Source organism: Watersipora subatra, chromosome 2 (assembly GCF_963576615.1).
Source record: "Watersipora subatra chromosome 2, tzWatSuba1.1, whole genome shotgun sequence".
Lineage (NCBI taxonomy): Eukaryota > Metazoa > Bryozoa > Gymnolaemata > Cheilostomatida > Watersiporidae > Watersipora > Watersipora subatra.
In genome coordinates this window covers 64,155,965-64,275,368 of record NC_088709.1, presented here as the reverse complement: position 1 = coordinate 64,275,368, position 119,404 = coordinate 64,155,965, and the positions used below count along the sequence as shown (strand labels likewise).

Sequence of the window (119,404 nt, the reverse complement as noted above, 5' to 3'; positions counted from 1 at the left end):
GGCAAGCGGCAGGCATCTACATTACCTCTCATTGTTTATAAGCTGATTTTTAATACCCGTGCAACGCCGGGAATTCCGCTTGTCTATATATATATCTCAAAGTTTTTTGTCTTTCGTTTGTCTGTCTGGTTATAGTGATAAGGTTTTAGCAACAAAAAAAACTTTGTGTTGGATTGGAACTCACAGCATTCAAATCACAAGTGTATTAACAAGAGAGCATAACATCAAGACTAAGCCATCCTTATCACCTCCATCGCTCTTACCATGTACTGCATATCCTTTTCATGGTTGCACACGCTAAATTATTAATCAATACAGAGCGCCCTCGAGTTCCGATGCCTCTGTTACACTGTATAAGATTTTTTGCCTTACAATATGGAACACAACATTCTTCCATCCTTGCCATACAAGGATGAATCTTTTGTAAAAAGTAAACAAAATCAGGTTGTTATACAGCAAATTACTGGCAACAATAAACAGGTTGTTATACAGTAAATTGCTGACAACAATAAGCAGGTTGTTATACAGTAAATTGCTGACAACAATAAGCAGATTGTTATACAGTAAATTGCTGACAACAGTAAGCAGGTTGTTATACAGTAAATTGCTGACAACAATAAGCAGGTTGTCATACATTAAATTGCTGACAACAGTAAGCAGGTTGTTATACAGTAAATTGCTGACAACAATAAGCAGGTTGTCATACATTAAATTGCTGACAACAGTAAGCAGGTTGTTATACAGTAAATTGCTGACAACAATAAGCAGGTTGTCATACATTAAATTGCTGACAACAATAAGCAGGTTGTTATACAGTAAATTGCTAACAACAATAAGCATCTCCGCTAAATTATTTATGATTCTTTATAACTCTATTATTTTCTTTGATAAATTATTTACAATTTTCTTTTTTTGAAAGAGCCTTCATTGAAGTCAGTGTGTCTTCATTTGTTGGCACTCCGGAGTCTCTTACGATCCTATAATCTTTCTGCGATTACGAGTCATTTATTGATAAACGCCCGGTGATGGAAGGGGCAAACGACTCAAGTGTGTAACCTGATACTGGTGATAAGTGTGTACGCAAGTAGTCTGTGCTTTTAGGTGCAAAACTAAAAATGACTAATGGCATTTGAAGAGGTAAGATAAATATTTCATGTTAAGGACAGGAAGGGTGACATGTTTTTCAAGTAAATATTGGCCGCCTTCAAATGAAGTTGCTTAAAAGGTTTTTTATTTCAAAAAATTTCTTTTCATTTTTATATTTACTAGCACGTTGGTGTAATAAGTATGTGCAAAACTATTCTTAGATGCAAAAATGCAGTTGAGTGGTGTGTATGGTAGCTCACGTAGCTAGGAATCTGATTATCCAAGTTCAATTCCTGAGTGGTACAATCTTTTTTCCTAACACTCTTAGCTTCAGACGGGTGGACAGGACCTTATTATATTAGAGATTTAGCTTTTGAGCTTGACAAGCTGAATCGACCTATGCATAGCTAGCTGTGTATTGTGAGAATTACTGAAGTAACTAAGTCTAAGCACTTGATTACCATTCTGAATGCAGATAACAACAGAATACACTAGCATGGTAGATGGTACCTCTATAGTAGGATATACGTGATATCTTGTTAAATGATTCATATACCTGTCTATGCAAGGAATTTATCTAACATACTAGGAATACACGTATGCTAACAGCAATACAAATATTTGTATACCAAATTTAAAAGCAAAAGTTAACAACTACATGCTAGGGAAGATGGCAGAGATAGCAAGTGTCTACAGGTGAGCCATAAACATTCAGGAAACTCTTTATTCTTTTTATAAAAAAAATATTTGAAAGCTCTGAAACATTTTTATAAAAACTTTTTCCTTTTTTCTAAATTATTTTATAAAAAAGAAAAAAGTATTTTAAATATAAATATTTATTTTTTATAAAAACTTTTTATAAAAAAAATATTTGAAAGCTCTGAAACATTTTTATAAAAACTTCTCTTTTTTATGATACTTTTCTCTGAAATATTTTGTTTTAAGGGGGATCTTGCAATATATTCGCTTAGTATGAAGACATTTGCCGGTATGTTGCAACAGCCATTAGTAAAATGCATCAAGTCTATTATGTAATCCAGCCCTTTGCAAACATAATATATTAGTAATGTATATTAGTATATTAGCAATTATAATACTGTGTATTAGTAATTCATTGGCCACTCATTTTCCTAATTACATCGGAAGATAGTTGCATGTATTAATATTAATCCTAGCCATATATCTACCTAACACATTTCCTAAAGCAATGGGTCGTTGTAGTCGTAAAGCCCGTTATAGTATAGGTAGAGTGTCTTGGAACTATGGCTATACTGTGCCACAGTATATCACGCTGCTAATCACTCCTCTCGAAAATGTGTTTGTAGTATCCACGTCTGTACACTTACTTACCTACTCTATCGGCCTTTATTACGTGCCTGTTTATTTTAGAATTTGGCTGTGACAATCTGCAAAGAGTTGTCTAAAAGTTTGCCAAACTATGACCATTATATAGTCATATGGTTTAATAGAAAAGTCATGGTATGCTTACGATAATATTGCATTATATTATATTTGCAATTACATCCTAACCATTTTGTTTAATCCTACTAGAATCCATAAACTTGGAGTTCGCCTCTCCATTTTGGCTACTAACTTGATAATTATTTTATCGATGGCCTGTCAGTGAATCCAGTAAAATTATACCATTAGCATGCAGCGAATGCATGTGTTATATAAGGCCATCATTCAATTATCATAGCCTAAAACAAGAAATTATTTAGAAAGATCACAGGCTATGATTTTTAAAAATACATTCTCCCATATGCACTTATCCACTGTTAACAAAATCTATCGGATTTAGTTACTGCATGTACACCAATAAACGCAACAATTACTGTGACTCTTCCCAAAAAAAACTGAAAACTTTTGCAGTCGATGTTTTAAAAGGCTAGTATTTACTATAATAAGGGTTGTGTTTATCCATGCGCCTGTCCGAAAAAAGGCTTAAAGTTTAGAAAAACAGATTAGTCCTCAAACGTGAATCAAACTCAGATATTTGATTTATCAGCCAAGCGTACTATCAACTCTGCCACTTAAGCACTTTACAATATTGTGGAATGCTTGTGTACATAGTTATTACACATGATGATCTTTCACTGCGCATGGAACTGATAGCATACTAGTCTTTACTATAATAAGAGCTATAATAATAATATAATATAATAATATAACTATAATAATAATCTATCTGTCCAAACCAACAATTTTTTTCTGGCTGACCGCCGAAATCGACAATGACTTGCATCTTAGCGATGCATGCTTGTCAAATTAACCTGAAGGGGTGCACTTTGCAACACTTCTAGTCTGACAGAACCAGGTAGCTATTTCACTTGTCTAATGTGTGAAGGACAGAGGTATAGATCATTAATGTGCCCATGTTTTCAGTGTGGTACATGGGGCTTCCAAGTTATGGTTGAGATTCGAAAGACCCAGCAGTTCAGGGTTGAAAGCTTGTTGAGAGCTTTTTGTCAGATCAGAATTAAGCAGGACTCAAACCACCAACTTCAGTCAAAGATGCGACCACTAGGTCACCCTGACACCCTAACACCTTAATAGCAACAATTGGAGGCTTGGAAAATAGACCACATCGTGCAGGATTTGATCTCATGACTTTGCGCATGTTGGACGGACACTCTAACAACTCCACCAACCAACCACCAACTATAGAGAATAATTGTATGTATACTTATTACACCCAATGATCATGCACAGTACACTAAGCTGTCAGCGTATTTGTCTTTACTATAATAAAAGCCGTGTCTATCTATATGTCTAAAGTCAGTGGTAGAGATTGGGGAAAAAGTATTGCGTCATATACAATATTTAAACTCACAACATTCGGATTGGCAGCCCGGCACGCTACTACTCGTGCCAACCATACCTTGCAGAACTTTCAAATAGTTGCATACATATTTATTCTCTGCGCTTTATTGTCACATCTGATGAATTCTCACGACACACTAAACTGCCAGGGTCCTAGTCTCCTATCAAAGGACATACAGACTAAAATATTTACCTTCTGAATCAAAGCGATGGATGTAGTGAGGGCAGGAAATGGTTGCATTGTGCTGAGCGGGAGTAGGTGGCCAGCAAGCAATGCCATCAAAGGTCATGGAACATGATTTATGACCTGCAAGATACATGTTTCATAGATGCTGTATGATGCATGTGAATCAAGATCTATCAGAGACGGCAATGAAAATAGTCGCTGCCTTAGTCTTACAACCCTTGATGCGCCTTTTAGAAAATAGCTATATTATAGTTTCACTTTGTTTCTAGAATCCAAACCTTTCACTTCAGTTCTAAAACAATCTAATTGCAGTTTCACTTTGTTTTTTTCCAGAATTCAAACTTTTTCCTTCAGTTCTAAAACAATCTCACTGCAGTTTCACTTTGTTTTTTCCAGAATTGAAACTTTTTCCTTCAGTTCTAAAACAATCTTCCTGCAGTTTCACTTTGAGGTTTCTAGTTTCACTTAATGGTTAACCTGATTTCTGAAAAACAACTTTATTGGAATTTCACTTTGATGCTTCCAATATTTGAATCATCAAATATATTATACTGGCACCAAACATTGTTAGTATTTCATATTTAGTAAAAAAATACATAGCCCGAGATGGTGGGCTTGTCATTTATAGTGTTGGGTCCTAAGAAAGGTGTTAAGTTGTTCGAGAATAAATGCTAACAGGAACTTTCAGTTATCCAAAAACTAAAATATCTGTTAATCGAGATCAATTTAATCGATTAATAGTTTAACATTATTAATCGAGATTAATAATGTTAATTAGCCGAGATCAAATTCAAACGATCGGGCATTCAGTTAGCTTTAATAATCTTTAAAAACATCTTGCAGCAATTTATAGTAAAACAAAATAAAATGAACCAGCCAATTGTATTAGCATTAAAATTATTAGGAATTCACATTTTAGTAGCAAAATATACTTTTATGGAGTCACAACAACGAAACCTGAGCAGTAAAATCTGTATGGACATTCTATAGAACTGTGTGTATTAGCAATCAACAATCTATTTTGTAACTCTACGATGCTAATGACATTCACTACATAAATAAATATGTATATTTATAAGTATGTAGTTTTATGGGGCAGTCCATAATAATGTTTATAACAACATGTTTTACATATGGCGCCACAAAAAAGAGATGGTGATTATTTCAAACCTGCTTGTGCAAACTCAGCACACCCATTAAAATAAAAGTGAAAAAGAACTGCAAGATATGGGGCCCGAACTCAGGTTTCTTTGTATCACTTAATATGTACAAAAACATGCTTCTCAACTGCTGCATAAAGCTAAAAGATATAGCTGCTTTTTATGCTTTGAGAAGTCTGTCTTGTAGCAAATAAGTAACACAGGTATATAGCTAGACATGCTGATAAATTTGGTTAACTGTTGTGAGCCTCTGGAACGGCAGACATTGCTAGGATGGCCAGATATTAAAATAAATGACACAAGTCAAACAATATAAACAAATTACTTTTAAAAAGAAAAATTAAAGAATTTGTGTTTTTACTTTAAACACGGATCCATGTAGATAACTAATCACTTGTCACGGTTTTCTAAACAACGGGTTTCTTTTCATGGATCTGCTAGCGGTTTCTGCTGATCGCACGTATACTAAACATTGTTTTTTAAGATGTCCAACTTGTTAAAATAAAATTATGCTATTCAAAAATAGATAAAAATCAAAAACGCTTATCATTAATAAAATTGTTTAAAATTTCCCATTATGCATATATATCTATATATATATTTAGAAAGCATTAGCATTAAGTCAGGTATTGTCCAAGACTTTTTCCCTTTTAGTCTGCCTGCAGCACATGTTTAGATTCCCAATGGGAGTGGCTACACTGCTTTAACCCCAGCAATCCATGAACATGTTCAATGAGGGCAGTTGTCCTTCCTTAATGTATGGAAAGGCGCATTCTTGATTTTATAATCATATGGGTGTTTAGGAGTCTGGCTTTCAGGAACCAGATAGAGCTGTGAAAGCGCACACCCACATGCACGCACACGCATGTACGCATGCATATTTGATTTGATTGACTAACTTTTGCCTTTTTTTACAATTCTGTTTTTAAAAATGTTCTTGTTTTTGAAAATATTTCTGTTTGAAATGAAGTTATTGCCAGTAAAGTAACAAAAGATGTAAATTATTTACCAAATAAATATGTATTAGGCAATGCCGAGGTATGTATCAACAACCACTGCGGGAATAATGCGAGTCCAATGATCAAAGACCGATGATTGGCTGCGGTCTCAACTACGTCTCTCGGACCATCATTGTGGACCAACTTATTAGTTTCCCATTAAGAATGAGTACGTGACAAACCTTTCAAATATTTTATAATATTTCAAATTTAAAATAAACTTTCAAATATTTTATAAACAGTTTCATCAACACAACAATGTAAATTTCGTAAATCGATGCAGAACGGTGAAAACTTGGAAGTTCACATGATTTGATCTTAATTTCAGTTTGAAAAAGCAAATCAGGTCATGTAGAAAAAACATATTAAAAAGTTAAACAACAATAATAACATGGGAATTCAATAGTATTTTAAAAAGAAACTCTGATGATGTATGTTCTAGATGTAAGATGGACAAGATGTTTATGTTTAGTGTACTCAGTGGTCTTTGTTTGTGGGTGTAGCTATGAAGTGCATGGTTGGGTACGACCAAATATGCCAGTGCTAATCAAAAACATAAGATTTGGCTAAAAAAATTCTCTCACATTTTGGTTTTTACCACAACCTTTGTTTGTCAAATATTATTTTTAAATAATAATAATAATAATCTGTTTCACAACATTTGAGTAAACATGTGTTAAGATTACTTGGCGTGTGCTAATCCAGTAACTATCAGTAATATTTACTCACTTTAAACATTCAATATTAAAAAGGCTGACAAAGGTTATGACAAGGTTAGATGGGCAGCACAAAGCGTGGGCACTTATGTGGGCAACACAGTGTGGGCAGTTATGTGGGCAGCACCAGCATGTCGCATGACGATTTGTTGATGGAAAGCTGTATCTATTTCCCAGTTTACATCAGAGAGATAAGCAATGTACATAGCTTTGGAGTATCCCTCAAAAAGTACCTGCCGGGCTCGCTGACATAGTGTCCGTGCCGCCTTGAGTTGCCAACTCCTCACTCAGGCTAACACCTTGACTAGCCATGTTATTGCGCAATTAGCTCTAATTGTCTCTATACTTTCTTTCCTTGCTTTCAGAAGATGATATTAGATGTAAATAAAACAAGCAAACATTTCTGGACTTCTCACCACCTTACCATCTGGAACTGAAGTAGTAGAGTTAGCCTCCAACTTGATAATCTCCGTCAGACAATCCTTCAAAGCGGCTTCTATAAATGTTATCTGCTCTTCGCTGTTGTATTCTCTAACAATAGAGCGAACCTGAGAAAGAGATCAATGGAATGAACAAATGGGATCATATCTTTGCATGATTGGATTCCATGACAAGCACTTGTAGACAAATATGATTTAACACTTGTTTATGTGAGCAACTTTCACCCATTTGCACAGGAGTAGTGAACTTTAATGAAGTTTAACTTTGGTGAACTTTTAATTAGCTCGCTAATCTCAATCTGCTAATTCCGGCATCCGTACACAGGTCAGTGTCTCACACCAGTGTGTTTGACAGATGCTTCTGATGAAAATAGCCCTTGATATAATGTGGTGGTATTTGTATGAAGTGCTTTTTCATTGCTCGCTTCTCATTGGCTAATACTGTTAGTGACAAACAGCCTTTTGGTAGTCTGATGGTTTTATAAATATGCACAAAGCTGCCATTGCTTTAGTTGCTATAATAATATAAAATTATTAGGAGAAGCATCCTTAATATCATTGGCTAACACCTGCTAGCACAGGTAAAATTACTATTTAACACTCTGCTACCCGCAGGTGAATTATTTCGTATAGACATATTTTTTTATGTTGAAGGTGTGGTAGGTAGAAGTAAATATTCCCAATAAGCCATTGAATTTGTTTCAGAGCTTAGAAAATCTACAAGAATTTCTTAATAAATATTGCATGTAATTAAAATGAATAAAATACACAGTATAAATTAATGTAAGAAACCAAAATAAAAAACTATCTTTTAGATGCTAGTTTTTGGCACGTAATGAAACACATTTCACTTTATAATGATGAAGATGCCAACGAAAGCACTTATACATATAAATATATTTATAATATATATAAACTCATTTATATATATTATATATAAACAAAGATATTTATTTAAATATATTATACATACAAAACAAGTTTGTATTATTACCTTATATTATAGAGAAACCAAAGTAAGTTTAAACTCTGCAATGCTCAAGTTTAGTGGTGAAGTATGTGATAGACATATCTGGCATAACTTACCCTGACCTACACTAGGCTAAGTCTAAAATAACTTAGTTAATATGTATTCATGGTTTTTATATACTTTACTTTCAATTTTTTAATTTCTATTAAAGGAGCTACAGCGAGAAACTGTATATTGTTTTTGAAAATGTTCTGAAAAAGGTTTGACTGCTTTATGAAAATTCAGCAAAAAATAATTAAGAAAATTTGAAAAATAAAACGTTTTATTGGCCTTTAAATATTCAGAACAGACTTGGTTAACAGCAGACATCAGCAATCATGATCAGCGTGTGTAGCATCTAATACATCAGCACAATACTCCTTGTCCGACACCGGAGTCATAAAACCTTGACCCATGTAGCGACAGCGCTATAATTGTAATACGGGAGGCCAATTTCTTTCAGAGACTTTACTAAGACATTCAGACAAAAATCTCCCTTTGTAGATTCCAAGCAGTGCGTAAAACAGTAGCGTAATGAGATGGACTCAAAAGGAGGCAATTAGCTTTTACAACTCTTTCCATCTTATCAATCAGTAGGAAGTACAGTAAATATTACCCAGAGGTAATAAATATACACTAAAACATGTGAGCCCACATGCTGTACAACCTTTTTAGAGTAGGTTTCATGCGGCTACTCAGTAGCACCCAAAGGTATGCCTCAACCTAACTGGAGAGTAAAGACCACTTTTGTTTGCTCCTACTAATATAGACTAAAAATTAAAACATTAAAAATTATATACATATATTTTTATTGGGCAGTCCATCATCATTTATTTATAGAAAAAGTGTTTTACATTTTTAGAAAAAGGTACCACCAAAAATAAACAAAAAAATCAATAAATAAAAAAGTATTGACATGTGATGTCATAAACGCAAAATTGAAAATTTATACAAGGAAGACTTAAAACTACCAAGTTACTAAATTGAGGTATAAATCTTATCTTTTTAGACAAATGATTAAAATGCTACGTGATAAAATTCTTGAGTGCATCTTTTAGTAAGTACAAAATGAAACCATCACGCCAGGCACATTTGGTATTCGAGAATTGTAACATATCAGTGATGTAGGAAGGAGTTAAACCATTCAGTATTTTGAATCCAACAATGCTAGTAACGTAAGTTAACATCTGGCAGTAGGAGAACATGCACTGCACAGTTCTAAACAGAAACAGAGGGTACGAAACAAAAATTGAGTACTGGACAGTACATTACACAGTCTATATTGTCTCACACACATACTCCTAGGCTAAAATAGCTACACTATGCATGTACAGTATACATGATAGAATATAATATAGTTACAACTGCCTTGGGATAGAGTATAATTTTAATAGCATGAATAATAACAAACAAAAATTCCAGTACAACACTTTGGTGGAAAACTCATGCGCATGAGTAGTCCGCAGTGAGAGCCACCTATCAGCCAGAGTTGTCATTCGCTTAACATCGGCCTCATCGGCCAATCGCACAGACATTGGACATTGTCAAGTTTAGTTGTCATTGTTAGTTTGATGTGCAGTTAGTCTGAAGAAAAGGGGGGGTGTCGATCGCCCACACTTGTATACACTCGAGTGCTACACTTCCTGAAGTCTAGACAAAAGTGAAAAAATCCTTTAGTTGTGAGGCAGTAGGTGGCTTGTACATTTTTTCGATTCATCCAACCAATAAATGTTTTTGCGTAGAGACAGAAAGATGAAATGCTTCAAACACTGTATATAGATTTGGCAATGTACATCAACCGAATCAGTTTCTTACATATGTGTAACAAAGCCCACAATGTTTGCAACATTAATTACCCACATTTATCTATTTGTAAAGGGTTATTTGGCAGGCCTTTACCGTAGAGTAAAACCTCTAATTACGACCACTGCAACCTACAAATTTCACAACATAGGATATATAGGTCCAGCCCATATTATATGGCTCAAGTGCGAGACTGATTTCCAGTACATGATGTTTGAAGTTTCTCCAAATGTTGCAATTTTGTAAGTTAAAATTAGCAAGCCAGTAAAAGTTAAAAAAAATAGCATACAATATCTAAGCTATATTAGTTCAAACAACTATAGTACATGCTAGACTATCTCTGTTACAAAAATAATTCTAATGTGCCAGCCAGCATCCAGTTCCGTTTTTAAGCAATTAAAAATAAAAAACCTTTTTTAAGTAGATTCTTACTGCATTAGTTTGGTTTTTACAAAGCTTCAAGTACTTATTTGTTCAAATGCTACATGTATGTTGAATTACCTGTAGTCAGTAGTTAGCCTAAGAACTTGGGCCATAGAACTTAACGTGGTACAGTATATTCATGTAAGAACCTTGGCTCCAATTTGTTACAGCTTTAGCATACAATGTACGATGAAAATATGTGAAGAAACATACTTTATTCGCTTTATCTGTACGGGATTGATTCTATCAGATTGAATTGTTGTTTCCATAGCAACAGTGTAGCTTTTCTGTGAAGATGAGAAAACTTGAGTGCTGTTATAGGGCGCTACAGTTGGGAATAATGATAATGAAGGCAAAAATGATGTTAAAAAAATGTGTGGACATCAAACTTGATGAGGGAGTTGTTCATTTTTTCAGTTTATATATAATATATATATATATTATATATATATATATATATAGTTTATATATATAGTCGTATGTCCAGAGTTGCTTGGTAATAGAATAATTCCCTAAATATTGAATTTGAGTAACTTACCTGGAAAGCTAGATCATTACTAAAATCTGTACTAAAACAATACCCGCTGTTTGGGCCAGCTTACCAATTGTAACATGTAACAGTCAACAGTGCTAGTTATTAACCCCAAACATTAACCCCCAATCTTAACCAATATAATAACTATTTGCCTAATCCTTCATTTTTTCGTGATGTCATTTTATCGTTGTCAGCCATCTTTATAGACAATTTTAACGTTAAAAACGCAAAGGTTTTGCAATGAATTTTTGAAAATGATGCTTTTGTTTGCAACTTTTTTATTATAGTATCAAAACAACACCAAGAAGTACTATTAAATATAAGAATAATGATCGTTTTCTACAAATATGGCGGCTTTTTCGTAAACGAGCGCATGTGCAAATGGCTTTATGAGGTAAAAGAAACGATGGATAAATCCATTGTATTCTATGTAGCTCAATGGTTAAGTTTGCTGCCACAAGATCAAATCCAGTGCTGTGCCGATTTTTCATTGCTAGATTTTTAATGGCTATAACTGGACACAGGGTTTAACAAAAAGACAAACACTGAGATCTATATATATAGATAAATTCCCCTTTGTCATTGTATTCCTGTCTGTCTGTCTGTCTGTATTCCTGTCTGTTAGTCTGTGTTAACGATATGCACTTCTACATTTTCTGACCAGTTTTATCTAAACTTCACACCCTTATGCTACGTACTTTCCACCATGTTACCAGAGTTATTTGGTTTAAAAACTTTGTGTAGTTCTCAAGAACCAGCCTTTTAAGCACCGCCTCTTAAGCACCGCCTCTTAAGCACCGCCTCTTAAGCACAGCCTCTTAAGCACAGCCTCTTAAGCACCGCCTCTTAAGCACAGCCTCTTAAGCACCGCCTCTTAAGCACCGCCTCTTAAGCACAGCCTCTTAAGCACAGCCTCCTAAGCACAGCCTCTTAAGCACAGCCTCTTAAGCACCGCCTCTTAAGCACAGCCTCTTAAGCACAGCCTCTTAAGCACAGCCTCTTAAGCACCGCCTCTGAAGCACAGCCTATTAAGCACAGCCTCTTAAGCACCGCCTCTTAAGCACAGCCTCTTAAGCACAGCCTTTTAAGCACCGCCTCTTAAGCGCAGACCTGCAAGCCATCTGATTAAAGATAAAAGAATATTTCGGGCATCATCAGATGTTTTTAGCTAGTTTCATACTTATATATATATATCTATATATATATATATATATATATATGTATGTATATATATATATGTATATAGAAAATTGACTGTATATATAAAAACCTTTGTAAAATTCATGCATCGAAAAGACATTTTTTCATTGCATAAGGTTTATTCCTTTGGTCCTAGCTGTTTATCCTAAAAACAATTCATAAAAATACCTTGAATAGTTGATAAAATTAGCTGAGAGTTCTGTGCTATAATTATAAGTTGGAATTCTAAGAGAATAAAGCAAGCATGCATTTAATGACAATTCAAAGCATATTTATAAAAATAATTTTTAGGCCTTTAAAGTTTTGGCTGCCTTAGCATTAGGCTAAAATTAGCAATTCTTCTAAAATGGGCGAGTTTAACAAGTCACAGGATAAAAGGGCTGTCAGCTTATTATTTGAAAATGATCGATGACCCACCCAGCTGGTCATCAGTGACTTAAAGATAAACTTAACAAAATTATAGTAAATTATATCAAAAAGTATCGGTATGTTTTTATTGTTTGCAATTGCTTTTGATGTTTGAGGTGATCTGGCAACCAGGATGTTTCAAGATTAAAATCGACAAAGCTTGTCTGCGGTTAAAATGCTTAGAAGAAAATTAGGTCCCCCCAACATGAAAAATGACATCACGAGTTTTTATCACTACGATAGTTGATATCGTCTATTGCGTTCAAGTTGAAGTGTTACGCCCCTCTATTCTGTCGGTCTCTTTGCAACTATAGATGTTATAATCACATTTTTGCTTGATCTGACCTATTTAACCGGGATCAAGTTTTGTTTATTTTAATCTTGAAACATTCTGGCAGTCAGATCACCTCTAACATAAAAACAATCAAAAATGGTAAAAAATGCCGATACTTTCTGATAAAATCTACTAAAATTTTGTACGACTATAAATCGACTAGAAAGTGCAATTATAATGAATATAGTCACACTTTAGCAAAGAAACTAACAGAATAGAGACGCGCAACGATGCGTCTTGAAAACAACAGCCGATATCAATAAAAAACTGTCAGCGTCAGCAACTAGTGGCGTCATTTCGGCACACATTATTCTTCTAAGCATTTTAATCATGAGCACCTTTTGTCAATTTTAATCTTTAAACATCTCGGCAGTCAAATCACCACAAACATCAAAAACGATTGTAAACAACAAAAAAATGCCGGTACTTTCTAATAAAATCTACTAAAATTTTGTTTAAGCTCATCTTTAAGGTCCGTTTTTACCGGGATGATTTGTGGGAGTTGTGTTTTCACTGAGATTTGGAATGGCTTTTAGTATGTTTATAACTTGAAATACATTTGTGCAAAGATTTTACACCACCCCAACTATGCAAAATAGGTCATCGTTTTTTGCTAATGAAATACAACATTGATATCCATTTAATTTGCTTGTGTTGTCGGCGCTATTGACAAGGCTGTGATTGGATGTTTAGGATGCGATTGGAGATGTGATTGGTCAATTCCGTGTTGTAGTCAGTCAAGGACGGCCGTCATAAATAAACAAACATATTATGCAGTATTTCACTGATCTTGTTACAATGACTGGGGGCACAAAACTGTTTTTACAATCGTTTTGCATTCTATACCAAACAGACCTTGTCGGTGTGGAAGCAACTCCAATAAATCATCCAGGTATAAACGTACTTTTAGGCTGAAAACTGAGGAGTTTGAAGTTTTGTCTTACTTTTGATTTTTATCAAGAAATTCTCAAACGCTATGATGTTAAGAAAAGATCTCATTACCTTCAGGTCCTCTGCCTGATTAAAAGGATATCCATCCTCCCTGAATGAGGTCAATTACGCAGTTTTCAATATTGCAATCACAAGGATAACATAAATAGAGATAAGGAATTGAAATCTCAATTTCAGTGTTCAATAACAAACATTCTAATTGCATAATTTAATTAGCAGTGCAGCACCTGGATACGCGGCCACTAGAACAACACGTGCGCACATACAAGGGTTACATAATAACTACGCTCAAGCCCTTGATGAGTATTCGGAGAGTTTGCAGATGAAGACTAGAGTAGGGAGTCGTAAACGGGAGTAGATTTTTTGTCTTTCATGGCGCCAGGGGGTTAAATATAGGCGACCATAAGCACATAATGGACCCAACTAGTGATGTCATGTGATTTCTAGTCTGTGTTTAGTCTGCTCCTTCATACACTAGAGATCAATGAGTTGTAGCCGAGCACCATTTTTAGGTTATTTATAAACATAATGACATTTTCTAATTTCTCTATGGAGAGCTTCTATTATTGACTGTAGCCAATGCAAACAAGAGACTAGCTAAATGCAATAAGGCCCTTTGTTGGCTAAACATCTGTGGCAGCCTGCTGCTTCCTTCTCTAAGAACTCATGCGCGTGTTGTGCCCTAGTACTCTGAGAAAAATCTAAGGGTGTCACGAAATAAAACCACCTGCACATTCATGCCAGATTTGACCAAAATGAAAACAGGCGCTGTCACATGGAAAGGGCTTCTATGAAAAACAAAGCCTTAGGCTTAGTGGGTTGATAAAGCACTCTGTTTGACTTTCACTAGTTTGTGCCACACTGCGAGACCAAATGATATACATGTACATGTAAGGACTATATATTTCTTCATTAGCAATAATTTCATTTCAAATAGAAACATTTTTCAAATTATGCCATACAACCATAATAAAACAACAGGAGACAAAAATGGCAACAGCCACTAAAATCAAATAAATGGTTCAACAAATATTGTTTAGAATTCATTTTTCTGCTAAGAGAACGAATATTAGGTGGAAGATTGTTACACCATCTAGAAATGGTATCTTCAGAATAATTGTTAGATGTTGTATGCGATTTTCTTATATTAGGTAAGTTGAAATGAGTTAAAATGAGTTGATTCTAGTGCTATGAAAAAAATGTAAGAGTGTTACGAAATAAAGCCACCTGCACATTCATGCCGGATTTGACCAAAATAAAAACAGGCGCTGTCACATGGAAAAGATTTCTGTGCAAAAACGTAGCCTTAGTGGGTTGATGAGAGTGCTCTGTTTGACCTTTGGTGCTGCGAGACAAACTATATACATGACCGTGTATCAGTTACATAAAACATCATACCATTACTCTCATTTGACAGGAAATCAATGCTGGACTTCACATCCTGATTGTGATGGCCAATTCATACTTTGATCAAGCTCTTTCAATGACTATGATGGCTGCCTTTGGCAGCAGGCCAAAAATTCGTCGCGCGCGCTTGTTTTGATGGGCACACCCTTGACTATACCTAAGTGCAAAAAATACTAGAAGATTACTTGTGTAGTTGTGTTTTTACGATTAGCCACCAACATATGAATGGAGATTTCAAGCTGAAAATTAAACCAAGGCTATGTGTGCAAAAGATTTACACTAAACAGGATTTGAACTCACCACTTCTACAAAAACTTTTTTGAAGTAAGACAAAAATCCATTTTTATTTTTCAAATTAGTGTTAACGCATTTTTATATTATGTTTTAAGGTCATATGAAAATGCCTGTAATATACACTACAAGATTATCGTTAGTTTTGGAGCTATGAAACGAATTGAAATAATAACATTGTGTTACAGTGAAAATATTCTCTCGAATGTATGACAGTTTTAATTTATATATACCAAACAGGTTCAGAAATAAATGACCCTTGCATGTAGAGGTTTCACAGTGTTTGTAGCAGTTATTTTGCAAGCCTTTCTGGTATATGTTTATCTAAAATATTTCCTCTTGCGCAAGACTAATTCTCAAATCCGCGCCTGGTAAAACTCACGCTAAGTAAAAATTGAAGTCGGTTTCTCTAAACGAAGTGCGAAAACATAAACCCATAAAGTTTATTTACAGTTAAACAAAAAATAGCCATTCCACTTTCTCAGCTCTTAGGATTGAGGTTAACTATTCTACAAAACATGCTTGTGCAAAATATTTTCATCAAACGAGATTTGAGCTCAATATCTCTTCTTTCTCTTTCCTTTCTTCTCCGGATACCGCTAGAGCGCTGATTTTTAACCATGGTTCGACTAAATTTATGGATTCAGTAAGTCAGTCTCAGGGGTTCAGTGGAGGTTGCTCAAAGGCAACAGCAGAAGTCACACTGATTTGCAAGGTTATGTCATGTCTTTATTAAAATATATGTTATGTATTATGAGTTAATGTATTATTATGGTTTTGTACCTTGAATACAATGATGCTAATGTACAGTTCATTTTGTGCTCCAGTAAAACATATACCTGTCTAAAATGTGCAAAAATTATATTTTATTTTTCAATAAAGAAGGATTTGATAGAAGGGCATATAGAACTGGTGGGGGGTAAGTACAGCCAACAAGGTTAAGACACTTTGCGGTAGAGTCTAGACTAGTATTTCTCTATTCATTTTGAATGACAAAAAAGGGCTCAAAGAAAAACAAACATGTTCGAAATAAATGAAAACAATATGTTATTGGAAGGTCATCTAAGAAGAGTAACGTTTTCTCACAGCAACAATATTTAAAAACCAACTCACTTTACGGTCCATGATTTTTTACTTGCCTTTGTTCGACAAATAAGATTGAAACATGATTCCCTGTGAGTAAATAAAATGCACAGATAATTTTCAGCATTGATGGCGTTATGATATTCATTTTTGAAATATAAAAGAGATGGAAATTCAGGTTCACTTAAGAAAGGTTTTGTCACAACAAATAAACTTTTTTATCTTCACGATCGATTCTTGCACTCTGGCGAACAACAGCTCGCACACCCAACCCTGGTCTACAGTGTCCCTGCCTTTGGCTATAGCATCCAAGGGCAAAATAAATGTACTTAATCTGCGGTCACGAAGTCTAGTAAGTGCAACAATGTACATTTAGTAACAGATTTGAGAGCCAATAGTTGCTATGAGCAACGGAGTAAACAGTCTCGCCATCTCCAGAGCATTGATCCCCAGAACAAAAAGACTGTTAAACTCGACTATCAGCTGGACTGCGCTGACAATAGTCCTGCCAGTCAACTGTTTAGCTACCTTTGTCAATAATACCATATTTAATATAATATCTTATATTATTGGGTATATAGTAGTTAACAGCAGCCAATGCAAGATAATGCCGTGTTTATAATCTAAACAAAGTCATATTGAAATAGGTTATATAGGTATACTAAAGTGAAGAGCAAACAGATTAAGCCCGAGAACTAACAAAACCGCAACACCTAATTATGGCTACAAAACCCCCCTCAAACATCGGTCATCACAGGCTATTTAAATATGTAATCACAAAGTTGCAAGTTTAAATGGAGCGTTGCGTTATACTCTGCAACATCCAGCCCAGGGTTGATTCACATGCTAGCTGTTGTCCAGGGAGTAGAAATCTATATGTGTATACAAGACAGATATTGTGTCAGTTTTTCTGTCGGAAGTATTCAACAAGTACTTGCTGATCTAGCTAAAATGACCATCTACAATTCATCTATTATTGTTAGTACTGTAGTTGGGTTTTACCAGGTGAGCAACCTTGACAGAGGTTTAACGAGTCCAAACTTTAGTTCCAAATTCTGTTCAGGCTTCATTTACAATTACTCTTTAGCCCCATAAAATGATGTCCCTGATTGTAAATGGAAGCATTCCAAGTGATGCAATCCGCATGGGCTGATTGAGGTGAGGAATGTAAACTTGGTGCCATTTCAGCGTACCGAAATCGCTCAACGATAGCAAATCAATATCTATTTAAAAGCTGTTACAGGCGTGCCAACATCGAGCATCGTAATAAGCTATTACTAACGCATGTCCGAATAGAACAAGCCTTGTTAGAGATTTGAATGTTACAAGTATACTTGAAGAGGGAGCGATAACAAGGCCTACCTTGTGATGAATTCAACATGTGTTAGTTATATACCGCCATTTGCACCAATAGAAAGAGTTAGTCATTGTTCAGCCAAATTATTTGCTGTGACAGGAGTTTCAAGTGATTCGATAATGAATTATGAAACCAAACTGGCACATGCCAGCGAGTGGAAAGTAAGTTACAATTCGAGGCATGATATTTTATTACTTAGTTTAAAAAGGTTTAATCAAAGGTGACAAATGGGCAGTCATGGCTGAAAAGAAAGCGGTACCAACCCTTATAGCACAGATGATATTATCCAAAATACGTAGCTGTTAGAATTGTCACACAAAAATACATTTTATGTTGAAAAGTCACGCAATTACTTTTATGAGAAAGTCTGTTAAGTTATAAATAATTTACTTTTCAAGAAGATTACCAACTCTCTTACAAATCTGAGCTAATATTATCAGTTTGTGGCTCAGAATAAGACCTGATACACAGCTGTTAGTTAAATGGTGCTCAAGAGGCTACATTTTTAAGGGTAGACTTACTTCTGTACTCTAATTAACCTATCAAAACCTTGTAATTATGTTTATAGCTCTGAGAAACAATGTCATAGATTCTAGGAGTGTCCTTGACTATATGATGAAGAAATTGCAATAAATTACAGCGTTTGGCATTCCGTATTAGGCAACCTGACTGAAATGCGAGCTTATTCTATCATTTTATATAAACGTTTGATGTATATAACAGAAAATCGTTAAACTTGACAGTTTAATTCAATCCTATGATGATGAAATAGTAATTATTTATAGATTTTTGTTTCTAATGAGCGTATGAAAAGAGGTGCGCTGAAGAGACTATATCTATAAATATTAGTGCAGAATATGTAACAAAATTACTAATCTGTCATTTGTGCATCAAAATCTATCTTTGCTTATTGCTGATGCAGCATTAAAACTTACCTTTCTCAGAGTGAATTTGATAAAATGATTTACATATAACTTTTAAACCGTTTAAAACTGTTTAAAATGAGCATATAAAGTCTAGGAATTCGTAAAATAACATTGTTTGAGAATCTTTGCAAATTTTCCATTTTAGCAACCGACCGATGTTGCTATGGTAGAAGTGAACTATTCAGGGAATCAAATAAAAGTTGAGGTATGATCAAAAAACCAAATTACATTGTTTAGACTCTGAAGGCTTTTCATTTGTATCAAAACATCAAAAAAGCTCTTGTATAATCCTTGACTGCCACCAAGGATGTTTTGGAGCAAAAGCTAAAGCAATATTTGAAACAAGCATGAACAGTCTAAAAATTCATCAAGCAACTTTCCGTTAAAATCTTTGCGAATTTTGCATTTTAGCACTTGACTGACATTCCTCACCGTAGGATGAGTAAGACTTTGCAAAAGTAAGAAAAATAAAATATTACACTTGAAATGCATACCTGTGAGATGCTGGTGAAAGTCAGCAAAGCCTGGAGGATGAGCCAATTGAACATTGCTCCGTGTGAGGAAATCAACTTTTCTCAGTAAGACGGCGGTACTCTCTAGCACAGGCACCTTATCAAACCATAACAACATTACTGTTAAATACAGCCAATAAGCATAGCATATTATATAATAACACTACACTTGTATGACCAGACATGGCATAGCGTTTGATTACTCAAAGATTGGCCAATCAGCAGCAACCTTCATTACGGTTTCCTTCATTCGTAGGAGCTATGGCTAAGCAATAAGAGACTCGCTTGGAGATTACTTCAGCCAAAGCCAAAAAACCAACAGACATGTAAACAATGTAGCATAATTTGTCATGATAAATGATTAATGTGGGGGAGAGTTGATTGGATGTCTTTGATGTTAGGCTTAGGTCCAATGAGAATGACAGAATCGACAGAGAGGGTCTTAATATACTAACAGTTTCATTTTCATCTCGTTCTCATGAAAAGGCGACACGTGGTCACGTAGCTTGGCAAATATTAGAGGGAAAATTCTACAAACTTTACATCTAGGCACTGGTATGCCTTTGTGCGACTCAATGAATATGATTTACTTCACAAAGGAAAAATAAATGGTTCGTTGATATAACCGAGAAAATTCTACCTCGGCGACCCAAGATTTTAAAACAATGATGTAAGAAAGCAAAGACGATAACAATTCAGAATGAAAAACATTAGGGGACGCGCATCACTTTGGAGAACACAGCGCGTATTTATGGAAGTTTCCCTTCTACGATTCTGAGACTTCTTTACAAAGGCCCTATTGAACACATTTTAGTGTAAACGGACTGTTTTGCTACCATACCTCGTACATATCAATTTTTGAGCCGTTTGAAACACAATATTCCTGTAATTTATTCACATTTGCTACACTTTGACAAACATGTACGGCCACAACGAACAATTTGACGTCATTCGCACAATTTCAAGAGCTTTTGTTGATAAAATATTAGTCTTAGTTGTTATATATTTCAACCAATCCCATATCTGGAATAATTATTACTTTTATTGTCCAACCAGGAATAAGTCGATAACAACAGGAAATGGAATGTTGGAATTGAGCATACAGTAGAACTTCTACGTACTTACGAAATTAATTAATTCCAGAAGACGTCTTATAAAGACGTCTTATAGGTAAAAATACCAGTGTTACATAATCTGACAGCTTAATGGAAAGATCAATCAAAATCGTCTCAAGACGTACATGTTTGTGTTATAACGTAATCATACGCAATTAGATTTAAAAAACAGCCAATATCAAATAAAGAGTTTTTATAAACAAATGTCAAATGCTTATAATCAGGCATATCCACTTGTGCCAGCTTGTCAACTTGCATCAGCTTGTCAAACTACATTAGAATTTTTTAAGCTGTTATCAGTCAGCTCTGAGTGTCATACAAACTCAAAAATAATGATGGAAAATGACATAGCTGATCATTCCATAACAAAAGCTCACTTCCTCCTAGTAGGAACGTTGTAAAACTTAAGTCATTCCCACAGCGTATCCATTCTTTTCAAACTTTTATATACTACGTGGTATAACTGAAGTTAGACTATCTCTTGCACCTCATAAAAACAATAACAAATTTGATCAATTTTGTCGTAGATTAATACTGTTACACCTTGTCATTTGTATACTTGAATGTTAACTATATCACTTCCTCTACTTCTGGCTGTTCCTGTCATTTCATGTTTAACTCATTCAGCCCATTTACTATTTCGTGTATAGTCCAGTTGTTTTTCTCAAAAAATGCCATCTTAGTCTAACCCTTTATATTCATAAGCATGCAAATTGCTTCAAAATGATTTGAGAAATTCAAGTGTCAGGGTGATTTTTAGTTCCCTCCACGTAGCCATTACAAAAACAATTTTGTTGACAAAAAACACTTATAGCAGTGGTTCTTCACCAGGGTTTGATCAAACTTTAGGGGTTCAGCGAGTCAGTCTCAGGGGTTCAGTGAAAGTCTCTCAAAGACAACAGCAGAAGTCACACTGATTTGCCAGGTCATATTTTTATGAAAAGATACGCAATTCGTTGCGAGTTCATGCATTGTATTGGTTTTGTTCTTTGAATACAATGATGTTTATGCACAGTTTATTTCGTGCTCCAGTAAAACATATACCTGTCCAAATGTGCAAAAAAATTCTTATTTCATTTTTTAATAAAGAAGGGCTCGGCGAAAGCGAATATGAAACTGGTTCAGTATGTCTAACCACTAGTGTAACCCTTCTTCTTGTTCCTCATCCTCTGTTCTCAACAGAAGTTTTGCTATCTCATTTCTACCTCCTTCACATTCCTTTGAGTTTTCAAATATGCATTTGTTTCCTGGTAGCCACATTATTCACCCTTCCAGCTATTTTACCCTCATTGATCATTTCTGCCATGTATTTTCAGTTGGAGTTTTTGCTTCAATCACCATTTCTATTTTAGATTATCTTGTATTTAGGACCATTGTTTTCTTTCATGTTACAGGTACTTGCAGGTACTTGCTGGTACTTGCTGGTACTTACAGGTATTCGCCATCATATAGTACTTGATAATTAATCTTGATGATTCCAAGCAAATAAAACTTAAAATAACTAGAATATATTACACACAATTTTAATTGTTTTTAAAAAATTTTGGGCCCAAATTCTAAAAAGCTAAGATGTGTAAGGACATTCAGCATAACAGATGTCTAGTTGAAGCACCTTTTCCATCTGCTGTTTTTTTGCCCGGCACGGCGATATCTTGACCATGTACTATCAAACAATTGGTATGGTGTTTTATTTAAGGGCTTTTCAGACTCCCCAAGCGTATCCCAAAAACATGAAAAAATAGAGAAAAAAGAAATAGTATACTCGATGAACATTTGTTTAGTCCGACGTGAGTTTATAAACTTGGAGTTATCTTCTACATGCTAATTTCAAAGAATTGTGGCCATCGTAATTACTCTATCAACTACATGCGGATGAATCCAATAAAACATTTTTATCATGCGCCAAAAAACCTTGTGGTAAGGCATGTTATTGTAGCCTGAAAATCTTGAAATATTTATAGACCTCGGGCTACGGTTTCTAATGATACACTAGCTCTCTGGTAGTCAGATGTGCCGATAAAGCATAAAAAGTAAGTATGTACACAATTATTCTACAATCATGGCTGGTGCATGATTGGCGCAGATAGTAGTGTACCAAGCTGAATGTTGTAGGTTTGAGACCCACATGTTGTAATCTTTTTTCCAGCCTTCAACTGTAGCTTTGGACAGACACAGCTCTTTCATTTTCAACAGTTCAACTCAATTTGTGTACCCTAGAGCCTGGTTCCCATAGACGCTGCGAGCACCGCTGACAGGATCGCAAGACTATCGGCGGTGAAATGGGAACCTACATGCCGGGTATCACTGGTAGTTGCTGGCGGTCAACGTAAGATTTCAGCGCCGTTCAATTGTTGCAAGGAGCCGCAGAGAAAACTTTTCCGAAATGCACTGTACAGGTGAAGGTCAGCACTTTCGAAATGGCATTGCGAGTGACCATTTTTATGCGATAATCATAATATTGCGAAGAGTACGCAGTTGGAATCTGAATGCCTCGTATATGCCACAATCCCGGGCACCCACTAAGCGTAGGGAGTTTAAAAGAACTCTTAAATACAGACATTCTGATGGTCTTCCCTCATTTACGTTATCATAAAACAGTGAACAGACAACTGTTGTTAAAACATTGACTCAATACTGTACCAGCTTCTATCCAGCCCGCTCTAAACACACTTATAAAAGAAAGCTCAGGCTACAAAAACAAAATGGCGTACACTCCAGGCAGATTGGACATATCTCAAGGGCGTAATCCTTACTATGTAAACATAATGAAAGATTTGTAAAGGCTGCAACTTCAAACGAGCCCATCCTTATATAAGTGATAACTTTGTCATTAATAATGCATGCTGACAAGACTTGAAAACAACTGCTGAAGTAAACTAAAGAACACTCAGTGATGCTGTCTGATGCCAGAATAGAGATAAATATAGTTTTTTATACTTCAACAAAATGATAAAAAGTGTGGGACTGAGTCATTTCTGGGCGTCACTATAAAAGCAGTAAACGGAGTAAGGCAGCGCCTTACATACACTTGTTACTTGATTAGCTTATCACTATAACGGATAACCACCAGAATCATCAGAAAGTTTATTGAGAAATTTGAGACTGAGCTTTTTGTTTTCTATGTGTATGACAAGACATGTGCTGCAGAACCTATATCTATAAGTACATGTATTGGTGTAAAACATGACAAAATTACCAATCTGTCATTTGTGCATCAAAATCTATCTTATGGTATTGGTGATGCATCATCAAGACTAACTTCTCTGAAAGTCAACTTGACAAAATGATTTACACATAATTTTAAAACTGGTAGGACTGTTTGAAGCGATCATAAAAAGTTTAAGAACTTATGAAGCAACATTTCTTGAGAATCTTTGCGAATTTTGCATTTTAGCATTTGTTCGATGTTGTTTTAGTAGAAGTAAACTATTCAGAGAATCAAATAAAAGTTTAGAGATTATCAAAACAGCAAACTGCTGGTTATACAATAACTCTAAAGTAAGGTTTGTCGTTTGCATCAAAACATGAACAATGACTCTTGTATAACCCTTGAGTGCTGCCCAGATGCTTTGGAGCAAAGGCTATCAAGATTGAGGAACATACAAATATAGCCTAGGACATATTGTTTTACACGCAGTTAAATGTCGTTCCTAGACCTAGACCAGCCCAGGTAATTCAACGCATCTGTATTATAACTGCTTAATAAAAAAGTATGTGAAAACTGTATGTGACTATTTACAGTGTAAATTATTTAGAAAACACTGAAGTAATAATCGATCAAGTTTCTGTTACTTTACCTTAAAGAGACAAGAACGGAAACGCGGTTTCAGCAATGCATTAAATTCATTGATGGACATAACAATATAGATGCTTATATTATTTCCACATTTTTGTTTTATTTTCAAACTTTTTCCCATTTTACTTTTAATTTGCATCAGCTTTTACATTTTTACTTACAAAACCACAATAGCGCATGCCATAAGTCAAGTTGCTTCAACTGTGAAACAAACTTTGCTCAAATTTTACATCTCATAATAGAAATTTGTATGCCCAGTTGATCAGAAAAAGACATTTGGCAGTATTAAGGTTACCTGTGTCGTCCCTAACATTATTTATACAATATGTTTGCGTAATAAACTCAGGAAGATATGAACTTATTGCTGATTGCTTCGATATTGATTTATAGTTATATTTTAAACCAGTGGAGCAAGTTACTGGAACAACAAGAGAGGAGTGAGTAGAAGCAATGAACTCATTACCCTATTACACATAATATGTACTGCGCAGAACTACAGACATCTACCAGCATCCGCGTAATCCATCCATGAATGAAGCATGTTTATACACAATCAGTACTTGCTTATGTAATAGTAAACTGCAATAGGATGAAAACCATAGACATCTACTCACACGCAGCATTGATAGGAAAGATCAGAAAGCTGTGACATACCGTATGTCGTGCATTTGTCGAAGACACAGTTATGCATGATTTATCAACATGACTATCAGATGATATAGTGCATAACTAACCACGAGGTGATCCTTTTGAAGCTGTTGACCCTATCAATCTATTGATACTGTCGGTGCAATGAGCCGTTACGAGTGGTAAACTTAGACATCTAGAGTTGTCCGCCCATTAAGGTGTGTTTATACCAGGACGATTTGTCAGAGTTGTTTCTGCTGAGAGTTGGATTAGTAATGAATTATAGTCAATTGACTATTTGAAATACATTTCTGCCAAGACTACACCAAACCAACTCAAACATTGGCTTCAGAAAATGGATCACCTTTTTAGCCAATGAAGTACAACATCGATATAGGCCTACATTCCATTTTGACCACTTATTACCTAAACGCTAAAGACAGCCACTCCGTTGCTACATGTCATATACTCGTATATGTAACAATTATAGTAATTGGTAATAAGTAATAATAGCTCGTGAAAATAATCTGGAAGTGTGTGGTTCTAGATAAAAAATGGCGTCTGCAACTCAGTAGTTAGTTGCTCAATATCTTTTGATTTTTATGTTATTTTCAACTTATCCTTTGCAAGAACAGAATATACAGCCATTATGTCTGCCATTATTGCGAGATATGATTGGTCAAATCCATGTTGTATACTACGACAATGATGACTGTCAAAAGTGGCAGCATTCCACTGATCTTGTCTCGACGATTGGGACAAAGCCATTTTTACAACTATTTTTCGTTTTACACCAGACTTTGTTGATGAGGAAGCAACTCCAATAATTCGTCCTAGTGTGAATGCAATACTATTTTATAGACGATTGATTTTTGGTTGCTATTGATTTCCAATCTATAATCCATATTTATTCTTCAGTGCTATATAGTATATACACATACCAAATAGATAATAAAACGGCCCACCGCAAGAGAGAGGGACATACCAAATAGACAATGGTTCTATACATAAGTGTTACAAAATATTCATTCAATAAGAATTACAGAGAAATGCTTAGACTGAAAAAATGATGACTTTTCAATAGCCCATCAAGAAAGAATCCAGGCTATATCAGGTATCAGATGGGGCTGGTTGTTCAGCCAACCTCATGCACTGCCATGTATAGTCAACAAATTGTGTCTGCTGCACTAGTTTGCTCATCCTTTGATAATGCCTCTCTGCAACATAGACGATAAAGCTATATTTCTAACAAAACACTGTAGAGGCAGCAATGATAATTCCTAGAAAATCATCATTGATTGAGCATTGAACAGACAACTTCCTGAAGCTAGTAACAGCTGAAATTAGTGTAAAACTGTAACTTATGACTAATATTCTGAACATAGACCAATGACTTGTTCAGCGTATGATATCGATGTCATCAGTCGGTATCGTGTCTCAATTCTGTTAGTAACAAGCTTAATAGTTAATGCTTTAAAAATTATTAGAAGCAGTATTTATGGATTAATAATATTAAAAAAATGCATCAATGCCATAGAACATCAGCTTGTGCAGCTGCTTGGTTAGATGAGCCAACACAAAAGATTTGTTGAAATTATTCTCACTTCTGCAATAGAAAATGATTAGTTTATCATGAATTTACTCATACTAGTTGGATGTTTTAACCCGTGAATTGTGATACATTTAATTATAAGTTATAACCGATTTCTATTCTTTCTTTGAATTTCAATTGTGTTCACTTTTATTTTGTCATTTTGATTGCATTTTATTTGTGCAAGTTTTGATTCATTTCTGTTAGTTTTACTCTTCATAATTCTGTATTATACTGAACTACTAGTTGAACGCCCAGCATTGCACGGGTAGTAAAAACAGCTTATAAACAGTGTCAGGTAATGTAGTTGCCATTGGCTATGTTTTTATATTATATATGCTAGTGCCCTGACAGTTGACAGTTATTACCCTGACAGGAAATAAAACAACACCTTATAAACAGTGGCAGGTAATGTACATGTAGTTGCTATTGGCTACGTTGACTAATTAGTCAACCTAATGAAACCAGCTTACACATCACACAAATCAACCGATGTAATGAATATGTGCACAACTATTCCATTGAATAGAAAGTAGGCTATGTGGCTTTATGAGTTAGTTCACCTGTCTGCGAACCAGGAGGTTCGAAGTTCAAGTATTCATGTATAAACCTTTATCGCTATAACTTAATATTCATGTATAACCTTTATCGCTGGACACACAAACAGACAAACATTGAGATTTATATAAAGACTAGCTGTGCTACCCGGCGTTGCCCGGGTAATAAAAAGGTCTTTGGTCAGAAAATTGATTTGTATTTAACATATAACAACATTTGCCATTCTAACTTTCAAACTACATATGAGAAAATCAGCGTTTTGCGTAGTTGAAATAATTCAAGAAAAAATAAAAACAACTGTAAAGGTTTTTAAACTTTGTCAAGCGACTGTAACTTTCAAACTTCATATCATGAGGAAAATGTTTTTTTGCAGGTCAAATGAATTCAAAAAAATAAAAGGGTTTAGGCGTAAATGTGAAATAATTAGCAAGTAATAGCTAAATTAAGCCGGTTTTGCTACGATTACAATAAAAGATGATTCGGTAGTGACACAATTAATACGAACTGAGAAAACTAAATCAAAATCCTGAATATGTTGATATAATAATAATAACTCTAGCATAAAAGTGTGTGTGTATAAAAAAGGTTACTGTTCCACCATAAGCTATCCATCAAAACTTCGAATACGACAATACTGGTACCTCTCGACACCGGTACAAATGTAAAAATGAGATATCGTACTGTCTTTGTCTGACTGAACGGAGAGAATGTCAAAGCTCTTCCCACGGAAATAATATAATTGTCTGCGTGAGAAGAATTGGCCTTGACCCCAGATATAGTAATTGAACCTTACGAAAAACTGAAAATAGAGATTTAAGAAAAAGCGTCGTGTTTCATAGAGTTAATAGAATTCATAGTTTAAAATAATACGTCATTTAACGTGCGCATACGCTATACCATACCCTACAGGATGAATTTATTCGCGGAGTTATATTTCGCGAAAATTACCATTTCATGCATATTCGCGGATTAATTTATTCGCAGCTGGAAACTGTTACTCTCTATGAAGAGTTAACTCTATTACGTATTATTATTTCCAATTAATGACACTGCTTTCTCAGACGGAGTATAAGGATACTTCACGTTATTAACTAGCCCTCTACAATCATACTTTTGCATTGTATTTGGTTGAAAATTAGAACACACTAAAATTATCAAGTACCACGTTTTCTCCTATATCCTGTTAACCTTTGTTTTATTCTTTGCCGCTCAGATGACTGATAAGACGCGGAGATTCATTTAATATCTGCTGTTTAGCCTTGATTAGATGCTACCACAGCAGTATTAATAATTATTTATTAATCTCCTTTATAAACTCATTTAAAACATTACTACACTTTAGAATAAGTACTAAGGAATTTAAATAACAAAGATTAAAATTGCAAACCCAAGTAATGGACTTGAAGGGTTGTAGCTATAACACCAGCAAATTTATGTCAGTATTTTACCAGAACATAAAATAAGCTCGGACAATTTTTGACCTTGCCTTACTACCGTTAGTAATAACTATAAGGCATTCCGAGCGAAAAGGGAATTTACATTTGTCTATTGGTGATAGAATAAAGCTCACAATTATCTCCTAATAAGCCAGCATTTCCGTCGTAACAAGTTTGCATAAAATACCGGCAGGGCTGTATGGGACTGCATAAGCAAAATCAATCTACAGACATTTAACTTGATATTTTTAATGCTGAGTCTTAAACTGACAAAAAAAACAAAGGATAAATAGTGTATCTATAAGATTTTGTTTTAGACTTGCTTCCTACATCAACTTCATACAAGTAAAACTTTGCAACTGGTATATGCATTAATGGTGAGTTTTCAGCTAAGCTGGGTCTATAGCATAGTAAATATCTGGAAACTTTCGTAGCTGAATAAAATAGATCATTAGAAATACAAAACCTTTGACTGTAGGTTGATCGCAGAAAGCTGCCTCATAAGATAATAATCAGCGATGAGGACCACTTTTGTCAACAAATTATAAATAAACACATGAGTGACCAAGATATCGAAGAAGATAATACTGATTTAGTCTTAAATCAGTATTATTGAAATCAGTTTCAAAGATTTGATTTTAAAATAAATCTTGAAGATTTAATTTTAAAGATTAAAAACAGATCTTTAATTTTAAGCATATATTTGCGTCAAAGTATGTAACTTTTATTCTAACTCCTGACACTTTTCTGTGCTCTAGACAAACTTGCATGACCTTTGACTTATGACTACCTCTACATACAATTTTTTTGGCATATGATGGAAAGTTTTACCGAATACTTGTTACGAATAAAGTAATTAAATACATCATAAAAGTGGCAAAGAATGAATCGCAGTAATATTGCTAAAAAAAAACTCTTGCTGCTGTTACTGATGATGGCTGAAATAAACGACAAGTGATGTAATTGCACTTATAGTCGAACCTAGGTGAGTGAACTTCGATTGTTTTCATAATTTGCCTTATTTGATGTGTTCCTGGAGTATCCCCTAGCATTTTGCAATGCCATATGCAGATTTACAGACACTAACATAAGCACTCTTGGGCACTTATCCAATGATGGCATGTTTAACATTGTTTCTTGAAAAGAGCAAAATAGTCTGATGAGGTTTTGCTCAGTAAATTGGCATCATGCAAATGCATTCTCATCACTTTTACAATGATATTTTGATATTTGAGTCATATATAGTTGACATGATGCATAATTTGTATAATCATTAGCCAAAAATGTGGCAAAAATATCTTCTAAGCTATACCATAGTTGAAGCTTAGTTGCCCACGCCCAGATCAATGGAGCTGGTAAAAAAAAGTGAGTATATAATTACTGATAGAAAAGAGCTTGAGCAATAAAAATGTCTTTCGAAGCATGACAGCGGAGTAATTACAGATACAATAAATGCTAAACGGTACCAATTGCATTGAACTGTCGCAAGAACAATTGTTGAAAATATATTTATAAACACTATTTGCGGAACAATATCATAGATGTTACTGGAGGACAAAAAATAATACGGTCACAGCTATAAAAATGTTTGCTTTGTCAATGATGAGTAACAGAAATATTTCATTGGTGCGATTTAGAAACGAAACAGACATTACTTCATTTTTAAATTTTCTTGCTTAGGAAAACAATGTGTATAAGAACTCTAAAACAGCCAAGTGCAGCTGACAGATAGCTTTTGAAGCAAGTGTTTTCCAAAGTTAATATTGACGATGTCTCCAATCATCGTATCACCTGTTTTTGTCTGCTTCATTGAGACGTATACACCACATTTGTTTTGCGATTCAGCTTTCCGTATCGTTGATCCTGTCGGGTTTTTTCAAAGCACTAGAGCTCACTGAAAGGTGCTCTCCAAAATAATCATCTGTCATTGGTAATTCTTTTTGTTAAAGGTTGACTTGCAACAAAATTCACATTACAGTTATTTGGTATCAAAAGTAGAGATGCCCCGATTCTAATTTCACCAGCCGATTCAGATACCGATTCGATATACCGATTCTTAATGAAAAATAATCCGATTCAGATACCGATTCAGATTCTTTTGTGTTGCATAGATAGTTGTTCATTTTATTATGCAAGTATAAATATAATGCAAAGAAAATATAAATATTAATGTATTTATTTGTTTGTATTTATAAAGAAAGATATACATGTATATATATATTCACATACTGACATACCGTGCATCTAATAACAAAACAGTCCATGTTTCTTGAAATATGTTATTATTAATGGTAATTACAGTTAGTGGTACAGCTTTCTCTGTGATAATGAAGTCTCTCTTCTACTGCTGAACAAACTGCTGCGCCTGTACAAGTCTAAAGCAAATAAATGCGTCTTTTAATTACCGTTAGTGATTCAATTATCTCAGTGAGACGTCTTTATTTTCTATCGCTATCGATGTAGCCAGTCGTACTGAAGGACTCGCACGCTACAGATGATGGAGGGCAGGCTAAACACCGATAAGCCACTGAGGTTATTTTATGCGATACAAACGATACATCATATCGTCAGGATCAAGAGAGAGAGAGAGATAGATAACTTTATGCATCAACTGCTCAAATTACTTTTGCAATGCTAGTAAATAGAAACATTACACCGCATTCTTGTTGCTCATTATGGTTCTCTTGTTCGTGATTGGCTGCAACAAATCATATCGCTGTAATTGGGAAATACCGCACTTAGCGATTACGTCCTGACTAAAGCCAAAATATTGCGCAGCTGTGTGGATGTTTATTAGGCTATAGACATGAAATAGATTGTGTGACAGGTTTGGAAATCATTAGATAAAAGCAAGGAACTTGCAGCTGATGATTTGTTATTAAAGTAGCAGGCTAAAATACAGGTTTCTGCTAAATAGTTGATATGTAAAAAGTATCTGAAGTGTCCGATTTTTTAAGAAAAGATCGGCCGATACCGATTCAGATACTTAATACACATATCGGCACCGATACCGATATTGAAATCGGGGCAACTCTAATCAAAAGGTTCACCATGTCTTACTCTGTGTATGTTTGACTGTGTTGTAGGTGCAAAATATGTGGAAATGTGATTACAAGCTCTTGAAAGCTCAAAAACTAACAGTTAATCGCAGCCATCACAAAAACGCCATAGTTTGGAATCCCTTTATTTCGACGATGTACTCAACTTGGTTATTGTTTTGACATGTGCTGTTATCACGTGAAATGAAAGGCCAATAAAAGGCTCAATATAAAACGTTTCATAGCACTAGTTTATTACAAACACTTCGGGTTTTACCGGAAAGCCCTTATCAAAAATAGATGCTCGCTACTTTACAGTTTTGTTTCAGTTTGGTCTAATCATCTAGTCGTAATCTGATCATGTGACCTATACTTCCTGCCAAATAGCGCGAATAATTTCTGCAGCATTTTTCGACTATCACAGGTGACCAACAGGCTTGTCATGTTAATCAGGGGATGATATACACTAGGGCTGGGCCGGTATGGAGTTACCGCTTATACCGAACCGAAGGATTCTCGGTATCTGGGAAAACTCACTATTTTCGGTATTGCTACGTTATCCGTAGGCGGTTTCGCATTTCGGTATTTATCCGTTTTTACCTTCGGTAAAAGGTTTTTTGGCAGTCTATCAGTTACCAATAATGCTTTTTCGCGCCACGCGAGATCACGCAATAATTCGTCACTTGCATTGACGCGTAAACGTTCAGTAGCGCGATTCGTTCATTGAACTGTATTGGAATAAATATGTCAAGGTAGCTATACTGGTATAACAGTAACTTACTACTTCGCTCTGCAGACATTAATTCGACGCGCCAACGCTCATTCCAAATTTTGCTATGCCACCATCTAAAGTGTGGAGTTTTTCTACAAGGACGGCTCAAAGTTTAAGGACACAAACGAAGACTGTGTCACATGTCTCATTTGTGATAAAAAGATGAAGCAGGTTAAAGGGAGTACCAGCAACATGATGTGTCACTTAAGAGCGGCTCATGCCAATCAACTGTATGCATCATCGTCATCATCACCCAACTCTAGTCAGGGACCACTTAGTCGAGGTGAGACTTACAAATAAATAAATTTAATATGATGAATTCATATCAATTGAACTATAGTTTTAGATAATTTTAACTTTAATTAGATAACTTACTATACGAAATAAATTGAATTCGTTTAAAATTCAATTGATATAAATTCAATTCATGAAATCTGATTCGTAGAATATCCACTGAATGATACTGAACCAGAAATGTGAAGCATGAAACTAATGAAATGATGGCTCTCTTGTTATAAATAGATGAAAAGCTTTGCATGTATTGTTTGGTGGTACAAGAACAAGCAGAAGTACATGCAACAACATTGATTGATTGATCTGAAGACTTAAATTCAAACAATGACAATTATTTTTGATGATGTTTCCTCATTCATGAGAAGTTCCGTCTGCTTTTAATTTCTAGATACCAAAACTGACAAAATTGATCAATAATTATCATCTCTATTCTCTATGACATCAGCAAGATGATACATTGAAACCTTTGATATGTGATATTTTTCTTTCTAGGTTTTAAACATAACAGACCTATATTTATAGCAACATCAACTCAAAGGAATTTAGATAGTTTTAGAGTGAATGATTTGGAGTCGAGTGATACTGAGAAAACCTTTGGATCACAGCTCTCTGATTGGCTATTATCACCATCTACCTCACAAGTGACCTCTATACCACATGGAACCACCCGCTCAAGAGCTTCCCCCAGTGATGATGAGCAGGGTGAGTTTGATTGCTAATGCTCATTGTTGTTGGTACAGGATGATTGTCAATCTTAGTGTTACAATAGGAATAGACATTGTCTGAATGTGATGATTTTAACCAATGCAAGTCACTGTACAAATAAATTTAATCGTACATCAATCACCTGATATCTGATGGTAAAACATAATTGTATTACTGGTGAATATTCGTCATTCGTGTTCTTTTTTGTAGATGTAACTTGTATTGAGCCGGTTATTGCCTCAAAGCCTGTTAGAAAAACTCCCAAATTGTCTAAGGCTGAATCTATACACCAGCTGTTCAGAACACCCTATTCGGCCAACTCAGCGAACCATAAGAAACTGACAATGGCTGTGGCGTCATTCATATTCAAGGAGGGTCTGCCCATCTACACAGTTGAAAAAACAGGGTTTAGGGAGATGCTGGCAACATTTGACCCACTGTAAGTGTAGTGTATGCTAGTTTCATTAAAGACATAGTATGGAGCTCTCCCTTCATTTTAGGCTCTCAGTAGGTTAAGAAGCTGGTGTTGCGATCATGAGCTCTAGTGCTATATGCTGATCATCTTGGAATGATCATTAATTTGTATCATTAACTTTTATTGTTCTCTGATCTAGGTACGCACTTCCTAGTAGAAGCTACTTTAGCCAAACCCTATTACCAGCTATGTATCAGGAAACTGTTGACATTGTCAAGAACGAGCTCAGTAGTGTTTCCTACTTCAGAGCTACCACAGATTATTGGTCATCCATCACCAAGGATCGGTACATGGCCTACACTGTCCACTGGCTGGCAGACGACTTTCAACTGAAGACACGATCTTTGCAAGTGAGCTTTATAACCAACTACAGTTATGTGTTTTTTTATTACAACAGTGTTGATTAGAAAACATACATAATCAAAACTCAAATAAAGCAAACCTAGACTCCTGATATCCTGCTTCATTATATTATAACAACAACTGGGTCAACTTTTATTTTTATCTTGCTACTTTTCTTCACCTGCCTTTTGACATCAGTGATTTCATTTTAGTGACCTTCTACCGCTTAACGTTTCATTGATGTATTTGTTTTTCTGGTGGTGTGTTAGTCTGTACCGTTTCAGTCTGTAGGTAGATGCCAGTTTAACATTTTTTTATATCAAACAAGGCTTAGTAGTATGGCGGCTTCCAGCTTCCCTTTATGCCTTGAACTATACTTCATTGGCGATGAGTGTTACAACCATAAATATAATAAATTTATAATAATTAATAATATTATATCTATGGTTACAACATATATATTTTGCCAGATGTATGCATTTACTCCACATTTTCTGCTCTTTTTAAGGTGAATCACTGTCCAGAGAACCATACCACTGTAAATATCCAGGTGATGTTGGACCAGGTCTTGATGGATTGGGATCTTGAGGCATCTAAGCAAGTTGCTTTGACTACTGATAATGCCTCCAACATCAGCAAGGCAGTCACTGATCAAGGTAAACAGTCTCAATAATCAGCTTTTGAGATTGTTATGTTATAACTATAATATTTTATCTTATTGGTAAAAGGTGGGGAAATTTTGCTGTTCAGATCACAGACCTATTAAAGCTGTCAATCCAGTTATTCTGTTTTCATTGGAAAAGTCAATAAAGGACATGTGTTTTTCTTTTTAATTCACTAATTTATAATCGATTGTTACCTTCACTGTTATTTGTCACTGTTTTAGGCTGGCTAAGAGTGCAGTGTTTTGGACACCGTCTTAATCTTGCTGTGGCCACTGCTCTGAAGCAGTCCAAGGAGGAGATAGCCCCTGCTATGTTGGCGATGAAAAAGGTCATCAGTCACTTTGCCCACTCTCACAAGAAGAAGAGGCTTTTGAAGGAGGCGCAGGTAACAATTCAGTTTGCTCACAATGAAGTTGCGCAATGAGCAATATCACATCAGATCGGGCATTAATATCTGCCATGTTTACCCCTAAAGACCTCAGCACTCACATAGGATCAAAAGTGGTTTTGTCTTGTTTTTAATTTAATGGTGTCTTAGACAGTTTCATCCATAACAATACAAGTTTGTATTTTACACCACGCCATTGCTGCAGGTACATGCCATGTTACATTTGTATAATTTTCTTTATCACATAGGATAAACTCAACATTGACAACCATTCCCTCATCAATGAGTGCCCCACAAGGTGGGGGAGTACTTTTCAAGCCATAGAGAGGTTTTTAGAACAAGAGAGAGCCATCAGACTCATACTGTCAGCTGACTACTCGGCTACACACCTGCTACTCTCTAATGTTGAGTTGGAAATTCTACAAGCCATTCACCATGCATTGAAGCCACTTGCACAGCTTACTGATTTGCTATCAGGTTAGTTTATTATTTGTTTGAAAGTATTTCTTTAACGTTAGAAGTAAACTTAATTGGCTTAGTAGTGTTTAGGCATGAACCACCAGGGCTTTATTATCCCCCTTCTCCTTTCCTCTTCCCTCTTTTCCTCCTTCACTTTGCTCGTATGGAATGGTTTGTGAAATTTTTTCACTTGCATGTAGCCTATGTCCTCAGTTTCAAAAGTGTGGAGCAACTCCACACGTTTGAAGTCTGAGGTCTTAGACTAATTTGCATGATGTGTTGCTTTGATGGCCAGCTTCATCAAGTGCTAGATTGTGATTCTCAAGTAAACTCATGTGACTGACTTATGTGGTTCCATTGTTACTAGGGGAGACAAATGTCACAGTAAGCAGTGTGTTACCGACGCTCATGCTCATCAAAACTAAGATGGTGGCAGAGCCAGATGAGGCTGCTCTATCGTCAAAGCTCAAGAAGGCAGTCTGGAAATATATGGACGACCACTTTAAGCCTATTCCAATCAACCAGCTATACCAGAAAGTATCATTCCTGGACCTAGATACAAGGGACGGTTCTATCCAGGAATTGAAAGCAGCGTAAAAGAAGAGGCCAAGTCTCTGGTGCCTGAACGTGAAGGTTGGTAGACTTTATTTTAATAAAAGATTGTACAACATTTTTTATTTCACTCGACCATGCCATAACCATACACTAAATTTAGCATTCCTTATTGATCTCTAAGCCATCAATATTACTACAGCCTTTTTGTGTGCTAAAGTTTTATGGTTGACACATTTATGGAGAGGTTGTAAAATTTCTACAAGGTTTTTTCGCAACTCCTATTGTCTAGCTCTCTATAGGTTTGAATAAGTTTTCACTTTCTTTGTTTCAGATATATTAAGTGAACCTTCAGTGATTCCAACAGGCTCAAAGTCTGAGTCTACTCTGGCAGACTTGTTGGGAGAGCTCATGGAAGACGACAATCACAACGACGAAGACGACAATCATCTAACATCAAACACAGACAAGGAGATTTCTCTCTATGCCTCCCTGCCGAGACTATCAATGAAGTCGGACCCACTGGTATGGTGGCGAGAACACAGGGAGACCTTTCCCTATTTGGCTCAGCTAGCCCAAAAATACCTGAGCATCCAGGCTACGTCTGTTTCATCAGAGAGAGTATTTAGTGCGGCAGGAAACATTGTAACCAACCAACGTAATTGCTTAAAGCCAGCCAAAGTAAACATGCTGTGTTTTCTTGCTGCCAATCTCTAAAGTAACTCAAAATTTATGACTAACACTTTATTACTTACATTGTAAAGTCTTTTTTTTGTAGCTTTTGTAGATTGTCATGGTTTTTATCTTTAGGCTAGTTTCTGATCACTGAATATGTGCTGTGTGAGATATTCAGGGGGTCATATAGTCATGCATTTTCATATTTTCTAGGCTTAATATTGCTGTCTCAGTCAGCTATTCGAATGTTTATCCAGTTTTTACTACCCATTGACAGAGATTACAATCATACCACATCGTTCATAATACAAATCTTAGTGAATATTATTACAGGTGTTTTCATTATGTAAAAGGAATAAAACTTCCTTTTTCAATCAACATATATCATCTTCAATGAAATCTAGCTGACTTTCAGGGTGTGACAAAGCCTGTGAAATAACATAATACAGCATTACATGTATTAAGCACCCCCTCTCCATCTACATAACAGGTGAAGACAATGGTTTATTTTACTCAACTTTATCTCACGCTTACACGACACATGTCATATATGTCTATAATTTAGTGGACACTGGTAACGAATGGTTGATAAATCTGTGATGATTTATGATTATATGAGATCAACACAGACCTCATAAGGGATGGGGAGAAGACATTGGTTGGATGGGTGACCCTAGCATGGCATGACCCAATGTATCCATTTCACAGTAAAACCTATCCATTGTTTTTTACGTCATCATCCTGCTTGCACATGCGCTCGTCTACAAAAAAGCCGCCATCTTTGTAGAAAACGATCGTCAATCTTTTGATTAATAGTATTTTTCGGTGTTGTTTTGATACTAAAATAAAAAAAATTAGCAAACAAGAGTACTGTTTGCAATAATTAAATGCAGAAGCATCGGCTTTTCAACGATAAAATTTGTCCATAAAGATGGGCGACAACGATAGAAAGACGTCACGAAAAGACGAAGGATTGATTACTCAAACAAATAGTACTAATAACGAATGAGTAATTGACCCTGGCCAGACCCAGTTCCCCAGCGGCCACGCAAGGGTGGGCCTGCCCAAGTTTTTTTTCCATAATATCTATGACAGGCACAGAAGCATATTTATTAAAGTATTTTCAAGTATTTATTTAAGACAGAAAACCTTATACCGACCTTCGATACTGACAATACCGACCATCTCATACCGGAATAGGATACCAAAACCCGTAAAAACCGAGGATACCGATACCGACTATACCGATCAAAAACCAGACGGATATACTCTCCGACACTCAATTCCATACCGGCCCAGCCCTAATATACACTCCTTCGAGCTAAGGTTAAAAAATTAAACGAATTTTTATGGTAGGTTTTGAGATATCATTTCTCAAAGTAACAGCATTACAATGATGATGAAATAGAAGCGTAAGAACAATAGACACAGTTTTATTGAAGGTGTGAAGTATATTTGTGAAAATATTTCGACAAATGAGGTTGCATAAAAGTGTAAACAAAAGCCATCGTGTTCAACTACGTCCCATTTGAGCCATTTTGGAAAGGAATTCTATCCTACGGCATTTTCATGATGGGTACGATTAACTGTTCGCTTTTGAGCTTTTAATCACGATTCCACATATTTTGCACCTACATGAGAGTAAGACATGGTGAATCTTTTGATACCAAATAACTGTAATGTGAATTTTGTTACAAGTCAACCTTTAAGATTTGGACCTGATTAATCTAAAATGCCAAAAATGGCTGCTGGTTCTTTTTCGTTTGTAGCTTTTTTCTTTTGTAGCTATGCCATCAGATATCTCTGTGAAGTTTGTGGTGCTGGTTTGGTTACAAACAAAAACTTCAATGGACAAGTCAGACATGAAAATGTAGCATAGATATTAAGTTCTGATACACTACTTGTACAATACCATCCTGTTATTAACTTGAAAAACTAAACTATTATCTGGCCTGGCCATTGAGGTGTTAACCATAGCATTACCATAGACCTCTTCGACTTGATTTGTCTGTGTTTGGTGAGCAACATCTCGTCGTTTGGTGTTGCTCAATAGCAGCCTTTTCATGCTTATCTTTATGAGCCCTTCATTGTATTTGGCTTGCTCATCTGCAATCGAAAGTAACACAACACGATCATGCAAATTTGTGCACAGAGTCACTAACAAAAAATGTGTATATATTTTCTTTCAGATTTTAAGCATTATAATCAGTCTGCAACAAATATTTTGAGAATAGCAAAAGTAAAAATTTAGTCACCTACCATTATCTATCCTTAGTGTGTCAACAATCAATGCTCAAATGTTGAATTGTAGAAAATTGTCCTTGTAGTCGGTAAACGTTGAGTCCCATAAAACTATTCACTCTTTCTATTAGTGAAAAATATTCAAGCACCCACATTATGTAGTTGTTGTGATGTTGTTCAGGTTGCTCCAGGCATTTCTAGTCCGTGTGCAAAGACTTGTGTTTAACGAAAGTGATCGTCTACGGAAACGGAATAGCAAAAGTACAAATTTAGTCACCTACCATTATCTATCCTCAGTGTGTCAACAATCAGTGCTCAAATGTTGAATTGTAGAAAAGTGTCCTTGTAGTCGGTAAACGAGTCCTATAAAACTATTCACTCTTTCTATTAGTTAAAAATATTCAAGCACCCGCATTATGCAGTTGTTGTGATGTTGTTCAGGTTGCTCCAGGCATTTCTAGTCCGTGTGCAAGACGTGTTTAACGAAAGCGATCGTCTACAGAAACTAAAGCGAGATAAATTGTACACGGCTCACTCATGCTTACAAGGTAGATCTCACCAGTCAAAATACTCACAACTCACTTGAATGTTTAAAACTCAATTGATGGGAGTCAAATTAGTTTAACCAAAATATGCTCAGCATACGTTTTTAGAAACCTTTTCTGTTTCATAAGTACAGCTTCAATAATGAGCATAATCTTCTTCCATATACATGTAACTCGTGTTTGTTTGTTGGTCTGCCGTACATCCAGTTAGTGATAAAATACGCACGCTTGCAATGATTGCCAGTGTTAGGAATGACATGACTGCTTCGCTCTGAAATTGAACATGACAACACCGATTTTGCAGACAAGCAAGCTAACCACTATGGCACACGGCCACCTTACCATACTATGGAATAATTGTGGACATATTTCTTACACCTGCCAATTTTCAATGGCGCATGGGACTACCAGTGTACTAGAAAAAAATTACATGCTCGGACTTCCCCAAAATGCTACTAATATATGTATATAGAGCATAAACTTAACTATTTCGCTACTGTAAGCGGATGTATCGGCTATCGCGGTAATAGAAGTACAGACTGTAAGGCGATGTATCGGCTTATCAATAGGGTTGCACTTTCTTTTCATTACGAAGCCTACACATTAGCTAGACCAATCAAATTTGGTCTACAACGAAAGAAACCTTGCTGCCAATCATGTGCAACCAATCGAAAATCTTTTGGCTCAGTAATTCCATTTCTAATTATTTTTCAAAACGGGAAAACCAGATCATTATCGTCCTGGCAATAAGAAATTCACCGCGTTCGTTCAACGCAAAGAAAGCGTCAGAAACTTTGCGAGAGTGGGATTCACTAAACAATTTTATACCTATCTTGTAGAAAATTATGTTCTGAATAGGATGCATTTTACAGTAAAACAATATCTGTATTGATTCTCGAGATATTGCTTAAATACTAACGGTATATAGATTTTTCAAAAATCCGTTTGAATTAATTTGGTCAGAATAACGAATTTAGCGCAGCAGTGAAAGAGTTAATTAAACTTGCAGCACACACAGAAATGAACAGACGTTAGAAATTTAAAAGTTAGAATGGTGAATGTATATGTTGATTAAAAATAAATTTGCTAAATTTTTTTTATTACCCATGCAACGCCGGGCATTTAGCTAGTAGTAAGATAAAATGTCTAATTGCTTGAGGTTGACACTAGTATGTGCTTTATTTTAAGTACCTCCAATGAAATTACTAGCCAACTATGAGTTATGCTAACTAACAATGTATCCATTTTTCATTAAATTTTGTTGACAATTTCAGAGTTTTATTAGCAAAAAGAGCAAAATTCTTCTCTTGTATATCAACATGCCATGATGCTTACATGAGTAGAGAATGAATTCCTCCAGCGCCGCCTACTTGTATAGGTATGAGTTCATCCAGTAATGCCTACCAGTGTAAGGAAATGAGTTCCTCTAGTAATGCCTACCTGTGTAAGGAATGAGTCCCTCTAATGTAGTCTTAATGTTTCCTAGCTGCAACAGGTCTTCAGGAGAATGTATCCTCAGAACTTGGTTGAGCAGAAGTTGTGCCTCATGACAGTTCTTACTGCTTGTGTTCCACTCGGTGCAGAACCTCAGCAAAACATCTGCAACAGACACACAACTCCAACCTAATAACAAAAATGTCTATAAAAAGAGCCACCTTTTATCTATGAAACCAGATGATAACGCACATAGACCTCAGTAGTCGAGCATAATAATTAATATAAATTTATGGGACAAACTTTCTAAATGATATGTTTATGCGATGTCAATTATTCCCTATCTATGGAGCACTAGTACCCTGGCAATCCAGTGTGCTGTGAGAGATCATCTGGTGTGTCAATAATATGCAGAGAATAAGTACGTGCAGAACTATTCTGAAATGGTGCAAGGTGAATGATTAGCGAAGGTGTTAGTATGTCATTCTACAGAGCTGAATGTTATGAGCTCGGGTCTTGTTGAAGCGATATTTTACCATAACCCCAAATCGTGGATTTAAACAGATGGACGAACAGACAAAAAGACACCTATTATAGCAAAGATTCAATTATTATCAAAACTTTTCATTGATTATCATATATACATATATATATATATACATATATGTATATATATACATATATATACATATATATATGTATATATATATATATGTATATATATATGTATATATACATATATATATATATAAATCTCAATGTTTGCCTTTTTGTTAAACCCTGTGTCCATCTGTAACAATCTAACAATGAAAAATCCACATGGCACTGGACTTTATCTCAAGACCTCCAGATCTAGAGGCGGCGAACTTTGCCATTAGGCTACACAGAATACAATGGATTCATTGGCAAATAGTCATTATATTGGTTAAAATACTCATGCTTAAAGCGCTTTCTTGCGGTTAATAACCAGAACTGTTGATCGTTATGGCGGAACGATTGTTAAGCTGACCCATAAGGCAGGTATTGTTTTAGTAAAGATTTGAGTAAAGATCTAGCTTACCAAGTAAGTGAGTCAAATTCATTATGTAATTATTTCATTATTCTATTCTATTATTCGGCTAGTATGCATATATGATAGACAATTACTTCTCACTGTACTTTTGCAGTCGGTAATTTCGACAATATCCGTTTGATGGTTTTGGCTTTATCTCCGACTTCCATGAAACCCTGTTTTAATTGTTTTCAATTGTCTGATCACGATTAAGATGTTATTTAATTGATTACAGCTTCAGGAGTGTAACTCGCTGTCTTTATAAGTACATATTCGGGTAACAGAGCAATACTTTCTGTATGTATACATAATAAAAGGTTTTTAATACCTCTAGTGCATGCACAACACATCTCATTTGAGATCATTTCACCATCTGCTAGGTGGTCAATACTTTCCAAAGTGCCTGCTGGCCTGAACTCTTCTTCTGCACTGCTGAACTAATCAATATTAACGTCTAAACATTTTTTAGCAGAGCAAAACTTTTACGCGTTGCTATCTGAAAAGATTTTTGCGAAGTAGTGATAAACTTTTAGCCAGATTCTTGCTTGACACAAGTTGTCCAAAGCATCGTAATTGCTGAAAAGTTTTTATATACATCAAAGTATTAAGACTGCGCTAAACAAAGAGCTACTATTAGCCTGATACAGGTACAGTACGTACTAGTTATTTTTATAGTGTTGCAATCAGAGTTTTTAACAAAAACCTAAACTATGTTGGAAAACGGACTTTGATACTACTAAAAACTACGAATAAATTAATTGTTATTGGTGCAATGGAGTCATTATTAGCACATTTTGTGGACACTTTTCTACTGATCACTTGCTATTATGAGTTCGTAAAGATTAAGAACGTCTAATAGTGGCGGTCAAATGGAAGTGGCATTCAAATAGAAATTGCGTTCAATTAAAGGGTGGTGCTCTATTTTTAAACCCATCTCCCATAGTGACGTTCAAATGCAGGTTTTACAGCAAGTTTCATCAACAATGGTATAGCTTGGAAAATATTTTTGGTACAGTTTCGGCTAATAATTATGCAAATTATGCATCGTGTCGACTGTATCTTACTCAAATATTAAATTATGGTTGTAAAAGTGATGAAAATGTCTTAGCATGATGCTAATTTACTGAGCAAAACCTCATCAGACTTTGTTGCTCTTTTGAGAAAACAATGTTAAACATGCCATCATTGGATAAGTGCCCAAGAGTGCTTACGTTAGTGTCTGTAAATCTGCATATGGCATCGCAAAATGCCAAGGTTACGATACTCCAGGAAAACATCAAACAATGCAAATTATGAAAACAATCAAAGTTCACTCACCTAGAGTCAACTGTATCAACCGTCAAACTGCGCATGGAGGTCATCCATGTGCAGTTTTTATTCTATATTTAAACCAGTTTGATGAAAATTAAAATTCGAACAATACTAAGCTTTGCTGACTTTTGCAGTCTTCACTATAATTAGACCTGTGTCTATAGCCAAGCTAAGAGCGTTAGAAAAAAGTCCTCGCTCATGAGTCGAACTCAGATAATTATGTTGCTTAGCAGATGACTTTAAAGTGAAGTATAGACTTTTAGTAAACACTTTTGCCGTCTTTACTATATAATAAATATGGTATTAATAACTATTATAATATAATAATATATAATTATACTTAATAAAATGATAACTATTATAATAAGTATAATAATAACTATAATAAGTGATAATTTTTAAAATATGGCATACAAATATTTGCATTGCTGTTAGCATATGTGTATCTTTAGTATGTTATATAAATTCCTTGCATAGACATGTATATGAATCATTTAAAAAGATATCCTGTATATCCTACTATAGAGGTATCATCTACCATGCTAGTGCATCCTGTTGTTATCTGCATTCAGAAGTGTAATCAAGTGCTTAGACTTAGTTACTTCAGTAATTCTTGCACTACACAGTTAGCTATGCATAGGTCAATTCAGCTTGTCAAGCTCAAAGGCTAAATCTCTACTATAATAAGGCCCTGTCCGCCCGTCTGAAGCTAAGAGTGTTAGGAAAAAAGATTGTACCACACAGGAATTGAACTTGGATAATCGGATTCCTAGCTAAGCACACTATTGTCTGCACCACTTGACTACCTTGCAGCACCACATAATAATTGTGAATATACATGTAGTTATGTCGCGTGATGATTTTTCATGATGCAAGGGACTGCCAGTGTAGTAGCAAAGCTGTATATCACTCGTACTGATAGACACTGGCTTGTAATAGACTTAGATTCTTTAGCCGTGAGTACCTGAAATTGTGGGCATGATAACAACGCATCCAATAGTAATGTTTGTTTTTCTGATGAACTTTGGGCCATCTTAAAGTTTTACGAAAGCCTCAGGCAACAAAAAATGATGTCAAGTCTTTTATAGCTGAACAGATCGTCGACTACAGTATAGCAACAATTATTTGAGTTTTTATTGACAGCGATACTACTTGTGTGAAAGGGTACCAAATGCTAAGCTATGTGATCTTCAAAAAAAACTTCCTGATTAAATTAAACCTGTTTATCCTGTAACAGTTTTCGCAAAAGGTGTAGCCTTTGCTGTCACAGCTACTACAAAATCAAGCTTTGATCATATAAAAAGTTTTATCATTTTCTAAATTTTGCATTTGATGGCATTTTAATGTGCTTTAGGACTTCTAGGTGGACTCATCAGTCAATTTCATAAGCAAAAGATAACTACATCACTAGTACATAGCCGTTATTAGTACATAGCAATTCTTATAATTAAAGTGAAACACTTCTATAAGTCAATGATCGGACAACTAGAAGTTTGGCCTGCAATAGAGAGAATTGCAATGAACTTTAGACTAAAACCTGCATGGAGCCTGAAGCTATGATTACAAACCAAATTACTATCAGCCTGTATAAAGGAGTTGCTGCAGCAAAACTAAACTCAGTAGATTTGAAGTAAAGCCGTGGTCTCACAAGAAATTGATCATCCGTCAAAGATCTGCCTTCATATCAGCTACACGTTACTAAACGTGTCAGATGTAGAAAATAGCACCTGCCTAACGACGCCGCTCATGTACAAAGTAGACTTAAGTGAAGTATGTTGTCAAATGTAACATTTAAATCAAAAGTCTCCTGACAAATTAAACCTGTGACTCACAAGCTAAAGGTTTATGTGTAATACTCAAGACTTGGGTGGTTTTGAAAAAGAGAGTTCCAACCATAAAACATGTTACAGCTACAAGTCTATGAAAAATTGTTTTAAGCAAACATTTATTAATTCATATACAAACTTGGCTGTATTGCGTGAATTTTAAAATAAAAATAATATATACTAGAAATTCCACTGTCATACAGCCCACGACCAAAGTAATAATGGAAAAAAGAAAGGGTACTGTTGGTTGTTGAAAAAGTAGTTCTCAGCAGGAATTGACAGAGTATAATGTAAATGAGACTTGTTTGAGATGATATAAAATAAATTTGAGGGAGCACGACTCTAAAAAGGCCCAACAGAAGTGTAACAGAAATAAATATTAATAAAATAAATAATTAACTATCTCAAACTTATGTTTTACAATAATAAAATAAATATCAATTTAAGCTGTAGACCTAAACTACTGTGCGTAATTTAAATAACAGCAATAATGAAATATGTTTATTTTATCTCTTATTATATTAAAATGCAATATTAAAAGTAAATGGCAAGATGCCGTGTAATATACAACTTGAAAGTTGGTTGTTGGTTAAAATAAATATTAATTCAAGCTGTAGACCTAAACTACTGTAAGTAATTAAACTAACAACAGCAATAATGAAATATGTTTATTATATCTCTGAAATGCAATATTAAAAGTAAAATATATCGTAATATACAGTTTGAAAGTTGGTTGTGTTGAATGTAGAACGGTTTTGACAGCGATATGTAACAGAAATAAGTATTAATAAAATAAATATCTAACTATCTCAAACTTATGTTTTACAATAATAAAATAAATATTAATTCAAGCTGTAGACCTAACCTACTGTACGTAATTTAACTAACAACATCAATAATGAAATATGTTTATTATAGCTCTGAAATGCAATATTACAAGTAAAATATATTGTAATATACAGTTTGAAAGTTGGTTGTTTTGAATGCATAACAGTTTTGACAACGATATGTAACAGAAATAAATATTAATAAAATAAATATCTAACTATCTCAAACTTATGTTTTACAATAATAAAATAAATATTAATTCAAGCTGTAGACCTAACCTACTGTACATAATTTAACTAACAACAGCAATGCCAACAATAAAGAAATACATGTATGTTTATTATATCTCTGAAATGCAATATTAAAAGTTAAACGGCAAACTGATGTGTAATATACAGTTTGAAAGTTGGTTGTGTTGTGATGAATGTAGAATGGTTTTGACAGCGATATGTAACAGAGAGCAAGCGTTGGCATTTACGCGTCTGGAAGTTTTATGCAAACTGGAGTGAAATAAAGAAATATTCTTGTCATAAAAGGGCGTTGTAGTAACGCCCTACCTTGTAGATAAGATGTAAAGAAATCTGGCTGATGTTCTAGATAATTTGAAAAACCTTCGGTAATTGGACAAAAACGTAGGCTGATAAACTGTGTACCACATTTTCGTACCTGTAAATCGGTCTACGTCTCAAACAGTACACAGTAAACAGTTATACTATCTGTCGCACGGCTTTATTGGCGTTTCGTAGGTCGGTCGAAACTATTAATAAACCAAGCTGTTGAAGTGTTTTGTGGCAAGACTTTATCGTTCTATTCTCTGTCGCTCGGCGTTTCAATTTCCGGTCTTAACTTTTATTAAACGAAGCGTTTCAAGCGTTTTGTGACGATTTTCGTCCTAATAAATCTGTCTATTTATGTATAATCTGATCAGATGGGTTAGTTTTAGGAATTTGCGGTAACCTTTCAAAGGCTTGGTAACATATTTAAATAGGTTTATCTGCGTTTTGTATCATTATTATACTTAAACGACTTTACTGAAAAATAGTTAAATTTGTTGATAGGATTTCGTTGCAAGGGTTTGGTGACGGCCGTTAACGGATAATTTTTCGGGAGTTGTGTGCACATGTGCATTTATCATAAATCTCCCAATCAATCGTTTCACTCTTGTTTGGTCGTGGGACCATCATTTATTGGGGTGTTTGCTCACTAAGACTTCCTTCTTGTTAGACCTCAGAATTACCAATTACACGGCTGAGTGCAAATGTGAAGAAATCACTCAAACCAAAAAAATAGACCCCAACTTGGACTGAACCTACAACCTTATAGTAGTAAGTCCTGAGCCAGGAGATACTCAGCGTACGTACAGTCATATCTTTACTTAGGCTGGTCAGTTTTTTGAGCATCGCGGTTTTCTAGGTAAAAGTAGGGAACGGAAAGAAAAAACTAAACGAAAAATTCCTCTGAACCGTTCACCTGTATTGCCAAGCCTACATTTCCATTTGCATGCATATAAGGTAAAACAATAATAAAAACAATTTAAATTATTTTGTAAACTTTCCTTGATAATTCATTTGTTATATTATTGTGTTAACTATCCACAGTATCAATTGGGAAATTAGTGTAGGTTTTTTAATTGGAAAATTATTGTTGGTTCTTCAATTGGGAAATTATTGTAGGGTCTTTAATTGGGAATTTATTGTAGGTTCTTTAATTGGGAAATTATTGTAGGTTTTTGAACAGCGGAATTAATTGGACCAATTAGCGTAATCGTATGGCGATGTTTTACTCGGCGTACAATGAACTTTACACACAAAGAGGACTTCTTGTATGTTGAGGTTTGACTGTAAGGAGAGCTGTCACGTAATGGTAAGTTAGAAAAACTCTGTTGTTGTAAATTGTTTCTTTTGCCATCCATAGAAACAATGAAAAGATTGAAGCCCTAACAATTCATTTAGTGAAAATAGAAATAGTTAACTCTGTTAGTTTTCCAAGGAGAAAAAGAAAACAACTCTTGATAGCCAACTAAGGACTTATGCACGCTGTATTGCCAGATGTTGGGGTTGTCCTCTCGATGATTATTTGTCAACTATGTGCACTGTAAGCAGATGGTACTGTCAAGGCAAGGCTGATACGTTTCGTTTAACCACCCTGATTTGAGATGTTCTTACGTTGTAGAAATGTTATTAAGAAATTAAGTTTTATGCTGACAATAAAGAGCTAAAAAAAAATAAATGGAATAATATGATTCATCAAAGTCCTCCAGAGTTAAACTCAAGGTAAATCTATAGCAAAAACTTGAGAATATTTGACTAACCAATTTGCGGAAGAGAAAGCTTTTCAACAGTCTCAGATAAAACTTCTTCTGTCTCCATTTTCAGAATCTCTGTAACATAAAAAGACAACCCTCATAACATCGCCATAAATTAAAAATATTCCAAAGTTAAATTCAAACTATTGACATTTCAAACATGCACAAGAAAAGACATTCATTAGTGTAATGTAACAATGTAAGACAACTCCTGAATAACACAGTAATTCAATTAAATGCCACGCAGTGTAGATAAAAGTTTTTACCAGATGCTATAGGTCGCAAAATAAACATGTACAGATGGGAAGACAATGTATTATATGCCAAAGATATAACAAAAGATATTTAATTGACAATGAATGTTACTCAAATCAGATTTGTAACCTTACGCAAGGAACCAGCCACAGTAATATGCCTAGATATGCCTACATAGATTCAACCATAGACCTACCATTGACAATCTTAAGTGTATTAAAAGGCTTCTCCATAGTCAGAGCAAGACTAAGAGCCTCTTCATACCTCTTCTCATGGATAAGGTTGGACAACTCCTGCTCCCTGCAAGTCACCACATTTAGTATTACTCACTCAAGCCTGCGAGCAGCTCCAACTAGGAGCAAACTTTATCTGAGAGCCAACTCATTGCGGGTCAGGATAGATAACAACCGTTAAAACTTTTGTTATGATAAAATGTTTGATAGTTTGGAAAAATTATTGATATGAGTATCAATACATGTAATTGATAAAATGTTAACCAATTATTGACTCACCATCAATTATTGAACCAAGCTGTCAACTGATGGCTCTCATAAGGACGAACAGAGAACAGTATATAGATAGGAGTAGCAAGTGTTACTTACTGTAAGAATATCTTTTCCTTTTGTTTTCTGACTTGCAGGACTTGCTCTTCCGTTACGTCCTACAATGTGGGTTCACATAACCTCTTACAATGGATACTAATTACTCAATTATTTTCAACTCATTTGACATAGTGTATCTCTACGTGGCGTAACTTTATGTATTATCACTCTATGTAACTTATCTTGATGTACCGTACCTATATGTATCACTGCTTCATGGAACCTCTCTATTTAGCATAACTATATATAACATCTCCCTATAAAACACCTCTCTATGTAGTACCATTTTAAATAACACAGCTCTAAGTAACATCACTCTATGTAAAATCTCCTTATGTAACATAACTACATCTAACACAGCTTTATGTACTATCACCATATGTAATATAATTTTTATGTCACATCTCTCTAAGTAGAATCACTCTATGTACCGCAGCTCTGTGTAACAACACTCTATGTACTGAAGCTCTATGTACCAACACTCTATACACCGCAGCTCTATGTAACAACACTATATGTACCGCAGCTCTATGTAACAACACTCTATGTATCGCAGCTCTATGTAACAACACTATATGTAACATCTATTTTTAACAACATTTGATGTAATAGAACTCCATGTGTTAAGTTAACTATGCATTACAGAATGTCGCTCTATGTACGCGTCACTCTATGTAAGCATAAGTCTATGGAACAAAAATTAAGGTGGCACTAATGTACATTACATTGCTCTATCTAAAGGCAACCTATGAACCACAACTGTAGCTAACAACTACAGTAACTTATTTGGTCTAGGTTATTCTGATAATGTACTTATTTGGTCTAGGTTATCCTGACAACCTATTTATTTGGTCTAGGTTATGCTGATAATGTACTTATTTGGTCTAGTTTGTGCTGATAATGTACTTATCTGGTCTAGGTTATGCTGATAATGTACTTATTTGGTCTAGGTTATGCTGATAACATACTTATTTGGTCTAGGTTATGCTGATAACATACTTATTTGGTCTAGGTTATGCTGATAATCTACTTGCTACTTCCCCTCTAGCTATAGTACCACCCACTCCAACACAACTCATAAATCTCAGCTGCATAAAGCACTAACAGACCTTCCAGACAACCAATGTGCCTCCTGCACAGGCTGACACCATCCTGTCCTGCGTGGACTTGTCAGTAGTGAGAGCCCAGCATCTCTCACTGTGTCCTTCCATTGTCTTTACCAGCTCAGTGTCCTTTATGTTCCACAACTTTATTATACCCGCATCGTCACTGCAATATGAACAAATACATTGACATAGAGTCTAGCAGTATTTGGCGACGTTTTGCTGAAGTTAAGGTGTCGATATTGTGGCGATGGAAGTTTTTGACGCTAATTGATTTGGTGCCGAAGTTTAGGCACCACTTGTAATGCTTTGAACTGGATTCGTTTGAGCGTCTTCAGGTAGGTTATTGAAGTGCCCACTCTTCCTTACATGCCAGACCGCCGACAGTCATATTAAATCCCTCTACAGAAATGGCTGAATATATTTGATGTAAGAGAAATAAATTAAAACTTTTTCACAATGGATGCTTATTATATATTGGCAAGCATAGTAAGGATCATAATAAAAGTTTTTTTGGAAATTATGAACAATTGGGAATAAAGAATTAGTTGAAACTATGATAAAAACCAACAGAAATAAAACACAATAAGGAAGTATGAGATCAGTAAGCAACTTCAAGACTTGAATGAATCCAGTTCAAAGCATTAAGGAGAGCTGCCTACACTTTGGCATTAAAACCACTGGTACCAAATAACATCATTACGATTGGCATAGACAAACAGAGTATATCAGGAGTGTGATCAGTTAGTTCCTAAGGGGTATATCAGGAGTGTGATCAGTTAGTTCCTAAGGGAAAGCTCAGTGCGATTGGTTGTTTCGAAAAGGAAATCTTGTTATGACTGCATCAACCTAGCACAAGATCAGACTGGCCTGTCACTCCAACATGGAATCTAACAGCAACTCAAATAATTACATTTATAAGCAAAAATTTACTGAACTGATGAAAGTTGTAAATAAAATAGTTTTTACGACTATTTAAAACATCACACAACAAAAATCTTTACTATAATAAGAGACAAGTCCGTCAGTCCATCCGAAGCTGCGGTTAGAAGATGAGGTGAAAGACTGCATCGTTTGTGATTCAAACATTCAGCTTAGTAGCCCAACACCCTAAAATTTGTGGCGATCAGTTGCGTTCCAACATTTCTGAATATTTGTGCACATAGTTACACTTATGGCTTTATTGACACACCGTGGGATCCCTCACAGACTACTAGATTGCTAATGTACTAGTAATTATAATAATCATATAACTACCATGCAATGTGGTAAAGTTCACTCTCTCACAACCATACTCCATGTCGAATCAATCACTATTCAAACCATTTTGAGTTTGTACAAGGGAGAAGAGCCGCTATTCGAAGCCGCTTCAGAACTATATGTCATTTCTTTCACTAACTTGTTACTGCATGGTCCTTGCAAATCATGTTTATGACTTGTACTCTGGTATTTCATATATCGTGAAATAAATTAACTTTCTGGAATAAAGTTATACAATAAAGTAATATAATACAGTAAATTTCTATAAAGTAAAACTGACCATGATAAAAGTACAACCCACCTTGACACAAACTGCATTCCTCGTGTAACAAAGGAGACATTAAGCACAGGAGACTCGTGACCTTCGAATGTCTACAAAATGGGTGGCATATAAGGCCAAGGCCACACAGATTAGTTCCATTTATAAGCCCCCCAAAGAAATCTATATGAATCAGTAATAAAAGTGTATTTAGATGAAGACAACTTGAGAATTCACCCTATAAAGGAAGATCGTTGGAAACCATTGCACGGGAACAAGGAATCCGCTTCTTTATCGTTAAAGGATCAATGACACCATTTTAAAACTACAGTCAAACCTTTGGCGCAGTCAAACCTTTGATGCAGTCAAACCTTTGGTACAGTCAAACCTTTGGTACAGTCAAACTTTTGATACAGTAAAACTTTTGGTACAGTCAAACTTTTGATACAGTCAAACTTTTGGTAGAGTCAAACTTTTGGTACAGTCAAAATTTGACTGATGAAGTTAACCTGTTCCAATATTTGTTTTATATGCTAAAATTATTGGACGTTAACATATTCCCATAAAAACGCATTATATTTTGTTAAGCTTGTTACTAAACTATATGCAAAAGCTATATTAATAAAGCACTAAAATAGCCAGTAAAAATATTTTTTATTGTAGCTTACCTTAGAGACAGTGCGACAGACTTAGAGACCATGTGTAGGTGTTAGAAATATATGACAGAGCTTAGTCTAAAGTACACTAGATAAATTTAAACTAATTTATGTAATTTTTAATTATTGTAATGTTTTAGTTTTAATTTCCGCCATATTTTCTTGCTTTTACTTACACAACTGTGATGTTTCTGGGCATTTCATATTTTAGCAGCTACTTCGTATGCCATGACAAATATTTGCCCCTATTTTACGCTGCATGTGAAACGATTTGTATGCAGTGGCCGTGGGTCAAGGTTTTCAGTTATTAGTAGCTATAGTGCTCTTTCATTTACCAGCAATGATCTTGAAATTAATAAAATGATAAACTAAATTTAAAAACAAAAAAATTGGGGGCACTGACATAAGGAAATACTTTTTGACAACACATGGACTTCTGGACAGACTGCCAACTAGCCAATCTGTGGATGTGATACAATTAGCTTACAGTAACTGCCATTGTACCTTGTCATATATATTTCCTGCGCATACAGGAGAAAAGGTCAAAGAGTGATGTACAAGTTCGTAAATAAAGTCTGTATTGTATTTAGACATTCAATAGTAGTGTTTGAGTCGTGGCTATAAAATGGCTTCTAACCACTTCAGCGGCTCATCTTCTGACAAGTGCCATAAGTAATTGCTTTTTTGCAAAGATTGGAAATTTTAAAAACTCTTTACAAATAAGCTCTTCTCTAAAGTCAGTTTATCAGAATATGTTAACATTTAAAATTTATTTTTCGATATAAAAATTATGTCAATGCTTGTTCTGCTTTCACGAATAAAGATTTTGATTGGATGACTTAAATATTCCATAAAGGGCAAGAAAACTGAGTGATTTCAATATCGGCCAATAGTAATTGAGGCAACTCGCAATATTGACCAATAATATTTGAGGCAACTTCCAATATTGACCAATAGTATTTGAGGCAACTCCCAATATTGACCAATAGTATTTGAGGCAACTTCCAATATTGGCCAATAGTAGTTTTTTGGATTTTTTAGTTTTTTTAGATTTTCAATTACCTTCACTATTTTTATTAATCACGCAAACAATTATTTTTAAGTAGGAGTTATTGATTCTAATAATATAAATTGCTAGAGTTATGAAGGATCTAAAAAATGCTGATGCCACCAGGAGGGCTAGTGTAGCCACCCTTACACTTCATGCAGAAAAACAATCGTGCTAACTTTGATCTTCATGCATTAGAACGGTTGTTACCATAGCAATAGCCAAAACATAATGATACAATAATAGTATAATCAAATAAACTTGGCTTATCATAAGGTAGCAGCCTTGGCCCAATTATCTTGACCTTGACACAGTAATTCTGAACTTCTGACATTCACATTATAATACTCGTCTTGAAATAATGTTGATAATGTCCTAACCATACTGCTAGTGACTTTGAATATAATAGTTTTGACTTAAATTAAAGGTATTGACAACGGAATGGCAATGACCTTGACATAATAGTTCTGACCTTGACACAAGTGAAGTCTGTAATAGTAAAAATCTTCAGGGTTCCATCAGCTGACGCTGTTATTATGCACTGCAAAACAGCAAACAATTGAATGGTTATTAATGGTTAACAGGATACAAAATTTAGATACAGAAAAAACTTATACTTATTATTAGAACCAGTAGAAATCAATGGAATAGAAACAGAAACTGATATGGCCTGATGTAAAACAATAGCATGGATTGATATTAGCAGGTGCAAGTACTACCTAAGCACACTCAAACCTTGACTTACCTCCACATACTAATACCCTACAGGATAAAATTATTCGCGGAGTTAAATTTAACCCGGAGCAGTAAGCTTGGAGTTGCTTGGGATTCCCTCTATTTTTTTCACACACTGCTACACTGCTTTCCCGACATAAGTTCATGAACTCGTTCATTGAGGACAACTGTCCTTAACGCATGTGAAGCCGGTAAACTAACTCAAATTTAACTCAAATTGTGTTGTTGAGTTTCTGGCACACATGTAATTGATGAGTCATTTTGATGTTACAGGAATAAACTATGAGCATATATTATGTGCCAGCAGTAAGAACGGAATTTCTTTCGTGAAAAAAATCTATGAATGTGTTCATTAAAGGTGATTGTCCTAATGCACTGGAAGATGGATACTTGAGTTTCTAATCTGATAGATCGTGGCACATTTATATGTAAAATGAAAGTTCTAAGATTGCCAATTAAGTCTGGTATTACTTGAAGTGAACCTACTTTTATACATAAAATAAGCTATAGTGAGTCTCCTCTTACAACTCTTCTCTCATGTGAGAATTTTATAACTTCACAGATCATCACTCTTATTATAGTAAATATTATTCTTCAAATCCTAAAGAGGCTTAGATTGGAGCAGTGCGCAGTAAAGTGTTGGTATTGCAAGCTTTATTGACTGTCTATGTTATTTCTTGAGTGCGACGATGTCAAGCAGGATTACAAGTCGATCAGTCTTATTAGCGTCTGGTACCCTCAGCTACCCTGAGTTTGAGCACTGCACACAAAAATCTTTTATGAAGCATTCTAATTACTATCTATATCATTTCTTCAGTGTGACAGTATCAAGCGAGTTTACAAGACAATCATAATTTATAAGTATATAGATAGAATGCATGTTAGGCAGCTGTGTAGTGGTTAAGACTGTAGACTGCCAAGCAGCAGGTTGATATCCGGAAGGGCCTTCGATCTGAAACTTCTACTGTGTCTCAATATGGGGCCGAAGCATAATACACAAGTATTAAAAATTTACAATATACTAGACTATAACATATGCTACACTGCCAGTTATGTAGCTATAAAATATCTGACTCTTCCTATTTAATCTCTAATGTGCACTGTTTTTTGTATGAGTACGTTTGATACAAAACAGATAATCTATGAAAACAGATAATCTATGAAAACAGATAAATTTCTCAACAAAGTGTTCTTTGTGAAAAACTTTTTGTGTGTGTAAATAAAGTGTCCTTAGTGTTGTGGTCTAGCAGGCTGCATGTCGCGAATTTGAATCGAGTGAGATGCAATTTTTTCAATATCTTACCGTGACTTCGGATAAACGGTCGGACATGGTTTTTAGTATGGCAAAGATTTAGATAGATCATCGGTTTCCATCAAGGAAAATAAAGCTCTGAGTTCAGATCTCATGGCCTGTAATAATTTTCAAGTTGATCCATAGGACGCCTGGCAACAGTCGATACCATTACCTTATGGCAAATACGATTGGCGGTTTAAATCAAAAATCTTCTATCCCACACCCCGATTCACGCTCTTGAAAATGCTGTCACTCAGAGTTACTACTCAAACCAACTCCAATTAAAGGATTCTGTTCATAGATGTCATAATGACACTTTTGCCATTAAAAGCAACCTGACTAATACTGTCAGAAGAATGTCAAAATACAAAAGTCAAACTTCCCTGAGAATGGTGACGTAGCAACAAGCTAGTTGTCAATTCTCAGACCCATGTTCTCCAGAGGGCAATAAATGCTTACATAACCATTTACTAATCCTTGCAATAAGCTATAATCACCTGATCAATAGGAGAAAACTTGGCCTTCCAAATGCCACGAGAATGTCCCTTGAGCACTCCGAGTAAGGAGAGATCGTCTGCTTTCCACACCTACAAAATTGACAAGAGTATAATCTGCAGCAACGTGAACACTTTTTCCAGCTAAATATTTTTTTACTAATATTAATTTATTGGAATGCTTGAGAGGATCAGATGAGGGCTCATTGACTTACTATAATCAACAGAAAAAAACATCAGGGATTCAGTCACTTATGTTATAAACTGTCTCAACTATACATATCATCAGCCCGATGTATCCTAAAGGACAAAATGGCTAATGCTGAAAAGTGGCAAAATGCTGAAAAAACATTAATTGTGGAATGGGATATGCAATATGCATTTGGTCAAGGCTGGTTCACACCGTACCACCGTATGTTGCGGATAACCTCTCGGAGATTATTCGTCAACCATACACCGATGACATCGCTGACGTAACATAGATATGTTGGAAAACACTGCAGCTGTGAAACTTTCCCGATATTTCGCCGAGCATCCATGATAGTCTTCGCAATGTGCAGCACTTCAGCGATGGTGATTGGATGTCGCCAATTGCTTGATCTATATTTTTCTTCATGATAGTAGCTGTGAGACTAGTCTTTCTTTGATTCAGTGACAACATTTTGTAATGAGAATGTTATGTTGCGGACTATTCGCTGATGGGTTTGTAATGGTGCTTTCAATGTTATCAAAAATGATCACCGATGTATTGCTGGATTAACGTCGACATACTGCAATATGGTGTGAACAGCCTTTAGTCCTTCACATACTCATAAATTTAGAGTTGTCCTCTACACGCATATTTCAGCAGCTTGTTACCGACGCAATAATTATTTCATTGATGACATGCAAAAAACCTAATAAAAATTTGTTAACCTACATACCAAACGTGCTTGTTATGAGCATGTGTTGGGCTATTATAGCTTACAAACATTAAACTACAGACAAACCTGAGCCATGTCCGGACCTTAAAGAAGTCCAGACATTGAAAACTGAGTACTGTACAGTACTGTACATTAAACAGCCGATATTGCCTCACACACATACTCCTAGTGTACAAAATGCATATACAATGTAACGTGATGAGAAGCGGTAGTTCTTATTAGTAAGCTTACTCAAATTATCCATTGGCAATGTGCCAGGCTAACAGCAAGTGGCAGATACTCTAATTGTTTATAAGCTGGTTTTTAATACCCGGGTAACGCCGGGTAGCACAGCTAGTATGCATATACAGTATAAATGGGAGAGTAAAATATGATTATACCTGCAATAGGGAACAGTATAATATTAATACCAATAATATTAACAAATGAAAATGACAATATGGGGCAAAACTCCCCTGCAAGTATTGGTTGCGTCGTCTATCGTGAGAGCCACCTATTAGTCTGAACAATTGGAAGTCCGGGGAAGTGAAATGCGAAAAAGCGAGGGTCAACTGTATTTAAAAAGATTTCAGGCAATGGCTTTTAGTCCTCCACACACCCCTACCAATTGCCAATAAACCCTGCCCGACCTGATTATTGTGTAGCCTGATCAAAGCAAAAACCACGATGGTTTTTTAAGACTGAGGGGTGCGTGATTGAAATCTGTACTCCTCACATGCACCTAATTATGCCCCCCCCCTATACGGTGAGAAGCTGACTATGCCCTTTGTATGAGTCAGTCTGCTATACGAGTCATCTCCCTCACGTTGCAACTACGTACATTCAAGAATGCTTAACATGTGTATGAGTGACCTTTGCAATAAAAATAGCTCGAAGCAGACACATGTCATTCATCTCTTTTGCTAAACTAAAGTTGGTGCAGCAGATAAAGGTCGAAGGATGCTGAAAGGGAAAGATGAACAGATGCCGCCAAAGCATACGCTGGTTTCCTGTCGTAAGCGCATGAACCACAGCGCTGCAGATGTACCTTACTCAACTTTGTTTAGTTGGATCCTATTAATGATAGCAGCAGATACGCTGATGCATCTTTTAGAACGAATAGATGACATTACGATCGATTCTTCTGAAGCTCTTGTACATGATATCATAAAGTTAAATATCATTTTGTTTACATAACCAATGAGAATGCTGTTTACAGAAAAGATGCGATGCAATAAAAAGACATACATAATACTAGTTTCTTGTTAGAACCGATGAAATACGATATTTTTAAACAGCAAGAAAAGTGAACTCAAGTTAGAGCTGGATACAGAAGCTCAAACACGTGTCAGATGTCATATAAACTTATCCTACAGAGATGAGTGAGAAGCAATTTTACCTTGGCAGTCTTGTCTCTAGAAGCTGTCACAAGCAGTTTATCGTTTGGCGCTACATCCACAGCGTTAATGTCTCTATCGTGTGCCAAAACTGTCTCAGTGCATATGATCTGCTCAGGGGAGTCAGTCAGGTCCTCGCTTGGTCCCCTCCACACCTTCAGGGTGTTGTCTACGCTGCCAGTGATGAACTGGTGGCAGCCAAGCCTGCATAAAAGGCATGACGTGATCATTAGCATCACACTACACAGCTTAGATAAACACTAGTAAATTTTACGATTAATAAAACCTAAAAAGAAGAAATAGCCATGCTACGTACATGTGGGCCCACATTGCACCTTAAGTTTCTATAATCTTATTATGTCATGATTTAATGTGAAATAAAACGAACAAACAAACGAGAAACCACCAAGTTATGGAGCATTAAATAAGAAGTCTAGTCTCCATGAAGTTTGATTGTTTTTCCAGAATGTGAATATACAAGCTAGGTAAACAGTTATGCAGAGTTGTGTGCACATGACAATACACAATTATGAGTACTTAAAGGTTGACTTGCAACAAAATTCACATTACAGTTATTTGATATCAAAAAATTCACCATGTCTTACTCTGTTGTGTTGTAGGTGCAAAATATGTGGAAATACGATTACATGCTCTTAAAAGCTAAAAAGCGAACAGTTAATCGCAGCCACACGAGACAGCCGTAGTTTCCAAAACGGCTCAAATGTGGCGTAGTTGTGGTAGATGATTTCTGTTTACACTTTCCTGCAACCTTATTCGTCGAAATATTTTCCCAAATATACTTCACGCATTCAATAAAACCATGCCTATTGTTCTTACACGTCTGTTTTATCATCATTGTAATGCTGTCACTTTTAGCAGTGATATCTTATAACTTACCGTAAAAATTCGTTTAATTTTCTAACCTTAGCTCGAAGGAGTACATATCATTGTCTGATAATCATGACAAGCCTGTTGGTCACCTGTGATACTCGAAAAGTGCTGCAAAGATTATTTGCGAAGTATTGGGTCACATGATCAGATTACGACTTGCCGATTAGACCAAGCCGAAACAAAACTGTAAAGTAGCGAGCATCTATATTTGATAACGGGTCTTCGGTAAAACCCGAAGTGTTTGTCATAAACTAGTGCTACGATAAGTTTTATATTGAGCTTTTTATTGGCCTTTCAATTCCCGTGAGAACATCACATGACAAGACAATAACCAAACTGTAATGACAACGTCAGAGAAATAAAGAGATTCCAATCAATGGCGGCTTTTCGTTTTTGAGCTTTTAAGAGCTTGTAATCACATTTCCACACATTTGGCACCTACAACATAGCAGAGTAAGACAGGGTGAATCTTTTGATACCAAATAACTGTCATGTGAATTTTTTTGCAAGTCAACCTTTAACAATGTAGAGTTATGCGTACATAATAACGCAAAGTTATGTGCGCTTGACGATATAGAGTTGTGTGCACTTAAAAATGCAGAGTTATGTGCCCATGGCAATACAAAGTTATGTGCACTCCTCTTAACCATACTGAAAGCGTGAATTATGCTCCATTACATGTACTTGTTAGACAGTCTCTTACTGTTCTTCTGCTTCTTTATAATATATTGACAAAGTTATAGACAATTTTTTCATTTGTTCATGCTGCTGGCTATAACAATATTTACACAAGTTTTGTGTTTAAAATAGCCTTAGCTCCTTACAACTGTCCTATTTAATCAGGATTTTAAAAAAATGCAACAAACGAAATCTTAAACCAGGAAGGTGCTGAAATGACGTTAATTTATCGAGTTTGGTTCTAGCGAGTGTCTGTGCGAGATTGGTAGGTATAACAATAATAAGGATGTAGCTCAGCTGTATGCATGTGCTGAACGTATGAAATGCCTGCTTCCAATCAAACTGAGCTGTTTATATTCATGCGTATCAAGCAGCTTCTATAAATAGGGGTCTTTTTTCATAAAACTGATCATGTATCTCATCATCAATCTCATCTGTAAGCTTTCATGTAGCACGCCAAACAGTACACTACGTAATTGATGTGCAGTTAATGTTGAAACTTGTCAGATATATTTGCACAATTTAACAAACATCTCAAATTACATATACGAGTTCAAATCCTGCACAATGCAATCTTTTTGCAAACTACAATCATGGCTCTTATTATAGTAAAGACGTATCAATGTATTTATATATATATACTAGCTGCGCTACCCAGCGTTGCCCGGGTATTAAAAATCAGCTTATAAACAATGAGAGCTGCCTGCCACCTGCTATTAGCCTGGTATATTGCCAAGAGATAATCTGAGTAAGCTTACAAATAAAAGCTACCCCGCTCCGTGACATCACATCGTAACGTGGTAGCATATTTGCTCCCATATATCGACATACATGTATATCGCCTAGCAAAATCTATCAAGCTCGTGTGGCTGAATTGGTAAGGTGTCGGACTGGTGAATGAGAGGGACTGTGATCAAATCTTTTGTGCTATAGATTCTTCATTCCAAGATTTTGATAGCTATAGCTGGACATACTCAGAGACGAATACACAAACTTTGAGAAATATATATAGATGTTTGTATTAACTCCTTGAGTATCAATCAGTGATTAAACATAAACAATACTATGAAACATCAATCATAGGCTGAGTCACTAGAGAGCCAGCTATTTTACCTGGGAAGACAGACAGCGCTGACTGACTGTGCATGTCCATATGCGGTGTAGAGTTTTTGTATGTCATGAATTCCATCACCTACACTCCAGAGGATGGCAGTATTATCCTTAGAACCGCTGAGCAAGAGACAGCCATCGTTACTGACCGATATGCACATGACAATGTCTGTGTGTCCATGTAGTAAGTCACTGCAAAAGTGGAGAAAACCAACTCAGGGTAGCCTCTGGGAAAAACCGGAAAGACACTAGATATCGCACAGAAACAGCAAAGCGTTCTGTTTGGGATATTTGGTACATACCACGCAGAAACAGCAAAGCGTTCTGTTTGAGATATTTGGTACATTTCACACAGAAACAGCAAAGCATTCTGTTTGGGATATTTGGTACATACCACACAAAAACAGCAAAGCGTTCTGTTTGGGATATGTGGTACATATCACACAGAAACAGCAAAGCATTCTGTTTGGGATATTTGGTACATATCACACAGAAACAGCAAAGCATTCTGTTTGGGATATGTGGTACATACCACATAGAAACAGCAAAGTGTTCTGTTTGGGATATTTGGTACATATCACGCAGAAACAGCAAAGGGTTCTGTTTGGGATATGTGGTACATATCACACAGAAACAGCAAAGGGTTCTGTTTGGGATATGTGGTACATATCACACAGAAACAGCAAAGCATTCTGTTTGGGATATTTGGTACATACCACACAGAAACAGCAAAGCGTTCTGTTTGGGATATGTGGTACATATCACACAGAAACAGCAAAGCATTCTGTTTGGGATATGTGGTACATACCACATAGAAACAGCAAAGGGTTCTGTTTGGGATATTTGGTACATATCACGCAGAAACAGCAAAGGGTTCTGTTTGGGATATGTGGTACATACCACACAGAAACAGCAAAGAGTTCTGTTTGGGATATTTGGTACATATCACACAGAAACAGCAAAGGGTTCTGTTTGGGATATGTGGTACATACCACACAGAAACAGCAAAGTGTTCTGTTTGGGATATTTGGTACATACCACACAGAAACAGCAAAGCGTTCTGTTTGGGATATGTGGTACATATCACACAGAAACAGCAAAGCATTCTGTTTGGGATATTTGGTACATATCACACAGAAACAGCAAAGCATTCTGTTTGGGATATGTGGTACATACCACATAGAAACAGCAAAGAGTTCTGTTTGGGATATTTGGTACATATCACGCAGAAACAGCAAAGGGTTCTGTTTGGGATATGTGGTACATATCACACAGAAACAGCAAAGGGTTCTGTTTGGGATATGTGGTACATATCACACAGAAACAGCAAAGCATTCTGTTTGGGATATTTGGTACATACCACACAGAAACAGCAAAGCGTTCTGTTTGGGATATGTGGTACATATCACACAGAAACAGCAAAGCATTCTGTTTGGGATATTTGGTACATATCACACAGAAACAGCAAAGCATTTTGTTTGGGATATGTGGTACATACCACATAGAAACAGCAAAGGGTTCTGTTTGGGATATTTGGTACACATCACGCAGAAACAGCAAAGGGTTCTGTTTGGGATATGTGGTACATACCACACAGAAACAGCAAAGGGTTCTGTTTGGGATATGTGGTACATACCACACAGAAACAGCAAATCATTCTGTTTGGGATATGTGGTACATACCACACAGAAACAGCAAAAGGTTCTGTTTGGGATATGTGGTACATACCACACAGAAACAGCAAAGTGTTCTGTTTGGGATATGTGGTACATACCACACAGAAACAGCAAAGCGTTCTGTTTGGGATATGTGGTACATACCACACAGAAACAGCAAAGCGTTCTGTTTGGAAGTGAAATTATGAAATCCTTATTTAAAGATGAACTTGCACAAAATTTCAGTAGATTTTCTCAGAAAGTATCAGTTTTTTTTATCTTTTGCGATTTTTTTAATGTATAAGGTGATCTGATTACCAGGATAAAAACATATTCTAAAATTCCATTATTAAATATTTTATTTTGTTAGTTTTTTTTGTTACAGAGCCATTCAAAAACTAAATTTAAAATTGAACTTGCCCAAAAATTTTATCAGAAAGTATCAGTATTTTTCTATCATTTGCTTTTGATGTTTGAGATGATCTGACTGCCAGGATGTTTCAAGATTGAAATCGATAAAACTTGATCGCGATGAAAACCTTCAGAAAAAAACACGCCAAATGACATCACTAGTTGTTATCGATGCAATAGTCGATATCGGCTATTGCGTTCAAGCATAATGCATCTCTATTCTGTCGACCTTTTAGCAACTATAGACGTCATAATCGCGCTTTTTTCTAGATCTGAGCATCTTAATCACGATCAAGTCCTATCGATTTTAATCTTAAAACATCCTGGCAATCAGACATCTCAAACATCAAAAACAATCGCAAATGATAACAAAATACTAATACTTTTTGATAAAATTTACTAAAAATTTTCTGCAAATTCAATTTTAAATGTATTTTTTAGAGGGCTCTGTAACAAAAAGAACTAACAAAATAAAATATTTAATGGTATAATTTTAGGATATGTTTTTAGATTAAAGGTTAGAAAACAGAAAATGACCAGTATTTTTAAACATTCCAATAAAAGAATCTTCTTGCAAGATTTAGAATGTATTTAATAAAAGTTCTGTTGAGACCAATCTACCCGATTGGCTGATTTACTTTCGACCTAATACTGCAACCTGTAAATGAGGGAACCTAAAGCCAATTTACCAATAATAATTTATTTAGTAGAGAAATATTGAATCATAGCATCAACAAGTTAGTTGTTCGACCGACTAACAATTGGTCTAGGATAGTACTGAAAAGTTACTATTGAACAAAGGTTTGTAAAATTGTGATTAGGGTAAGCGATATTGTATATTGTTCTTAAATATATCATTTTGTTATTTACATTGTACTATAGTAAACTGTGTTGATTTACTGTTCATAGATATCCAAGGATACTGCAACATGAAGTTATTTTTATCCTTTTTGCATGTTGTTTTTCCCAATCTCAAAATAATTGGCTACAATTAGAAACTGAACTGCTACAATTTCCTTTATAGTAGAATTGATGGTAGTTTTAGTAGATCAGTGGCAAAGCTTTTAGCTACCCACTTGACATCTTTTAGCAACTTCAGATTCAATAATATATGAGCCACAAGCGTATATTGCTAGAGATTAAGAGCTGTCTTCTGAATATTAGAAAAAGAGCAAACAACTAGTTATGTCAGATTTAAGTGGAGTTTATTGAACTCCTTATTTACGTAACCAACATTCTAATAATGATTCAGGTAGTTTGTCAAGTGGGTAGGTAATTAAGTCCCTAATATCAAAAGTATCAGTATTGGCACCTGGGCTTGGTCATAATTATCTAATCACATACAACTAGAATTTCAATTCAAGGAATAGCAAAGGAACGCACCTTCAACAGGAAATAGTTCAAAATAATTTTAGGGTTTTTGACAGATTCTAGGATTAATCACAAAATGTGCCGTATATCCTAACATATACACCGATTTTAAAACCCAAAAAAAATCATGAAACTAAGGGGTCCATCTTATACGCGTGCAACTCTGATTGGAAGCAAACGAAATGACATTATGCTAACTTAATTTCAAGAAGTACAACTCGAACCATGCTATGCATGTGGCTGGTGGCATTTTACTCAGTGTGTTTTGTACAGCAGCGATGGCTTGCACTTGAACAAAAGACGCAGGTGAAGATTCATTGAAAAAGAAATGCGATGGAACCGGTGCATTTAGCCTTTCTCTGTCAAGCTTTTGTTCTCATGGAAAGAACATACACATCCACGTGAAGCAGCTATTGTTTGATAATAATATGCTATGACGACAATAACGGTTTGTGGTTGGTCATACAAATGATCGCTTGCAGTTTTTGCACATCACGAGCAATTGCATTAATAGTATCGCTAGTACAGTTAAAAAGATTTTACCGAAGAGGATTTACCCATTAAAGGACACAAATGGCTTACACTGATTTTTTAATATTGGTTGAAATTATTAACAAAGTTGCTAGATTTTCCTTTTCTACATAAATTTTTGGGCTAAATCCGTTATGATTACCAATGGAGTGACCGACATAACATCGCAGCCAAGCCCCATAGACGGAACTCCCTTTCAGTGCAGCTGATGCACCAGGTGCAGTGCGTATTGTGACCAGCTGTTGTTTTGCTTGTTCCGCTAGTCGGGGGACAACTCCGCCAAAAACAACAGTTTGTCAAGACATGCTAATTTCGAGTCAGACAAGTTACCACTATAATAGCTTATGGCATTATTATTACTGTCAAAAATAAATACCGTAAGTCCTCACGCTCAAGCCGCGCGGCTTGTGCTCAAAACCAGATGATTCACGAAAGAAAAACTAATCCTCCTACAAGCCGCGTATACCCACAAACCGCGGCTAATGACCGAGGTTTTGTCGTCCTTGACCTCTTCAGGAGCGAGAGTGTTGAGAAGGGTTTCGTTATACCCAGTACTATTGAATAAGAAAACAGGCTACATCAGTACATGTGAAAAGAATGTTCTTTTACTTCGAAGTTCGAATTAAAATTTCTAAACCCTTGCATTAACAACTTTTTGTCATGTCTCAGCTAGACTTTTATTGCGCTGTTAGAGGGCTATCACGTTTATGGAAAGATACAGGTCAAGAATGAAACGGTTTTAATGACCTACTACTGTGGTGAGTTAAACATTAGCGATAAATTCTTCGTTAGTCTAAAGTATTCCATAAACATGACCCTGAAAATAAACGAGTAGGTCGCCAAAATCCCGTACATAAAAGTGTATCATGACTGCGGTTCTATGGTTATAGCGCGGAACTGAGCAGAGACCGCATTTATCGAGAAGCCGCCCTAAGCCTCACGCAAGTTTTAAAAACTTGGATTTAGCCGCGGCGGCTTATTACCTTGAACCAGAAGCCGCGCTCGGCGACAAGTCGCGCGGCTTGAGTATAAGGACTTACGGTACTCACTGTCACAACAACTACTGCCCAATAGCTAGTCATCAGAAGTCCATTGGTCTACAATTTGTGTAATCTATGTAGCTGTAATGCGTCTGATCATTGTGAAGAAGAAATAGCTATGATAAGTGTTTTTATAAAGCGAAACTAAGGTCGATGTGAGATGCCAACAAGTTTTCCATTGGCTCAATGCAAATAGATGATTGTTTCCTTTCGTTTAAGACACGATAGGCTAGTTATACAACTACTCACCAATCAGAAACGTTTTGTACTATGCCAAAAGCTACTGCATTTCCGCAACCTTTTACTTTGACAGATAAGTATGACGTGTTATGATTTATAGGGTTAGCTCACATGCAAATTCTTATGAATTCCCTGATTTCAGGGCCGTTTTTCTAGGATCGGCTTATACGCAGAAACATATGGTAGTTGCATAAAGCAGAGCATAAATTAGACAAACTCTACACTGTAAAGAAGGGAGATAAGATATTAACGCTGATACTATGATCCACATGAAAAACTTTTAGTAATGTGAGCGAAGAAAAAAATACAACAAATTATTACGATAAGCTGTGAGTGTAGCTGTCTAACCTGTCAAAGTCAGCGAGTCCGTAGACCCTCACCGAAGTGCTGTTGGTAGCAAGAGCCAGGAACTCTTCATTAGAACCAAAGAGCTGTACATCCATGATCTCTTCATTGTTTCCAATGTACTAGCGAAAACGGAACAGACATGATTAAGCCCTGCAAATGGCTATTGTTCTAGTTCTGAAGTTACCATTAACAATGAAATATATTACACAGAGAAATGCCAATCTGAATCTAAGGACGATTGAAAAAACTTTGTAATCTCAAAATTAATAAAAAAATGGAGAACTAATTGGAAATGATAGAAACTCTTTGTAAGGCAACATAAGTTGATTGCGTAGAGTTGAAAAACCTAGACTAACGAAATTCATAGTGATAGTATTTCTTTGTTGCTAACACATGATGACAAAGCATAATTATAACAGCTTTTTGCATTTCAATTCGGCCAATAGGATACGGACTTGACTAAAAAATGGGAGCCTACTCTCTCCAATAGTAAATATATAGGAAAAAACACCATTACAGTTTATACTCTTAACTCATTTACCGTATAATGGTAAATATAAGGAAAGGTAAGTATAGCGCGACCACTGAATATTTCGTAAGACTCGTGCTTCTATATCACACTCATACACTGGCAGTCTCGTGTGCCGAGACAGCTCATGTGTAATAACTATGTGTACAAGTATTCAATAATACTCCGAGGTGTTTTAGTGGTGCAGTGAGTAGTGGGCTTGGCTGCAAAGCTGGATATCTAAGTTCATTTCCTGTGTGGTGAGTTTTTTCCAAACCTTTAAGCCTGGCTTCGGACGAACGGACAAACACAGCTTTTATTATGAAAAAGATTTACATTAATGTTAGAGTTTGCTGAAAATACTGTAGGAATGTACAGTCGCCGATAAAGCATGAATTTTGAACCCCCTTTTTAGTCTGATAGCACTGGTTGGTACTCAGAAATTAGAACTGTGCCAATAAACACAGAATGTAGTGAAAACTACATTCTCAATCGAATCGCATGACATCGTGCCTCCACAAAAAGTTGTTCTATTTTATTGACGAGCGATGCTATAGAAGATTCATTATACAGAAGAGGTACCTTGAAGACTCGTAATACCATAATTACATTCGTTCGAAGAAAAATTTTGAGGTTATAAAAAAGATTGCATCATTCAGGATTCGAACCCACAGTACCCCCACCTACTAGGCCGATGCAGTAACATCTGTGCTAGTAGCCCAATGCAGTAACATCTGTGCTACTAACCCGATGCAGTAACATCTGTGCTAGTAGCCCAATGCATGAAACATTGCCGAATAATAGTGCATACACTTATTCTCTATGATTTATCAGTTCACCTGACGATCTCTCACAGGTAATAGTTATAATAAAATGAAAACTTGATAATATATCTGACATATACAAGAGATACTCTAAACAAAGTGTTGTTACTGGTGGGAAACCATGTCTAAAAGGAGTGATTGACACGACCAAAGGTACAAGAACAGAAAACATACATTTTTGGTGTCAACCACATACCTGTTTCTTCAGCTTCATGTCTTGTGTAGAGAAAAATTGTATGTTATGTTCATGGTTGGTTGTACATATGACGCCAAGGGAGGGCACAACGAAGGCCTGAGTTAGTGAGTGCAGGTCGGTGTCGGAGTCGTTCTCCTTGCTCTGTGATTCGGGGAGTGTCTGTGTGTGCACACAAGACCTTGTCTTGCAGTTCCACACCCTCAAAGCACCTGCAAACATTGTCACATTCAGCAAGAAAAGTAACAAATAAAAACATTCAAGTCAAATCACTACATTATCTAGAAACTTCACGTAACAGATTTCCAGCCATGGGTCACTCAGAAATCGTCCGTCCCTGATTTACGGCAGTACATAAAACCGTGTATACATTTAAAAATGTAACACAAACTTCAAGCATTCACCATCGACTTACAACCACTTCTACATATGATTTTTTTCAAATTTTTTTTCCATGACGTAAAATGTTTGTATTGTAATTCACGGTAATTTTCAAAATACGAACATTGACATAATAACATTACAGTTTTCTACGTGAATAAAACTAATAGAAATGAGAAATAAAACATAATGCCGACCCTAGCTATGAGTCTATGACTGGCCCTAGTTATGACAGACCCTACCTACAACCAGCCCTAGCTACAACCAGCCCTAGCGACAACTGACCCTATCTACAACTGACCCTATCTACAACTGACCCTAGCTATAACTGACCCTACAACAGACCCTATCTACAACCGGCCCTAGCTACAACTGGCCCTAGCTACAACTAACCCTAGCTACAATTAGCCCTAGTTACAACTGACCTTAGCTACAACTGACCTTATTTACAACTGCCCATAGCTACAACTGACCCTTGCTATAACTGACCCTTGCTATAACTGACCCTAGCTACAACTGGCCCTAGATACAACTGACCCTAGCTACAACTGACCCTAGCTACAACTGACCCTAGCTACAACTGACCTTATTTACAACCGGCCATAGCTACAAATGACCCTAGCTACAAATGACCCTAGCTACAAATGACCCTAGCTACAACTGGCTCTAGCTACAACTGACCCTAGCTATAACTGGCCCAAGCTACCACTGACCCTAGCTATGATCGACCTTATATGACCGCTCCCACCTATGACTGATCCTGAGCCCTAAGAACATGTTCACGAGGGTGTTTAAGAAATTAAAAATTCATCTAGCAGAAAAAACACAATAAACATGTACAATGTATATATATTGGTCATAGCAAAGTTGCCTCAATCACACTTCATCTGATCTTTATACTTCTTCTTGTAATAGTATGATAAACGGACTAAAATAGTTCCCAACAATTTTGTTCAAAGCCAAAAATAGTGTTTGTAATCATACTTGTTTGTCAAAGATTAAAACCTTATAGAAAAAGTAGGCCGGGTGGCGGTAAGGGTTTCTCTGGGGATTCGAACCCAGCACATTCCTCAAGCAACAGCTCAATGTAAGTGAAGTAACCCTTCGACTAAGCCGGCCACTAGCTCTAGGAGAGCTTAAATAGCTTATTAACACTAGCGAGTGAATGTACAATATTGATTAACCCCGCGGAATGCACGCCTATATCAGCGCATGACGCAGTGACAGCTAAAAGCTGCCACATTTATCATGCCAACAGATTTTGAAACCATAATTGATTGATCAACAATTAAATTGATCAACAATTAAATTGATCAGCAAACAATCAGACAGGCTAAAATGTTTTTGCCTCTATTCTAGTCTATACTAAATGTGACTAACTTTTGTCTATTTGTTACCTGTAAACTCTTATTCTCACAACAAGAGGCTAAAAAGAGAACTGTTTAACCAAAGGACAATGACAGGTGGACATTTTTGACAGCCCAATACCTTTTCCCACAGGACAGTGACAGAATTTGATGAAAAGCAAAAAAAAACAGTACAGAAAATAGGAGTAAGTAAGTATGATAGAGTAACAAATCTAGAATTGTATTAAAATTAGTTCATTATTTTTATGATTGTCAGCAATCTGGTTCGTGTATTGCTATTAGGCAAGTCATATATTATGTGAATCAACTCCCACCTATTGCTCTTGGTGGGAGTTGCTTGCTCTTGCATCAGATAAATTCTAACGAGATGAAGGCCCTATACAGCATACTACCCATCGCTGGGTATAGTGTATGTATAATATCTTGGAATCCTATGGTTTTCATATCAGCCGAGATACTCCAACAACCTCAGGCAGCAGAACAGAGCGACATGATGCCGGGCGCTTGTATTAACAATAGCTGCGTGGCCGGTGATCACATGACCAAGTTGCTATGATAGGTCAAGAGTAATTACAAAATGACTGTTTCCAGCAGAAGCTGGAAGTTGATGACCATGAGCAAAACAACACAACATGAGGCTGGGCGGCTTGTATCCACATAAAGTACTCCAATCTACTACAGAAAGGCAAGGTCATTTAAAAATGGCTAATCTCCACAAAAACGGATGTTTATAAACATGATTCCTTTATCTGTAGTGACACTCCGGCAGCATTCTCGTGTAGACCTGGTCAGCGCATTCAGCCAATAATATTGAGAGCTATATTCTTCCTGAGCCTAAATGTTATCTTGTCAGTAAAAATGGACCAATATCGGAGATCTACATACGCTTGTAGCTTTATTGAATAGGAGAGTGCCAAAAGCTATAATTAACCTATTATATGATTTATATCGATTCTTTGCCTTAACAATTTTAGGAAACCTCACATTGCCTCACAGCCACGAAACCTTACCGAAGCCATCGTTTCGGCACAAACGAATTTCGTTGTTATTCATTGAAGATTCGTGCTAGGGTGACCTCGGAATTACTCTTTTGCTTCCACCATAAGTTCTATCAGCTGGTATAAATGTTTGAGAATGGTCCAAAGAATTATGACATTTCTAGCCTACATTTTTTGTTTGTTTGCTTGAAAGTCCCTCAAGCTACCTGCCTCGTATGCCTCAATTAGAAAGAGTTACATGCTTTCAGTATTTGAAAATATAAAACAAACTTGAAAAATTTGCACAGTGAGTTGAGTGATGACGAATCTAAAACACTTGTGCTACGTCATAGACAAATTTATGGCTTCCATGACATGGATTAGAGAGAGAACTACTACAAAATACTGCCTATATATTATACTAGATATTCCACTGGCATACAGCCCACAACCAAAGTGATATTGGAAAAAGAAAGGGTACTGATGGTTGAAAAATGCAATATTAGCAGTCAAATGGCACTGCAGCGCAATAGGATAACTGCAATGGTAGCTGTAATGTACTGGGTGTGGGTGTTATTATATACAACAAACAGCAATAATGAAAGGAAAAGATTATATGTTTATACCTCTCCCTGCAATAGGAGAAATGCAATATTGGCCAATATTAGAAGTAAAATGCACTGATATTATTAGAATAACCAATATTATTAATATAGTAATACAGCGATAATAGAAAACCAATGCACAATTTTGTTAACATTTCAAAGCGTCATAGCTAACAATATCGAGAAGTTGTGATATTTATATAGATTATTAGAAAATCTATTTAAAAAGTGTTTGGTCATGACAAACAGCAATAATGAAAGGGAAATATTATATGTTTATATCTCTCCCCTGCAATAGGAGAAATGCAATATTGGCCAATATCAGAAGTAAAATGCACTGATATTATTAGAATAACCAATATTATTAATATAGTAATACAGCGATAATAGAAAACCAATGCACAATTTTGTTAACATTTCAAAACGTCATAGCTAACAATATCGAGAAGTTGTGATATTTATATAGATTATTAGAAAATCTATTTAAAAAGTGTTTGGTCATGACAAACAGCAATAATGAAAGGGAAATATTATATGTTTATATCTCTCCCCTGCAATAGGAGAAATGCAATATTGGCCAATATTAGAAGTAAAATGCACTGATATTATTAGAATAACCAATATTATTAATATAGTAATACAGCGATAATAGAAAACCAATGCACAATTTTGTTAACATTTCAAAACATCATAGCTAACAATATCGAGAAGTTGTGATATTTATATAGATTTTCAGAAAATCTATTTAACAAAACTATTTACAAAAAATAATAGCAGTAACATATTACCCATCATCGACGTTGTTAGTGTGACTATTACACTTCAATAGTCATCTAAACTTATAATTAAATATTGTAATAATCTCATAAGAATCGTTAAAAAAAATATCATCGTCATTTCCTTTACTTTCACTGCTTAGGACATCAGTTAGAATACCAAAGTACTCAAAAGTTTCCAAAATGTCAGTTACTTTGAAATCGGCAAAAAAGAAACGATTTCTGTACTTCTACATTAATTACAGAAACCTTCAGCAATTCGACAATGCTATAGACTGGTGAAATGTGCACGTTATTTTTTCGTGAAATGCGCACGACTGAATGATTCTATTGTCTCGGCGTTTCGTTTACCGGTCTTAACTTTTATTAAACCAAGCTTGTCAAGCGTTTTGTGACGAATTTCGGCCAAATTAATTTGTCTATTTGTGTATAATCCGATCAGATGGGTAAGTTTTAAGAGACTGTCGACAATTTACAAAGACTTGGTAACATATTTAAATAGGCTTATATGTGTTTTGTATCGTTATTATACTTTAACGACTCTACAAAACGATGGTTATATTTGTTCATGAGATTTTGAAACAAGGGTTTGCGACGTTGTTAATGAATAATTTTTGTAAATTGTGTGCACATGCATTTATCATAAAAACTTTCAAACTTCGCTCCCGCTCGTTTGGTCGTGAGAATACCCGCAGCTACTATCACCCTTTCTGACATTGTTTCATGTGGGTTGGTCTAATATTGCAAAATGCATGCTCCTTGAATATTTACTGGTTAGTTTGAAAATTAATCTTTCAGGTAGATTTTTATTAAACGCTATATATATATCTATGTCATTATAATACAATATAATCTATATATTGTATCTATATATATAAATATCTAAGTGTTTGTTTGTCGTATGTCCAGTTTATAGCGATTGGTTAAAATACCAACCTTGCAAGGCTTGACCTACTAGAAGCACACATGAACTACTAGAAGGAAAATATGTTTCTAGACTTCCGCTTGTGGTCTGATGCATCGTGACAGATCACAGTGTGTAACGATTATTCCAAGTTGTGGCAAGGTGGCTGCATGGTTTAGTCGTAGCGCGCTTGGCTTAAAATCTATGCATCTGAATGTAAGTGTCTGACGAAAAAACGAACACGGCTCTTATTATAGTAAAAGCTAGGTGAACGCTTGGGTAATGGGGTAATAAAGTAATGGGTAATAGAAAAGATTTGCACAAAAAATATATTTTCAATCAACATATATAACATTCACCATTCTAACTTTTAAATGAAAGTTTTTGGGTGCATTAGATAATTACTATAGGTTCCTATGCCTGTAGCAGTTCACGTGGTCTGCTACGTACATACGTGTACACCCGACAAGCTAATTGTTATGTAATTGCACTTGGGTGCTGTAGCGAAGTGTTTGTGGTGAGCGTTCGATTTCACTGGTGTTTATTCATATATATATTCAAACTTCCATCAACGCTGGCTAATAAGTAACACCGTGAAATCTACAATAACATGTTAATTACGGATAAACACAAGGAAGTTTAAAATCCAGTGAAATAGATATTAACAGTTGCTGAATGAATGGTATTTGAAAGCTCAAAATAAAAAGATTATAACAGTAGCTTAAACACAAAATAAAAGATTATAATAGTGGCTTAAACAAAACGAACCTTTGGCTCTCTTTCACGTTAGCTTGCCATAGTTTCTGATAATAAAATTCTATGTATTCAACACTTTATTTGCGTTTCAAAGCTAAGCATACGGTAATAAGTTCGATTCAGCTTTTAGTGGCTGCAGACGGTTGCTAACGCAACGATCTTTCCCTTAGTCTAAACGGTAAACAAGTCCCCGCCCCCCATTGATCGTGGTCCGAGGCAGCGGGTCTGTCAAACTCATTAGCCAAGTGCTCAAACGAGCGAGCGCTAACTACTGAATATAGATTCTGTACGGATATACACAAATTTGTGGTTGATCAGCCGCCTAGCCTACTATTATTACGGAATTTACTTGACTGATAAACAACACACAAAGTCCTTGCTAAAACTATTTTAAAACTGATTTATTTATTTAAGCAGAGTAATATAGCAGTGGTTATAGTATTAGGAAAAATACAAGTTAAACAGATTGCAAGTTAGCTACAATGCCCTTCCATATGCAATTTTTGCCTGACAATCACAACACCGGAATTAATTACTGTCGTATGGCGAGATCTACTATATCATAAATGCACAGTACTGCAGAAAATAAAATCGCTTTGTGAATCAATAAATATTTCATATATCCAATTTAGGAAAACAAATCAAGCTTCTTTTTTGTAAAACGTAAATATTCACAACCCCATTTTCTTTCATGAAGGTAAATACCAGAGTTAAGTACTGCCCTAAAAAAAGGAAACATATCGTACCACTGTTCTGCAATTTCTAAACCTATGCAAATGAGTAGTATTCTACCGAACCCAAAAAAAAGTGCCAGATGGCGTCTAGGGTTTCTAGTGGGATTCGAACCCACAATTAACATAACCAATAATGTGCGAAGTAACCCTTTGACTAAGCCGGCACCTAAGTGGGCGAAGTGCTTATATTCCTTATCAATGTTCCATGATAACACTACGGCGTGATACGGCATAACAATGGCTGTATTATGTTCCATTATTGTTTACACAATACACCCAGTCATTGGAGAAAGATAAATAAAATCTATATCAACGCATGCTGTACTCGAGATGCATGCATGTATTAAAAACAATGGATAGGTAGCCATCGCTGACAAAAATATGACAATTACGGAGCTTTCAGTCAGTGAGGGTTTCTTCAGTCTAATACAAACCCAAAGAATTGCAGCTACAAACTGCACGAAAGCTTATCTGCAGTAATATCGACGTATTAATAGCATAGCAGTTCTGACCAATCAAAACCGATAATCAACATTATTGTACTGTGTAATTGGTCAGTTTAGCTTCTCTGTTGACCGTATCACCACATGTATGCGCATGCGGTGATGTGGTCACACATCATCCCTCTCATGTGGCAATGACTAGGTCACTACTAGGTTACATATTAATAACGATGAGGCTAATAATAATCACTACTAAGGAAATGAGTCAGAATCTAGTCTAGTTACCTCAAAGGTGCAGTAACTAACCTTTGCTGCCTGCTGTCACGACATGTAGGTCCTCTGAATTTCTAATCCCTAGACTTGCGTTACTCTCTCGTTGAAGCTCGACAACATCCTCAAGAACCTAGAGCACGATTACTGGTAGCGATTAACGATTACCATCATCATGGCTCACATTGTTCAGAGTGGAAGAGGTATGATATAGACAGCGATGTTTGACATAGTCAAACATCGCTGTCTATGACCAAAAAGAATAAAAGTATGGCTTAGTGTTACACGCAATGCTAGCGAGACAATGTGAAACCCAAAATACTTTCAGATTAAAGTAAACATTTTGCAAAATGTCAAGGGCAGACCTTCCTACATACTCCCTCGCCTCCTGTATGAAGCAACAACATGAAAAGTACACGCGCTCTGAATGACTACTTACCACAAACGTGTAAATCATGTTCCTCCACAATTGATATGTGTATGACTGATTAACAAAAAAGTTACAATAGAACTACATTGAGGTGTGCGAAATGCCAAGAAAACTTAGTTGTATATGAACCATACCCAAGCATTGCGGGTTAGCAGGCATATACAGTACAAGTATTGTATAGTGAACAATCAATAGCAGTGATAAAGGCTTACTTGAGCTACACTTTCAGCGTGTGCCGGCTTAGTCAAAGGGTTACTTCTCACACAAACTATTGTCAAGTTTATCCTGGGTTCTAAACCCCAGAAACCCTTGATGCCATCCGGCACTTTTTCTAATAAATTCTTAGTTAATACAGACCGAATTAATACCATCTTTCATGGTTTCTACTAAAGGGGGCTTACAATATTTTTTAACACAAGGATTTGAGTAGGAAAAAAAACTCCACCATATGACTGCAGAATTACCCTAGCAAATAGATACACATTGTCTGAAAAAGATAGAAATAGGATGCCTTTATGCATGACTTAAGACTATATCCATAGATTTAATTGGAAGAATATAAATGAAAAGGTGCATAAATTATAAAACATAAAACCGATGTTGGAATTCAACCTCCTTTAAGAATTGAAGCATAAAATGTCAACTTCATTAAAATGTTTGATGAATAAAGGAATATTAGGTAGCCTGAATGTAAAGTGTGAAGTAAATTATCTCTATTCAGTAATCAGGGGTCGTCCTACCGCTTTTCCACAAAGGTGACGGGGCCAGACATAAAGGTTCCGAGGCTAAAATAAAGGTATAGTTGACTGGTCTGTTGCTAGACCAGACATTCTAAAGATTGGACAAGATTTGGTTGGCCTTTTAAGCTGTATGATACCCTTTTCGTTGCTGACCTAAAAATATTGCTCTCTGGTTCTTAATGTTCAGTGAAAGCTACCATTACACTTAACAATAATACCAAACATGGATCATTCTAGCATCGGAAGTCATACACAGAACCTCCAACAGCTGGTTTCTTCTAAAAATTGACACAACAGTAGAAGGTTTGAGACAGCTGGCTTCTTGCTAAAATGCTGAAGTGAGAACTCTCTGATTGAGATCCATGCATAATCACTACTAATCAATAATTAATAATAATTAATGTATAATTACTACTAATTAATAATAACTAATGTATAATTACTACTAACTACTACTGATAGTTGTAGTAGTTTGTATCCACGCTACTACAGTTATCAGCAACAGCTATTGTTTCTATATACATACCTCATAAACTGGAATTGTGTCCACTCTTTTTTTCTCTTCTATATTCCAGATCATGAGTACTTTGTCTCTGCCAGAGCTGAAACCACAGGCCAACAAGTCATGTACAGTGTCACACAAGAGATGATAATCATAGGGATTTCAGTTTCTTAAAAATGACCTAGAATCAAAAGCATAAATGACAAGATTTAATGAAATTACTTCGTGTAAAACCCATAGAAGTATGCATAAAAACATCCATAGAAAACATATATATCTTTATATCTTATTAAGGCCTATATATACAAATCTAAGTGTTTGTTGGTCTGTCATCTGTATGTCCAGTTATAGCGATAAAGTTATAGGAATGGAAAAGCCGCTTCGCACTGGCATTGGCCTCGGAAACAGCAGGTTTTGCAGACAGGCGTGCTATCCACTAAGTCACACAGCCTACTTCTGTTACTATGGAATAATTAACAAGCTTGAAGATCATGATTGCATGAGAGATCATGACATGTAATGACTATAAGTACAATTATTCCAAGACCTGGCAAGCTAGCTGCATGGCTTAGTGGTAGTGCATTTGCCTTCACATCCGTGCATCTGCAGAATGTAGGAGTTTGATTCCTGTGAGGGTAGTCTTTTTTCTTAACAACCAAATGAAAGGGTGGACACGAATCTTACTATAATGAAGATTTAGACAAGCGCTTCAGCTAGTCTAAATCTATACTAAAATCTAAATATACTCATCTAGTAAGCATATAATATACAAGTGAGCCAATGGATAACGAGTAACTGCCTAACACGTGGCCAACTAGGATCCATCTTATAATGCAAAAAAGTTAATAGTTGACTAGGAGAGGATAACTATTGAGTCAAATACTAACTTATCACTATTACAGTACTGGATGTTTCAGAGAACTCTAATATTTATAATTGATCTCTCAATGAGTAAATATTAGTTTTATTTAATCATTTTGTAAGATTTTAAACATAACCTGAAATCATACAAAATAAAATGCAATAGTTTGACCTAAAAAAAAGTGGGATTACGATAGAATGACCAAACAGTATACTAAAATAAAATCTATATATAGAAATCTCAGTGTATATAAATTTATGTGCTTCGGTGTGTCCAGCTATAGTTATTAAAATCTTTGATCGAAAAATCCATATCGCAGAAGATTTGATCTCTGAACCTCCCATTCCCCAGACGACGGAAGATGCAACGGATTCATTGGGGGATATGAGTTGCTATCTGGGTTACAATACGCATAGCGACTACACCTTACACCCAACGCAAGTCACTAAAGCTTGCTCTGATGGCTCTTATTAGTAAGTTTCGCAATACAAATACATGTACTAGCTTACTCAAGTTGCCATTGGCAATGTGCCAAGCTAATGGCACGTGGCAGGCGACTACATTACCTGTCACTGTTTACAAACTGTTTTTTAATATTCGTGCAACTTCGAGCAGTTGGCTAATTATTGAATATTTCAAAATGGGGAGGAGAATACACCTCAACACACTTCCAAATTTCCCAGAATGGTACAAGTACAGAATGTCGCTAGTGTCTTACATAAAATTCACATAGTTTATTCCATTAATTTGTTTAATTTGGCCTACAGCTCAAAAAGCCAATCGTGATGACGATGCAAGTAAAAATGCATTTGACTTCAATGTGCTTACACTAGATGAATTTGAGAGGCAGGCCATTCAATTTTTGGTTCATTCAATATGTTCATCCTAGTGAGTTGATTTGAGTTCATCTTAGTTTATCTGTAATGAGTTGATTAAGGTTCATGTTGGAGAGTAAGTCTCTTGACCTGTATCTTGATTGACTGTATTGAATCTGAATTGAATCCATATTGAATCTGTATTGAATCTATCTCTACCTATTAGATTAGACTGACTTGCCTGACAAGGAGATTTGGCCGTAGGGAGTCTATAACAAAGCCGGTAACAGCTGAATAATGGCCTTCTAGATTGACCATGCACTCACTCGTCTGCAGATTCCAAATCTTTATCAGAAGATCCAGTGATGCAGATATGACCCATAATTCTTTGGGGTGAAAGGTCACAGTACTGAAAAAATACAGGCAAAGTAATTAAGCTTTTCTACTTTTTAGAAATAAAATCATTAGAAATTTTCAGTTACTTCCTTTAGGCCTGCCTCTAAAATCCATTCGAATTTCAAATAAGTATTCATCAAATAAAAACAAAACATATCTGAAACAATAAAATGTAACGATGTTGATAAGGTCTATAAAAATACCACAAATGAGAAGAGGTTTGTTTATAAATGTGAATACGGCTAAGCTATGGTAGGCCTTGTGAGATTTACGACTTTTGCTTAATCTTTACCATAATAAAAGCCGTGTCAGTCAATCTGTTTGAAGCTACAGTTCAAAGTTGAGAGAAAAAAGATTGTATCATACGGTATTCGAACTCCTGACTCTCAGCATAGTAGATCTATGCTTAACAACCACACAAATCAACCATACAAGGTTTATCAGAATAGTTTTCCATATAGTTATTATACCTGATGATCACTCACAACACACTAAACTTCAAGGGTACTAGTATATATGAAGGTTACAGACAAGGAACAAAAGTATACCTCCATTCAACACCATAGTATTGTGGAACAGAATCCTACAATCATTTGGTGAACATTATTATTATTCACCTAAATAATGAACCTCAGGTACGAGTAGGCATATGCAGTTGAACCTTCATTCATTCATATGCTGAAACAGTTGTATGTTGAAGCAAATCTATATATATAATTGTTTCCTCACCCCGGATACCCCGTATGGGTGGTAAACTCTGCTCTAACTCGGGTCTCCTACCAGAGACCTGAGAGTTTGAGCACTCGCCTCAAGATCTTAGCTGTTCCCAATAGCGCACTTTTCTGCAACTCACCTAAGTTGATTGCTGTTGGTATTTGGGCAAGCCGCATTTTATGCGCTGGTGTTATTGCGCCCAGTGCCCCAATGACTACTGGGATTACAGTTGTTCTTACATTCCAGCAATTTTCAATCTCTTCTCTAAGAGGGAGATATTTCTCTATCTTTTCTTTTTCTTTGCTGGCTATATTGTAGTCATTGGGTACTGCTATATCTATTATAGTAGCCCTCTTGTTCTCCTTGTTTACCACCACTATATCGGGTTGGTTTGCTAGGACATGCTTGTCAGTTCGGATGTAGAAGTCCCAGAGGATCTTAGCGCGGTCATTTTCATTGACCTTACCAGGAGCTTCCCACCAGTGTTGTGGTTTATTAAGGCCATACTCATCACATAGACTTCTATACACAACACCTGCGACATGATTATGCCGCTCAGTGTATGCGTTTCCTGCTAACTGTTTGCATCCACTGATGATGTGTTGGATGGTCTCAGGTGCATCTTTGCACAGTCTGCATCTAGGATCGTCTCTAGTGTGATAGATTTTTGTTTGGAGTTGCTTTGTTGGGAGCACTTGCTCCTGGGCTGCCATGATTAGCGACTCTGTATTGGTCGTTAGGCTTCCTTTGTTTAGCCACATATATGTCTGGTGAAGATCGCCAACCTTAGATATTTGTTGGTGGTAAGCACCATGAAGAGGTTTCGTGTGCCAGTCAATTTCCTCATCATCAGAGCGTAGGTCCGTTGTAAGAGCAGCCGATTGAAATTCAGCTAGCAGCTTATCTGAAGTGGCCATGGAGGCTGCATATGCTTTGATGCTTTGCTCCTCCTCTTTCACTGTCTGCTGTACACTTTTGAGTTCCCTACCGCCATCTTTCCTATCGAGATACAATCTAGTAGTATCAGATTTTGGGTGGAGTGCTCCATGCATGGTCAGCAGTTTACGAGTTGCTATATCTGTTTCTTTGATGGCTTTCTCAGTCCACTTTATTATGCTTGCTGGATATCTTATTACTGGCAGTGCGTAGGTATTTATTGCCATGACTTGGTTCTTGGCATTGAGCTGGCTCTGTAAGACCTGCCAAAGGCATTTCTTGTATTCGGTAATGGCTTTGTGACGTACCTTGGCTTCGTGGTTGATGTTGCTTTGCATAATCCCCAAGTAATTGTACCCTTCTTCGATATCTTTTATGGTACCATTTGGCATTCTTAGGCCATCTGTGAGCATAGAATGGCCTTTCTTAAGAATTAGCCTTCCACATTTCTCAATACCGAAGGTCATTCCGATGTCCTTGCTGTATACCTGAGTGAGGTGTATTAGCGAATCAATGTCCCTTTCTCTGTTAGCGTACAGCTTGATGTCATCCATGTAGAAGAGATGGTTTATCTTGGTGCCACTCTTAAACTGGTACTCATATTGAGTCTCCTCCAGCATATTGCTTAGAGGGTTTAGGCATATGCAGAAGAGCAGCGGTGATAAGGAGTCACCTTGACTCCTTATCACCACTGATATAAGGATATATATATATACTTATATATAAATGTATATATATATATAAATAAATATATATATAATATATTTCTAAATTATAAATTTCAGTGTTTTTCGTTTGTCTGTTTGTTGGTCTGTCATTTGTGTGTTTAGTCGTAGCAATAAAGTTTTAGGAATGGAAAAACCTCTTCACATAGAATTTGAACTCTGATCCTCCAGGTCTACAGGCAGATGTTCTACCTGCTAGGCCAAGCTGCTACATTGGTACACAACAGAATAATTCATTACATCAATTAAAATATGCACGCTTGAAGACATGTAGTGCGTACTGATTACAAGCTGGCTTCACGGCTCTGGTTATAAAAATTATTCAAGCTTGTGTTACTAGCTTAAGTTATTCAAATTAAGTTTGCTAATTTTGTCATTGGCTAATTAGTCAACTTACAAAATGGCAACTGCATTACCTACCACTGTTTATAAGCTGTTTTACTACCCTTTACTGTTATCATTATTATTGGATTACTAATTACTAGACGGGCATCCATCTAGTAATCTTATATGAATATACAGCAATTTGTTTCACCAACAACTCCATAATAAACGCTTTAGAGAATTATGCATCACATTAAAACAAATATATTATATTTAAGTAAAAGGTAAGTACAAAAAAGAATAAATTATATATGAATAACTAAACTAGCGATGCTGTGATCAATTAAAAGAGCTTTGTCAAATTACTTTACTAAAGGGACAAAACAGAACTGTAGGAATTACGACATTCGGAGTTGGAGATGGGATAGAGATACGGGGCATTCCTTAAAGGTTGACTTGCAACAAAATTAACATTACAGTTATTTGGTATCAAAAGATTCACCATGTCTTACTCTGTTGTGTTGTAGGTGCCAAATATAGGGAAATGTGATTACAAGCTCTTAAAAGCTCAAAAACGAAAAGCCGCTGTAGATTGAAATCAGTTTATTTCTCTGACGTAGTCATTACATTTGGTTATTGTCTTGTCACGTGATGTTCTCGCGTGAATTGAAAGACCAATAAAAAGCTCAATATAAAACTTATCGTAGCACTAGTTTATGACAAACACTTCAGGTTTTACCGAAGACCCCGTATCAAATATAGATGCTCGCTACTTTACAGTTTTGTTTCGGCTAGATCTAATCGTCAAGTCGTAATATGATCATGTGACCCAATACTTAGCAAATAATTTCTGCAGCACTTTTCGATTATCACAGGTGACCAACAGGCTCGTCATGATTATCAGACAATGATATGTACTCCTTCAAGCTAAGATTAAAAAATTAAACGAATTTTTACGGTAAGTTTTAAGATATCAGTGCTAAAAGTGAGAGCATTACAATGACGATAAAACAGACGCATAAGAACAATAGACATGGTTTTATTGAATGCGTGAAGTATATTTGTGAAATATTTCGACGAATGAGGTTGCATGAAAGTGTAAACGGAAACCATATTGTAACAACTACGTCCCATTTGAGCCGTTTTGGAAAGAGAATCCAAACTACGGCGGTCTCGTGTGGCTGCGATTAACTGTTCGTTTTTGAGCTTTTAAGAGCTTGTAATCACATTCCCACATATTTTGCACCTACAACACAACAGAGTAAGACATGGTGAATCTTTTGATACCAAATAACTGTAATGTGAATTTTGTTGCAAGTCAACCTTTAACAAAGTTTAAATTAATTTAGAGTTTTTTCAATATAGTTTTCATCAGGTTCTCTTATGAAACTTCCATGTTTTGAAAAACTTCGAACATGTTAAAAAATTCTCAGAGCATGGAGTCAAATACCTGCTCCAATGTTATACCTTATCATAGAACGCTCACATGTTGAGATGATTGTAAATTGAAGTCGGACTGAAAAGGGCGAATTTGTTTCCCAGCATACCATTACACATGAGCATATTCAAAAAAAACACATATGCATAGACATACTCATCTCTAGAAATGCAGTACATGCATAGACACACTCAGACATATCCTAAAGATAACCAAGTGCAGCTACCGATAATCTATATACATGTATATAGCTAGCCATACCCTACAAATCCATATACATGTGCAATCGCAACATATATATTATATATAGATGTACAGCACGAGCACGCATCCATACGTGTGTCTGTGCGCGCGGGCATCTATGGAGATAGATCTAACCTAACAGTGCACAAACATGCACATGTCCAAACATATAGACAGACATACATATACACAGACATACACATACACACCCAAAACATAACCGATACGCTGGTATAGCCATAGTCAATCACAACCATGCCCATACAGATAGATGCAGAAATTCTAGCCCATATCCTAGCACAGACATGGAAATGTTCAACCATTGACACAAACATGTGTGTATCTAGACCTAGTCTCACACTGACATGAATATATTAATAAACAAACATAGATGTAGCCATGCAAACAGGCACTACACAGGCAAAGATGAATTGTGAAGTTGCATACGTGATGATTCCAGTGTGACCCTTGAGATTGTGGGTCCAATATTTTCTGTCTACATCCCATAACTTTATGGTCATATCACTAGAGCCTGTGGCTAACAATGTTGACGTAGGGTCGATAGCCATCTCCAATATTGGACCGGTATGAATACTCTGTAACAACAATAAATTCATCCTCATGGCCTATTCTAGAAATATAATCACATCTGATATGTTAAATCATCTAACAAATAAAAAAGTGTGATAACAACGTTAGCTTGTGATAGAATCGCGCGTTTTTTAAGCTCATTTTTCTCGGCGTTCAGCCTATTAAAAATCCTGTAACAAGCTACAAACAATATTAGATAGCTTATCTACCTTTAAGAAAAGATTGAGATTATTTTGAAGGCTGAATTGAGAGAATAATGGGTTTTAAGACACCTATCTCTATAATTCTAGATCGAACTAAACCTCCCCAACTTTGGTTACGTCACATATTTATGGGCGGGGCTTGTTGTGCGATTGCGACATCGATATTGAATCGGTGTAAAAACGCCTTCAAAAACAAATATGACTTTGAAGGTTAGTGGACCAATCTTTATTTTGAGTACAAAATCGGAATTAGTGTGCCTGATTTACCTATGAACAAACAATGAAAGCTGTTTGTGGCAGTTATTCTTTGACAAATAAAAAAGGGCTCAGCCTTGGTTAGTATGCTGACTTAAAATCAGTGGTTTAGTCACACAATGACCATTCGTGGTGTTAAAAGGCATCCAGCTTTAAAGATGTGGTTGCGTCAAAAAATTCGATTTAATGAAATTAAGACCCATAAAAGGCTAAAACATCAGCTACAATTTGATGCCATTTTTGTCTTTGTAGATCAATCCTGTCCAGAGATGTATGCGTTTGAATGAGGCCCTCCTTTAAAAAGCTCACGTTCCAGTGGGTGCTTCATTCGTGACGTCACAAGCAATATATCTGAAAAGAATCCACGAGCGATAATTATGAGGTCGCTTCCTTAGCCAATCATCAGTGCGAAATTTTTATATAGGCCGTAATAAATGTTATCACTCGTAAAACGTGTTGTCTGTGATCTCAAATTTTGGATTTTACTCTATTATTAAATCGCATGGACATCGATATTTACTTAATTAATTAACATCGTTACTTTAATGAATTACTCGATGGACATGTTTTATTGGCGAACAACATACATGTAATTTTAAAATTGCTGTAAAGTTACTGCGAAGGTGATCCCGAGTTTTCTTGGCATCATGTAGTTAAAGTTCTACGGAGGAAGATCGGAGAATGGAGGTAAATTTATCTTTTACTTTGAGTTTCCTGTTGAGTTTACATTCAGATTATATTTCCCTGCTTGAGGCTAAAATGTAATTTCCTGCGCGTGCGAGATACGTATGTACAGTGAGTTATTGACAGCTTCTTTTTAATCTTTAGCATCTAGCTATACAATGGCTTAGATTGATGAATATACTAAAGGTAATATTTTAGTACTCATTAATACATGTACTAATTAATAAAATTATAACTTTTTGCTATCACTAATCATCGTTTTATATTTTTTTATCGGTTCACCTAGCTACATTTGCTTCAAACTTTCTGTGGCAGCTTTATCTAGTAAATTAGATTCATGATTTGACATTAGATGTTCACTTTTCACTTGTAGAAAGTGAAGAAAACCAATTGATCAGTACAAATCTTTAATTTCCAGAACCAAAGCTTCGAATCGTTGGCTTGGCGTACTTGTGCCTTTGTTATACGTTTATTCGTTTTTAAAATTACACTCGCAATCTATTTAACTCCCAATTTGAAAGCTTTAAAATAGATACGCTTTAGAATGTTATATCTATGAATGACATATATTTATTGCATTTGTTTTACTGATTACAAAATGTTTATGTCGTCCCACCAGCCGAAGCAGCTTTGTCAGTGTGGAAACTGCCATAAAGGGGAAAGAGAGACTTGAATGTATGCTGCATAAACCATGATGCTTTGTTTGAGTTTGTTCCAGTAGATGAATTTGTCTTATTGTATCAGCTAAAACTATGTGAGTGGCCACGACTTGAATATTTTTAATAAAAGCTTTATGCCGAGATGAAAATATTTTTGCTTGTAAAAATTATATAATAAAATAATATTGTTGAAGATAATGCAAAACATGATTTGCAGAATGTTGTAGTGAATCGGATATGGTATATGGATGTCCGCAGAACTAGAGAATGTGAGTTCAAATTCAGTTTGCAGCAGACTTCTCATCCTTAAAACTCTATCCCTATGTATATTCTTTTCAAAGACGCGGCTTGCTTACTTACGGTAGTAAGAAACTAGTAGTCAGTGTAGGCAATGATATACAGCCCCGCCCCAAGGATAGGCGACGGACATAAGGTGGGCGGGACTTATGGGAGGCTGTATATCATTAGTATGGGTAGCGGCGGAACTTTGCTGATACAAAGACCTTATTCTACAGTTAGCTTGACAGAATTACCGTAGACCGGTAGAATTGGTAGTCGGTACCCAAATGTTTACACAACATTTGGAGAAAGTCAGTAGAATAAATTTTCACTTTTCGTTATTTGATGCCTTTGAAACACTCATAATAATGCATCTGTAGCTGGATTTAAAATTTTATTCTAGCCAACATGAGCAAATACAAAATAAGATATATACCAATAAGGCCGCGTAGGACTAGACTTCTATCGCAAATAGCCGATGTGAATACGAGAGATAGAGACAGGTTGTATAGCGCGTGACATCATTTTGGGCAAGTCTGGGCATGTTTTTGTGGCCTGAGAGTTTTTACGGCGAACAGATTTTTTCGATTTTAATTTTCAAATATCTTGGCAATGAGATCGCGTAACACAACAAACTCAACTGATAGAGAAAAAAAATGCTTTCTTTTAAGATCAACTCAGATTTGACGCAACCACATCTTTAATTGCTCCTGTGCTACCCATGATTGCTCCCTCACAAGGATCAGACTATAATCAATCTGTGAGTTCCATCCAACAAATGGAAGATGTAATACAACATTCCAAGGCGGAAGATGTTTACAAATATTTTATAGAATTGTCCCTTGGCGAAAAACCATAGCAATACAGCAATCCTAGCAATACAGAACTAAGCTCTCATTCTGCATTCGGCTCAAACCAGGGACAGTGTACAAAAAAGCAACACTAGAGCTTCGAAATTATATCCAAACCCTAAAGTATTGAAATTCAGTACAAACCGGTGAGAATTGTTTTAATCACTTCAAAATTCTTTTTACAATATATGCATCTTGTTAGAACACCATTTAGCTGTATAAAAGTAAACAACAAATTGTCGAAAAAAGTTGTTTAAGCAGCTATTGCCATGAAACTTAACTCTTTCGTTACAATGTTTTATAGTTTTGAAGAAATCAACGTCCGCAAATTTTTTTACCAACTGTAGCGAAATACAATAGTCCAGATGATCATGCCTAACGCATAATACAATGGTGTGGGTGTGTTGGCAAAATGCTGTGAGCGGCCCTGCGTCAGACACAACGTTATAGTCATCTGAGAGCTCAGGTACAAGAGTTCTATACAAATGATTGTATAAAGGTTTGAAGCATTGCAAATAGAACTGATATTGGTGGACTGGTTTTGTTGAACTAATAGGTATGTAGTAATATTTTTTTACCTTAGCTTATCAGTTACAAAATTAGTCGATTACTTCGATGTATTTGCTTGTTATTTGCGGTGTTGATGGTTGGTCAAGAAGTTCAATGGTTGAGTTTAGAATGATTGTGGCATCGTTAAATAAAATAAACCAGTGAAGATTAATGCTAAAAGGTTCCATTACGCTATATTGAGTACATACTGTTTAATAAGCAACTCAATCAATTCAATTGAGTCCATCAATTGAATTTAATGTGTCAATTGAGTCAATAAATTCCAATTGAGTTCCAGAAGGTTCCTGTTCCAACATACACTCAATTTTTTCACCATGAAAAATAGTTTTATCCTATCTCTTTAAATAATTTTTAACATCAGAACAAAACTTTGCACTGACGGGCACGTTCCATTTTGCTGTAGCAGTTACCACACACTCACCAGTGTAGGTTTACCATTTTACATGCTATAGCCAGTATTAGAAGAAAATTAAGTTAACAGTTGAACCAGACATTTAATTCGTAGAATTTTGGTCAAGTTTATTAGCAACATTTGCAACAAGGTAAAGTGAGTTGTTACTGCTAGTAGTAACATCTAGTATTACTACTACGAGAATTACAGGAATGTGAATAGGTTTTTTAATTGAAATTAGATTCCGAGTTGTTTGAAAAATGTTTAGAATATATAAAACTGTATTATATATAGTACACATAATTGTTTGAAATAATGCTAAGACGACCATTTGAGGCCCAAAGTTGGATAATAGAAACAGGTCAAAGATATATAGAAGCATATCAAAGATTTATTTTTTCCATACATATTAGAAAAATAGACGATTGTGATAATTCGTTTTGAATAATAGAGATAATACTGCAATTTCTCATTTGACGAAATGATAACCCACATCTTACTTACACATATATTATTTGTTTATTGTCACCAGTAAGGAATATTTTCCAAATACTACTACCATCAGCTAGCATAACAGCAAGTGTTAAGAAGCCAGTATTCTTTCTAGAATAACTCAAAAACTTAATAAAATGAGTTTCATAATATTGGAGGCATGCTTTCTTTCATTTAAAGTCAGATTCTAATGCCAGATAATATTTTCACTCACCTTTAACAAATAGGAAAACCAGTGCTTCGATTCTTATCCATAGAATGGATGTCTAGAAATTTTAGGAGGTTTTATCATCAGTTGATGGGATCAGTAAAAGGTGGCTGTTTGGCTTTTATTAGAAGTTTAAATTAAACATTTTAATATAGAATTAATTTAAAAGTTCAAAATTACAGTGGAACCTTTACTTACAAAAGAACCTACATACGGAATTTCCGAGTTACCAAATGTCATCCCGTAGAAATAGGTAGACATTGACTTATGAAAGATGTTTCTAGATTCAAAAGGCCTGTCATATCTCGGCCCGTCTGCTTTCAGTGGATCTAATGAACACGTGACTCAGTTTCATTTGCCAGCGAAAGTAAGTAAACGAGTGTTTTGTTTTCATTCATTTCACAATTTGGAGTTATCATATATCACCTACAGGGTAGGACAACTTTAGTTTCTAGCAATTCAAGGTCTGTGCTTTCTGAATGATATACAGATTTTTAGGCAACGCTGATGTAAATAAATCTTCCCATTCGTGTTCTTAAAGCATTTATTTTGAGCAAAACAAACCAGAGCCAACTTTTCGATTATCACAAATGATCAACAGGCTTGTCATTATTATCAGACAATGATATGTACTCCTTCAAGCTAAGGCTAAAAAATTAAATGAATTTTTACGGTAAGTTATAAGATATCACTGCTAAAAGTGGCAGCATTAAAATGACGATAAAACAGACGCGTAAGAACAATAGATATGGTTTTATTGAATGCGTGAAGTATATTTGTGAAATATTTCGATGAATAAGGTTGCATGAAAGTGAAAACAGAAACCATCTAACACAGCTATGTCACATTTGAGCCATTCCACCCACCTCCTCTGACCACCATCTTGCAACTTACCGTGATCTACTCTTAGCCACATCTATACGGTCAATGCCAAAGGTAAATAAACATACCGTTTGTAGTTTTTCCTCGTTACTTTTTTGTTCTTTTTTATTTCCATGTGTATTTTTCAAGTTAATAATAAAGTAGTATAATTCTAACATGTAATTGTTACAGGTTTTAACCATTTCATGTATTTATAATTTATACAAATATTATGGCCAAGTTTTGTGGGGGTTTAGTGTGGATTAAGGTATTTATACGGTGAAATGCGTTTTTACTTATAAAATTTTTTACTTACAAAACGGCTTTTGAAACGAATAAATTTCATAAGTAGCGGTGCACATAAATATTGTGACCATCACCAAACCTCATATAATTCATATCCAATTCGTATCGTGTTGTTATTTCACATAGAATATAAAGAAGCGAATTACCTTCCACGAGCGAATTAGAGTTTGATTCTTCCAGTCCCAAAGACGGAGCAAACCACTTTCTGAGGAGACAACTAGACTCTGATCATCAGGTGACACGCAGAAACAGGTTACCGCTGGGTCATCTTCCTGTAGAATAGCACAAATCTTTGGAAAGCATGCTAGATGGAGATGTTGAGAAAAGCGAAAGCAATATTTGAACAGATGGAACATAATTATTAATACATCCCAAACAAAAATACCTGCAGTCCTTTTAGAATCACAGACTATTTGAATGATCATATGGACAACAGCAGCTAGTAAAAATTGCAGCTACTCATATGAATAAGTCAACTAGCCTGGCTTAGATGCTCCACCTATTTGTGATGACAAACTATAAACTTGCTATGAATAAAAACATTTTGACATATTATGGGGGGGGACTCTTTGTTTAGCAAAATATTTATGCTTTGCACATTTCATTAGTCAATAATATTCAATTAAATATTCAGATGAGCAGGCTTCAACTTCTGAAAATTTTACCAGCTTAAGTTTAGTATAACTAAGTTTCCATAAGAAACTGTTTCTAAATGTTGAGAAACAAGAACACTAGCTACTATGAGGGCACAACTCCAAAAAACAGTCAAAGTGAGCAACGTTTTCTATTGAGCTATGAATAAAAGATTATAAAATTGAATTTCTTTTCACCAGAATACATCATTCATACCATGAGATATGGTGAGCCACCTTTCAGACAACCGGTATTCTCTAATTCTAAGGCATTCACAGCAATTGTAATCAAGCTTTCAAACAAATTCCTATAGACAAAAAACTTCTGTCTAAAGAGCTGCTACGCCTAGAATTTTAATAGTGACATGCATTTTAATTCATAACTATGTCAGCGAAGTTTTACGATAAAAAATGCATATATTTACTGCACAACAAATTTTTATATGACATGAAGTAACTGACTTGTTAGCTGAGCTTTTGATGGAAACCATTTGTCAGAAAAAATGTTGTGATATAATTATTATAATAGTGTACACCACATTCAGCAACTTTTACTGTGCTAGTGGATATATGATTTAAACTGATGATGTGTCTATAACTCTATTACTGAACATAACGTTGAAACTGGCAGTCTGTGTCTATGAATTTTTGCCTCTTTAGTTGATAAGCCAAATAAACTAGCAATCTCTGCAAAAGTTGCAACATTGCAGAGATTGTATCAAGAAGATTTTGATAGATTCTTAGAAGACATTTTAAAAGTAGGCTAAAGATCTAAATAAACGGTCCAGAAACTGCATAAATTTGGATGTATGACCAATATTAATGAGTTCCCATACAAATAGAATACAAATCAAGCAAATGGAGCAAGGACACACGTGACCCGTATCGGAAGCACACATGAAGTTCAGTTAGTTTTAAACCATAGAACAAGTTTTACAATCTCAAGGTAAGTCAAAGTGAGACTCATTAACGCAAACAATAAACTGTGTTACACTTCGGAAACCCTACAGCAACACGAATTAAAAATGAACTTACACAAAACTTTAGCAGATTTTATCAGAAAGTATCAGTATTTAAATTATACATAAAAAATTGTAAGTGTAAATTGATGAAACTTGATCGCAACTAAAACATTCAGGAGCAAAATATGTGCAAAATGACGCCGCTAGTTATGACTGTTGCGCTAGCTGATATTGGCTATCGCGTTTAAGTTAAAGCATTAAGCGCCGCTATTTTGTTAGTTTCTTTGCAATTATAGATGTCATATGTTATAGATGTCATAATTGCAGTTTCGAGTGATCTGAGCGTTTAACTGCAATCACATTTTATCGATTTTCATCCTAAAACATCCTGGCAATCAAATCACCTCAAACATCAAAAATAGTCACAAATGATAGTAAAATACCGATACAATATAATATAATATTATATATTATATAATATATATCTATTATAATCTACGAAAACTTTGTGTGAGTTCATCTTGAACTGAAAGTGTGACAACAAACTTTATTCTGTTTAAAAATATAATATACATGTAAATAGTATTTAATAAAATATGGATAATCTCTTAACTTATATAAAAACATACATATCTTTACAGAGCTATCACTAAAAAGCTATCCGAGGCTGGCATTCTGAAATTCTGGAATCTGAAAAATAGCATTCTTAAAGTGATTTGTGTGCACATTAACATGTACCTCATATATGGAGTTGACAACAAGTCCACTAGACATGTCGATGACCTTGACCGAGTTACGGCAAGTAGTAAGAAGGTAGTCACCATCTGTTGTCACTTTTACTTTACCTCCAGTGTAAAAAGGTTCTTGTCGAAACTCAACCTCATATCTACGGAGATGATAATGGCAACATTTACCATCCTGAACTTCTGCATCAATGTTAGTGACTTCTACTAATATTCTAGTATTAAGCATTAGGTGCTCTAGTGCACGCCAGATCAAATAACACGAGAAAAAAATAAAGTTCAGCTTTAAAAAAAAAATGATAGCATCTCATTGGAAATGTAGAAGAAACCTTCGCCTACAATATTGTTGAGAAGAGAAGACTATCTCTGACCTAAACAAGATATTTTCTGATGAACTCAAGGTTGACTATAATAAATTTCCAATTCTCAATCAATCTTAATCACAACACAAAATGGTTTTTCATTAGACACACCATTAATACAAACTCCCTGAAGCATTTATTTTTCAATAAAACCATTAAATTTTAATCATGTTTTAAATGTCGTACTTCAAAACAGTCTTTTAAAATGGAGACATCTAGAAATCTAGCTTTCCATATACGATATTTAGTAAAATTTCCCTTTTGGCATGATATATTTAAATCTACTAATGGTATTAAAATCACCAGACAACCATAATGAGTCTCACAAATTGATTGTCAATGATTTCCTATGAACATTAAAAAGCTTTGTTATTTAGCCTACCTTTTTACAAGCAAGGATAACGATTAAAACAGTGGTATAACCCACACTGTACCAAAAAGCTCGTAGCTATAAGATATGCTCAAGTGATCACTGAATTCTATACGATAGATATAAATATTTGCAACACTAAATCTAGCCTTTTCTTAGGTCATCATATGTGATGCTTCTGCTAAGCTTAAATTGATAGGAAGTATATGCCACTACATGATAAGTAGCCTACTACATACACAAGTTAATTGTAACGAACTCGTAACGATTTAGGCCTACAGACAAAGTATTTCGCAGAAATGAAATACTCCAAGCATCGTTAGTAAAAACTCCAAAAATTTCAGCTCTGATCAAAAAATAAGTCAGGTGAACAATGTGTAATTATGTTTACTAAAATGCATTTTGGACGCAAATATATGTTCAGCGAAGCACTTATAGATGAACAGGGTAAATCGAATCAGAGTATGTAGCCAAATGCTTATGAATGTTGTGTTATTGAAACAAACAGTAATAACCTACGTGTCCTTGGAGACTTTTTTGGCTGGTCGGTGGAGCATGTTTATGGTAAAACCATACAGATAGTCAAGAATGCTTGTAACATAGAACCAACGCGTGGTACTTTAAGCGGAAGCTAATCTAAAAGCATAAAGTGTGCTCGCTAAAATTATTATGTTGCCAGCGGGCGCGCAAACGAATTTGGTCTGATTACAATTTGAGCCAGAATTTGCTAACTTTCACGTCACTATTGGCTTGCATGTGAGAGAAGCGTGCTGATTCGCTTATATGCTTGTAGACACATGAAAATGTTGAATGATAGCCCGTGATTCATTATTCAGATTGCTGCTTCATCTTAACGGGCGATATCGCAAATGCGCTCCACGATGTTAAATTGCTAACTCGATCGTCAAACCAGAAAGCATTTTGTCTGTATATTTTATCAGAATTAGCTAAAAGTTTAATAAGTTTACATCGCAGAATAGGATATTGTAGTAGCAGTTATTTCCCTTTTAAATCTTATTAAAGTGCCTAATCTTGGCACCTTTCATCCGAGCCCTAAAGCTTTCACTAGTTACTACCTCACGTACTACCTCTGATACCCAGTGTTGTTTTCAAAATTAACTATCTAAAGTTCAACGGAGTGCAACCTTAAATCAGTAAACAGTAATATGGAGGTACTAGATCATAGGAAGTGCTACTTTTCCTGTAGATAAAGGGCTCTAGTTGATCCCTATGTTTGCCGCCATCCACGCAATTTGCTCATCGTTCTTAGTTACCAAGCTGGTTGCGGTATAGCTAAGGCTTCTTCTAAATGTCAATTAATGTTGAAGTGTGAAGTTTCGGCTTTACAATAATAATTTGCAGTTTTTTTCCCGAAAGTCTAAACACTCCTCAAATTTCATGTTTCAAGTAATCAGAGTACCTTATTTGTCTTGTCAATTATAGTACATTCAACTAGTACAGTACATCGTTAAAAGATTGACTATTTAACAAAATGTTATTGGTACACACAGTCTTTTTTTAAATGTGCTCAGCAGATTTATTTGATTTCAAAAGCAGATTTATATAACATATCAAAGGGTTAACCTAATCCAATCACATAAAACATATTATAAGAACCGGCTGGTTGGCAATATAAAAATCTGTAAGGTGCTCCCTGATTGGACAAATATACAAATTTAAAAATGATGCTGCTCTTCATCATAAAAACAAATATTATGGTACCAGTAGGATTGCCTAGTTTGCTACCTTTTTTGAAGTCCATGTAGTTTTGTCTTCAAACTGCTAGGAAGCCAACATACAAGGCCATTTCAAAAGTTTAAAAATAATTGAGTGTGTAATCCATATTAAAGCCTTCTCATACAAGATATATCACAGTAGATGACTGTGCTTTCAAGTTATTAGTTTCTTAATATCCCAAATGTTCACCCTGTACATGTATTTAGTTCTTATTGTAAGTGGGTGTCTATGTAGTATTATTATAGTAGTTTTTTATTTTACGAATCAATTAATTCAACTTGTAAAATTTAAATCAGCTAAGCAAATAGGAGTAATAAACTTAACAGAAATAATGCAACAATAAGTTGAAAGTAAAAGTTGAAGAAAAATTATTTCTTACCCCATCTTTTAAGCTACCAAACATAGACTTGCATATAGTCGTTACCTGAATCCATTAAAGAACAATATTTGCAACACTTTTATTTTTTAAGTTGGTGCACAGGGTGAAGCTTACTCCATAAATGTACTTATACTTGTGTTTGCTTATTTAGCGCGATTCTACCATTTTAATAGACTTTTTGCTAATTAAACATCAAATTAAGAAAAGTATTAAGCATTTGAATTCATCAAGTTGTGTAATATAAATGAAGTTTATGAAATAGAAATGTTTATTGTTGAAAATAATTCTGTTTTTATTACCTTACAATGACATTAAAAGAGACAAAGTGAGATGTAGGGATGTAGTGATGATGAGAATGTATTGAGATAACTGCAGATTAGAAAATGTTTGCTGTGGTCAATAGTGGTAATGAAGCTGACTTCCTTTATGGGTTTCTGGACAATGTCATGCAGTATCGTCTAGTTTGTAAGCTGGTAGATTATTGGGTATCACATTTGTCAAGGCTTCAAATATATAATATTTGTTAAGAGCATTAAAGAATAGACACTCAATACACTGAGTGTAGAGTGAATTATACTAGAATATAAAATATAAAGAGCTCTTAATTGTTAGTCAATTACCAAAAATTGGTTTCAAACAGATGTGAAACCAATCACCTGCTCACCAATCACTTGCTGTCACCTGCTCTTACCAGGTGATAATTAATGTTTGTAGTGATTGACTAACAGCTAAGTACTCTCTATATGTTATCATATACTGTATGTACATAATTACAGCTTCTAGTTATAAATGAGAGTACTTGTCATTATTATAACACCGTGTCATCAGAGTCTCATTAAAATAAAATCTCCAAGTCTCGTAAAATCGCACTACAGTCTATTTAGAACAGATCTTGTTATGGCTTACAATTAGATTACCTTAACAAAAATTGTGAAGTAAATATGGTTTTTTTACTTCACCATAGTTATTACATAATACTTTGTGAGAGATTTTGTGTGAATGGTTAGTTGTTTAGGCACAGAAAATATGCTACTGCTTGATCACAGTCGTTGGGTTAAAGTCTTACTTTCTTTTCTTTCTAATGAATAGACAAGGTCCTAACATTTAAAAAACTGTGTTACTGGTAAGTAACAGTAGGACAATGCAATTGGCATTGTCCTAAGTTGTTGTAAGAATCCACTTGCAAAACAATGGATTGCTAGTATTGTATGTAAAAGCTGTAAATGATTTTGAAAGCTCAAGTGGGTGGTAATATCGATGAGACATTTCAGGTCATGGAACTAAGAGGTCAGACATTCTCTCAACACTGACTCTGGTGCAGTTTTAATGAAATTACAATTCTGTTTATTCCTTTTCAATGAACGAAAAGCTATAAGGCTAATTATGAGCTAATCTGTAAACATTAAATCTCAGGCCAGCCGCAAACTGCTCCATTTCATTGGCTTACTCATAGACTCAGTTATGCTCGTCAGTAAATGAAAAAGACTTGATTGTCAAATGTTCTTTCGAGGACTGTTGTTATCTGAATTTGTAGCAATTTAATTCTGGTTACAATATATCTGAAAAAAATGTAAAATAGGCACTACTTAAAAAAAATAAAGAAGCAGAAAGACCTTTGGTTTATTGCCAAACAGGTTGATTACAAATTTATGTGTTGAGATGGAGGTAAATAGACTTAAGATGGTCATTGAAAATACTTTGCTTTGTTATAGGAAAAGTTGAGGAGATGTCTAGTGACGACACTGGGACAGAGTTGAAAATCTCCTCTGGTAAATATACCCCTACTTCTTGTCTCCAGTCGGTCTGTTGTTCTATATCATAAAGTTTTGTTCGAAATCTAAGGTTTCGAAATTTTTTTGAAAAAAAACTTCATTTTTCAGCTGAAGTCAATGGCAATGCAAGTAAACCAGATGACATAGGTACTTGCCCATCGGCTGACAAAGCCAATGATGAATCTGCTGGAAAAACTGAATTACCTGCAGTTGAGAAACCTAGTCCACCATCAGAAATCAAGGCTGTTGTTTCATCTCTAGAGAAAGCCGATAATCCACCAGAACCCACACCTAAAATTTCATCTATGGAAAAGAGTGAAGATCCACCGGAAGACGAAACTAACATTTCCTCTCCGGAAAAAGTTGAAGCTCCATCAGAAAAAAACGCATCTGTTTCATCTCTGGAAAAGGGTGATGATCCACCAGAAAACAAAACCAATGTTTCATCACCAGAAAAGGCTGATGATCCTATAGACAACAAAACCAATATTTCATCACCAGAAAAGGCTGATGATCCTACAGACGACAAAACCAATGTTTCATCACCAGAAAAGGCTGATAATCCTACAGACGACAAAACCAATGTTTCATCTCTAGAAATAGCAGAGAAATCTGATCTCCCTTCAGGTAAAGATACGTTACCTGTCCCTTCTGCTCCTGAGCCTTTGTCCAAAGAGCTAAAATCTGCTACAGAAATTGCTAATGCATCAATGGATATTGCTCCGGACAAGGCAAAAATTGAAAAACCATCAGAGTTCAAAGCAGAAAGTTCTCCAATCTCAAAAGTTGATGATTCTGAATTACAAGATGGAAGCGCTTCACCCAAGCCGACTTCTGACGTGAAAGCTGATGATAAGAATACTGAAACTGGTCTCAGTGCAGATCTGAATAATGAAGCTAAGGATGAGCCTGCTGACGGCATGTCGCCTGCTGATGGCATGTCACCTGCTGACGTTGTCAAGGAAACAAAGGATGTTGATGCTCCTGAGGCTTCATCACGAACTCAAACAGGTGAAGCACAATCACACAATGATACTCTAGCCAAGGCTGACACTGTTGACGGCTCTGCTCAGCCAATGGAAATGGTTGCTGCTGCAAAAACTGTGTCAGAGGCACAGGAAAGTGCTCCTGAAGTCAAAAAAACTCGGGGAAGGCCCAGGGCTGCTGCTCAGAAGAGAGTGCAACATGAAAAGCCATCAGACAAGGGTAATTATTCTCGGCTGATTCAGATAGATAATAAAGGTCTAGTTGGGATTTTGAACCATTTTCATTTTAGCATTGCCCATGCCTAATAGAACTGTCATAGCACTATTGAGATCTAGTGGAGTTGTGTACCCACTTTACAGCGACAACTTAATATTCATATGACAACTAAAGGACTTGGTATTGGGTACATGCAACGGTATATTAATAAAAAAACCTACTTACTGTATTAGAATGATAGGTTGCTATTAGAGATGGTGATGCCATTTTCCATAGTTTTGTATGAATAGGGAAATTAAATATTTGCCTTTGAACTACTACATTAGAGACTTCTGTGAGGTTTCTGGCAGTCATACAAAAGAACATATAAAGATCGTATTTTCCAACCTAATGCTATATCATTTAGGTGTTTTTTTATAGTTTATACTCAATAATGAATTTCTTTTATTAACCAATTACAAAAAATAAAACTGATACTGAGTGGCTCAAACTACTAGAATAGGTTAGTTTACTTAACCAGTGTCACAGCAGACACTCTCATTACTCTATTCTCTCTGTAGTTCGTTAGTCATTGGTTTCTGGTAAAGCCTCTTTTTTGGTTTAGAAAAGCATACGATTCGTTATAGACCCTGAAGCTCAAGGTGATATAGCTGAGGAGGCAATGGATACTGAGGAAACGGTTGAACCCGGTACACCAAAGCGTAAGTGTAAATATATATATACATACATATATGGTATTTATATAATTATATATATAAATACTATATATGTGATTCAAACATGAAATTAATATACATACCTGTAACTAGTAGGAAAGGAAATTGGTTATTGTTGTGGATCTCGATTTAAGTATTTCCATTATAAGAATTTTGCCTTGCTATTATTATTATTCTAATGTCTTGCAATTTTTTTAGAGTTGCACATTTTTTATATTCAATTTTCTTCAACAAAGACTTTTCGGGCCATAGAAGAAAGTTGGAAATGATATAATCTAGAAACCTAAAAGCTTTAAGCCTTGTTGGCTATATTGAACTTTGTCAACAAATCTGGATTGTTAAATAAGATAAATATGTATGAAATCAATAAATAAAAGGTATTGGTATGTGGTTGTTGAGAAATTTGAAAACATATTATTAATATGAGTGTAACCGATGTATTTCAACATACTGTTGAAACTGTATTCCATGTTTAAGCATGGATACCGTAGACCAACATTATCAAGAGTTTGTTTTAATTAAGAAGAAAGAAAAATCAAAGCATCCAGACCATCTTTGTGAATAACTGTTGTTATCATGGCAAGAACAGATCTATCCTGAATCTACTAATTTTTTTATTAAGTTGCTAGACTTCGTAGAGTAAATGCGGTATCTTCATACGTAATTATCGCTTGCAGTGGGGCTGGTGGAGAGGCCAGTGGAGATCATGACCGGTAAAAGAAACAGACGTAAGGTAGAGAGACTGGCTGAGAACATGGGCAGTTCACCAACCACACCAGGTGACAAGCGTAAGCTGAGTATTCCAGAGGGAGAAGGTGTGAAACTCGGAGACTGTCCTTCAAGTAGGTCACGCGAAGCTAGTTCCTTGCCATCAGTTTCTACTTGTTTTACTTGATGGTAATACAAACATTAGACTGATATTAAGTTTATTATTACCCATCATTATCTGCAAGAGGAAATCAGGCCATGTATAGCAAAATTGGAGATAAAAAGTGATTGTGGATAAAAAAAACTAGCACAGAATGTCTTGAATTTTGGATGTGCTAGTAATATGTATCTAGTTCTGTCAGCTGCGGATGAACGGTTGCGGCTCTTATTATAGTAAAGTTTGGTTACTAGTGACAACAATTTACAAATTTACTGGGAAATTGCTTTAGTTTGTCGAGGTGCCTCTGATAATAGCTATTTTAACTCATGCTCAACAACACACAATTTACTTACATGTCAGTTGTAAGATGACATCTGTTCTAAATGCCCTTCAGCTACCTATGTTTGATACATGATTGTCAGTCAAATTTTGGAAATATCTGTTGATGCTAATTTGGAATGAGCATTAACAGTAGCCAACTTTTTTTATAATGAACATGGATGTCATAAGAAAGGAACCTTACTGCTCTATCATGGTCTACACTTTTTTCGAATTTGATATGGGTGTGCTAGCCATGTTGGTGAGCAATTAAAATACCTTTATTAAAATATATAATTAATAAAATAAGTAAATCTAAAATGTTATACAAAATAAATTATGTTTAGATAGCTGTGAAGGCATGGAGTGTTTGTAAAAGTTAAAATGTTGTTTCTTTTTATAAAGTATTGACAGAATATGGTTTTTAAGTAAGAGCTGTTAGTTGTCTTTCACATTCTATCTGATTCAAAAATGTTATTTTTTATATATTAGTGTAATTAATAATTAACACTAATTACAATGTTAATTATTAACGTATTTATGTATTAACGTTAATTACAATGTAATTATTACACTGATATTAATAATAATGTACATATAATTATTAATTATAATTAATTTCATTGTTTGTTTAATTAATAACTACACCAATAATTATTAATTGCTATCTTACTTGACAAATGTCGTTATAAAGTAAACTAATATATTATAATACACAGACCAGTTGTGACGAATATATAGCCTCTACTCCAGTGTACCATATGATGCTGGAAAATTGGATGATGTTATAATATTTTAGTTGAAGAAATAATTAACAGAACAAAGGCTGATGAACTTAAAATATTTCACAAGATGCTGTTTGGAACTCCTGGAAAGGTATTGATTATATCTCATTTCTAATTGTATGTTTGTTCTCCACTCCTATCATTAACTGGTGTACAAAGCTTGTACACAATCCCTCACTTTTCACTGCTAATGGAGACCAGCGACCTTCACGATAAGTGAAAATCCGCAAAACAGAAACTAATTTGTAAAGTACATGTATGAGCCAAATTTTACCACCAGAAATTTAAACTGCTTTCTAAGCATATTGTATTTATTTCCTATATAGTAAGTAAATTGAAGTTATCTTGATTGACTTTCAGGTTATATTTCAACTTCAATCCCATCATTTTAAACCAGAGAATGTACTTACATAGTATCTACTTCATCTGGTCTGAATATTCATACTTGTGATTAGCTGGGCGCGTTTTGAGAAAGAGGTGACATATATGTAAATGTATTTTATGTCTGTATATTTATGTTTTTTAATTAATTTTTAATGAATATTTTTCAACTGTGAAGTACTGAAATTGCAAAAGTGAGAGTTTACTGTACTTTTACTAGTGTACAGAGCTTGTACTCCTTCCACTAACTGGCAGAGGTACTTAGTTTGTACTCCTAAACACGCACATGTGTATGAGGGTTTGTATGCCTACTACTGACTAGTTTAAAGAGCTTGTACTTTACCACTAACTGGTGTACAGATCTTGCACATCTAATCATTAACTAGTGTACAGTGTTTGTACTTGTACCCAAACCCCTGTCCAGGCACAACTACTTGGCTTGTTCGTTAGTGTCCTTCTCCCATCTATGCTGGGTGCATAGTTTTAGATCAGGATTTTGTAGAGGCTAACACTAGCCCAAAACATCATTACTATCTTCCTAAAGGCTGGTTCACACTATGTCGCCGTTTGTCAGCATTTTCCTGTCGGTGTTCATCGTCGATTACGGGTACCGTGAACTGATAGCATCGATGAAGCAACGCGAACATGTCGGGGAAGTTTGCAGCTGTCAAACTTTCCCGACATTTCGCCGAGCATCGACGACCCCCTTTCAAATATGAACCATTGCATCCATGCAACCATTGCGGATTGCATGATTTATTCATATCCGTTTATGGTAGTCGCTGCGGGACTAGCATTTAATTCCAGCATGCGAAAATAAAGAGGTTTCTTCGTGAAAATTTAAAATGAAAAATGAGAACACTATGTCACGGAGTATTTCCTGATGCAAACAGGATAGGTTTGTGATAGTGTGAACATCATTATTATCGACGATCACCGAAGTATTGTGGCATCAATGCCGAGATATGGCGATATAGTGTAAACTAGCCTTTAGAAGCTTTCACATTGTATCGCTTAGCTGCTACACTATCCTGTCAACTCCTTGTTTTACTGATTTACTCGCAATCAATTGTTGCACTTCGCGGATATGTAGATGTGTTGTCTGATTTTTTAGGCACCAGCGGAAATAAAGAAGAATATCCGGGCTTTCTGTGGCTGGACTTTTAAAGTGAATGACGCTGATTACAAAAAGAAACATTCAGTTGTGTCCAAGTAGGTGGTACACTTTGTAGTGCAACATGTAAGAGCCTGTTGTTACAGTTGTAATCTTATGGTGCTCGTCTGTCTGTCTTGAGTGTAATTTTCCTACTTTTGACTGCACTATATCAACTCCATCATAGATATCTGAATCCGAGATGCCAGCATTCACTTAGGAATCTCTAGATCTATGTAGAGCATTTGCCACTATGGACTATTTTGAATTTATTACGAAACAAGCTCGAGTGCTAAACCGCTGTCATCATTTATTTGAAATTATGATGACCTCCATATATTCGATGCCCCGGCTTTCTTTCTTGATCCAGACGTATTGACAAGTGAGTTTTCAGTAGGAATTCAAGGTATCTAGTCCTTTGGCATGGGGTGGATATAAAAAATAACAGAAGGAATCAGTTTTCTATATTAACATGTGTAGACAACTCCAGTGATGGGTGTTGGCAAACTCACGTAACCCTGAGCTAGGTGTTAAAATTATTAGTCAGTAGGAACCACTCCTACACTATTATTATGTAGGTCCTTGACACAAGGACCTACATAATAATAGTAGGTCCTTGTTTCAAGGGTAGACAGCTTCACAATTCTTGTCTCATGCTTTAACAAGCATGTCTAGTAATATATAACCAATATATTATATAATAATATATAAAATATTATTATATATAACTCAGTCACTATAATGCGAGTGTGCTGAGCCATTGTGCTCAATGAAATCCAAGAAACCTTTCACCTCCACTCTAACTGCTAAAAACTCTAGCCCAGTGGTTCCCAACTACCTTGGAGCCATGGACCCCCTGAGCTCGTTATCTAAAAGTCATGGACCTCTTTATAAAAATCATAATATACATGTATGGTGTTTATAAGAATGTATTATAAATTGGCATACATTATAAATTAGAATAATATAGAAGTCAGCAGATTTGACATGTTTCTATTTATTTACTTATATAAAGCAATACTATATTAAATTGATTTGACTTTTAATTTTCATTAGTCAGTTTGTTAGTGGGATGGATTGTACTTCTTGTTTTTCAATTTTTTTGATATTAATAGTCGCCATTGTGAAATGACCCAAATTTGGTTTTCGATTGAGATTTTGAGTGGGAAAACTACACTGCACAGCTTTGCCCACTGTCCATTGGCAAAGCTTATTGGCCAGGTCAAACAATGTGACAACGACGAAAGACTTTGTCATTTTATATTAGAGGTGGCAAAATATTAATTAAAAACTAAGGAAAAAAGGCCGTTGTTCAGGTGATTTCTGGTAAATTATATTTAACTTTAAGCATATACTAAGACCCCTACCAATCTTAAAATTGTTAAAAATAGGTTATTTGAAATGTTTTGTATTCCATGGATCCTATTATATTGCTGAAATTGAAGAGGGACAGAGAGAATTACGTGTTTGCTGGTTACAGGTTTTCTTGTTTTGTACTACTAACCGGAAATCAGGTACTGTCCAGCAATTGACGCACAAACGTGATAAAAGTCTAGACCCAAAAACCTAACAAAACAATGCGACTACCACGCGGAAATTGCATTAGCCCCGAAACCCAGGAGAGCACAATCCTAACAGAGCTCGATCATTAAACCCCGCCCATATGATAGCCGTCACCTATCCTTTTAGGGTTTTATATCATTGATCCAACCACTATAAGACAGAAATGGTTGTAAATAACTAGCTAGAAAAATGAATACTGGCACCGGCCTGCGGACCCTCTCAAAACTTCCTGTGTACCCCTAGGGGTCCATGGACCACCAGTTGGGAACCGCTGCTCTAGCCCAAGGTGTTCCAATGTAGAGATAACTCCAAAGTGTTTGAGAGTTGAAAGTGTTGGTATAGCAAGTTACTTAAAAACCTACTAGCTGCTTATTTGCGAGAAAGTTTCTCACTTTCCGCCTATATTGCTCATGGCTTGTAAACATCTTTGGAAATGAAAAGATGACTTCATTGAAAAATTTACTTCGTTAATTACTAGTTTACGGACATTTTACTCTGATCGCTGTCTTGTGTATAGAGGTTGTACTCGCAGCTGATGTACTTAGAGTGTACTGTTGTTCATAACAAAGGTATTTTGAATGTTAGTGGCCCTTTGCCATCTATGCTGTCGAAGTAACCTCTCATCAAGATTGTGAAAGGCTATTATTGTGATCCAAAACTACATTAGTATCACTTTCTGTAGATCTAATATGCTTTCCCATATATACCGTATATATACTGATACTCTGGTCATAAGTATAGTCGTTTCTTGAGAGGCCCGATCAGTTATAGTTATGCCATCCTGGGTAGGCTCTCCTGTTTACTTTGAGAGGTCCTTATCTCTGGGGCTCATTTGTTCTGTTAGCATAGTACATACTGATTTTACTTAGCAGAGGGTGTGGTATTATATGGGCCTTGTGTTTCCTTCCGTGACAAGGAATGAATATTGATGCTAGTGTGTGTCATGTTTTGCCATGTGATTACACACATTTTATTGGCCGGTTTGACTCCCACAAGGTTTTATACAACAGTTATGGCCATTTGCATATACAGTGATTTACAAAATAAACTGGACCCCTTTGTTGGTAAACTAACATTCTCATATACAACACTGTTACTTTTTGTGAATTTAGTCAATAGCCATAAATTATGTATAAAATTAATCCTTATTTTGTCCTTATTTAAAATATGTAAACCAAATAGTTATAAAATTTGGTTTTCGATAATGTAGAATAAGTTCTAAACATTTAATTTTTTTACGGTTGGAGATAACAATCCGTACAGATATGATCACACCACATACACTTTTATATGTTTTTTCAAGTCATATGCATGTAGCCTATATATATGGTGGCGTATAGCTACGATCACCGCAGGTAAACATGTTTTTAACCATTTTGTGTTTGCATGCTAAAAGTTATGCGATAGACCAGAGGTTTTTGCTAAGAGATACAATTGCTCATTCTTCTTATCACTAGAAGGATAGCTGCTTGGATTGTTGGTTTAGACTGCACCAGATTTGCTCGCTATTGCGTTCAGTTGTGTAATTTACTTTTAGTCCAACTAAATGAAATACATTGAGCTATATAATATATAACCGAATTATATTATACATAATATAATAATATAGTGTTGTTATTATTAATTATTTTTGGCACAAAACTACTTTTACAATAGCTGTAATCTGGGCCCATTAGCCAAATAAATACAGCATAAACTTCAAAGTTAGATTATTTTTGTTTAGTGAGGTAACCATGAGTATTATAATCAATATTATATATCATAATTTCTCGCTGGCTCCAGTAACTTGCTGTCATCTCAAGTCGGGAAAGGTCGCCTAGAGGTCAGTTGAATTTTAGGTGTATCAAATTGAGGAAGATGAAGAGATGTTAGTATTAACTCTGTTGTAGGGTCAATCTGCCTGTCCTGAAGAGCTGGTGTTCGATGCTCAAGTTAACAGTTTCTGGCAGCAAATCTCTGTTGGTAGAGAGGATCATGGACTACCTGATGAAACCTTCGATGCCAAATAGGGAACAGCAGGCTAAGGACAAGAAATCGGAGACAGGTAGAGTGGTGTTTTTCTATTCTAGATCGTACTACGTTCATTTGCAGATTTTTTCTATAATCATGGAAACAGTTATATTATTTTTGATATTGTATTGAACTATTTAGTGACCAACTTTTAGAATATTTGGTGCGTGATCTTTCAGTCTGCAACTTATTTTGATTCCAAATTGAAGTCTCACTTCACATGGCCAAATGTTCAGGTTGAATGATAACTTACGAGTAACTCTCAACACGCACATTACTCAACTTTTAATCTATGTTAATAAATATCACTTTGTCATTGTGTCTGTCTGTTAGTCTACATGAGTGGTATGTGTTTCCATATTTTTTGGCCGGTCTATCTGGTTCCTGAGAACCAGCCTCATAACATCTACCTGTGGGCTATGAGATTGAAGAGAAAACGATTCCATATTAATGCGTCGCCACGATGCGCCATTTGATTAGAAATTCAAGAACGCACATTCACACGCATTAAGGAGACAATTGCCCTCAATGAATGAGTTCATAAATTTTTGTCATGAAAGCAGTGTAACAGTTTTCATAAAAAATCTATGTAAGTGCTGCTGGCTGTCTGATTTAAAATGAAACAATTTCCAGGGAATTCCAGACTTATTGACAGTCCTAAAGAATCTAAGAAAAGCCTTAGCAAGGCTTATTATTATTCAAGCGTCAGCTATTTCTATAAGTAGCACAAGTCAACGAGAGGTTTAGCAGCATTTCAAAAAACGAACTTCAGAAAGTTGCAGTCTATTTGCTACCTTGATATCTAAACATTATTGTTTTAAATCCTTATACAACTAACGGAAAAGATATAACTAGATTGAAAGGAAATCATTTTGAGTAGTAACTTTTCTTTCTGGACAACCTTTCTAGTTTTCATAATTTTGAAAAAGACTGAGAAATGCGCATATTGTAAATGTCACAGCTGATTGGTTTAGTTGTGTCTGCATGCTCTAAACGTCGCAGTTGATTGGTTTAGTTTTACAGCTCTCCTGCAAAGAATGGAACTTGTCGGATGAAGACGGTTTATGCTGTTGTTGAGACAATCGATTTAATTGCACGAAATGTATTTAAGCATGCTGCCTGAGTCTGTAGGCTGTCCTAGCTGCCATATGCTATGACACCGTTTTAACTTTGGCTTTCCAACGTCTACATCAGCACTTACGTGTTGTATTCCTAGAACCTGCCTTTTCAATTTTTGACACCATCAAACAAGTGTCTATTCCAATGTTTGAAGCCACTACTGAGTATGTTACGTTTCTCTAGTTATCAGCTTTCTTTGGCTGTCAGTTTGTGCCAACTTTTATTGTCTGTGCAAATGTTTAGATTGATGAAATTCACAAAAAATAAAAACATATCTGACTGTAGAACTATGTAGGCAGCACCTTAGCCGGTGGTATCCGGCAGGGCATAAGTTAGACATCAGGGTAGTAGACTGGCAGGGAATTGCCTCAGATTTCAGTCTATATCAAAGTCTTATCTGTCTCTTTGTTGACACTAGTGGCTTTGTGTGTAATCAGCAAGCGTTAACACGGCATTGTTTACACTATCGTCACGTGTCTGAATATTGTGGCTAGTGGCTATAGGCTATGGATGAAAGGCCTAATGAATGAAGCAAATATGGCCTCCGACTACTGGGATGGACTAAAAAATTTTTGAAAACTTGTGTCGTTTCCTGTGGTTACTGTTTAATTTTTACTTGTCCAAGTGTGCCACCAAATTCTGTGCAACTTTGTCATATGGTTTCCAGTTTCTTTTGATGAAGTTGTACCGTCCATTCTGTGTGCTTTGTAACTAATTTCTTTAGTAAAATAGTATTTTAGAATCTTGCCATACAGTGCTTATATTTTTACAGAGGCATTCATTGCAAAAAGCTAGTAATTTCTATGTTTAACTAGTTGTTTGCTTATGCAAAGCTTTACAATAACGCAAATGTTAAATTCTTGTGAAAATCTAACTCCTAAAATATAGAAATGATTTTTCTAGTTAGGTTTCCAGAATTCATGTTGATCTCTTTCCCATATCACCAAATTAGCAATCCCGAGTTGTTTTTTTTTGTGTTCACTATAAGATTAGCTCGCATGTGTCATCTATTTAGCAGGTAAAAGGAAGAGAGCTGATGAGGCAGGGGAAAAGGGAGACGATGATAGTGATGAGAGCTCCAGTGAGTCAGAAGATGAGGAAAAGGTCTGTGTACATCCATCCGTTGTACAGAAAAAATATGCTAGCAGAATTTGTTTTGTCTGATTCCAGCATGCTATTAATATGGCAGCCATGGCAGAACTGAATGTTTATTTTTAGTATGTATTATGACTTGTTAGCAGGCTGCGCGTATAACCTGTTGACAACCTGCCTACTTTCTCAATGGTACTCAAATTTGGTTTCAGTAAAACCTTTAGTTCTGACTGGGTTCACTAGCGCAAACCTAGTCTAGTGTATAAATAAGGTTATACATGTATTTTAATATTTTGGCTACGTAATTAAAATTTTCACATTGTTGGCTGAATGGATGAATTGAAATGAATTGGATGAAAATTTGCCAATTTTAATGCAAAATGACATGAAGAACCTGCTGGTGATATCAAAATGACATGAAGAACCTGCTAGTGATATCAAAATGACATGAAGAACCTGCCAGTGGTATCAAAATGACATGAAAAACCTGCTGGTGATATCAAATCAAAATGATATGAAGAACCTGCTGGTGATATCAAATCAAAATGACATGAGGAACCTGCTGGTGATATCAAAATGACATGAAGAACCTGCTAGTGATATCAAAATGACATGAAGAACCTGCTGGTGATACCAAAATGACATAAACAACCTGCTGGTGATATCAAAATGACATGAAACTCAATCATTTGTTACGGTTGGGTGAAAACCACTATCTTATTGGTTAAAAGAGCTTTTTAAAAAGAGTCAACTTGACATGCAAAGCTAATGGCTTCCTTTTTTTAGAAAACACCTAAAATCTATGCTTTGACAATTTTCAAACAGTCGTTTCATTCTGAGCACTCCACAGGGAGCGCTAGTACTCACTAACTCTGGCACTGGTTTATCAATAGAGTTACTCATACTCTGATCGCTCATTGTAGTTGTGGCTGTCTTCTTATGCCATAGACACACAATGTAAATCAACTCAACAACTCACTGAGGTAGCAAAAATAAACTACAATACTGGAAGGCTTTTATATATAAAAATGGGAATACTAAAGTCATAATGGTTGAAATTACAAGTCAACGATACATTAAACTCAGTAATACCAAAGTGCATTTAAAAAAGTTTTAATATCAATGTGGTCATTCCAGTTTTTAACTTTGAGGTAACAAATAGAATTGAAATAGAAATAGAATTGCTGTTAAAATGTATCTAAGAGTACTTCAAAGCTTTTGTTGGATGACTAGTAAATTTGGGTACAGGTTTCTTCTGTCAGGTGATACAGAACCTGCTATAATTTCTGTACTGTACTATAATTTCACAACTCTATGTAATTCAGGCTAACTGAATTACATGTACCTTTTATGGATTGCTCTGCTTTCTGGAGAAGATAACTCTTGCTTAGTAAATAATTTTCAGGCTTGGCAGTGGCAAGCATTGCATTTGCAAAATCTCTTAGTAACAATTTTGTTGCAGTTTCAAGCAATTTACTTAAAGATTGTTTTATTAATATGAGATACTGCTGTTCTTTATAGGCAGCATTCTTTATAGACAGCATTCTTTATAAACCGGTTTTAGTAAGCAGCATTCTATATTAATAGCATTCTGTCAGTGAACATTTGATCTTAAACCTGCTCTTACGTTATACAAATACGGTAACAATGTAACTATTACTTCTTGATTTTGTTTAAATGTAGTGTGTGTGCGCACTGCCCACATGCTGAGCAGTGCGCACAACGTATAACAAATTAATGAAGAGGCTGCAGGAAGTAAGCATAAAGGATAAAGTAAGCGCACAAAGGCATTATGGGTATGTTGCAGCCGGTTGTTAAGAGAAGAAGAACTAGTGCTAGGAGTCCTGGGAAGCAAGCCAAGTCTCCAGCGAGAAGGGGTCGAGGGAGAGGCAGAAAGTCTGCCGCCATAGTTGTAGAAGAAGAGGAGGAGGATACTGATGGACCTCCCTCGGTAGGCATTACGTGTTGTATTACTCAGTTGTAGAAGAAGAGGAGGAGGATACCGATAGACCTCCCTCGGTAGGCGGTAGAAGATTTGATGTTGGAGTTGTCCAATCATTGAGTAGGATCTTAGTTTACAAATGTTACCCAAAGTTTTTGTAGATTCTATCAAAAAGTATTGGTGTTTTTCTACCATTTGTGATTGTTTTGATGTTTATGGTGATCTGATTGCCAGGATGTCTCAAGATAAAACTCGATAGAACTTTGTTGCAATTAAAACGCTTAGATTAATCAACAGCGCGAATATGATGTCTATATATGTAATTGCTACTTGTAATTGCAAAGACGGCCAGAATAGAGACTGGTAGCGCTGCAACTTGAACGCAGTAGCCTATATTAACTATCACGACAAAAACAACTAGTAACATCTTTTCGAACATATTATTCTTCTGAGCGGTTTAATCGCAATGAAGTTCTGTTGATTTTAATCTTGAAACATCCTGGCAGTCAGATCTCCTCAAGCATTAAAAACAATCGCAAATGATAGAAAAACATCAATACTTTTTCAAAAAATCTACTAAAATTTTGTGTAAGCTCGTACTTAAAGGTTGACTTGCAATAAAATTCACATTACCGTTATTTAATATGGAAAGGTGATTACAAGCTCTTGAAAGCTCAAAAACGAACAGAAAATCGCAGCCATGCGAGACCGCCGTAGTTTGGATTTCCTTTTTAAAACGGCTCAAATGTGATGTAGTTGTGAAAAATGGTTTCTGTTTACACTTTCTTGCAACCTTATTTGTCGAAATATTTTCACAATTATACTTCACGCATTCAATAAAACCATGTCTATTGTTCTTGCGCGTCTGTTTTATCGTCATTTTAATGCTGTCACTTTTAGCAGTGATATCTTATAACTTACCGCAAAAATTCGTTTAATTTTTTAGCCTCAGCTTGGAGTACATATCACTGTCTGATAATCATGACGAGCCTGTTGGTGACCTGTGATAATCGAAAAGTGCTGCAGAAATTATTTGCGAAGCATCGGGTCACATGATCAGATTACGACTTGCCGATTAGACCAAACCGAAACAAAACTGTAAAGTAGCGAGCATCTATATTTGATACGGGGACTTCGGTAAAACCCGAAGTGTTAGTCATAAACTAGTACTACGATAAGATTTATATTGAGCTTTGTATTGGCCTTTCAATTCACATGAGAACATACGTGACCAGACGATAACCAAATTTTGTGGTTACGTCATCGAAATAAAGAGATTCCAATCTACGGCGGCTTTTCGATTTTGAGCTTTTAAGAGCTTGTAATCACATTTCCACATATTTGGCACCTACAACACAACAGAGTGAGGCATGGTGAATCTTTTGATACCAAATAACTGTAATGTGAATTTTGTTGCAAGTCAACCTTTAACAACTAGCTAGTTATGGTGCCCGACGACTGACAGTGGTTTCTTTCGTGTTGCAATCTGCCAACAATATATTCCACCCTTTCTTGTCAATCTCTGTCTACACTCGGTCTTGTGATTATCTCAATTCTGTCTCCTCAAACACACTTTGCTATAGGCAGTAGTCTTTGTAGACAACATTCTTTATAGAGAGCTTTGGAAGAGTTTGAAAGTTGAAATAGAGGATTTAACTAATAAAATTGCATAATTTTAGGCTAGAATAATTTGATTTGTCAGCTATATTACCCTGCTATTATTACACTACTGTCACACTGCCCATTTTTGTTATGAAATGAAGCCAATTTGTCTGAGAATGGTATTTTATTACTAAACAACTTTTAGGGTTAAGAGCTTCTTCGAGTTTTTGGAATGTCTTTCTATTTTTTTCTTTTTTTCTCTCTCTCGGTCCCCCTCTCTCACCGCCCCCTCTTTCGCCCCCCCCCCCCCCTCTCGCTTCCCCCTCACCTCCCTGCCCTCTCGTCCCCCCCTCTCGCTCCCCCCTCTCTCACCCCACTCTCACTCCACCCCTTCTCTCACCCCACCCCTCTCTCGCTCCCTCTCACCACCCCTCACCTTTCACTCTCTTTGCTCCCCCTCTCTCGCCCTTCCCCCTCTTTTGCTCCCCCTTTCTTGCTCCTCCTTTCTCGCCCCCTCTCGCTTCCCTCTTTTCTTGCTTCACACCCGCTTCCTCCTCACCTCGCCCTCCACCCTTGCTCTCCCACATATATCACCTCCCTCTACTCACTTTTCCTTTTTTCCCAACTTGACTGTCAGTCTTTAAACACAGGATGAAACAATCAAGAAGCAGATAGAGAAGATACTGGCCACAGCAGACCTTGAAGTAGTCACTATGAAGACAGTTAGGCAGCAGGTTCTTGACATGTACTCAGACTTTGACCTTAGCGGCAAAAAGGATTTCATCAAAGCTACAGTCAAACAGGTGCTTTCTCAAAACTTCATCCAATCCTTGTCTGTCTTTTCACCGGAAAACCAACTGGCTGCCCGTGCAATGGTCTAACCTCAGATTTGGCAGGCTTTGTCACTACTGCTGCTGTTGTGGCTGGCATCACTGGCTCAGTGACATTGCCAGCATTGACTGTGACAGCTCTGGGTACCAGCATTATGTAGCCTCAGAACTGTCATTGGATGCTTTCAGATTATTGGCAAAAGTACTGGGTGCCTCATTGTTTTTAGGTCATTTCTATTAATCCTTTACTATATGTTCAACTTTTTTCATGTGATGGCATTGTTTATCCATCAAAAGCACTTCCATGAAAGTTATGTAATATTCAATTATTGACACTAAGGCTAACTGAGTGAGAAATTAGTGATAGGCATGGCATGGTATTTAGGTATTCGATTTACTAAAGGACAGCTTTCAGTGAAGTTTGGTGGGCCATAGTAGATTATAGTGTGACAAATTGTTTGCTGCAGTGGTAGTTTCAGATACAGGCCTAATCTGTTCCACACCCAAGCTTGAATTCCAAAACGCCGTCTTTCAGACAAAGGTTTCCCATTTAAATGAGGTATTAATACAATCAAAAATGAATACAGAACTCTTACCTTTAAGACAGATGTCTTCACTCTCAAGGTTTGTGTTTGCTCGCTTTGTCTGATATTACGGAATTGCAACAGGCGAGTGTCGCTAAATAGTCGTTGATATCGTCGTTAATAGTCTTCTCTACAGACTTGTAACGATTTTTGATTTGTGTCTTGGCAATAACTTCCTTATTTTTAATATGAAGCATCGCGATTTTTAGGTCATGAGTTTGCGAATTTGAATGAATGGTTACTTATTCATAGCAGTGCCTCATCTTGTTGTTCGGTAATATTTTTGGGAAGGTGTTGCCAGTTAAGGCTAGTTGGTTTATATTATATCACAGTTTGTTGGTGTTAAACACACAATACTTCTGTGATCATCGATGATAATATTGTTTACGCCATCACAAACCCATCTACATGGGTGAAATCCCGTCTACGTGGGATTTCACCCATCTAGATGGTGTGAAATCTAAAATGGCAAGCTCACCCATTAGCCACTTAAAGGTTGACTTGCAACAAAATTCACATTACAGTTATTCGGTATCAAAAGATTCACCATGTTTCCCTCTGCTGTGTTGTAGGTGCAAAATATGTGGAAATATGATTACAAGCTCTTAAAAGCTCAAAACGAACCGTTAATCGCTGCCATCATGAAACTGCCGTAGATTAGAATCAGTTTATTTCTCTGACGTAGTCAATCCATTTGTTTATTGTTTTGACACGTGATGTTCTCACGTGAATTGAAAGGTCAATAAAAGCCTCAATATAAAACTGTGATCCTCGATGATAACAATGTTCACACTATCACAAACCCACGTTTACATCAGCAAATCGTCATGTGTGATGTTCTCATTTTACAATGCAGTTTCAGAAATGATGAAATACTAGTCCCGCAACAACTGATATGAAAGAAAATATAGATCAAGCAATCCATGACAGCCAATCATCATCACCGAAGTGATGCTCACTGCGCAAACTCTTGGTGGATGCTTGGCAAACTATCGGGAAACTTTGACCGCTGCGATTTTTCCTGCCAAATCCGTGTTGCCTTGGCAATGTCATTGGTTTATCGTACACAGAGTCGACGGATATTCGCCGCGAGGACAACTCCAACATACGACGCTGTAGCGTATATATTGTTGAGCTAAAATGAGCCGGAGCTTTGCATGGCATGTTTTCTTATATTTTCATTATTCTGCTTGTTGACTTGAGCAAGGACAGATGTTTAGCTAGCTAGGGAATAATTGGCTGACATATTATAATCTAGTGACAACATGCTAGTTAGCAGCCACTCAAAATAGCATTCAGTAAATGTGCATTTCATATATTTTGTTTTACAAATATGGTAGATTCAAATGCATTCCTGTAATTAGTGTATGTGTAATATAATATATTAATAATGTATTACATCCGTGGGTTGCATCATTCTGGCTGAATGCTCATAGACAGGTCAGAGCTGAATATGGTACTATTTCTATAATACAAAAATTATTGTAACGTGTAAGCTGGAGATTAAATTAAACTAATAACAGATGGTTTGGTAATTATTTAATTTATTTTAAATCAATTATTTTATAATAAATATATTTCAATTGCTGTTTTTAAAGGGATGTTTTATTGTTGTTGGATTCTGTTCTCCCAACAAGTCGTTCTCATATTGTTACATGACTGGGTAGATGACTCCAGTCTTGTCGAGATTCTTTTAAACTAAGGTAGAAATGAAATGAGTGAATAGAGCTTTTGAAGTTAATACAACCTAAAAGTACAATTTTCATGTCATATTGTAGATATTGAGTGCTTAGTAATGATGGGCAACTGTGAGGTTGCAGGAGGAAGCATTTACTATCATCCTTCTACAGTCAACACCTTACTACAGCGAACTTCTTATTATGTTCTATGTCTGACTACAGTCAACACCTGTCTTTCTAACTGTTTTATTATTGACTTGACTTCTGGCGCCTTACAACCAGCATATTTGTTTGTCAAAGTTAATCGGAACTTTCTAGAACTTGTAAATATTGCGCAATTATGTATATGATATTAACTCCTCTTCTTCTGGCCATATATGTTTGTGGTTCTATCATACATACATACATATTATTGATATTAGCTTAGTTACATTTCGATAATTATGTATATAAATAGCACTTAATCGCTTTGTTCTACTTTTTGGGAGTTGTCCTCTGCTGGTATGGCTAGAGAAGGGAATAACTGTTTTGCATGAGCTAAAAAAAATATTGTAAGTAATTTGTGTTATTTTGTTTTTCCAAAGTGTTGATCTATTTTATCCTCTATTATATCATCATTCTTTTTCATTGAAGCTTTCCTGTAAACAGCTTGGGTCATGCTATGTTTTGATTATAAAATCAAAAACTATGCTATGATATAGATGGTACTATCAACATGGCTCTACCATAGCCTATATCTTCAACGTGTAGTATGTGTTAAGCTCATTGTATGCCACTCAAAGGATGGCTGTCGGGCTCCCTTACCCGACTTGCGGTTGGTTCTAAGTCTATGGCTTGCCAATGCATTACTGGTCTGTGGCTAGTACCTATCAAAATATTCTTAGTATGTTTTGGTTCATAGTTTATTTTTTCTTTTATTGTTTCTCATCTAGTAATAAATATAGTACCATGATATGTCTTTGCTTTTCTGACGACGCTGAAATATATTCCATAAGCTAGCTGTAAATTTTTTGCTCTTATAACAGTGCATGTACACATTTGGAGTAACATTGAATTGATGTCTTAGTAGATTTGGCAGCTTTTACACTGATGTGCTTTCTTGAGATTCTAAATTTGAGTTGGCTAATCACGTTCATTGATATCACACACTCTATTATGAGTAATGGTTCGGTGAGTAGTGGCATGCAATCAGTAGGTCAGTGGTTCGAGTCCCAGAAAGACCATTGGTGGTGTTAGGAAGGGCATCCAGCCACAATTACACCTGTGTCAAATATCAGGAGCGAATTGGCAATATATTCTGTAGAAGGAAATACCATTTGTGATGGTGACTCCGAAACGCTGAATGTTTACATCATTCCAACATTCTCTCAAGGAGTTGTCAGTTCCTGAATCACTCTTGCTGAGAGACGAAATCACGCAGACAATGGTGATGATAGGATGGGTGGCCGTTTTAATGTTCCTGTGCTAAATCTAAACATAGCTACGGTGAGAGCACGTTCCTTAGCTAATACTAATAGCTAGTTTGGTTTCTTTTAAATGTTAAAATGGAGATACAGTGTAATGATGGAGACATCGCACACCGAAGTATGAGCTATTCAGATACTATAAGGTATCTGAATAGCTACTCAGCTCTGAGTAGCTATTCGTATACCATAAGATATCTGAATCTATTCCTGTCTTTGACTATCATAGCCTATAGCTATCATAGTCTATAGCTATCCTAGCTTATAGCTATCATAGTTTATAACTATCATAGTCATTAAGGTATAGTAATGAGAATTTTGGGTTAAAGTCCATTGACTTGAAAGTAATAAAAATAAGCTTTTAAAAACTGATCAATACAAAAACTAGATGTTCTTTTTAGTTTTGTTCAGATGATGTTTTATCATACACTTCATGTACCGAGCAAAACCTAAACTAGATTCCTTAATTCTAAACAAGCATTGACAAGGGTCTTGTAGCACACGCTCCGTAGTAAGAGACTCACTAAATGAAAGAGCATTCAAAGTAGTAAAGATGTTCCGTACTAGGTAGTTACAACTATGCAGATATTCTTTATTAATATATATATAATATTATATATTACGCTTTATAATATATACGCATCTTACATTTAAATTGATCCATATAAAGCACATGAATTAATTTTAATTAAAATTTAGCTAGCTTCAAAGCTATTTACTTTTGGTTGTAAGTGTTACTTTTACCGTCGCTATAGAAACGGTTTTCCCAGCTCCCTCAGCCAAGTTTCAGTAGGAATTCTATGCACAAACAAGATCTTGCCATAGCTTAATCCGAATCATAAGTACGACAGTTTGTTATCACATCCTTAAAATAATTTGTTAGAAAAAAGTTAAAAAGGTTTGTAATGTCGAGTACAAATAAAGGTATTAAAAATATTAATAGATAGAGGATGGCAAACAAATTTGAAGAATATTCATCCTTTTTCTCTTTCACAGCCGCTTAAAGTTTGATACACTCTCTTGTGTTCATCCAAGTTTGGCCTAAAACTTTTAACTAACCGAAACAAAAAAGTAATTAAAATTATTCTACATATTATATTTGTTAAGCATTTGCAGAGCATATATACTTAATATGAATAGTTATATAAAATAGATAATATCAGTAATATGTACATGCATAATATATTTTATCAATGTTATGGTTGAGACAAAATAATTATATGTGTAATGCTAATAAAATGTATTAAGATATTAAATATATTTACCGGTAATAAATATATATGCATTGGTATTGTACATAGAAAAGTTTGATCATATTTTTTTGATTCAGAGACCCCCTACAAAGTATTTCAGTAAAATCGTTAGTTGTTCTTCAACATGATAATCTGCAGTGATCATGGTGGCTGCTGGTTAGCTGTCACAAGAGGTCAGCATGTACGAAATGTTCTTTTGGATATCAGTACAAGACCTGACATGAGAAGCAGTGTTATAATTATTTTACTTCATATTAAAATTTAATTATTCAACTATCAAAATAATTAGTCTATTTGGTGTTTGTTTGTTGGGGATAGTTTGACGAGGGGTCATTTTGTATTTAGCTTTATCTGCATTACTACTATTACTACTATTACTACTATTACTATTATTACTATTATTACTACTGTTACTACTGATGAACACTGAAAAAGCTTTAAGGTGGTGTGAGTAGATAGGCATATGTTTATATGCCCGACTAGATACCATGTCTACAGAAAAAAATACAATTAGTGTAATGCTGATATGATAAAGTGGCAAAACTAAAGAAATCATTTAAGTAAAAATATAAGTTGTCAAATATGATTTTGACGGGTGGTGAATATTAGGTGCAGTCCTAGCTTCTTATCAACTTCGAGATATGAGAAATAGCCGATTCTATCGCCATACCTGTTTGGAGTATATAGTCTATATGTTTCATTATACGAGTTAACCGGTTGCTGGCAGTTTAAAAAAATCTTATATTGAAATTACCTCTTCTAATCCTGGCTCTCTCATATGTGAAGGGTTTTCTCCCTTCCATTAAAAAGTGTTTTTTCTAATGAGACCTTATAGATTGTGGAAAATAGTTTTTCTTATTTTTCATTTAGCCTGTCAGAGTGCAGTCCTTAGTCTTAGGTCATTTTCAGCCAAAATTTAAATCTCATTTCCTTCAAGTAACATAACTTGTTATCCTACTAAATTATATCAATCTCTTAGGCGCAGGTGCAGACGATCCTCACCTTAATCATATAAACTAAAGGTTGAAAGTTACAAAAGTTCATCACTGTGATTGCTCAACATTTGGGTTTTCACTGACCCGATTCTCAGTACTCGAGTAATACAGTATAAAAATGTCTATAATAGCAATAAAATATATTAAAATGTTATGAACATTGATTTGCCTTTTTTTCAGCAAATGTAAACGCCTGATCTTTATCATTTTTTTTAGGTTACAAACCATTTTTGGTGAAATTGGCTCTGTTGAAGTTCTTATCTAGTCCCCCTTACTTTGAAATGGTAATGTCTTGAGTTTCTCTACTTTTCCTATGCCTTCTTTCTCCAGGATACCTGCTGTTGAGTCTATGTATGCCAGAGGACCACCAATATTTCTGTGGAAAGTTCTGTACCACTTTCACTTTCCAATCATCCTTTTTGCCACATTCATACTGACTGCTAACCCTTTTTTACCTTCTGATCTCAAGATCTTGTGTCTTTCAGTGTCCCTTGAGTAGAACATAAAAACCCTTTTTCCCTATTCAGGTCACAGTAATTTTAAGAACAAATTACTGTCATGTTTTCAAACAACTGCTCATAGAATTGCTTTGTTTAGTACAGTGATTCTTAACTTTGCCAGTTGTACTGAACCCCACCAATTTCATATGCCCTTTCACCAAACCATTCTTTATTGACACACTTGGTGAATGCCCAGCGATGCACAAGTATTAATAAACAG

At 35.6% G+C, this 119,404-nt stretch overlaps 2 protein-coding genes across 3 annotated transcripts; one reads left to right on the top strand and one right to left on the bottom strand.

Annotated features, from left to right (window-relative positions):
* Positions 1-26,128: 26,128 nt before the first annotated feature.
* On the bottom strand, positions 26,129-93,849 carry LOC137387213 (transducin beta-like protein 3). Its single transcript, XM_068073551.1, has 20 exons — positions 93,760-93,849; positions 92,504-92,651; positions 90,318-90,443; positions 84,269-84,417; positions 79,287-79,454; positions 77,393-77,468; positions 75,733-75,829; positions 68,487-68,695; positions 66,959-67,077; positions 61,366-61,554; positions 58,686-58,887; positions 56,388-56,477; positions 54,334-54,402; positions 52,200-52,270; positions 50,645-50,804; positions 49,536-49,594; positions 49,130-49,233; positions 48,685-48,753; positions 41,364-41,522; positions 26,129-26,404 (listed from the first exon to the last, which is right to left on the bottom strand). Exons 1-20 carry the CDS (start codon positions 93,795-93,797, stop codon positions 26,298-26,300), a joined length of 2,409 nt encoding a protein of 802 aa, XP_067929652.1. The 5' UTR covers positions 93,798-93,849; the 3' UTR covers positions 26,129-26,297.
* A 3,223-nt stretch (positions 93,850-97,072) lies between these two features.
* On the top strand, positions 97,073-115,931 carry LOC137386936 (neurofilament heavy polypeptide-like). 2 transcript variants are annotated; one of them, XM_068073170.1, is made up of 11 exons: positions 97,073-97,125; positions 97,237-98,334; positions 98,958-99,032; positions 99,725-99,889; positions 101,033-101,109; positions 102,514-102,611; positions 106,005-106,159; positions 108,263-108,348; positions 110,144-110,287; positions 112,531-112,683; positions 115,073-115,931. In XM_068073170.1, the coding sequence occupies exons 1-11, from the start codon at positions 97,083-97,085 to the stop codon at positions 115,085-115,087; spliced, it is 2,109 nt and encodes a 702-aa protein (XP_067929271.1). In that variant the 5' UTR covers positions 97,073-97,082; the 3' UTR covers positions 115,088-115,931. The 2 variants fall into 2 exon arrangements, with proteins under 2 accessions (XP_067929271.1, XP_067929270.1); XM_068073169.1 differs by having other exon boundaries at positions 108,260-108,348.
* The last annotated feature ends 3,473 nt before the right edge of the window (positions 115,932-119,404 follow it).

Bases quoted from the DNA above. Each gene is read 5' to 3' on its own strand.
- LOC137387213 (XM_068073551.1), bottom strand. From the start codon at position 93,797: ATGCTCCACCGACCAGCCAAAAAAGTCTCCAAGGACAC. The intron at 84,418-90,317 runs GTAATTCGCTTC...TTGTTGTTACAG, and splicing joins CTCTAATTCGCTCGTGGAAG to AGTATTCATACCGGTCCAAT. The intron at 68,696-75,732 runs GTTAGTTACTGC...CAATGTTTGCAG, and splicing joins CGTGACAGCAGGCAGCAAAG to GTGCTTTGAGGGTGTGGAAC.
- LOC137386936 (XM_068073169.1), top strand. From the start codon at position 97,083: ATGTCTAGTGACGACACTGGGACAGAGTTGAAAATCTCCTCTG. The intron at 106,160-108,259 runs GTAGAGTGGTGT...TCATCTATTTAG, and splicing joins GGACAAGAAATCGGAGACAG to CAGGTAAAAGGAAGAGAGCT. The intron at 108,349-110,143 runs GTCTGTGTACAT...GGTATGTTGCAG, and splicing joins AGTCAGAAGATGAGGAAAAG to CCGGTTGTTAAGAGAAGAAG.